The following is a 114685-nucleotide window of genomic DNA, read 5'->3' on the forward strand; positions in this document are numbered from 1 at the left end:
AGCATACATTAATCTACTTAGGGCATCTGTCTTTGTGCCTGTCTACCAAGACAGCCCCTCAAGAGACAAAGCGGGAGGAAGAGGGAGAGATGGAGGTTGAGAAAATAATTGCTTTGTGTTATTATGGGAGCTGACACATCCTTAAATCTGTAGTCCACAAGATCAAGACCAAAGAGAAGCAGTGTCTAATTGACTCCAGTCTAAATGCACAAGAACTGGGAGGGTCAATGGCTTAAGTCTGAGTATGAAGGCTGGAAATCCTAAGAAACAAGAAAAGCTGATGTTTCAGTTCAAACCTAAAGGCCAGAAAAGGCAATATCTCATGTTAAGCAAAAAGGTCAGGCTCCCTCTTATCAACCTTTTTGTTTTATTCAGGTTTTCCACTGATGGGGGTGTCAAGGAGGCTCATCACAGAGGGAGGCAACATACTTTACTGGGTCTACCAATATAAATGTTAGTCTTACTCAGAAACACTCTCACAGATGCCCCTAGAATGGCATTTGACTGAACATCTGGGAACTCAATGGCCCAGTCAAACTAACACAATAGTAGGCACCACAAACGCCAAAGTGCATCTTTTCACATCTCTGACGCCTTCAGTATAGAAACTACTGGAAAATCTGGACAAAGTGGAGATGATATCTCTAACAAACAGGATAACTTGGACATTTCTACTTTGTTTCTCTTGCCAGATCTTGCTGGTCTTTCTGGTAATTGGACCTCATAGAATCTGGTGAGTGAACAACACCATCTGGCCTCCATTACATGGACAGTGGAGTGACACCATTCCCATAATTATGCATTAGTTCCAGCTTTGTCAGGGGTTATCAACCCAGGATAGCAGAGAACTTAGTGATACCAATGACCCTCTTAACAGGGCATTTTTAGTGCCCTTGGTAAATAAATAGGTTACTTTTGGACTCTTCTATGAAACAATGATCTGGTCTCATGTAAAGTACTGATTTCTGAACAGCAAACTCTCCTATGTTTCTATTTATTCCTTTATGAGGTATTGGGGTCTCTTAGTTAGGGTGTCATTGCAGTGAGCAGACACCACGACCAAGGCAACTTTTATAAGGACAATATTTAATTGGGGCTGGCTAACAGGTTCAGAGGTTCAGTCCATACCAGGAACATGGCAGCATCCAGGCGTAGTGCAGGAAAAGCTGAGAGTTTTACATCTTCATCTGAAGGCTATTATCAGAAAACTGGCTTCTATGCAGCTAGAGTAAGGGTCTTAGGCCCACACCCACAGTGACACACCTACTCTAGCAAGGTCATACCGCCTAATCGTGCCATTCCCTGGACAAAGCATATACAAACCATCACGTAGGGCAACACAAAAACATTTCTACTTTCTTTGGCATTGATCATAATTTCTCTGGGTTTTTTTTTTCTTTTTCTTTTTCCTGAGACAGGGTTTCTCTGTGTAGTCCTGGCCATCCAGGAACTCACTCTGTAGACCAGGCTGGCCTCGAACTCAGAAATCCACCTGCCTCTGCCTCCCAAGTGCTGGGATTAAAGGCGTGTGCCACCATTGCCCAGCTTCTCTGGGTTTCTATGACAAATCTATTAATGACTTTCAATCCCAGGTCCTTGTTAGGGTATTAAATAAATTAATTTCTTAGTCTGAAAAAAATGTCCCCAAGTCAATGATTGTCAAGTTTTAATTCTCAGCCTTTTGGATCAAACGACCTCAAAAATTCTGGAACATTCCCTTGTTTTCTGCACATTAGTTAACTCGCCTAGCTCCTTGGTAGGAAATCTCCTATATCAGGTCTCAGCTGGGTTTAACTTGTATTTGGCTATTGGTCTGGAAGCCAGGAGAGGAGGGAGGGACAATTCCTGTGGTTTTATTTATGGGAGAGTGACTCTGTAGTCATCCTTACTTTAGCTGTTTTAGAGAAGCAGACAATCTCTACCATCTTTGGAAGTATACAAAGACTTGTAGAGCAAGTATCCTTAAGGATGCCCACCTAGGCATCCTGGCCATTGTTTTAGGGTCTCTGGCTTTTTCAAATAGGGGTCCAACCTGCTTTAGCTGCAGATTATATGTCTGAAGCTCGTGACTATCATGTCTTGAGTCTGTGGCTCACCTGTCTCAGCTCTTCAACTACAAGGATAAAATCTCTTTAATCCTTGAGAGCTACTTAAGAGTTCCTCAGGAACCTGTATGGGATAAGGACTCCACAGGAAGACTGTAATGGGAGGTTTTGATACTAACATCCTGTTCCCAATTGGTTCTTGATGTGTCAGTAAAGAAGGCCCTGGGTGCCAATTGCTGGGTGGAAGTCCTATGACTTCCGGGTCCCAGGAGAAAAAGGCAGATGCAGGAGAGGGGCTTTTTCTGCTTTGGAGTAAGAAAAATGCAGCAATCATGTGAAGCCTTGGGGAGAGCTTGGGCCTGTGGCCTACGCTACAGGTGAGTGGCCAAGGATGTTTGGCAGGGCTAGGTGAGATTAGCCACTAAGTTTAGGGCAGGTGGAGAGACGGAGATAATAAATTGGCACCGTTTTCCAGGCATGAGATGTCTGCACCCAGCAATTGTGCCCAGAAGGCAAATTGTAAAGTAACAAGCTGTGTGTATGTCTTTTATCTTCGGATTCAAGGGTGGGAGTGGGCTGTTAACACAGTCACCTCTAGGAACTAAAGACACGTAAAGCAAAAGGGAAGCTGGGAGGGGCCAGTAGCCTGGCCGATCCCAGGCAATGGCAGTAGAATTTTAAAATTACATGCAACAGAAGACCAACAGAGTCAACTAACCTAGACCCTTGTGGGCTCCCAGAGATTGAACCACCAGCCAAAGAGCATGCAAGGGCTGGACCTAGGCCCTCCTTACATATGTAACAGATGTGCAGCTTGGTCTTTATGAGAGTCCCCTAACAACTGGAGTGGGGATTTACCCTGACTCTGCTGCCTGTCTGTGGATCCTGTTCCCCCAACTGGGTTGCCTTGTGTGGCTTCACTGGGAGAGGATGTGCCTAGTCCTGCAGTGACTTGAGGTCTCAGGGTGGATTGGTATAAAGGGGGGCTTTTCCCTTCTCAGAGGTGAAAGGGAGGGGTCCTGTGAGGAGGGTAGGAGGAGGGAGCTGCAATTAGGATGGAAAGTGAATAAATAAATTAATAAGAAAAAAGTTCCTCAGTCTTTCCTTGGTCATTCACCAAAGGAGACTAGTTTTCCCATTATTCCTCTTCAGAGCCTTGTTAGCAGTAGCCAGACAACCCCACTGCCCTTATAACTACTACCTTCCAATGTACTCCAAATTCCTGAAATTATACTTACAAAGGCTTTCCCTCTACTGGGGTATTTTCCAAGTGAGTTACCACCTTGTGCTAAGAACCACTCATCCTCCTATATTACTTTGCTTAGAAGGAGAAAACAGTCATTAAACTTAAATTTTTTATTAATTTACTTATTTACTTTACATCTCAATAGCAACCTGCCCCTCCTCCCAGGGCCTTTCCTACTTCTTTTCCCCACCCCTCCCCCCTTTCTCCTCAGCAAAGGGGAGGCCTCTTGTCAATATCAATCTGCCTTGGCATATCAAGTTGCAGTAGGACTAGGTGCTTCTTCTACTGAGCAACCCAGTTAGGGGGAAAGGGTCCAAAGGCAAGCAACAGAGTCAGAGACAAGGCCTAGGTTCATCCCATGAATGCTCTTCAGTTGGTGCTTCAGTCTCTGAGCTCCTATGGGATCAGGTTAGCCAATTCTGTAGGTTTTCTTGTGATGTCCTTAACTCTTCTTTCTCCTTCAGTACTTCCTCCCCCTCTTCCACAAGATTCCCCAAGCTCTGTCTGATGTTTGGCTGTGGGTGTCATGCATCTGTTTCCATCAGCTACTGGGCAAAGCCTCTCACAGGACAGAATATGGGTAACAGTGTCAAGGGCAGGCTATCTCTCATGGCATGCACCTCAAGCTGGGTCAGTCATTGGTTGGCCATTCCCTCAATTCCTGCTCCATTGTTAAATCCTGCACATCTTTAGACAGCACAGATTATGGGTTGAGAGTTTTGTGGGTAGGTTAGTGTCCCCATCCCTCCATTGAAAGTCTTTCTTTGTTACAGGATGTGACCTTTTCAGGTTCTGTATCCCCGATTGCTAGGAGTCTTAGCTAGGTCACTCCCATGGGTTCCTGAACTTTCCCTTGCCCTACATTTCTAGTTCATCCCAGAGATACCCCCCTTATCCCAGTCCTTTCTCCCTCCATTCTCCCCATACTTGATCCCTCTTGCTCCCCTCCCTACGCCATCTGCCCCCCCATTTCCCTCCCTCTATCTACCATGATGTCTATTTTATTTCCTCTTTGAGTTCATTTTTCCTATCCCATTTGTTTCCATTCAGAAACTAGGCCATGTGCCATTTGCTATCTTTCCTGGGTGTAAGGTACTCTGCTTCTGCAGCTGATCTGCCTGTCTGAGTGCTCTGGGGCTGGTGGTGAGTACAGTGGGAGGCTAGGTAAAGCCTGCAGGGAACTGTGGTTCTCTAAGTTGAAGTCTCTGGGAGAAAGGGGGAGGGGGACTTATCTCTGCCCTTTGTTCTCAGTGCGTGTACAACTCTCAGACCATGTGTTCACATGGTAAAAAGCTCACTGTGAGTTTGCACATTCAGATCATAAATGGAATAAGGTTATAACAGAGGATGCCAACGTGCATATGCACTAGGAACAATTATCTCGCTTAACTTTCACCATTTGTTACTAGTTTACAGGGTCATGGAGTTTAAGATTGTAGTAACTAAGCTGTCCTTGAATTTTTGTTTAGACAAACCCAGTCAATATCTTGTCTCTTGTTCTTGCACCTGGGGTCCTGTGGTGTGTATCTTTATGACCTTCAGGTTAATGGTTTCTGTAATCCCTCGGAATGTGCCCTCAGTTTTAGAAGTCTGCTGGTATTTCAGAAGTAATTAAGCAGTTCTGTTATAAAAGGAGCTCGAATGTCTCTGTGGATATTGCCATTCTGACCAATGGTTACCCTTGCATGCTAGATGTTTCTGCAGAATAAATGCTCTTTGTCTTTGCTTACTATCTGAGTCTGGAGTCTTCCTTCAGCGTTCTTGAGATCCTTACACCCTTCCAGTGAGATTCAAGAATTCCTCCCTTAGTCCCTTCTTGTTACTTAGTTTCTTTGTGTCTGTGAATTGTAGCATGGTTATCCTGTACTTCTGGATTCTATCCACTTATAAATGAGAACATACCACATGGGTCTTTATGGGTCTGGGTTACCTCAATCAGGATAATATTTTCTAGTCCCTGAAATTTTCATGATGTCTTGTTTTTGATAGCTGAGTAGTATTCCACTTGTAAATGTACCATATTTTCTTTACCCATTCTTCGGTGGAGGGATATCCATTTAGGTGGTTTTTCCAGTTCTTGGCTACTATGAATAAAGCTGCTATGAGCTTAGTTGATCAAGTGTCCTTATGGAGCATCTTTTGGGTAATGCCCAAGAGTGGTATAGCTGGGTCTTGAGGTAGAAATATTCCCAACTTTCTGAAACTACTAAATTGGTTTCCAAAATGGTTGTACAAGTTTGCACTTCCACCAGCAACGGAGGATTGTTCCCCTTGATCTATATCCTCATTAGCATGCGCTATCTATTGAGTTTTTGATCTTAGCTATTCTGAGTGGTATAAGATGGAAACTCAGGGTCATTTTGATTTGTATTATTCTGATGATTAAGGACATTGGTCATCTTTTTAACTGCTTCTTGGCCATTAGAGATTCTTCTGTCTGTAATTCTGTATAGCTCTATACAGAATTGTTGGCATTTAATTTCTTGAGTTCTTTATGTATTTTGGATATCAGCCCTCTGTCAAATATAAGGTTGCTGAAGATCTTTTTCCATTCTATAGGCTGCCATTTTTTGGTTTATTGACAATATCCTTTACCTTACAGAAGCTTTTTAGTCTCATGAGGTCCCATTTATTAATTGTTGATCTTAGTGTCTGAGCTGCTGATATTCTGTTCAGAAAGTTGTTTTTGTGCCAATGCGTTCAAAGTTATTTCCCACTTTTTCCTCTATCAGATTTAGTGTTTCTGGTTTTATGTTGAGGTCTTTGATCCACTTGGACTTGAGTTTTGTATAAAATAATAAACATGGATCTATTTGCATTTTTCTGTGTGCAGATATCCAGTTACACCAGTACCATTTGTTGAAGATGTTTTTTTTCCCATTGTATAGTTTTGGCTTCCTTGTAAAACATCAGGTGGCTATAGGTGTGTGGGATTATTCTGGGTCTTTGATTTGATTCCATTGATCAACCTGGCTATTTTTATGCCAATACCATGCAGTTTTTATTAGAATTGCCCTGTAGTACACCTTGAAATGAGGGATGGTGATACGTTCTTTTATTACGCAGGATTGCTTTAGCTATCCTTGTTTTTTTGTGTTTCCATATGATGTTGAGTATTGTTCTTTCAAGGTCTGTCAAAAATTGTGTTGGAATTTTGATGGAATTCTGTTGATTCTGTAGATTGTTTTTGGTAAGATGGCCACTTTTACTATTGTTGGGGTTCAGGAGTCACCCCACAAACCACATAAACACTGATTTTAGTCAGACAGGCTGTTTTAAAAGCCCTATATCCAAATACAGTCACATCTAAGGCACTAAAGGCAAGGGTTAAATTTTGAGGACTCAGTTCAGTTCATAATGACTCCTATTACATATACTACAGAAAATATATGTACAAGGTAAAGGGAAGAAACAGAAAACACAAGATCCTGCAGACTATGATCCAAGTCTGATTTGTATGAAGGAAGCAAAGCACTGGGCAGCAACTGCATTGGTGGCTTGTCTTCAAGCAATGGCCTCAGAAGCATGGAGCCACAAGTTTGTGTGAATTTTCCTGTTATACTCAGTCACCAGCAAGGAGTGTCAATTACTATTTCTGAAGAAATTTGCAATAATAAAAGCTAAATAAAACTCACAATATCCTTGCATTAAAGCAGTTATTTTAAAATATTCCTACAAAATGATTGAGGTTAAAAAATATCTCATATAGGGAGGCAGCCAAATTTAAAATGTCTTATTATGTAAATAACAAATTGTAGCTGCAGAGATAAATGTGGACAGATGGATTTGCAGAACATAATATTTAAGAAGAGCAGAGATTTCAATTGATTTGAAATCACTTTTAAAAATTCTTCACATATTTCCTGCATTTTGCCCAAAAATATCTGACACCAAGTGATCCTAAGTCATTATCAAATAACTGTATTTCTCTAATATGTACTGAGCAATCGACTTCAGAAACCTATGTACTTCCAGTGGAATAGCAGGCTTCTAATCTATACTTGGGAAAGTGCCATGTTTTACTATAAGAGTTTAGATCCTACACTGTATCTGGAAGTGGGAACTTAAGGGCTCTTAGGAAATGGATGGTGTTTTGCTGAGGCAAATGTGAAGAAACATTTAGTTGAAGCAGAACAGGTGAAAGGATGCTCTGCTAAAGGACATGTGATGAAGGATTCTTTGCTAACAATACGCATGTATTGGTCTGTCTTACATTGCATAGTTGAGCTGCATTTGTCGGAACACCATAGAAAGAAATGCACCAAAAAACTTCTGGTGGTGTGCTGCAGTTTTTTGTGGAGTTTCCTCAGACTTGGGCTGATTGGCAGAGCGATGTCAGCTGAGACAGATGCCGGTGCTGAGGCAACACTGAAGAGAATACCTGATGTTTGGAGGGATATAAGTAGGATAGTGAAGGAGGCTGAGCTGCTGGCATCCCTCAGGGTCCCTCCTGCTGACGTGTGCTGAGGTTTGGCTTTTCCTAAAAAGTAGTGCCACCGCTGCTGATTTGTATTTGATATCCCGACTTTACTGAACTGGACTGATGGTGTATCTGTGAAGTGTTTTCAAGTGGAACTGAACTGCTGATTTCTAGACAACACAGATGAGAGTTGCTCTAAAGAACCTTTCTAAATAGATCCACTTCCCCCTTATCCTTTCTTTTGTATTACCTCTGGTGGGTGGTAGGTTAAAAGGGAAGTTAAAGCATTTAAGAACCATCATTAAAAATAGGTTTTGAAAAAATTATAGTATATCTAAAATTGTTATGATAACCTTCAATGAAGGAACCCTCTTGCCTTCTTTGCAAAAAAAAAAAAAAAAAAAAAAAAGTCCAAAAAGTTACCAGAATGTTTAAAGCTCTCAGTCTGTGGATGAATGTACAATTTTTATTAATATCTAAATGACATTTCTCCATGAAGCAACAGCAATCTCATCTTCCAGTATTTCTTTTAGAAAGGTTGTATCTAACTGTCATAGTTAGGTTTCTATTGTTGTGTTAAAACACCATAACTAAAAGCAAACTGGGGAGGAAAGGGTTTATTTCATAAAGGGAAGCCAGGATGGGAGCTCAAGGCAGGAACCCAGAGGCAGGAACTGAAGCAGTAACCATACTGAAGTGCTACTTACTGGCTTGCTCAGTTTGCTTTTTTTTATTTATTTATTTATTTATTTATTCATTCATTCATTCATTTAGCACTCACTTTACATCCCACTCACTGCCCTCTCCCCAACACACCCTCTAATAATCTTCCCCTCCCCCTCCCCTTCTCCTCTGAGTGGGTGGGAACCTCCCTGAGTATCCTTCCATTCTGGCACATCAAATCTCTGAGAGGATAGGTGCATCCTCTTCCATCGAGGCCAGATAAGGCAGCCCAGCTAAAATATATCCCATTATTCAGGCAACTGCTTTTGGGATAGCTCCCTCCCCCCGCCCCAGTTGCTTAGGACTCACATGAAGACCAAGCTGCATATGTACTACATATGTGGCAGGAGGCCTGGGTCCAGCCCATGGGTTCTCTTTGGTTGGTGGTTCAATCTCTGAGAGCCCCAAGAGTCCAAGTTAGTTGACAATGTTCATCCTCCTGTGGAGTTACTATCCCCTCTGGGGCCCACAATCCTTCCTACAGTTCTTCCATGAGTCCCCAAGCTTCACCCACAGGTTGGCTGTGGGTGTCTGCATCTGCCTGAGTCAGCTGCTGGGTGGAGCATCTTAACTTTGCTTTTTATATACCCCAGGACCACTGGCCCAGGGAAAACACTGCCCATAGTGGACTGGGCCTTCCTATATAAATCACTAATCAAGAAAATGCCCAACTAGACTCACTGACAGGCCAGTCTGATGGATGAATTTTTCTCAGTTGAAGTTTCATCTATCCAGATAATCTCAGGTTGTGTTAAGTTGACAAACTAATCAGGATACTAATGAACTTCTGTTTTATTTAAAAATACTTTAAAATTAAAAGTATCAGTACTTTTAATTTTAATAAATACTGCAATTTCTCACTTTACTTCAAGTCAGGGCTAGGAGTCTACACTAGGTGGTCGAGGACATGCTTAACATACACAAGACCCTGGGTTTGATACCAGCATCCTCAAAACCAGCACAACAAAAGCTTTTCATCTTTCCAAACACACATTAATCTCTGTGTGGTGAGAATGTTTGTAAGGTCTTGGTTTTCTTCTTTCTCAATGAATCTACCTAAGAGTCTCTGAGACAGACTGAGTGGTACATGGAGTACTGAGTCTTGAACCACTCACATTTCAATCACTTTTCTTTTTCTTTATACATAACATGGAATCTATCCTCATAGCATTGTTTGAACATGTGTCACTGGGATCAAGTACATTTGTGTTGTTGGATTACCATCACCATGGTCCATCTCTAGAACTCTTCTGCTGGAAAAACTGTGTGTGTATTAAATCATGACTCAGTTTCTCCTCCTTCCCTTTGGTAACTACTATTCCTTCTATGCCCTTGACAGTTCTAGGTACCTCATATAGGCAGAGTCATATATTTGGGTGTTTGGGTTCCACACACTACACTGAGTACTTCTTTTACCTCACACCCCCACACCACTGCAACTCTTCAAACTCCAGGGTCTTCCTTATACACACTAGGCAAGTGCTCAACCAGTGAACTATACCCCCAGCTTTAGTGTAAATATCCAATTTGCAGAAAATATCAGTTTCTTTTCATTTAAAGGCTATATACATGTTATCTTTAACTAATTTTTGATAATTTTTGTCTGATTTTTTGATACCAAGTCTTGCTATATAGTTCTGAAGTTCTTACTTGCTATGTAGAGCAGGCTGGACTTGAACTTGTAGTTATCTTCCTTCCTCTGCCTTTCTAGTGATGGGATTACAGGTGAGTACCCCCACCAGGCTTATTAAAAACAAACACAAGGCCTTAAATTACCTGCAGAAGGCAGACTCTCTACCTTCCCATTATCTAAGTACCCATTCTCTGCCTTTGTTAATTCCATGCAAAGTTTGAGGTGTTCTTTGTGGCTACATTTCAGAAACATAGCCCATTACCTTTTTACTGTGTCTTTATAAAAGTTATTGGAGAGGTAATACACTTTCCAGAAGCTATTTAAAGTAAAAATTTTGTCAGGCATGGTGGCGTACACCTTTAATGTCAGCACTAGGGAGACAGAGGCCACCCTGTTCTACAGAGCGAGTTCCAAGACAGCCAGGACTATGCAGAGAAACTCTGCTTCAAAACAAGAAACAAACACACACAGAGAGAGAGAGAGAGAGAGAGAGAGAGAGAGAGAGAGAGAGAGAGAAAGAGAGAAAGAGAGAGAGAAAGAGAGAGAAATTTTCTACTTTCCAAATAGTAAAAAAGATTTGCAAGTTGGGTAATTATAAGTTGGTTGGTTGGTTTTTTTTAATGATTTCAAACTAGGATTTTTTTTCCTTTTCTTTCTTTTTTCCCCCAAGACAGGGTTTCTATGTAACCCCAGCTGTCCTGTAACTCACTGTGTAAATAAAACAGGCTGGCCTCAAACTCAGAGATCCACCGGCCTCTGTCCTCTGAATGCTGGAATTAAAGAAGTGTACTACCACCACTGCCTGGTGAGATTCTTAATAGCTTTTGGGGGGCAGAGATGTGTACAGTACAGAGGGTGCCTCAGCCAACCTGGCATATTGCTGAGAAAAGTTGGTAGGGTTTTTTGTTTGTTTTAATTCAAATTACAGGGGCTGGAGAGATGGCTCAGTGGTTAAGAGCACTTACTGCCTTTTTAGAAGTCTTGAGTTCAATTCCCAGCAACTACATGGTGGCTCATAACCATCTGTAATGGGATCCAATGTCCTCTTCTGGTATGTCTGAAGAAACTACAGTACACTTATATAAATAAAATAAATAAATCTGTATGGACACAAGTGCTGTGGAATGTATTCTAGTTTGCTTTCTGTTTTCCTCCTTGGGGAGGAAAGGGTTTATTTGGTTTCTACTTCCAGGTCACAGTCGATCACTGAGAGAAGTCAGGACAGAAACGTAAGTGAGTAGAAGCAGAGCCACATGAGGAGAGCGGCTGCTGGCTTGCTCACTCTCAAGCGCATGCTCAGCTCTTACACAATGTTCTGCAGACATAGCTTCAGGCCAGTCCGATTTAGGCAATTCTTCAGTGCAGGGTCCTCTTCCCTGGTGATTCTAGGTTGTATCAAGTAGACAAGAAAGTGCGTGTGTGGAGGTCAGAGGAAAATCTGCAGGAGTTGGTTCTCTCCTTTAACAATGCAGGTCTTGGGGATGGAACTCAGGGTGTGAGGATTGATGGTAGGTGCCTTTTACCAGTGGGTCATCATAGTCCTGGTCTGCACCTTTGTAGGTTTTAGCTGATAAGAAAGTACAAATACAAACCAAACTTCTACATGGTTGAGGTTATTTTGTCAAGCCTCCCTTGGATTCACACATATACCATCACCCCATACAAGATCCAGACCTGAAGGTCCAAGGTTCAGGACCCGAGATTGAAACTTGATCCTTGCCTCTTCTGTTACTCATGAATAAGAACATTTCCATCTGTCTTCCTCTGGCTCCTGCATTATTTTCCTGGGAAGGACATCTGGCTTAACTGTTCATGAAGGAGTCATTTATTGAATAATTATAGGCAAGACATTTTGTGAACTACTACAGCAAAAAAGTGATGTGAATATGTGTGTGAGAGAGCACTTACAGCTTAAGAGACATCTGTGTCTTCCTCGATTACTTCCCACTTTATTTTTTGAGACAAGGTCTCTCACTGAACTCAGAGGCTGCAAGAAAAAGCAGCTTTCCTTTTTTATCCACAGTCAGCTAGAGTTGCATTCAGTGTTGACCACCTGTAATCCCAGAATTTGGGAGGCTGAGACAGAAAAATTGCTTTGAGTTCTAGGACAACCTAAGCCACATGGTTTCAAGACAGCATAGGCTAAAAGTAAGTACTTGCACTAAAAACAAAACAAAGAACTAGATTTCCCTTTCAGAAAAAAATGGCCCATTACCTGGCTTCTTCCTCCCTCCTATGACTTCCCCTTCATGAAGGTATAACTGACAAACAGCAGTTGCCTACATTTACAATATAAAAAAAAAATGATGTTTTAAAAAATTATTTTTGAGACAGAGTCTCTCTACATAGCCCTGGTTGGCCTGGAATTCACTAGGTATACCAGGCTGGTCTTGAACTCACAGAGATCCCCTGCCTCTGCTTCCTGAGTGCTGGGATTAAAGGCACTATCACATCCAACCCAGAATATTTTTTAAAAAGGCTTTTAAATGTGTGTGTGTGTGTGTGTGTGTGTGTGTGTGTTATGTATGGCACCTATTTAGGTACCAGCAGAGGCCAGAAAAAGGCAGTGGATCCCCTAGAGCTAGAATAAAAGGTGGTTATGAGCAGCCGGACAAGAATGCTGAGAACCGAATCGAGCATCTAGAAGGGCACCAGGTGCTCTTAACTGCTAGGCTATCTCTCTAGCCACCAGAATTATGTTTTGAGATATACATATCTCTCTCTCTCTCTCTCTCTCTCTCTCTATATATATATATATATATATATATATATATATATATATATATATGGCATGATTAAGTTAAATTAACATTCACTACATCCTGCCTTTTTTTTTTTTTTGGTAGTGATTAAAATCTATCTTCTTAGAAAAATTTCAAGTGTAAGATAACTCTAGTCATCCTGGTATATATCTCCACCAGGTATTAATCTTACCTGAAACTTTGTACTCTGACCACTTTACACCTCACTCCGCCAAGACTGGGCAGAGGTTCATGCATCCTACGAAAGTACTCTGTCACCGAGTTACATTCTTAGAGAGCCACGACTTCTTAACCTCCTATATTTCTTTGATATATGATTCATTTATAATGTTTCTAAAAAAACTCTCAAGGTGCTCTTGTACCCTTAGGAAGAGGAAACAAGCAGCACACACACACGAATGAAGATATTTATTCTTCATGAAACAGCAATGATTAATCTAAATCTCCGGTCCTGAATTCTGGGTCTTTGGGTCTGAAATTTGGATAGCTAGGGTGCTGGTATGTGTATGAATCCAGGAAAGACTACGTAAAATAATCTTACCTATGCAGGAAATTGAGAAACGTTCTTGCAGATTAGAACCTATCAACTTTTAAAACTTTTTTCAACAAGCCTGGCTGGCAGAATTGCCGGGCACGCTGGTCCAGACTGCACGGAAGCGCACACATCTCTACCCAAGTCAAAAAAATCCTCAGCAAAGCTGGTTTCGGTTGTCACAGAGTCGGGAAAACAGCGAAGAGATGGGCGGTCGAGCGCGAAGTAAGAGACCGGTGTCCCCCGGCTGCAGTCTTGCGAGCCGGCGAGACTTACGTCACGATCCCGACAACCCAACTATCAGTCCAAGTCTTGCAGCTGTCCAAACCGCTGTGTGCGCACACCTCTGCGAGGTTCACTCTCACCGGTTGCCTCGAGTCCCAGCGCCCGTAGCAACCAAGGGTGACGGAAAGCGGAAGTGCGCTCTAGTCCCGCCCTCCCCGTTTACCCAGGTCCGGTGAGGAAGCTTGTCAGCCCAATCATCGCGGCGAGAATATCGATCAGCCAATAGAAGGGAGGTACGAGAAGGCGGGCTAAAAAGGTCGCGTGCGCACGCGCAGACGGCTGCAGGGTCCTTGGTGCTGTGGCGGTGTGGTTGATTAGGGTGCTGCTTTTAGTCTTGTGGCTTTTGGAAACCCCGCGTAGACACTGCCGTTTCCTCCTGTCCTCACCATGTTTCTCACTCGGTCCGAGTACGACAGGTTCGTACGGCGGGAAGCAGCAAGGTCGAGATTTGGGTGGGCGGGCCTGGGGCCCGGGCCGCGGCCTGGGTTCTGCAGTGTCATGGGGCGCCCGGAGAACCCAAGTCTGGTGGGACCGGGGGAATCCGGTTCCCGAGGCGCCCGGCGAGATTCCCCAAGCTACACTGGAGGGGACCCGTTGCACTTGTGCTACCGCTGAGTCACCGCTAGTCCTGACTCCTGGAGGAAGCGAGAAGTTGGGGCTGCTTGGGGCAGGCGGCGGAGAGGGGTCCGGTCTCCGACCTTTAACCTGGAGTAGATTTGGGGCTCACCAGCCTTGCGTTCGTCTTTTCAACCTAAGTATGACTGCTTAAGAAAAAGAAAAGTGAAACGAGTTTCCCTTGAGCAGAAAGCTACCAGAGATTGTTGAATGAATTTGTAGGAATCTGTGCTGGGCTGTACATTTTAATCTTTTTTTTTTTTAAGCGGGAAGGCAGTTTCAGCTATGCCCGGATATATTGCCTGCAATCTGGTTTTGTAGGAACTAGAATGTGCAGTGGTTCTCAGAAGAGTTTTAGTATGCTGATTCCATTTGACCAAAGGTGGGGGTCGGGGGGAGTTGAAAGCAAGTTAATTTTAGTGTTGTGTTGAAGGCTAAATGTTTTGTAAAGTCAAAGCTGTGTGGTTGTGCTTATTAAAAAAGCAAACAACCTAAAAACTTTTAAGTCTTGAAAATGCTAACTAATACTGTCATAAATGCTGTAGATACTGTAACTTTCACTTTCTGTTTTGAGCAGTTTTGCAAACCATTGAGTTCCTTTAAAAGTTAGGGAAAGCAGACATTTTCTTTGTTCCAGGTGGTATGAGAAGTTACTTTTCTTGGCAAGTATATACTGAACCTGTCAAAACTGTGGCACCTGGAATGGCATTTTTTAATCCTTCTGCTAATTCAGAAAACACAAGTGAACTTTTAAAACGATTTCCTGTTGTCAGATAAAATGGTCGTTAGCACTTGGCTTCCAGAGCATTGAAGAGAGTCATCTTTAGGTGATAGAATTTTGAGAAAATTGTGATCCTCATCTGAAAGGCTTTATTGAGCTTCGCCCATTTATTTATATGTATTAGTTGCTTTGTGGAGTTTATCCTTTGTATCTGCTAAGACTAAAGCACAGACCTCTATTTAGCTAATGTTCTTGAGCTTTTGCTCTGTACAAGGAGCACTGTTTAGGGAGCTGGTTTTACAGCAGTGAGCAGAATCAAGATCCCTACTCCTGTTGGCAAGAGTAACTGTAACACGAGACAGAAATGTATGTATTGATATTATTAGAGGAAACTAAGTTGAACGTTCTGATGAAAGGTTGCATTCATTGTTGGAGATTGGGGGAAAACTTCATAAAGAAGCTGATAATTCAAATAGGTCCAGAGAAAGTAGAATTTTTAATAAACCAAGACCAGGAGAAGCCAGGAGAACCAACAGATAATAAAGGGCGAACAAAGGAGGACCAGCGGAAAGGCACAACACATACTTGAAAAAAGTTCAGGCTGATTACCACATATATATGATGCATATTCTGGGACTAGTAGGTGCTATGGAAACACCAGGATGGTGCTAGATACTGGCAGCTTCAATAGACTGTTAGAATTTGGATCTCACTCTGTAGGCACTGTGTGCAGTCAGTTTTCTTTCTTTCTTCTTTTTTTTTTTTTTTTTTTTTTTTGTTTTTTCGAGACAGGGTTTCTCTGTGTAGTCCTGGCTGTCCTGGAACTCACTCTGTAGACCAGGCTGGCCTCGAACTCAGAGATCTGCCTGCCTCTGCCTCCCAAGTGCTAGGATTAAAGGCGTGCGCCACCACTGCCCAGCCTTTTTTTTTTTTTGGCTGTGGGGGGCTGAGGATGTCCATGTACCATGTACAAGCCTGGTGTCCTTTGAAGCCAGAGGGTGTTGGATCTCCTAGAGCTGGTGTAACAGTTGGTTTTAGCCACTATATAAGTGCTGGGAATCAAACCAGCATCTTCCTCTGGAAGAGCCCTAGTGCTCTTAACTGCTGACCCATCTCTCCAGCTCTCTTTTTTGGTCTTTTTAAAAGACAAGGCATTGCCTATGTCCCAGGGTGACCTAGAGCTAAGTGGTCAGTAATTTGTGACAATCCTTGCTGCCTGAGTGTTGTGAGTTCTGGAGTTATGCTTATGCGCCACCGTGTCAGCCTTTAATGTTTTCTTTAAGACGTTGCCTCATCACAGTTGTTTTTATAAAGATTAATTGATTGGAAGAACAAGTTGGCACCAGTTAGGAGGCTTTTACAATAGTTAGGTAAAGGGTAACCAGGACATAGGATGGAAGTGATGTTACCATGGAGGAGGAGTTGATACGAGTTGGGATGACTTAGCATATGGTAGGATAAAGGAAGAGTTAGGGAGCAGTGAGTCACCATTCAGAACATCCTATTTATAGAGTTGAAGGCCTTGAAAACAGTTGGTACACCAAAAGACTGAAAGGCTAGCCGTATACTTCTGACAGTTTCTCATAAAATTCTTACTGTTTTTAATTACAGGGGTGTGAATACTTTTTCTCCTGAAGGAAGATTATTTCAAGTGGAATATGCCATTGAGGCCATCAAGGTATAGTAGCCAGTCGTATAGATTTGGAAATCTCATAACAGCCTTACACACTGCCAAAGGACTTTTGGGGAAAGTGTTTTAGCCATTCTTTTAGAAAATATTTTTACATTTCTTTAACCAACTACTCTTTTTATTATAATAGTTGGAATTTTTGAATTTTGGAAAATTGGAATCCAAATTGAGTAGACTGAAAGTGTGTTTTGTGTTGTGGGGCTTCTGGGTTATTAGATGCCAGAAGCACTTACCCTTTCATACAAGCAAAATGTCTGCAGGCATTGTTGAATGTTGGTAGCAGGAAAGAGAGTCCCCAGTTGAGAGTTGCGTTAGTAGAAAAAACATAAACATACTTGTAAATTGTTCCTGTCTTGTTTGGTTGAGGATTCAAGATCCTCAATAAACTATTCCAAGTGGGTAGCTGGGATGTAGCACAGTAGTAGGCTGTTTGCCCAGCAGAAGAGAAGCCCTGAGTCCAGTCTATGCCCAGGTTTTAAAAATATGGTAGTTAGAGAACACATAAGTTTTAGGTTTAATTTTCTGGGCAGTGGTTTTAGATTTTTTTTAATTTTTAGGATATTCACATATGTGGTTTTAGAATTAAAATGGCTCTATAAATTATGTAATAAAAACAGAGTCCTTTAGACTAAATTTACCATCTAATTTCAGCTTCCCAGAGACAGCACTTTAAACTGCATTTTTTTTAAAGATTAGTTTTTATATGGGTGTTTTCCTTACATATATTTGCACCACATGTGTAATGCTTTCAGGGGCAGGAAAAGTACACTGGAACCCTTGGCGTGGTAATTATATATGGTTATGTACCATCCAGTGTGCCGGTGCTGCCAGCTGATCCCAGTCCTCTGCAAGAGCAGCAGCTGCTCTGACCTGCTGGGCCGGCTCCCAGCCCCACTCTCAACTCCTTTATCACCTTTCATTTAGAACACAAGCATTGTTAGGCATCATCTACACATTGTTTGTTATGGGACAGATTTCTGCATATCTGTTCTCTGCCTACCCACAGTTGCCTAGAGGATTGAGAATAGTCAGTGCAACCTCTCAAATAGCTTACACATAACTTGTGTAGAGCTAATCAGCACTTGTGTTAGTAGAACTGTTCATTCATGGTTGCGTATTTGAGAGTAACCTGTATGCATTGTACTCGTTAATATTGATTGTCAACGGGGTCTAGCGTCACTGAGGAGGCAAGCCTTCAGTTAATTGTGGTGGGAAGGCCTACCCTAATTCTGTGGGCTGTGCTCTTGTAGTTCATAAAAAGAAAAAGCTTGCACTAGCACGCATTGTCCTTCCTGACGATGTGTGCAGCAGCTCCCCATCCTGCCACCATGCCTTCCCCAGTGGGGTGGACTGTGTCCATAAGCAAAAATAAACCCTTTCTCCTTTAAGGTGCTTCATGTCATGTATTTTGTCAGAAATATTTTGACTGGGGCTGGATAAATGGCTTAGCAGTTAAGAGCACTGACTGCTCTTCCAGGGGTCCTGAGTTTAATTCCCAGCAGCCACATGGTGGCTTACAACCATCTGTAATGGGTTCCAATGCCCTCTTCTGGCATGCAGATAGAGTATTCATATACATAAAATAAATTTTTTAAAAAAATCAAATATTTTGACCACGTTCAGTCTAAAGACAGGTCAAACATGGTTTTTTTTGTGTGGATTCATGGAGGGGCTGGAGAAATGGCTCGGTGGTTAAGAGTAGTTATTGCTGCTCTTCCAGAGTTCAGTTCCCAGAACTCAGGTTGGGTGACTCACAACCCCTGTAATTCTAGGCCTCAGGCTCTGACATCTTCTGGCCTCTGCAGGCATCTCACACAAGGGAACATACACACAAAGTAACACATAAATAAAAGTGATTTAAAACTTTTTAAAAGATTTACGGAATTCTGCGGGTCTTTTTTTTATTACTATTACAATAACAGGTTTAACCAATGTTCACAGTTGGTGGGACATTGTTGTATAGAAATAAGTTGATATAGTGGAAATGCAGGGAAAAAAGCATGGTCTTAGGAGATCGTATCCAAATTTAGTGGATAAATTTGGAGAGGCAGAGGAGAGTACACTCCACAGGAGACAGCTTCAGGAAGGGTGCTAGTGTGCTGCTAGTTATGTAGTACTTTGAACAGTTGTGTGAAGTTGTACCTAAAGGGTTAGTTAATTGGTAGTGAGTAATAAAATTGGAGATGAAGGCTAGCATTAGATCATGAGAAACTCATTTGGTTTTTAAATAAAGGCAATACCGAGTGTATCAGTTCTCGAGATAAACAGTAAAAATAACACTTTCCCCTCGGTTTATCAATAAAAGATCCATTCAGAGCAAGAGACTAAAGATGAGACAAAGATGCTAAGTGTGGCTCATATCTTAGGAGGTAGAAATAAACCTGGTCTACATAGAAAATTTCAGCCTGAGCTGGGCCATGGTGGCAAATGCCTTTAATCCCAGCACTTGGGAGGCAGAGAGGCAGGTGGATCTCTATGAGTTTGAGACCAGCCTGGTATACAGAGGGAGTTCTAGGACAGCCAGGGCCTCTTTCACAAAAGAAAAAAAGAAAATCTGGCTTCAATCTGGCTTGAGTTGTATGATGGGACCATTTCACAACAAAGAGATTGGGCAGTGGGGCATGTAACAGGAACACGTGTTGATTATGTGGTAGGTACCATTTTCTCTGTGGAGTTATCATTGTCTTCATTTTGCAGACAGTTGAATACATAGTGATGAGGTGTGTAGGTGACATGGGGATGAAGAGGTGACTTGACTACATTGTGGACTGCTAGTGACTTTGGATTAAGTTAGTGTTTCCCTGTGGTTAGTGAGGATGGTCGTCTACTCTGTTCCTATTCCTTTCCTCTTTTATTTTCCAGGGTGATATGGGTTTGGGGAACATAACCTATAAACAGACTAATACAGATGGCAGAGTTTGTAAAAGCCACCAATTCCAGAAGAAAACAAACAAAAACCTATGATTAGAACTTTAAATTTTTTCCTCTCAGTACTAGTGTTAACATAGATAATTTTTCAGATGTGTTCTGACCTTATTGGATATCCCACCCCATTTTTGATACTGGGGACCAACCTTGCTCATTTGAGGTAAGCACAAGTACAGGATTCTGTAAATGCCTTTGATATTCAAGGAAACAGTGTAGTGTTTATTAGGTGCTTTCTGTTCTTCCTGCATCCCAGGTATGGATAACTGAGTTTCTACTTATGAAGGTGTACAGGGATTTCTTTGAGCTGTATGTGATAACCACAGCATGAGTTTTGGTTTTTTGTTTTGTTTTAGCTTGGTTCTACAGCCATTGGCATTCAGACTTCAGAGGGCGTATGTCTAGCTGTGGAGAAGAGAATCACCTCCCCGCTAATGGAGCCTAGCAGCATTGAGAAGATTGTAGAGATCGATGCTCATATAGGTAAGTAATAAGTGGAAGCTATTATAGGGTCTGGTGTGGGTTAATCAATCTTCTGTGATCCCAGAGAGGTTCACACAGCAAATGGCTTATCTTTTTATTTGCTATTATGTTCAAGGCAGGAGGCCACTGTACATAAATTTAGGCAGTGGGAAGCAGCCTCAGGACTCAGTTATCTTAACCTACCACCAGAAAGTCTTTTCGTCTATTTTATTTTTTGTAGTGCTTGGGATTGAACCCAAGATACTCTCACATGCTAGGCAAGCACTCTGCCACTGAACTATAACCCAGTCTATGGCAAATACAATATTTAAATACATAAAGATTGGCTCTTTGGCTGGTTCCTGTGATGGCTGTGTGTTAATTCATGCATGTTACCTTGGTAGTAAGCTAGCTGGAACCGAAAGTGTGGAAAATTGTAATGTCCACTGAGAAGAAAGTAATTTTCAAAGACTTTGGAGTGTGTAAGGTTCAGAATGTTAGAAGAGTCATATGAACTTTGACTTGACTAGACCAGCCTGTTCCTGTGTGTGAGACGTAACTGTTCTCCCTCCTGGCTCTCTCTGCCCCTGTTTGTTTGTTTGTTTGCTTTTTGGTGGTTTGTTTTGTTTTGTTTTGTTTTGTTTTGTTTTGTTTTTGAGACTGGGTTTCTCTGTGTAGCCCTGGCTGTCCTGGAACTCACTCTGTAGACCAGGCTGGCCTCGAACTCAGAAATCCACCTGCCTCTGCCTCCCAAGTGCTGGGATTCTCTCTGCCCTTTCTCTTGTCTTTAGTATGATTTTCTTGCTTTGGTTCTTGACAATGTAGCATTAAAAGATACATACTTTTACAGTTACATCTTTGTGTTGTAGTTGGCTGTCCAGCTTTGCTTATCTTACCTACTCAGCCCAATTACTAAAACATTTGCAAAGTAATTAATTGCTCAAAAGCCATAATGCTATGGTAACTGGGAGCTTAATATTCCCTTTCACAGCTAGTGAAACAGATCTTACAATTGGAATGTTGTCTGCCATATCTCAGGTCAACTCTTTTTTGGAGGTAGATCAGTGTTACTTCACTCAACAGAGAAAACATTGTGTTAGACTCCATGGATATAGAGAGGGAGGCATGGCACTTGTCTTTCAGGAACTGATGGTCTTATTTGTGGTGGTGCACAGTGTGTGCTTAGTAAGGATGTGAAGGAGGAAGGAGTTTTGTCTGGCTTCAGTGGTCATGAGTGTTCTCATACTTTTTCTACACTGTGACCAGATACCAGACAACTTAAGGAGTTTTTCTTCTGGCTTGCTCACAGTTTTAGGGGGTTTACTGTCATCATGATGAATATATTGGTGAACATCTGTGTCCATATCAGAGTACTCCAGGAGTAGAGAAAGGAGAGAGTATTTACTTAGTGGCTGTGGATGAAAGTTCTAGAGGGTTTGGCCGATTGCTCACTGTTGCTTTTATATTGCAGGTTGTGCCATGAGTGGGCTAATTGCTGATGCTAAAACTTTAATTGATAAAGCCAGAGTGGAGACACAGGTAAAATCAGCATCTTCTCTGCTTTTCATTGTTTAGTGCACAAAGCTACCTGCAGGTGTCTGTGCTGATAGTAGACATGGCTCTTGGGAGTGTTGGATCCATTCCCCTGCTAAAACCCTTGGGACTTAGGATTTAGCTCTCTAGCCATTGCAACTTAAAGCAAGCTCTGGTCAATAGAGCCTACAGCCTCTTGCTTCTTCTAGGCTTACCTTACATAAAGCATGCACTGAGGGTCTATCTGTGGGACCATCATAGCGGGATCTGGTCATAGAAAAAGGATATTCTGGCAGCCACCTCTTCTGCCAGGCTTGTAAAATTGTTCTTATCTGATAAGCAATGATTTGTACTGGGTGACAAATACTGGTTAGGATTGTTGATTATTATTATTTTTTAAATCAACAAAAACCCATAAACAAATCCTTGGCTATCTGTGCTTTGACTGTAGTAGGCTAATAAGGGAAACAACTAATCACAAGGTAGAAGTTTTTGTACATATTTCCAAGTTGGTTCTTTATACTTAGTAAGAATAATTTAACATAAACTCTTAACAGGGTAAGGTGAGTATTTCAAGAAAATTGACACTTACTTGGTTATTTACACTGACTTTGTGAAAAGACTAAACCTGCTGCTTTGTTTTTAGGTGTTACTACTTTGCAAGAGTAGCAGCCTCTAGGGCATCCTTATTTCCAGAGCTTATCTGTGTGCACCCTCTCCGTCTGTCCTCCCCTTCACTTTTCCCTGCTCCCTCTTGAGACTGGTCTTTCTGTGACCAGCTCAGACTGGCTTTAAACTCATCATCCTCCTGAGGGCAGGGATCATGGGCATGTGCCATAGTATCTGGCAGTCAGAGCCTTTCCTCTTCTGATATAATCTCAAGCACTCAGCACTCAGTGGCTAATGTTAATCAAGAAAAGTGTACTGATGGTCAGTGTAAGTTTCCTTCTTACCAAGAAGCAGTATCTTTCTTTACCCGTTTTCTAGAACCACTGGTTCACCTATAATGAGACAATGACAGTTGAGAGTGTGACCCAGGCCGTGTCCAATCTGGCTTTGCAGTTTGGAGAAGAAGATGCAGACCCAGGTGCCATGGTGAGTGAGTTCTGATGCCTGTGAGCTGCTAGCTGTTCTGTAGGACTGAGAACGTTTGTCCTCTGCACACATTTCTGAGGACTGTCATTATTTGTAGCCTCTTCTAAGTTAATTCTTTTTGGTTCTAGTCTCGTCCCTTTGGAGTAGCATTGTTGTTTGGAGGAGTTGATGAGAAAGGACCCCAGCTGTAAGTACCATTTCCCACCCCTGCTTTGGGGTGGGAAAGAAACTGGTGGCAGGAGCAGGTGGATTTACATGAGTTCGAGGCCAGCCAGGGCTACACAGGGAAACCTTGTCTTGAAAAACAGCCAACTTGGGGCTGGAGAGATGGCTCAGTGGCTAAGAGCACTGACTGCTCTTCCAAAGGTCCTGAGTTCAATTCCCAGCAACTACATGGTGGCTCACAACCATCTATAATGGGATCTGATGCCCTCTTCTGATGTGTCTAAAGACAGTTACAGTGTACTCACCTACATAAAATAAATAAAACCAAGAGAGAGAGAGAGAGAAACAGGCAAATAATGAATGAATGAATGAATGAATGAATGAGATAAAAAAAATAAAAGGAAAAGAAGCAATAATTGATGAAAAGTAGGGCTTCTGAGCCAGTGATTTTGTGCTGTTACTTTGGGGATCCATGAAGAAACCTCTGTAGAACCAGTGCTAATTCTTTGAAGAATTAGAAGTTACCTTATTACTGTTTCTGTCTGATTCTCGTTTTCACATTGGTGGTGTATTACAAATAAGACAGGTAAATGCCACGGTCATTTTCCTGTTGATGTCTTCGGTGTATATAAGGGCCATGGTTATGTATATATACTCTGTTATTCTCTCACCCAAGGTCCTGAGAAGTTAATGGTTTTCTTCTTTTTTAAAAAACAAATATTGTTTTAACATTTAGTTTGAATATTAAATTTAAATTTTTTTGTTTAGCACACAAAATAGGTTTTATTGTAACATTTCCATGTGTTCGTAGGTGTATATATTTAAAAGTCAGGACCTTTTAAAAGAACTGTTTTTTCAAAATAAAAGGTCTTTAGGGCCCGGGCCTCAGTATTTCAGTGGCACATCCTGGCTACCAGGTAAATGCTTAGGCTGCTTTTACTGAGGCGTTGTGGCATAAGAGGTCCTCTTAAGCATTGTTGTACTTTCAGGTTTCACATGGACCCATCTGGGACCTTTGTACAGTGTGATGCTCGAGCAATTGGCTCTGCTTCAGAGGGTGCCCAGAGCTCCTTGCAAGAAGTTTACCACAAGGTAATCCACCACTCTCCTTGTTATCTTTAAAGTCAGTGTTTAACGTCTGTGTGAGTAAAACTATAGACCTGAAGAGCTTTATTCTAAGTTTTGACATTTGTGTGCCACATTGGAATCACAACCTAAAACAAGACACAGAACACAATTTCTCTGCCAAAGCGCTTATTAATCTTTCTCCTCATTTGCAACTGTTTACCAGTATAGGTTTGTTTGTTCTTGTCCTTTTCATAAGTGACATTAACATAGTTTGTCACTTTGACTTTTGTGAGTTTATGCTGGAATTGAAGCCAGGGCTTTCCACACTAATGTGCTTTACCACTGAGCTTTTTTAGTTTCTGAGACAGGTTCTCTCTATGTAGTTGTAGATATCCTGCTAGGTAGACCAGGCTGGTCTCCAACTCATTGAGATCCCCTTACCTCTGCTTCCCTAGCTCTGGGGTTAAAGGTGTGTGCCACCAGGCCCAGCTTTCTTGTTGTATTGTTAGGTTTTCTTTGTTTTTATCTTTTTGCTGAATAATGTTTTATGCTTTGACTATAGCACAATGTTTGTCCTCTATCCTGACAGCTTCACTTATCAGTTGACAATGCCTAGTGTGGATATTGAGGCAAGTGAGCAGTTGATACTTCCTTTCTAGAAGAGAAAGGTTTGGGTTTTTGTAATTCATAGCTATGGTTGAAGGCTGCGACGCCCAGGTGGGTCACATAGGGAATAGCTGCTCACATCAGCACCTAACATAGGCATATTTAAGAGTTTGAGTTTGGCATATAAATAAGTATACAAAAGTTAGGTTTACATTATACGGTAACTATTAACATGACTATATTAGTTATTTTTCTATTACCATGATAGAACACCATAACCAAGGCAATTTATAGAAGGAAGAATTTATTTGGGCTTATGGCTCCAGAGGACTAAGAGTCCATCATTATGGGAATGCATGGCAGCAAGTGGCATGCAAGGCTCCAGGAGCAGGAAGTCGAGAGCTCACATCTTCAATGCAAGCACAAAGAAAAGAAAGCAAACTGGAAGTAAGGTGAGGCTTTAAGCTCTCAAAGCCTGCCCCCAGTGAATATTTGCTCCAGCAAAACCACACCTCCTAAACCTCCCCAAACAGCACCAGCTGGGGACCAAGCACTCAGATATCAAAACCTGTGGCAAACATTGCTCGTTTACAGCACCACAGTGTATAATAGCATTATGTCTTTGAAAGATTCTCATAATTTAATTGCAATTTTTTATCGCTAAAAATGATAATCATATGAGCCTTTAGCAAATTGTAATTCTTTTGCTATGGAGCGTTACCTTTGTGTTGATGGCTGTTAAGGGTGTAGCTGTGACAGCTTCTTAAAGGGATTCAGGGGAGTCTATGGCATTAACTGTTAACTGTTGCTTTCATGAAAAATCTAGCTGTAGCATATGATGGTGTTTGATAGCGTCTACGCACAGAATTTTCATTCCAAAATTTGATTGGTGCTCAGGCTCTTCCGTGCTTTATCAGCTAAATTTCATGGTATAAGAAGGACAAGGAGGGCTGCGTCACTTGCACAGATAGATGAGGCTGTTCACTCTGTGCCTGGTGCTGGAACTCTGATACTCGAAATGGAGGCACTGCAGCCTGGATGGCTTTTCTCAAGCCGCACAAGTTGACCTCTGCTGCCTCCAGCTTCTCTGCTGCAGCTTCTTTACTCAGCTTTTGTTGATTTAAAGAGGTTAGGGCTTCACTGTGGGTTATGCTTTGGTTTAACCTGTTTGATTTGTTCAGAATCACTAAAACTTTCTCCATATCAGCACTTTAGAAAGCAGTTTTGCTTCTTTTTTTTTTTTAAGATTTTTATTTTGTGTGTGTCAGTGTTTTACCTGTGTGTGTGTGTGTGTGTGTGTGTGTATGTATATGTATATATATATATAATGTCTTATGTAACGTGTACATGAAGTGCCCATGGAGGCCAGAAGAAGGTGTCATATCCTGTAGAACTAGAGTTGTACATGGTTTTCAGCCACCATGTGTGTGCTGTGAATTGAATCCAGGTCTTCTGGTGGAGCAGTAAATGCTCTTAACCATTAAGCCAACTCTCCAACCCATCTTAATGGGCTTTTCCTTTTTCCTTACTCCCTCTGTCTCCTCTCCTCTTCCACCTTCCCTCTTTGTTCCCTCTCTCCCTGCCTCTTTGGAGACAGGGTTTTACTGTATGACTATAGCTGACCTAGATGGCCTCAGGCCCTGCAGAGATCTGTCTTCCTCTGCCTCCTGTGTGTTGGATTAATGGTATGCAACCTCATGCCCACAGTGCTTTACTTTCTTACCAGTCACCTGTTCTCTGGAGTAACACTTTGAATTTCCATCAGAGGTTTTCCTCTGGGCCTAGAGACATAGTTCAACAGTTGAGAGTACTTACCACTCTATCAAAGGTCATGAGTTCAGATCCGAGTTTCTACATTTGTCGCTCACAAATGCCAGAAACACCAGCTCCAAGTGATCTGATGTCATTTTCTGGGTCCCATGAGTACCTGTACACACAAATACAATTGTTTGATTTTGTTTTTCAAAGATTTATTTATTATGTATACATAGTGTTCCCCTATATATATGCTTGCACACCAAAAGAGGGCGCCAGACCTCATTACAGATGATCGTGAGCCACCATGTGGTTGCTGGGAATTGAACTCAGGCCCTCTGGAAGAACAGTCAATACTCTGAACCTCTGAGCCATCTCCCTAGCCCAATAAAATTGGTTTTTAAAAAAAGGGTGGGTTTTTTTTTTCCCCCTTTTTCACAGCTTGCTTAACTATTTGGCACAAGAGCCCTAGCTTTCAGCCTGACGCAAATCTTGATAAACTGTACTAAGCTTTATCATTTTTAGTTTTTGATTTAAAGTGAGAGGCATGGGACTCTTCCTTTTACTGGCATCCTTAAACGTTATTACAGTTACTAATTGACCTCATGTCAGTATTATTGGGTCTTGGGAATGTAGAAAAATCCTGCCAAAAGATGGGCAGTACAGCAGTGAGAACATCTGTTACACTGTTAAGGTTGACACTTCCAATGTGGCTTGTGGCACTCGAGCAATTAGAGCAATAGCGTCACAGGTGACTTGCTAGGTTTCCAGGATCTGTCTTAGTGTAGTGCTTCTCTTGTAAGCATGATCCCCAGAAACCACATTAATAAAGCTAGGGGAGCTGTAGACATGCTTCAATGGGTAAGAGAACACACTGCTGTCCCAGAGGACTGAAGTTCAGTTCTCAGTCACCTGTAACTGCAGCTTTAGGGAATCTGACACTCTTTTGGTCTCTGAGGGTACCTGCACTCGTGTGTATACCCACACAAAGACGGACATCATTAAAAAAAAAATCCTTTAAAAATGGAGGGGCCAGCTAGGCCTTGTAGTACAGGCTTTTAATCCCAGTGCTGGGGAGGCAGAGAAAGGTGGATCACTGGAGCTGACTTGCTAGGCAGCTTACCCTACTTGGTGAATTCCAGGCCAGAGAGAGATTGATTTCAACAAGGTACCTGACTAACATCCAAGGTTGTCCTCTGACCTCCAGATGGGTGCACATGCAACCCCACCACCCATGCATTGGCACATACCTGAAAATATGGACACAAAAGAGAGGAAAAAATGGTTCCCAAACAGATGACACTATTGTGAGAATTAATCAAAAATAACAGAGACACAAAATAATCCTATGCTTTTAGAAAATGTTCCCAGTAAGTTTGTTCAATATAAGGTCGCCACAGACCTGCAGTATTGCTAAGTGCAGCAAAACAAAACACAGTTAAATGCAGTTTGCTTGTAATGTAGATCTCATATGTGGAGAAAATTGTTAATTGCCGTGTGTGTGTGTGTGTGTGTGTGTGTGTGTGTGTGTGTAAGTGTATAAGTGTGTAAGTCAATAACATCATTAGGGTGGGGGCGGTGGGTACATTGTGTCATCAGTTACTATATTCACCTTGACACAAGGTAGAACCATATGAGAAGAAGAATTTGAAATGAAAGAATGCCTCATCAAATTAGCTTGTGGGAAAGTCTGTAGGGTGTTTTCTTAATTAGTGATTACTATGGGAGGGTCTAGCTCACTGCAGGTGGTGCCATCTCTGGTTCTGGGATATATAAGATAGCAAACTGAGCAAGCCAGGAGGAACAAGCCAGTAAGCAGCATTCCTCCATAGTCTCTACTTCGCTCAGTGATGGAGCATGACCTGAGAGTTCTAGGATGAAACAAACCCTTTCCTTCCAAAGTTGCTTTGGTCATGGTGTTTATCACAGCAATAGGAACCCTAAGACAGGTAAATAAAATGAACAGTGAATTTTCTGAATCATTGGATTGCCTTTTTAGGTCACTTGGGTATTATTAGGCTGTTCCCCAGGTTATATCATCCTCTAAATCAAATTCAGATATGTACTAGGGATGTTCAGTCTTTTCTTTCCTCTTTCTCAAAGATGATTTACTATATGAGAGTTAGTATAGCAAAGCAGGACATTTCTCTTGTGACTAAGTATGTTCTATATATACTTGAGTATTTGCATTATTACATAATGTACTACATTATACAAATTAGGATGTAAAGTTTATTAATATCAGCTAAGTTGTTTCTTCAGAGATGCGGGGAGGGTTGAAGGAAGGGATGATGTTAAACTAACAGCTCATTTCTCTTTGAAGTCTATGACCCTGAAGGAGGCCATCAAGTCTTCACTCATCATCCTCAAGCAAGTCATGGAGGAGAAGCTGAACGCAACTAACATTGAGGTACTGTTTCCTGCCTCACACCCATTGGTAAAGGCTGGCTACTTCAAGAAAACATATTTTGCCTGTTCTGTTTTTAGGTCATTGATAGCATTTGTGTCCTAGTCAGTGCTAATGAAGTGGTGATGGTGGGAGCCAGGGTGCAGTGGATTTAAGAGTGAAGGAAAGGACTGTGTGTGCTTCTGTCTTAGGACTGATGAATGTCAGCAGAAACACAGCACTAAAGAAACAAAAAGAAATTGATGATAGGAAATTGTAAAGGGGTGAAAGACAGTACAAACAAAGGTGTTTCAAAAAATAAAATGAATTGTTCTTTAGACCCTAATATATGTGGCCAGCTTTGTTTTAGGTAGTATGCCAGATTCAGGGAAAGAATATAGGAAATCCAGTCCCTAGCTAAGTGCTGTGCTATGTACACACAGATAATAAGGTTGTGTGTGGAACTTGTGGATGCAGTAAGAACAGCTTTCCATGTTAACATAGGCCTAGAGGAGGATGTGAGGAAGCATCCTGGAAGAGCTTATGTCTGAAAAGAGAAAAGTAGCATTGGGAAGGATCAGAAGACTGGAGTGTGGTTCAACAGTAGAGTGCCTACCTAGCCCAAGGTTCTGGGTTCCTGCCCCAGCCTTGTAAAATCAAACAGGATTCTTTTCTTTTCTCTGTTTCGTTGTGGAATGGGGAGTGTGCAAATAATAAAAAATTGGAAAAGCTTAGGTTGGATTCTGGATGTTGTTTTTAAGGTGTTAACAGTAAATAGAAAAGGAGGCAATGAATACATGTGTAGGTTTTGAAATAAACAGGAAAAGATGTCCTGTATTTGCCTAGGGATTGTTGGGTGAGTGTAACTGAAATATTAAGGAGAGTGAGGAATATTAAGGTGCAAGGCATTACAGGTAGGAAGAAGGGAGATAAGAATGAGGGAAATGATTGCTGGACTACACTTAAATACTAGCTCAGGCTAGAAGAGCAGTTACCCCGAGAGACATGATATATATGTGTATTACTGCTTTAAAAAAATGTAAAAAGTACTGACTACTATAACTGATGCTGTGTAGCCCTGGCTATTCTGGATCTCATGTTGTAGACCAGGCTGTCCTCGAACTCAGAGGTCCTCCTGCTTCTGCCTCCCAAGTGCTAGGATTAAAGGCATGTGCCACCATGTTTTGTTTTTGATAGGATCTTGTTAGGTGGGCCAGGCTGTCCTGAAATTCTGTGTAGCCCAGGCTAGTCAAAGTTACTGTCCTCCTGACTTTAGTAGCTTAGTGATTGAGTTTATAGATGTGTTCCACCACAGCTTAGGTTCTGTACTGTACACTGCTGTAATATACACTGCATGAGATGTGAGCCAGGGTTCCTCTTTACCTCATCTTTTGTTCCACCTATCCTCATGGAGTTACCTTGTCATGGTCTCACCAGGTGATACACAACTCAGAAACCCTTCATCCCAAGCTCCTCCCTGGACTCTCAGGCCTCTCCTTTCTGAACACTCAGCACTCTTATTCTACCAGTGGGTGACATTGAAAGCCTCTGGCATTTAGCATCCTTAGTAAGTGAAGAGCAGGACTCTATCTAAAGTCCTGTTTTCTAGCACCTGTAACTAGTACACACATGGATTATTGATGAGCAGGAAAAAGCATCTGTGGACCTGCTTCCTGGAAGTTTTATAAAAGTAAAGTGAAATAAATAGAAAAGAGTCTTATTCATTATGTAAATGCATATCATTATGCGAATGATACTGGTTATTTTTAGTTGTGTAGTGATGAGTAACTTCCTGAAGGCAGCACAGGGTTCAGAACCTGTTAGTAGTCATTTGCCTCCTGCTTCTGGAGGATCTTACTCAATTTGCCCAGTTTCTGTTTTTAGTCCCTTTAATCTTTTGGGAGCATTACCCTTAGGACATGAGTGACCTTACAAAACAATCCTGTAGTCTTGATTGCACATATGGCTGCTGCATCTCTGTCCTCACGACACTGTTCGGGTAGTCTGCCTTAAGAGAAGTAGCATTTATAGTGCCGGTGGTATAATAGAACTCACAGGCTATAGGGACGAAAGCACATTGCCTAATACAGGTTTGTAAAGTGTGTTTGAAATTCTTCTGGCATTTTGTGTAGATATATCTTTTGGGAGAATCTACTAGACAGGCTTTATGAGGAAAGCATTTATTATAATCTTTACCCAGACCAGTTTATTAGATGTCTTCACACACACCCACAATTTTACCTACTTAAAAAATAGTAATTGTAGACTAGATTGTGCTAATTTTGTCTGCTAACTTTAAAAGTAATCCTATTTTTAAATGCTGTAGAGTGGGATTGGGAGCTAACTTAGTAAAATGCTTATAGAGATTTGAGTTTGATCTTCAGAATTCATGTAACAATGCCAGGCATGATGGTGTGTGCTTGTAATCCCAGTGTTTAGGAAGCAGAGATAGGTGGTTCCCTGAGGCTTGACAGGCAGGCAGGCAGGCAGGCAGGCAGGCAGACAGGCAGGCAGGCAGACAGGCAGGCAGGCAGGCAGGCAGGCATCCTAGCATATTTGGTGTGTTCCCAGACAGTAGATTTCATGTCTAAGCAAAAACAAGATAGACAGCACCCAAGGAGCAACAGCCAAGGCTGCTCTGGCCTCCCTCTGCTCATGCACTTAAATATGTGAACACACATTTTCACACATATAAAATACACTTATGTATAATTTTAAAATTAAAAACAAAATGAAAAAAAAAAAAAAAAGACTTTTAAAACAAGCACACAGGCCTGGAAAGATGGCTCAGCGGTTAAGAACATTTACTGGTCTTGTAGAGAATGTAGGTAGGCTTGGTTCCCAGAAGCCATATGATGGCTTACAACTGCCTATAACTCCACTTTCAGGCAATAATCTGACACTCTTTTCTGGCCTCCAGGCTCCTATACACATGTGGTGCACATAAAATCATGCAGGCCCACACACATTAGCATAAACTTAAAAAAATAAATCTTTTTAAGTTAAACAAGCACCAAAACCCTTTGAGGCAAATGTGAAGTAATGCCTATTTGTCAAGGTTGCCCCCAGACTTGGGGTTTCTTGCTGTGCAGGGATGATGGTATCAGTTGAGGGGATGGGGGTGGGGTGTGTTTGTGTGCATGTGCGCATGCGCTTGCTTGTGTTAATTTGAACTGCCAGCTGCTGTTTATTCCTGATACTCAAAATGCTTTCCCACTATACTGCTACTGGATTCTCTTCATTCTCCTCTTAAACAAAATAACGGGGTTTTGTTGTTAGGTTGCCACAAAGACAGCTGTAGAGAAAGTACCTAACAATGATAGCTAACAATTATTTGTTCCTTATTAATATCCTAAGTACTTTGCATGGGTTGATGTTTAAACTCTGGATATTTAGTGTTCCTGTTTTACAAGTGAGGAAATAGTGACACAGGATGGTTAAGTAACTCATTATCACACAAGTTCATTTTGGAAGTTTATAAATATGCTTTAAATATATTTCTTTGAGGCTGGAAATGTAGCTCAGTGGTAGGGTACTTGCCTAGTACATGTTGGCCCCTAAGTACAATTTGTGTGTGTTTGTGTGTGTGTGTGTGTGTGTGTGTGTGTGTGTGTGTGTGTGTGTGTTATATGTACATTATTTCCTATGTATGGTGTGTATAAGGGCCGGCAGACATACCATGGCATGTTTGTAAGGGCAGAGAAAAGCTCTTTAAGAATCAGTTTGGTCCTTCCACAGCAGGATCTGAGATCCAGATTCAGGCAGTCAGGCTTGAGTGACAGGTGTCTTCACTTCCTGAGCCATCCTGAGGGCTGGGCCCTACTTTAAATATACTTCTAAGGGGCTAGAGAGATGACTCAGAGGTTAAGAATATTAGCTGTTCTTCCAGAGGTCTTTAGTTCAATTCCTAGCACCCACATGTAAGCTCACCACCTACAGTGGGATCTGATGCATGCATACAGACAGAACACTCCTGTAAATACAGAAATCTTTTAAACAACAAAATTATGTACACACACACACACACACACACACACACACACACGTGTTCTTTGATGTTGCTTTGTGAACTTACTGAAGTAACTTTAAGAAGTAACAATGTCAGTTTGTTACATGGTAGATTAACCTTAAAATAGAAAAATTGGTCAATAAGAATTTTTATTTTTGAGTCAGAGTTATTTTAGGGACCTGCTTGCCTGTAAAGGATATCCTAGGACAGCAGATCCCTTAGTTCCTAATAAACAGCTGCCTCACTGACACTTCTGACCAAGCTAGGGCCATCAGCAAGGAACCCAGCCAAGCTTATTAACCCCTTTCTGTTTCTCTGCAGCTAGCCACGGTGCAGCCTGGTCAGAATTTCCACATGTTCACAAAGGAAGAACTGGAGGAGGTGATCAAGGACATTTAAGGAGGGGCCATCCTCGAACTTCTGTGGGGCAGTTTCAGCTCTAATTGCCCGTAGACTTTATTCCCAGCTCTTAAGTCATGGAAAATATCCAGTATATGTATGTGTGTTTTTTTATGATGTCTGTACATAACAGCAATTCTGAAATAAAAAAATTTAAAAATATTTGTTAATAGTCTGTGATCTTATAATTTTAAATTCTTATGTTGGTAGGCAAAAATGATAGTAATTAATGCCCTTAATACCTTTCCTGTGAGCATGACTGTCCTAAAATTATTGTGGTGGATCTCTGCAACACAGCTCTAGCCTTAGATCCGGGAAGGTTACTTCAGACTAACCCAGCCCCTCCCAGTGGTTAATAGATGCTAATACAACTGTAAGTCCATTTTTAAGTCTTTTTTTTTTTTTAAGATTTATTTATTTTATGAATACACTGTAGCTGTTTTCAGACACACCAGAAGAGGGCAACAGATCCTATTACAGATGGTTGTGAGCCACCATGTGGTTGCTGAGAATTGAACTCAGGACCTCTGGAAGAGCAGTCAGTGCTCTTCCTAGCTCTTCTTAACCACTGAGCCATCTCTCCAGCCCCCAACTTAAGTCTTTGAGTGTTTTGTTGTTGTTGTTGTTGTTGTTTGTGTGTGTGTTTGTTGAGAAAGGGTTTCTCTATGTAGCCCTAGTAGTCCTGGAACTAGCTCTGTAGACCAGGCTGGCCTTGAACTCAAGATCTGCCTGCATCTGCTTTCTGAATGCCGGGACTAAAGGCAAGCACCACCACTGCCTGGCCTTTTAATGTCTCTTAAGGAAACATACACTCTTGCTTCCTTTATATGAGGACACTGCTCATGGACCATCAGAAGACTCCTGGGGGCCCTCTCTACCTCTTTGTGTCTTAATGGACAGTCTGGGGAAAGTACCCTTTTTATGGAGTTAAGGACTGCAAATAATTTAGGGGATTAAAAAAAAAAAAAAAAAAAAAAAAAAAAAAAAAGGAATGGCCTTGGCTTTGATCTCAATTGCAATGATAGTTACACACCTAAGCTGTATAAGTAAGAGAACTGTAAAATTCAGTAGTTTCTTTTGGACTTTGGAATGCACTATGAACTTCTTCACTGGAGCTCTTCTCATATGGCTACAATTTCTGTCATTGGACAAAGAAAATTAAATTGTTGCTGGAGAGATGGCTCAGTGGTTAAGAGCACTGACTGCTCTTCCAGAAGACCCATGTGTGGTTCTTAGCACCCACCTGGCAGCTCACTGTCATCCATAACTGCAGTTCCAGGGATACATTTTCTCCTGGCCTCCTCAGACACCATGCGTACACATGCTATATAGACATGAAAACAATAGCCATGTGAGTTTTAAAAATTAAAAATTGTTTTAAATTAGCAAAAACCTGTTGGGACATGATCTCAAGATTTTCAAGGTTTCAGATCACCAAGACTTGAGTAACGGCTGAGTCTCAACAGCAGTTTGAGATGTGGTTTGCACTCTCTGAAGCATGGCTGGTCCTTGAGGGTGAAGAATCAATTGCAGTTCATTGATGGCTTAGGAATTATTTGCTGGGCTTTGTGTGATCTTTCATTAGGAAATTGCACTGATATTAAATAGTAACAATATGGTAGCTGATTTCATACAAAATTCATAGTGTAGTGAAAAGTAGCTTGTGCTGATACACGTTTGAAAACCGCACTTTAGCGGGGCAGTGGTGGTGCATGCCTTTAATCCCAGCACTTGGGAGGCAGAGGCAGGCAGATTTCTGAGTTCGAGGCCAGCCTGGTCTACAGAGTGAGTTCCAGGACAGCCTGGGCGACACAGAGAAACCCTGTCTCGAAAAACAAAAACAACAAAAAAACAAACAAACAAAAAAAGAAAAAAGAAAACCGCACTTTAGCACAGGAAGAAGTTTTGCCATATATATACACATACAAGGAAAACAATTTGGCTTTATTATCAACATTCTGCATATTTCTACTGATGTTAATCCTGTTATAAATATAGGATGTGAGGTTTAGCCCCTGGGTACAGTTGTTTTAAATTGTAAAAACAATTAAATACTAAATAACAGTTATGTAGTACACAATGTACTATTAAATTACATTGATATATTTAAAATCCTGTATCAACTTAGTCATTGTCTTAGGGTTTCACTGCTGTGAAGAGACACTATGACCAAGGCAACTCTTATAAGGACAACATTTAATTGGGGCTGGCTTACAGGTTCAGAGGTTCAGTCTATTATCAAGGCAGGAGTATGGCAACATCCAGACAGGCCTGGTGCAGGAGGAGCTGAGAGATCTACATCTTCATCTGAAGACTGACTTCAAGGCAACTAGGATGAGGTCTTAAAGCCCACACCCACAGTGACACACTCCAAGGCCACACCTCCAACAAGGCCACACCTCCTAATAGTGCCACTCACTGGGCCAACCTTATTCAAACCACCTGTCATTTAAGAATTTTATTGGGAAACTGTCATAGCTGTAAAAGTGCCATCTGTGGTCTCCTGTAGTCTAAGAAAAGTACCTCTAGTGGGGAAAAGAGGCAATAACCTAATTTGTAAGTGTGTGTGCGTACACATGTACCCAAGTACGTGTTGGGAGCCTCAGGAGGGCAGAAGAATGCACTGCGTCCCCTGGAACTGGAGTTCCAGGTGGTTGTGAGCTGCCACCTGTTGCTAGGATCTAAACCTTGGTCTGCTGTAAACTCTTACCTGCTGAGCCATTGCTCCAGGTCCAGTACTGATAAATACAGATGTGGAAAATAATATGTCACTTTGAAGGGGTGTGTCACTCATGAATATACAGAGGAAAAAGCAAAGGGAAAATATAGTGTAGCTCTCCCAGCTTATAGTTCTTCCTATTGACAAGGCCGGGTGTCTGTACTTTATAACTGAGAAAACAGTAAATACCATTATCTGCTATAATTACAGTGTGCACAATTCAAAGAGATGTTTACTTTTCTTTAAATGTTGAGGTTACTTGTGTTCAAGAAATGATCTTATTACAAAAAGGCATGGCTTTGTTATAATTGCCTCATATTAATATTTTTGTGACATAAATTTGGGGGAAATACAGTTGTAACTACATATTTGTAAAATTTACATACTTCTGGGGGGAAAGTAAGATCTCATGTATAATATTTCACATTTACAATACAGAAGTACAGTGCTTGCCCAAGATGGGTAAGATTCTGGGATTAATCTCGGGTATGGCAAAAAAAAAAAAAAAAAAAAAAAAATCAGTGGGTAAGTTACCAGTTTGAGGAAACTCAGAGACACTGTTAAGAATATAACTAAAACAATACATTAAAAAGTTAAGGTTGAGACAGGAGTGTTAGCACATACCTGTAGTCCCAGAACTTGGGAGGCTGGTAAAGGAGGATCAAAGATTTTAAGCCACCCTGGGGGAAAAAAAACAAACAAACAAACAAAAAGACTAACAAACCAACAAAAACTGAAATGTTAATTGTACTAAATACCTAAAAGATGTATTTGGTAGTTTGTCCAGCAGGTAGCACTGTTGAGTTAGCTTTCTTCTTTCCCCATAGTAAGACAATAGACCATTCATCTTTGTCACCCAAACAAAGAAATATTCCTTTGTAGCCCCCTTTTTCCTCTCCGTAACTGGTCACATGCTACTGTAACGGACTGCCTTGTGATCTAATCCATACTTGGCACGAATTAAAAATAAGTTGTGCTTAAAAAAATAATGTGGCGTTTATATTTCTGGAAAGAAACACATTCATCAGTTTTCATCTTGTTCAGTAGCTCAGAAACTGGATGACTTTTCTGTTGATTTGCCATCCTGCTCGGCATTCAAAAGCTTCACATCGCCCTTCTTACTGTGGTTTTGGGGAGAGGAAAAAACCCTAAATATGTAAATAGTTTTGTTTGGACTACTCGATGTACATACTGGGGTAGGCTTACCATTATGTTGTACAGCAAAACACTCTTTTGGGTTTACTGTTAAAGTTAAAAGCAACTTCCCATTGCTTTCACTCTGGTATAACATTTTGCATACTTTGTATTGTTTTATCTGGCTTCGTGAGTTCCTACTGAACATCTTGAAATGTTGGGAAGAGGTGGAGTGAAGTTAAGGATTTAGAACTGGTTTTACCAGCACTGCATGTTCTAAAAGTTGTGTGAGCAGCTTCTGCGGTGTAGGGAACAGTGGAAAGTTTATTTACTGGAGGTGGGGTACTAATTTAGGAGGCATCATATTCAGAGAGGGAACGGGTGCAATGCACTCACTGCGGGGTTATGGATGCTTTAGGTAACTAAAAATCACAATGTGCCTGTACTGAAATGATTATATATAATAAAGGCTTCAGGCAACTCTCTTCCCGTATACCTACACTTGGTGGCAAAGCTACCTACATTTCCAAGTCCGGGGAAGCCAATAAATAATTTCGCCTCTGGACTACCTCCCTGTAGACGAGGAAGGTGACTGAGGCCAAACATGTTGGAAAGACTTCTGCGGCTTCCATGAGTCACGGGTGTAATGATGTTCTTCTGCCCCATAGAATTTTCGAATTCACCTTCTTGGCTCCTTCAGCAGACAATGGGCGAGCCGGCGATAAAATCCTGATGTACCAGTTTATGTCGGAGCCCCTTTTCCAACTGAGAGTAGTTCAGGGATTCCCTGGCTTTTCCAGGCGCAGTTTCCACCGAAGGAAAATTTTAGGAGCGTTTGGAGGAGGCTGTATAGGGGCGGGGGTGTCGGGGGGAGGGAGAGAGAAGGCAACGTGACCCAATCCTAACCCGAGGGTCTCCCGAGGCGCCGCGAACCCGCAAGCTGAACGCGGAGGGGAGGGGGGTAACCCCTAGGCCAACTCCGGGAGCCCAGCCCGCAGACGCCGAGCAACGGTGGGGAATGACCTCAGCCGTTCCTGCCACGTTCCAGCCAATCAGTCCCGCATCTTGGCATCCGAATCCAGGACCCCCGAAGCCGGAGGCGACGCGAGCCAATGAGGAGTGGGTCGGGGAAGAAGGACAGGCGGCCAGCCTATGGGGGTGAAGAGGCCCGGCTGCGCGTATCCAAGCAGCGCCCGGCCGAGCTCGGGGGTGTGGCGCAGCGCCGGCGGGGGTGGGCGGGCGCGCCGGGTGGCAGGTGTCAGCGGCGTCTGCATTCGGCGGCGATGGAGCGGCCCCGGGGAGCTGCGGACGGCCTTTTGCGCTGGCCCCTCGGCCTCCTCCTGCTCCTGCAGCTGCTGCCGCCGGCCGCCGTCGGCCAGGACCGGCTGGACGCGCCGCCGCCTCCCGCTCCTCCTCTGCTGCGCTGGGCCGGTCCGGTCGGGGTGAGCTGGGGGCTGCGCGCCGCCGCGCCTGGGGGCCCCGTCCCCCGCGCTGGCCGTTGGCGCCGCAGCGCGCCCGCCGAGGACGAGGACTGCGGCCGCCTCCCGGACTTCATCGCCAAGCTGACCAATAATACGCACCAGGTGAGCGCGCGAGGCCCCGTCGCCCCCCGGGTTGGGTCGCCCCTCCCGGCCCGCGGCCCACCGGCGGCCCTTCGCTCCCGCTTCACGCTACGAGGCTAGCGCGAGACCCCGGCTGCGGATGGCGGCGAGGCGCGGGGGCGGCGGGGGCCGGGGTGTCTGCGGCCCGCGGGGCTGTGTGTCGTCATAGGCGAGGCAATCCGAGACTTCGACTCGCCGCATTCTTTGCTTCTGCTTCTTAAGTTGTCAGAATCTCCCGGTCATCCCCATTTCCCCCCAGCCCCCACCCCGAATTTAGAACGTTGGGTCCACCAACGCTGGTACCTACCAGGAAGCTGGAGGCATAATTACCCCTTGAGTGATCGCAGAAGTTGGGCTGCCCAGAAGCAGAGGTGTGCCCTCCCTGGGTCGGTACTTTTGGGGTGGTGAGGCTGGCATCCAGAAATCCCACAGCAGTTGTTAGGTCACAGCTTGTGTTTCCATAGTTAAAGGAACACGCACGGAAACAAAAATGACATTGAAACCCAACCGTGAAATGACATCTCTGCTGCTCCCTCAAAAATATAAACGGTTCAAGATGTTTTCTCAGGATGCAGGCTCAGAACCCTCTGACCTGACCCAAAACGACCTTGAGAGTCATTCCGAACCAAAATGCTGTGTGCAGACCCGGAGAACAGAAAATGGCCTCTAGGACCTAGATTAAAAGCAGTTGCAGACCAGTCAGAATTATCCAGAAGTTCCATCTAATGGCTTCACAGAGTTGCCCACTGTCCCAAACAAGAGTCTGGGTTGTAACCAGTCAGCCCTGCAAACGACAGACAGGCTCTTTAAATCCCTTTGCTCCAGACCCATTCTGGAGATAGACTCCAGTGTGCTTCGTTTCCTTCTAAGTTGACCAACGTTGATAAGACTTTCTTTGCACAAGTACTGGTACTGGCTTCTGTGTGTGACCTGCAGCCAGCTGAGATCCTGTGATCTGTCTCACTCCTTCAAAATTGACTTCTAACCTTGTGTTGAACCCTTACCCGGACCTCTCTATCCTGTCCTAATTTCTAATAACTATGAAACATACTTCAGATACTCTAAGCCTGCTCTTGTCGAGACTTTCAAAGTTGTGGTGCTTCTGTTTTGGCCACAAGTATCTGAACCTTGACACATTGCTGCATTGAGAAATTGTTAGGAAAGTCTTGGTTTCAGCGCAACTAGGGCATCTTCCTCCTCCTCTTTTTTTTTTTTTTTTCTTCTAAAATTAACAATTGTTGCAACCCACGCGTGGGAAAAGCGTTTTTAGTTCAGTGTATTTTCTGTGTTACATCTTTCTTGATTCCAAAGAGAAAATGTTCATGGAGGTGGCCGTGGGCAGCTGGAGTTCTGTACCTGTTCTTGGTTTACATTCCATCTTAGTATCCCCCAAATCTCAGTGTCCCCTTCCTTGGGCTTTCTTTTGAGATCCATACTTGTTAGTTGTGACCTAATTCTCCAATCAGAGAGAGTAGAATGAGTACTGAAAAGTCTTCCTATTTAATGAAGAAAATAAAATTGTGTGGACTTCTCTCTCTCAGTAGGGTGTTGAGAAAGGATTTACTTTTTGCCACTGATAATTCATGCAAATCATTCCAGGTCCATGGTTTCCTTGCAATTCTTCTCTTGCTGGATGATCCATCTTCAAATCTGCAACAGTTCCTGGTTGAATGTCACATACAGTATACCAGTTCCGAAGAAAAAAGATGAGAAACCTGGTTCTTCTTTGAAGTTCATATGCAAAGGGCACTCTCTAGTTAATTTTACTTAGTTACAGCTTGTTAGGTTTTGTTCCCCCTTCAGTTATTTAAAATGACTGCCCCTGCCCCCAGTTGTTACCCTTGCATAGTATTTTCTTCAAAGAGAGTTTATCCTTTTTGTAATTGTGGAAAAAAAGGTGGAGCCTTCGGCTTAGAAATCATTGCGTTAGTTTTCGAAGGTTCTGTTTCCTCTCAGGAATTGGGAAGTAACCTGCTGTTCTTCAGATGTCATAATTCGTCTCTATATACCAGACTGAAAAGATCTGGTGTTGCGGGATCCTTTGTTACAGGATGTAACAAAAGCAGCAGCATCACAGAATAACATATTTACTTATTTATTGTCAGAGACACTGTATGTTTTCAGACAGCTGAAGTAGGAAGATGTTCTTTGGAGTAATTATTTTTCTATATAATATGAAAGGATCCAATTCACCTCTCCCCCCAAAGCAGAAGTTCTTATTTCTTATTTCTCACAGCCTGGTGTTCTTTTCCTGTCCTATGATGAGTGTACGTGAATGCTTTCCAAAGGCCCAGAGATGGGGTGGGGGGGGGAGGGGGAGGAGCTGCCAAGTTACAAAGGTAATTCAGACCTGACAGTGCATTACCACTGCACGGGCTGGGGATCGAACTCCATACTTGTTCATACTAGACAAGTGCTTGCTACCACTAAGCCATATTTTCAGCGCCAGCATTTAATCTTTAGAAGTCTACAAAGTATATGCCTGTCTAGTGGCTTTCAGGGACTTCCACCCTATGCTGTGACATGGGCTCCATCACTCATGAGACCCTTTCCTCCCCCAAACTTCCCTGTCTCTTCTCCTTTCACTTTCAGCCTTTCAAGTAGACTGTGTTTATTTTGAAGGTGTGTGTTGTTCGCATGGAGGTCTTAATGATTCAGTTCTCTGTGGGATTTAAGCAAGCGATTGGAGAGAATACTTTTTTCTAGTTACAGTGTTATCAATAGGAAGAACAGATGTTAAGACAGTGACATAAGAACTGGCTGTTACTAAAGCAGCAAAAAGAATGGCAACAAGATGCAGGCAGAAGGTCACCACTTACATCTTACCAAAAATAAATAAATAAGTAAATAAATAAAAATTTACACTTCCTGGTCTCTTTCTGAGGGTTTGGCATGGCAGGAAAGGCCCTGCAGCGCCATGGGGCCCTCCGTGCCTCCTGTCTGCATGTGGGTTCTCGAAATGTTATTATGTTATCTTCACTAAGTTACTTAAGCGTTCACAGCTCATCCTTAATCTTTAAAATGGAGCTAAGCATGCATGCTTATGAGAAACAAACAAGAGTATATAAAAAGCAGGCTCTGTACGAGCGGACTCACAGTCCCCGATACTTACACTCGGTAAGTTACAAGCCTTTGCTGTCCCTCTTAGGGATCATCCACAAACTTTCGTAGCCTTCTTTTGCTCTTAACCCCAAACCAATGTCAGGCCCCAGTATGAGCCGATTGATGCCTTTATGTGCTTGGAGGAGTGTTCACAGCACACATAACCTTTGTACATGGGAGAATTTGAGCAGACCCAGAAGATTTTTATTTTTATTAATGTTGGTTGCTAAGTTGGGTTGCTTCAAAACATTTCCCCATAAGCACCCCTTTGAGGGTAGCCATGAAAGTCTGCCTTAAAGAAACAGCAGAAATGCCTTCCTTGGCCAGAGTTACAGCGGTGGCTGACATAATTTCCTTCTCTTTCCTGTGTACAGACCATTGGATAATTTCCTTAAAAGTTCCTAAACTTATGATTAATAGGACCGGGAGCTGTTGCTCACTCTTTCTCCCTCTCCACTCCTGTCCCTAACTACTGCGTTACACATAACTTCCCAACTCCTACCCCGACATCAAAGCATCTGGTTTCTTAAGTAAACAGGCCCTGTAGAGAGGCTGTTGTAAGGCCTCAGCACCGAGAAGAATGCATGTGTTTGTTTGCCTCACTGGTGGAGTCCAGGCTGACAGCACTCTGTGTGTCTGTTGGCTAGTTCAGGGAGCTGCTGCTCTCAGCCTGTTGAGGATCGCCGGACCTTTGTAGCACCCGGAAATCTGAAGGTTGTTGCCTTTAATTGTCCCAGAACTTCCTGGCTGCCTCCTTTACTCCCAGCGGTAGCCGGCTTCATTCTGTCTCTACACCCCCACCCCCACCCCGTTTCCCACACTCCACTCCCACTCTACTTTATCTCACTTTTTACAAGCCCTTTACTGCCACTCATGTTTGGGTCAAGGCACGGGAACCTCGGAAGGCTGGCCTTCTTGGTCCTGGTTAAGCCATGGCCCCTGGAAAGAACCCTCTGCCATGCAGACTGCTCTGAGCCGGATGTTAAAGCCACACATGCTTGGGATTCTGGGAGGAACCATCAGCAGCTGTGAGGAATTCTCATCCACCTCAGGAAAGGTTGCTCTGCCGAAGGGCTGAGCTTTGGTTAGCATGAGATTAGAAGGCCAGCCAGGTGTGACAGATGGCTGAAAAGGTATGTGGCGTAATAGTCAGGGAAGTTCACAGCTGCCCCAAATATTTGCCTCTACGAATTGCAAATTGTAATTAGAAGTTTTGAGTTTTGTCTTTGCTGGGGAAGGTAACTGGAAGCAGCCCTTGTTCTGGTCAGTTTCTAAAGGATCTTTCTGCAATAATGACAGTGACTGCCTTTTCATGTCAGGCTCACACGCTCTTCTGAGCTCTGCCATTTGCAAGCAGGTCTTATCAGCAGGCACTGGACTCCCATGGTGACTGCCATGTCTGTGCTCCTCAGTTTCATCACTGGTGAGCTCTTACCTGTATGATTACCACATGGCATTTAATTTTTGGCACTGCTAGTGGGCACCAGCCAGAGAGAAGGTTTCCTCCTCTTCCACACGTTCTGACCTATCTCCCATCATCTCAATCTCCATCATCTTCGAAGTTATAACTTCATTTTGAGGCAGAAGAAATGAGACTAGTATATGATGAGGAACTAATGTTGCGGCAGAAAACTCATCAAATTTGGGTTTGCAGTCATCTCTAGAAAGAGTTGGTCCCGATATATTATAAAATAGCTACTGAGTTTGTCAGTTTCTAGCACCTCCCAGTTCTCTGCCCTGGTAATCAAAACTTCTCTTGTGCCTTTAGAAACAAACTTGTTCATCCCACTTTGTGGCCTCGAGGTCTATGTGTAGGTGGGTTACGGGGTAATGGTGCCTGAAGAACAAAGCATTCTGTTTGTGTCTGGTCTAGGTGGTCCATTGTTTAATTGTGACTCCCTTCAGAAATGGGTTAGTGAATGTAATTTTGAGATAGTTGGATTGAAGGCATTCAGACAGACTCAGTCAATAGACTGTTAGGTGAAAGCTGGACATGTGGGGTCTAGTTAAATGCTGAGCCATTGTTCCTTCGCTAACCCTTAATGCAGCCCCAAGAAACCACTGTAAAAACCCAAGTTGTGGCATCTGGCTGAGAAGCCCTCTGCTCTAATACTGTGTTCTGTTTGGTGTTTCTGTCTCTGTCTGTCAGTTCCCTGTCTACAATGATTCTAGAAGTTTTGGATTAGCATAAGAATGTTTTTTTTTTGTTTTTTTAAATTCTGTGCTCCATGTGGAAGAAGAGGCCAGAGGTTGTGATCACAAATGTTTATTGGTTGATTCCAAATTTAGAAGCAAATGTTGGCTGCTTAGCTTGCCCGTTGAGCTTGCACACAGTGTGGACTCACATCTGGGATGGTGGCCTGCCACTCCCACAGGTCGCTTCAGTGACATGTGAGCATTCTCAAAAGACAGTAGGATGTTTTCCAGGCAATTACAAAGAACTCTTGCCTCTTATTTTAGAGAGAGTAATAGTTTATCATCCCTTGTTGGCTGGGAATTTTAATGCTAATAAAGGCTACTCGCTTGGATGCCCAAGCACATACTGATAACCAGATAACTATGTAGCAGTAAATGTGAGGTTTGTTGTCTTCTGTTTTTTGTTTTGTTTTTTCTAAACTCTAACTGTTTTTGTTTATCCTCTTTCCAGCAACATGAGTATTTGAAACTATGTGGCTGGCTGACTTTGAGTCTATGAACCTGTGAAGATCCATTGTGATTACCTGACTTGATTTACTGTCAGCTGAAGAAAATGAGCATTGGTTCTTTCAGGGACTCTGGCTACCAGCCCTCCTGTGTTGGCTTTAGCTGAGATTTTCTCCTGTGTTGACTTTAGCTAAGGTTTTGCTCTGGGTGTTAAGTTCTAATACAGAAGTAGTACTCTTGCCAGTTTGCAAGTCTGGTTCAACACCCTGAAGGACCAAGAGACTGAACTAGGAGAGACAGTTTCACTTTAATTCTTCTCAGACAAGGTAGCTCTAAACTGATGTTTATATGACTTGTTCTTTGTCATGAGGGATCCAGAACATTAATTTGCTACATACAAAATGCCCAAGACATATCTTATTACCCACATTTGAGTTATGGCTCTCCTGCATTCATGGTTCTGTGATCATGGAAAATTATTTTACCTCTGACCTTCATAATTTTTTGTTTTGTTTTGTCGGGGTTTTTGGGGGGGGGGCGGGGAGGGGAAGGGGGAATGTCTGAGACAGGGTTTCTCTAACAGCCCTGGCTGTCCTGGAACTTTGTAGACCAGGCTGGCATGGAATTTACAGAGATCTGCCTGCCTTTGACTCCTGAGTGCTGGAATTAAAGGCACATACCACCATGGCCATTTTTGTTTTTATTTTTTTAATTAGAGAGGTGTACACTTTACTTGTTCAGAGGGTCAAATGGGAACTTTTATCAAAGTATCTTGTTTAATATACTAGATAGGTGCTATCCATTTAAACAGTTCATGAGCCTCCTACTTATGTGCTGAGTGGAGCCCAGGGGTGTGTCTTAACAAAGCTAAAATACTACGACCATCGACCATCGTACAGATTTTTGTATTCAGAGGTGGCTCCCTAGGAGTCTGTAGGAAGGCATGAAGGACTTCAGTGGAGCAGTGCTGGGAAGGCAAGGTGGGGAGATCCATAAAGGCTAAGACAGGAAACTATGAAAGTGGCTCTGCGGATGGGTGCTGCTGTGCCCTGTGGAGAGAGATGCTGATGAGAATAACTGATGTCTCCGTGAAAGCGTGTGAGAAATAGTCTTGACACGTATGTGCGTGTGCGTGTGTGTAAGTGCAGGTACACACACGCCATGGCAAGCATGAGAAGATTGTGGAACTCCCAGGAGTCCTCCTTCCCTGCCATCTTGTAAGCTCAGGTATTCAGTCCTGAGAGCAAGCACCTCTCTCTACCCTCTGAGCCATCGCACCAACCCAACTCTGGATATTCTTGGAGAATGGGAAGCAAAGTAGGAGAAACATGGATGCCCATGACTGCATTTCTCTTGTCTGAATATTCATGAGCTTCACGTCAGGGTTGAATACTGGCTGTGCACATGTTTAGCAGCCTGAATAGATTGTTAGTCTCATTTGCATGTCTCCACCCCTTGCATCTTGATGCTAGATGCCCTGTTGAGTTGTTAGGTTCCTTCTGGCACACGACTGTTCTACTGTTGAAGCTAGGGGACAGCTCACTGGCTGAGAGCTGGGGGTGAACCCAGGTGTCCAGACAGGATGCTTGCTTCACTTGGAAGTTCAGCAACAGGTTTTAAGTCAGTGAGTCTGTCTGCCATAGAGGTAAGGCGAGGCTATAGACTCCATTTCTAAGTTGTATAGTTGTGAACTCCTTCCTGCTCCTTGAGATCACAGTCAGACTTTCTAAGCCTCCAGGCCCCCTTGTATAAAATGTAATATAACTATGAGGCTTTGAAATGAAAGCGTTAGTTGATAGACTTTGGAAACCTTTAATACCCTGTGATTGTGACTAGTATAATTTGTCCTTTTTTTTTTTCTTTTCTTATATTTGGTTTTTCAAGACAGTGTTTCTCTGTATAACAGCAACTCACAGAGATCCATCTGTCTCTGCCTCCCAAGTGCTGGGATTAAAGGCATACACCACCATGCAGCTATGATTTCTTAATAAGTCTATTGATCTGTCGCAGCCTCCACAGGACCCAGTTGTCAATCAAATGGTCCTGATAAACACAGCTCTGAACCAATTCCCAAGGAACATGTGCATTAAAGGAGTCTGCTGAGGCACAGATGCTTTTGTTTTTCTCTCCTGGCAAGGTTGGCTGCTGGGCTTGGGGGACATAAAGGGGGGTGAGTAAAGACTGGTAGACACGTAAGAAGCATATATTATGGACTTACTCTGTTTTTCACCTTCGTGATTATACCAAGCTTTAACCTGTCTGAGTTAATACTTGAAGGCAGATGTGGTCCAGGATCTCAGGTATTGAACTTTAGTGGTGATCATGAGCACATTCATCTTTCTTAACCCCATTTTTTAATTGATAAAAAGGGAAATCTAATATCTACTTCTTTTTTAAAAACAAAACACAACAAAACAAAACTTTTTTATTTATATGAGTACACCGTAGCTATCTTCAGATACACCAGAAGTGGGCATCAGATCCCATTATAAATGGTTGTAAGCCACCATGTGGTTGCTGGGAATTGAACTCAGGTCTTCTGGAAGAGCTTAACCACTTAACCACTGAGTCATCTCTCCAGCACCTAATTTCTACGTCTTAGGGTCACTATACAGTTTTTGAGATTTAGTATAATTTAATTTGAGATTTAGTATAGACCCATCTCTTATTGAGAATGTCTTAGAGTTTTATCTACAAACTTCTAATGGATCACTAGTTAGATGTTTAAATATTTGTTTACACAGTATTCCTGGGGAATTCAAGGTACTCATAGTACCCAACTCTGTAAGAAATACCTATATTGGATGCTTAGTATCTGTATCTATGAATTTAAAATATTTTTTTAAATTGTATCTATGGGTTGGGAAAATAGTTCATCCCACAGAGTACTTGCCAGGCAAGCACAGGGCCCAAGTTTAATCCCCAGAACCCACATGAAAAGCAAGGTATGATGGCATGGGGAGGCAAAGACAGGATCCCTGGGGCTTACTGGCTAGCCAGTCCACTTGAATGAGCAAACTCCCTGTTCAGCAAAAAACACTGTCTCAAAAATAAAGTGGAGAGTTGTTGCGGTAAATCTTTCGCCCATGGGAAGTCCATAGAAGAAAAGACACAAGTCAGTAAGTATCAAATGAATGCTGCATACCTAGATTGGGCAGATTCACCATTAAACTACACTATTTCCCCGGCTATGAGAGCTCTTAACAACTTGTGGTTTCCTAGGTCAAGGCCTTCGTCTTTTCGCCCTCCACCAACTGCCCTCTGCTTCAACCAACTGCCAACTCTGCTGCTTCTCCCTCCTCTCCTCTCCTGGTCTTCCTCTTATCTCCTTTGGCTCCTCCCACTCCTCGTCCACTGCCCAATCACTGGCTGTAGCCTTTATTTAACAAATTTGATTGGACAGAGGTTTACAAGATTCACTCCTCCTTTGCAGCCCCTCCCAGGAGTGGAATTACTATGACAACAAGAGGCTAGGGCTATCCACCACAGAGAGTGACTGTGGAAGACACTGGCTATCACCCTCTGGCCTCTAGGTGCATATGCACACATACATATGTCCACCTTCTCACGAGTACATACACACCCATGCACCAGACATACACTCATACACGCACGCACGCACGCACGCACGCACTCACATAGACACACATGCGCACACACACTCTTTCACACACATACACATTTTCACACACACTGTCTCTGTCACACTCTCTTTGACTCTCTGTCTCTGTCTTTCTCTGTCTCTCTCTCTCTCTGTGTCTGTGTGTGTGTGTCTGTCTGTCTTTCTCTCTCACACACACAGAATGTAGAATGAACATCTATGGACGCTATTTTGTACTTAAGATTCTCTAGACAAAAATCACAACTGGTATTGGTTATTGTAAATAGAGATGGTTTTAATATTGGGTGGGAAGAAATAGGTAAATTCTATGTAAACATTCCATCATTTAATGTAAAGAACTTGAGCTTGGTGAATTTTATTATCCAAGGAAGATAGGGCAGTAACATCAATGGGTGACCATACTTTTGGACTTGGTAAAGGAGGAGATGAGAAAGAACCTGCCTCCCTGCCTGCCTTCTTTCCTTCCTTCCTTCCTTCCTTCCTTCCTTCCTTCCTTCCTTGAGACGATGTTTGTCTGTGTTGCCTTGGCTGTTCTGGAATTTACTTTATAGACCAGGTTGGCCTCGAACTCACAGAGACATATCTGCCTCTGTCTCCTGAGATTAAAGTCATATGCTTCCACATTTCAGAGTGTCCTTTCAAATTGACTTTCTGTCTTTAAAATATTTTTTATTTATTCTTTGGCAATTTTGTACATGTATACAATGTATCTGCCCGCAGACAGTCCCCTCAAACTGACTTTCTTGAAGCTATGGATGATGGAGAGGGAATAGTGATCAAATTAATAACCTGAAAAAAAAATCACCAGATACATGTTCAATTGCTTAAGACAGTTGCAGGTAAGTAGTGAGTTTTAAATAACTTTCAGTTACGTAGGAAGTCTGCTTGTCGTTTAATAGTGATTTTTCTTCTTTTTTGAGTTTCCGTTTATTGGAGTTAGTGGCTGCAGGGGAACAGCCCCTTGCACGTTTTAACCCTTACTCATCAGAGCAGCCACGGTAGCTTCTTACCCAGCTGGAGAAATATCGATGAGGTGTGGTAGGTATTTTCAGGGCCTTTGTTTGTCAGGGAGTTAGGCCTGAGTGCTGAAGGGATTGTTTATTATATGCATGTCTCTTTAACCCACCTGTCACAGCTTCTGGACTTTGTTAATCCTCCATCCCAGTAAAAGTGGCCACCTCTGCAGTCTCCTAAGCTCTGCTGTCTACCTGCTTTGTTCTCGGGGCTCTCCCCTTGACTAAAGACACTTCCTCCTCACTGCTTCCTCCCATTCTCCCCTGTAACAACAGGCAGCTAGCTCCACCACCTTGCCCAGTACTGAGTGTTCTGCCTTAGTTCAGTTTGATTTATTTAAGCACTTTTCTCCAGGCTGTAGACTCTTTAGAGGCAAGGACCAGCTCGTGTCATGAGTTCATTGTCTCACACAGTGTTGGAGAAAAAGTAGCATTTAGATGTGTTGTCTGGAGTTGGACAGATGTGACTTGGAAACCATGTCATTCCACTTACCAGCTGTGTGATTTCAGGCAGATTATGTAATGTCTCTGAACAACTTTCTTCATTTATAAAGTAGAAATGATGCTTTATAATAATATTTAATACTGCTTTAATAAATGTGTTTTCAAGGGTCAGGGGGATGTGCCTCTGCTGGTAGAGTGATCTCCTAATGTGCAGGAGTGAGGTCCTAGGCTTGCTTCTCAACCACACACCTGTCATCCCAGAGGTGGAGGTAGGAAGACCAGAAGACCAGGCTCGAGGTCATCCTATGCTTTGTAGAGAACTCAAGGCTAGCCCAGAACACTGAGACCCTATTCTTAAGAAGTTGTTATTTTTATCCATCAATGGTTTAATGAACTCACGTGTGTTAGGCACTATACTGGATGCCAGATCCTGATCCTGGTAGCTCGTGGAAAAAAAAAAAAAAAAAAAAAAAACCCAAACAGATAGCCCCTGCTTATATTTTATATCTGTGTACTTTATAAATCAATGAGAAAATGGCCAACAAACAATGTATAGTTACGAATATGGTAAGGAAAGAAGCAACCACAGGAGAATGACTGCAGAGGCCCTTTTATCTGGGACACTAAGGTCTTGCTGAGATGTTACTTAAGCTGATACTGAAGATGAATAGGATTTTGCCAAGAGGAACACTCCAGGCCAGAACAGCGTGTTCATAAGGCTGAGGCGAGGAAGAGCTTCACGTACCCAGATCTGGAAGAAAGCCAGTGTGGTGGTGTAGCAGAGGGAGTGAGGAAATAAGTCCACACACCCAAATGCTGAGCAGTCAGGTTAGGGTTCTGGCAGCATGGTCCACAACCAGCAAGCAGCTGTCAGCCATTGGCCTTCCTTTGAGTCAGGACTTGGACGTAAAAAACAAAATGGTAAAATGTATCTCATTTGTTAGGTAGGATTATAAATGAATTGTTTCATTAAATTGAATCTCTTAAAAAAAACAACAACAACAAAATAAGCCTACTCCTGGAAGTACCAAAGACTTTGTTGCTTTTAATGAATTTTGTTTTCTAAAATGTCTTGGCCTTTTTAGTCTATGGCACAGGAGCAGTAAGAGACTGGGTCAGACTATCCCAGAACTCCTGTGACTTTAATGTTGTGTGTTGTTTAGTGCCTACAGGGCTATTCAGACACCTGGGGCTGTTTTCTCCAGTATTGGCCTGTATTCTTAGGCTGCAGTCGGCTTGCTTAAGGCTTTTTGTTTGTTCATTCTGCAGTAACTATACTCTTCTTTCAATATCCCCACCCCTTCCTGCTACTGTCCCTGTCTGTCTCTAGGTGCACCTTTCCCCAGTTTAATCTGTTTCCTTCATAAGCTAAGAAGAGAAATTTGTGTACATTGATTAGAATGATGGCATACAGTTTCCTCCCAGAAGTCTAATGCATAACTTAACACATGGCTTCCTAACGCATGCATTCCACTGCATCAGAGGACTGCACACACATAGCTTCCTAGGAGTGTTCTGCTCCTCCTAGGATCGAAATAATGCAGGGTCACTCTTGTAACATGGCTATTGGAATTAGAGAACTGTCTTGTTGATTTAACCCCCCTACCCCCCAGCTCTCTAGCAGTAGGAACTAGAACAGAGAGGCTAAAGTGTTGCTGAGTCACAGACTTGCAACTCTGAGGCCAGAGACATTGCCACTGCAGCGCCCTACCCCCACCGTGAAGTTAGGCGGCATTGCCCAAGTTCACAGGGCTTCTGGCAGAGCTGAAAATAAACCCAGGCCGCCTGGTTATTAGCCCAGTGTTCTCCTTATCATCCTGCCTCTCAGAGACTTCTGAATAATTGAATAGATCTTCGAAAACTTGTATTTTTTTTTTTATTAATGTTTAGGGGTTTTTTTTTTCATGTCTAAGAATAGTTTCCATGAGAACTGGAACATTTGTGATCTTATTTTTGGCCCGTGTTTTCCGATTCTAGCAGTGCCTCTTTTAACAGAACTAAATTCTGTAAAGATTGTCTTCCTGCCCATGCTGTGCTGCAGACCTGCATGTTATGCATCCTGTCCCTGCGTTCCAGCTGGAATTTGGAAGCGTAGAGCTCTGGAGTCCCTGCTTTGGTAGCTCTGAGTATAGAGAGGGTGATTCATTTTTACCCTCAAGGAAATGGATTCCAGAGAGAGAGAGAGAGAGAGAGAGAGAGACAGAGAGAGACAGAGAGAGATTGAGATTGCTTTTGGTAGTGCCATGCTCCCATGCACGGTGACAAGCATCTTCTATAGATGGTCTGTCATGTGGAGCCCTAATGTTTACATTTCTGCAGGAGAGAAGTCTGTTTACAGAATCCCAGTGCACAAACTCAGAGCCTGTGTTATCCCTGCTTCTCCCCTGGGGCTCTGAAAAGGCTCTAGCACAGCAATAGTCAGCCCTTTGCAGTTATGGTTTTTACATCCATACATTCAATTAACTTTTTGAATTTTAAAATTTCATTAAAAATTATTTTGCCTGCATTGAACACACACAAATATTTTTTGTTGTCATGTCTTGATAACCCAATGTGACTGCTTATTATATTTAGCATTTATATATTATGTAGTTTATAATTTACATATTACATATATTAAAAGTAAATTAGAGGTGATCTAAGGTGCAGAGGATATGAGGGTTATGTGTAAACACTATGACATTGGATTGAAGGAACCTGAGCATCATGGATGTGATAGTCACAGGGGTCCAGGAGCCCATCCCCCATGAATACCGAGGGGACATGGTTTGTTGAAGGAAGGCAAGTTTATAGTATGCCACCATTGTCGTCTCATCTCTGCTTGCCAGAAGAGGCTGCTCCTGATTGTAAGACTGCAGATGTGTAGAACCATCTGCATGTGCCTCAGCCTGCAGCCCTCTCTGATAAAGCTGGACTCCGGGTCACTGGGGCAAGTGTTATTTCTCAGTATTTGGCTTTTAAACCAATGTAACTAGATAGGCACAAATTTCTCATAACTGAGTTTCACCAAGCTGTGTGACTCTTTGGACCAGCGTCAGGTTCTCCAAGCTTATAGTAACAGTAACTTGTTTAGGCTTCCGGTTTAATTAGGTGTGAAGATGAAGTTATTTCTGTGAAGAATGTTGTGTCGTGGGTCTCTCTTCACCTCTGCAAGACCCACAGATTATCCACATGACTGCAGGAAGTGGGCAGCCGAGGCTTGCATCACCGGCTCTTAGATGGACATCTTTAGAGAATGGGGTAGCAAACTGTCTCCTACTTTCTACCATGGATAGGAAGGTTTCCTGAAAACCTGTCCCACAATCAGATGATAATCAGTATTGATGCCAGCCAATGACTTCCTGCTGCCCAGAACTCCCCTACTTCCCAGAGTTCCAATGGGTTGAACAAAAGCTCTGAAAATGACTTCCAAGAAGGCAGGCCAGGGGTTCCGTGAATGACAAGGTCAGGGCGTGAATTAAGATCTGCCTTCCAGCCAGGTTGCCTGTGTTCTTTTGGCTCTGGTGGCAGGGTCCTCCTGACCCTGTCCTTAGCTTTCTGATGCATCTGTCTGTTAGCCAGGGTGACATAAATAGGAATAAACAAATATGTGGGGATGGCTAAGTGGCACTTGCTGCTCATGGAGAACAACCAAGTCGATTTCCCAGCACTATGCTCGGTGGCTCACAAACCACCCAGAAATACAGCGTGAAAGCAGTAAAGAGGAATGTGTCCCCATAAAGTCTACTGTTGGTGTTTGTATTTTATTATTTTATGTATATGGGTGTTTTGCCAGTATGTATGTCTGTGTACCACATGTGTGCCTGCAGAGGCCAGAAGAGAGTGTTGGATCCCCTGGACCTGGAGTTAGGAGACATTCAGCGCTGCTGTGTGCATATTAGCAATTGAACCTATGCTGTTCATATTTTAAATGGAATTCTTCCTCATATTTTTTCCCATAAGGAAGGATTATGGAACAAGTTTTCATGGATAACACAGTGTCCACTTCTCCAGTCATATGGCTAATCCATGGTTCTATCAGAGGGGTCTAAACAAAGGACCCAGACTGGCTTTGAACTTGTGATCTTATGGCATCCACTTTGCAAGTGCTGTGACTCCAGGCCTGTCTCACCAGACACCTGATGAGATCTTTGCTTTCTCTTGTTGATTTGAAAACTCTTAATCTAACAATATTTTTGTCATAGTGCCAATAATTTTTCCAAGTGTTTTTCAACTTTCTCTTTGGAATGTTAATATATAATTTCAAAAATAGTCAAAAGTAAATCCTCATGGGTTCTGGGCTTTGTATCACTTTTAGCCAAAATCCTCTGAAGGATTATAAATATTCACTCAGTTCGAGCATGCTTAAGGCTTCGGTCCATTTAGAGCGTGAGAGGGAAGTTAGCAAACAGCCTTTGACTTAGTTCCCCCACTCCTTTGCCACTGGCCAGAAGTGCCAACCTTACCATCTGCTAAAAGAAACTTTGTCTGTCCTGCTTTTGCTTTTGTCAACTGATCTATCTTCTCTGTCCCTAGACTAGTAGCAGGAACAGGAAATTAACAACTCTCTCTGGAAGCTGTGATCATTTAATGTTCATTTGCTCCTAAAAGAATCACATTGTTTTTCTGTCTAGCTAGCTGAAACTTTGGATCTCTGTTTCCTCTGGATACTGGTTTTGGCCTGTTACTAGAGAAACAGCATATTTACAAAGTTTTAATTTCTTTTTTAAATTCTGGCCTCTTTCTATTACATATATTTGGTTGAACAAACAGCTCCTGTCCTCTTTGTGGTAAATTATTTACCTCTTCAAGAGTCTAGTTTAGACTGAGAACCAGTTATCTCCCAGAACTGGTTGTCTCCCAGCATTTTAGAGATTTGTGTACAGTTTACATGTAACTTAAAAGAAAAAAAAAATCAGGGATCAGGATCTTGTTACATAACTGGAGCTGGCTTTGAACTAATTCCTTCTGCCTCAGCCCCCAGACTGTTGTCACAGGTATGTGCCACCACAAGTGGCCACACTCCTTTTAGTACTGCTTGAGATAGACATTCATTTTTCTGTTTGCTGGCCTCCCTACTTCTAAACGTTATTGTGTAGTTTGGGATTTTACTTCTAGAATATTCACTAGGAATACTGTTAGTGCTTTTGAGTTTTAGTAAAAGAATTATTCTGTCTTTGAGTTTTTCCTAGCCACAAAGCTTTATTCTCTCTCTCCATCCATCTATCTATCTATCTATCTATCTATCTATCTATCTATCTATCTATCAAATTCTTCTTGATTAGAATAAGCGAGTCGATTATTTTCAGCTCTTTATACTACTGGCTGATAAGTTATATATGACCTCATCTCAATGTTCTTTGGGTCTTTCTAGATGAAATGCTATTTCTCAAGCATCAGACATTTTTCCTTTTTGTGTGATTTTTATTCTTTTTTTCTAGTTTAAACTTAACTTGATTTATTCTGATCCTGAAGTTATTTTAATGAGTGTTTATTAGCATTCACTGTATACTTAGCTCTACTCGATGATATTAATAACAATTCCCTTATAGTTTCTGCATCCATTACTTGTCTTGTTGCTCCCAGAACACCTGCCAGAGCAACTTAAAAAAGATTCCTCATAGTTTCAGGGTACACTCCTACCGTGATGGGGAAGTTGTGGGTGGCAGGAACTGATCACACTGCACACCAGTCAGGAGGCAGAGCAAAGTGTTGGTGCTCAGCTTGCTTTCCCCTGGCTGTTCAGCCCTCGCCTCAAGTCAGGAGATGGAGCCACCCACACTTGGGTGGCTCTTTCCAGCTATATTAGCCACATCTAGAGATATCTTGAAGATAAATAAGACCAGGAGATCTGTTGCCTTGCTGATTCCAAATCCCATCAGGTTGATAACCAAGATGAACCCTCCCAGTTACCCTTGGAAGGTTTTCAGAAGACTTGCGTCTGTGTTCCTGTGTGTTCCACCTGTGTAACTGCCTTCTGCTGTCTGTTCCCACGTCTGTCTATAAGGTCTTATGTCTGTGTATACAAATGTCCATTTGTACCACATTGTGATGTCTGCCATTAAGAATTCATGACATAGAGCAGAGGGTGTAGCTCTGTGCAGAATACTGTGCACAGACAAGGCCCTTTGTCCAATACCCAGCACTGAATCACAGCAACAAAGATAGTTACTTGAAAAGTAGACAAATATGTGAATAATCTTAATACAAAATATCACCATAAGAGCCATGAGAGCAATGCTTGGAAAGAGGTCACGTTGAGCGTTGGCAGCTGTGGACTAGCGTAGCCTTCTCCCCCCCCCCCCCCCCCCAAAGATTGCTCTTAGCTTCTTTCAGATCTCTCTACTGGTTCGGTCCCTTCGTTGTGACTTCAAAAGGAAACATCCAAGCTGGACAAACTGGTACATGCCTGTGATCCCATTACTCAGAGGGCCAAAGGCAAGAGATGCATGAGTTCAAGGCCAGCTTGGACCATATCAAGAACCTGTCTCAAATATATGTATATTAGATTATAAGAGTGTTTTGACTGGGGCTACAGGATTGGACTACCATGCTGAAGCCACGCCAGCTTTTGAGTTGCCTTGTTCTCCAGGAAAAAAAAAAAAAAAAAAAAAAAAAAAAAAAAATATATATATATATATATATATATATATATATATATATATATATATATATATATACACAAACACACACACACACTGCCATTCTTCATTCCTTTGTGTGCTGATACTTTCAGGACTTTTCTCCTCAGTTGCATCAGACAATGTGGGCATAGTGAGCTGTGATGTAGTTCCTGTCATCTCTACTGCTTGCTGAGGGGTTGTGAGCTTTTCTAATCTCTGGTTTTATAGCTTTAATCAAAATGAAAGAATTTGTTTGGTTTCTGAGACAGGGTCTTGCTATGTAACCTTGGCTGTCCTGGAGCTCATAGAGACCTGACTGTCTCTGCCTCGTGTATGCTGGGATTAAATTTGGAGGTCCCTTGCCCGCCCTCCCTCCCTCCCTCCCTCCCTCCCTCCCTCCCTTCCTTCCTTCCTTTTTTCTGGTCCTCGCACTCCAAACCTTCTCTACATGCTGAGTGTGTCTGTTTGTCTGTGTCTGTTAGATCCCTTGATGTGGCTGGCAGCTCAGTGCCACTCTCTCCATGCTACTGCGCTCTCCTCTCTCCATTCTCACCTTCTGTTGGATTATACTAGTATCTCCTCAAGGCCCCTAAGCTTGTCTGAGGTGTCTAACCTCTGATGCTGTCCCAAATTATGTTTTACAATAAAATATATGATATACAATATACCTGGTGATTCTCATTTCTACAAATCTGGCTCAAGCATTTTTCTTTTCTCTTCTTTTCTTTCTTACTTTGTACCTTTTTCTTTTGTTAGACATTGTCTTCCTATGTAGTAGAGGGTGACTTCAAACTTGAGATGCTCCTGCATCCATCTCCCGGGTGCTGTAATCACAGGCTGTGCCATCACAACCAGCAGATGTGTGTTTAAATACATCTTTTGTGTCTTTACTTAACACAGTCAACACGGTTTCTAGTTCTTGAGCATCTGGAGTACAGTTATAACTGTTTTGATGTCATGTATACTAATTATATTATTTGTGCTTCTGGGTAATTTTTATTTTTGTTTTCATTATTGGTTATGTTTTCTTGCTCTTTATATGCCTGGCAATTTTTTATTGAATCTTGGATATTGTTTTTGTTTTTCGAGACAGGGTTTCTCTATGTAGCCCTGGCTGTCCTGGAAGGTGTTGTGATTTTTTTAAGATTTATTTTTATAATTTTTAATACTGTCTCTCTCTCTCTCTGTGCATGTGTGTGTGTATGTGTGTGTGTGAAAGAGAGAAAAAGCGAGAGATTGTGTGTGTGTGAAAGAGAGACTCTGTGTGTGTGTGTGTGTGTGTATGTGTGTGTGTGTGTGTGAAAGAGAGAAAAAGAGAGATTGTGTGTGTGTGAAAGAGAGACTGTGTGTGTGTGTGTGTAGGTTCCCAGAGGCCAGAGGCATCAAATCCCCCTTGAGTTAGAGTTATAGGTAGTTGCAAACCACCTGACATTGGGGCTGGGACTCAAACTCTGGTCAAGCTCTTAACCACTGAACCATCCCTCCAGCCCAGAATATGTGAATTTTATCTTGATGGGACTTAGGCATTTTTGTATTATAAATATTCTTTTTAATTAAAATGTATTTATTTATTCATGTGTGTGACTACACATGTGTATGGGGGAGATCAGCGGATAGCTTGTGGGGAGTACCTTCTCTCCTTCCAGAATGTGGGTCCCAGGGGTTGAATTTCAGTCCTCATGACGGGGGCTAAGTGCCTGTATCTACTGAGACATCTTGTTGTCCCTGTAAATATTCTTGAACTTTGTTCTGGGACACAGTTTTTTCTAAATACTATAGGAAAGTTTTCTAAGTGCTTAATCCCCTTGCCATGTGAAGTTATTCTCTGTTTCTGGAGAACAAGAGTTGGTGGTTCTGTGTGGTGTCCAGACACTATCCTCTCCAGACCTTACCGCTGACTCTCCTGCTCTCTGGTATTTTCCTCACAGGTATGTGTACTAGTCAGTCTTCAGCAAAGACTTAGCTGGCTGGCTGGGAAACCTCTGTCAGTTTTCTGTTGCTATAACTCAATGCCACAGCCTGGATAATTCATAAAGCATAGATGTGTATTCATCTCACAGTTGTGGATCCTAGGAAGCACAAGGACGTCTGGTGATGGCTTCTTGTTGTGTCACAGCATGCTGACGTCATTGTGGAATGATGATACAGAGCAAGCACAGGCTTACAAGCTCTTCCTGTTCTTAGGGAGCCATTAATGCCATCACAGGCCTCTTCCATTGTCTTCTACAAGAGCTCTCAGAGATGGAGTCAGAGCACCACAGCTCCTCTGGAGGCTCCTTCTCTGTCTCTCTCCTCTCTCTAGTCCCCTAACCTGTGAACTCTGTCCTTCAGTTTCCCCATAGTGACATGGTCTGCTTTCCAGACACTACCAGTCTCATCCCTTCAGTTGGGAGACTCTGGGCTCAGCATGTCTCCTTTCTAATACAGTGACCTGGAAATCCCAAGGAGTAAGCCTTGGACTTTGTAGGATCCTCTGTTCATCTCCTTTTGTGAATCGCTATCCTCCCCCTCCTGATGTGTGGTAGTTAGAAAACTTGTCTCTCATAGTCTGTGTTTCTTCAGAGGTTTTGTGGGAGGGTAAATGCACCTCTCATCTTATTGGCCAAAAGCAGAAAGCCTCTCTAAGAGCAAAGATATCATATCCCTTCCTCACTGTTACTATCAGAAAATTAAATAGGTCTGGCCTTATTTTTCACTTCTTCCTCCTTTTAGAGCTTCTCAAATGGTTCGTAAAGAAAATGGATTGATTAGCCATAATGGTGCACACCTTTAATCCCAGAACTAGGAAGGCAAGAGGCAGGTGGGTCTCTGGGAGTTCAAGACCAGTGGTTCACAAATTGAGTTCCAGGCCAGCCAGATCCACACAGTGAGACCCTGTCTTAAAAAAAAGAAAATGGATTCCGTATTTGTTGAGTGCTTCCCACACAGCTGTATATGTCAGTTGTTAAAACTGAGACTCCATCTCCTCACCAAGTGAGCTTCAGACCAGTGACCCAGCACTGAAAGGGATAAGATGGAGAAGGATTGGGAGAGATTCCTGATGTCAACCTCTGGACTACATACATGCATGAAAGTATACAAACACACACACACACATTCATATAACACACTCCTATAACACACACATACAGACATACATATTCATAACCCACATACGTACTCACATTACCACACACACTTGTAACACACACACACTCCAGATAACTGATTAGATTAGAATCTATGGCCTTTGGCTCACAGCAGTGGATTGTTCCCTAACTAGAGCCAAGCTGTGCAGCCTTTCCTTGACATTATGTTTCTTCCCTATGAAGGAGTGGGATTGAATCTGTACTCTTGGTGCCTACTACCTTAGTTTGCTTTTTGTTGCAAACTAAAACAACCAAAACAAAGCAAAAGGAGAAGGAAAGGGTTTATTTCATCTTACAGTCCACAGCCTGTTATGGAGAGAAACTAATGCAGGAATTTGGGCCAGGAGCTTGAAGACAGGACGCAGACCACATTCAGCTACCTTTCTTGTATAACCTGGGGATCACCTGTCATCTCAGGTGATGCTCAGGGCAGCATCATGCACAGTAAGCTAAGCCCTCCTTCATCAATTAACAGTCACAAGGTGCCCCCACAGACTCACCACCGGCCACTCTGATCCATGAGACTCTTCCATTAAGGGTCCGTCTTCCCATGTGTTTCTAATTCGTATTAAGTTTACAAGATTTAACCACCAGAGCTTTTAATCCTCTGGATTTGCCTCCTTTCCATGTGAACTTTTTTTTTCCTGCTTGAGCTACGGTCATGCTGTCTGATCTGATTTCATTTTCTCTTTTAACTTCAGACGGTAATAGGTATTTTAGAGTATGAAATACGACCGATGAGTCACATCTTATGTAGGTAGACGAGTGTTCCAATGAGCGTGTACACTTTCAAAAGCAAATGTTAAATGGTTAATGGAAAGGGTGGAGCAGGAGGTCAAGGGTAACAGAAAACCACAATCACAGCTAATAAGCCTGGCCTATATTTTCAAGGGAGCTCTTAAAATAAGCTAGGTCAATTCCTATCTTAGTTGTTTAGCTGAAGCCGAGGTTGCCAGTGGCATCCAGTAACCCTTGTTCCCCTACTGAGCAGTAAGATATGGGTAATGTGTATTCGTGGACTGAGTTGCATGTGCAGGGAATTGTATAAAAAATGCAAAGTGCAGTTCCTGATTGCCTCTAACAAGAATGCCTGATGAAGACAAGCACAAACTCCAGTGTGGTGGTTAGTGGGACTTTTCATTTCCTCTAGTCAATTGTTGCAACCAGACCTCTCTAGGAAGTAAACAAAACACAGAACCCTCATGTTTCAGTGATGACCATTACATGTGGCAGCCCCGGCTAGCCCTGCTCCTCTTCAGGGGACTCATCACTTTAATTTCAGTTACTATCGTGTCTCCCAAGAGAACATGTGGTCATGCTCTGTGTGAGACATCTAAGGCACTCTGGTGTGCCATTCTGTAAGCTTCTGGTTCCAGGAGTCTCTAACAGCCCCACGTTTCCTCTGATGCTCTGCAAGTGTGTGTATGAATAGCCCTTCTGTGTCTCAGCAGCTTCCAGCTCAGCCTGTACTTCTGCGAGTTAACCAGCGTTTACTGAGCAAGCCCTGTGTGCAGCACTAGTACTATTTATGGAGAGCATTCAGAGGGTCTTTTGACCTCAAAGGCACTTTCCATCCAGAAGGGAAATAGCACAGACAGACTCAGAAGCCCCAGTCAGGAGGACCACAGAGAAAATTAGGAGATAAGCGAAGCAATTTGTGTTCAGAGTTCTTTCCCTTCCAGCTTCTCTATTGGGATTGGTGGCTTGAGTGACCAAGTAGCTGACACCAGACCATTTATAGGCAGACTCTATTTTGAGATGGGAACTGTGGTTTGGGAAGGATACGTTATAATCATTTTCAACCCATGCTTATTGAGTGTGCACAGAGAACACCAGGGAATATAAAGCTCCTGCTCTGGTGGAGGTGGGCTCACACTTGGGAAGGCTGGACATGTTCATAAGTGGAATTGGATATGTCTTCCTAAGAAAAAGCACAACCAATAACACTTGTGGAAGAGCATACTGGGCTACTCTAGACTTGGGTAGTGGCATATGTCCAGGGAAAAGGAAGGCCCTTCATTTTTGTTGGTAATGCATATATATAAAACATGTAATTTCTGTATGCTGAGAAGTCTTTTCAAGTAACAATAGTGCCTCTGTTGAATTATTTTATTAGTTTGATAGGTGATGAAAGCTAGAAGATTAAACATTAACCAGGACTATCTCTGTGTGGTAAATTATGAAAGACTTTCGTTTCCTTTATTATACTTCCTCATATTGTTTACATTTTCTATGATGAACATACATTATTTTATAAATATAAAATATAAATATGGGCTGGGTGCACACCTTTAATCCCACCACCAGGAGGCAGAGACAGGTGGATCTCTATGAGTTTGAGTTCCAGGATGGCCGGAGCTACACAGAAACCCTGTCTTAAAAAACCAGAAGTAAATAAATAAATAAATAGAAGATGAAAATATTTGGATGGAAAATATTCTGCAAAGATGACTGTCACTTTTTGTATGTGTTCTGGATTTTAGATATAATATACCATCTTTCTCTGTTTTGTTTCCCATTTCCCAGTGGAGCTCGATAGGTTTATTATTGATGATCTCTGTGATTGTTGACTAGACAGACAAAACAAAGCCATTCACTCCTTGCCTCTGCCTCCTGCCATTTTAGCAGTTCTGTCTGGAAGCAGGAGGAATCCGACCTCTAACTATTCAGCCATACTGTGAAGACTGCTTAGCAAAACTTCAATTATGCCGATTGGATTATAATTATGTCTGTCAGTGTGGGCTCTGATCTCTTGTTTTAAAGCACACTAAGAATACTCTGCTATGGCTTTATATTTAGTTCTGTTTGAGAAAGCAATTAGACTTCCCCATCTCCCATCTGGTGCAGTGAAGATAACTCCTCTGCTTGGCTTACTTTGTATGAGAGAATTGAAATTTCTAAGTCATCTGTGATTTGGATGAAGTAGCTAAATCCCATCTCTCCCAAATTTTATTGTGGGAATCTGTGTCCCCTTCTAATTATGAACTTAATTACACACAAGAGTAATGAAGGATTGGCTAACATATCAGAGAGCTCATCCCCGGGGAAGACTGATCCTCTGTTTTCTAGCAGCCTGTAGTTCTTCCTCTAGAGATGGAGCCCTGTGAGGCTTCTCCCATCCACACTGGGATGTCAGCCAGTGCTGTCATTGTGGAGGCCTTGCTCAGGTGGACATATTAAGATTGCGTGGTACGGTTCCTTGTCCCATAGAGAGGACACTGTCTCGTAGCAAATATCCTGGTCCTCTGGCTCTTTGCATCTTTCTGTTCCCTCTTGTGTGATGTTCCACGAGCCTATGGTTGGGGTCTGTGTACAGATGAACCTGCTGGAGATGCCGCTCCATGCTCAGTTATTGAGCAACTAAAGGGATTCAGCAGCTCTCTCTCTCTCTCTCTCTCTCTCTCTCTCTCTCTCTCTCTCTCTCTGTCTCTCTCTCTCTGTCTCTCTCTCTCTGTCTCTCTCTGTCTCTCTCTCTCTCTCTCTCTCCCCCCCCCTCCCACCCCCGCTCTCTCTCTTGCTCTGTGTATGTGTGTCTTGAGCGTGCGGACACACACACATCCACATTTAAAGAAGATGAGGTGGTGAAGTTGAGAGGGAGTGAGCAGAACAGGAGGTGTCAGAGAGGGGAGAGTATGAAATGGAAATGACGTAAACACAGTGCCCGTGAGTTACATTCTCAGAACAATTCATGTGGAAAGGTCTAAGGATGGAAATGGTATGGATGACATTTCTAAATGAATTTCATTTCCTTTTCTCTAATAGCATGTCTTTGATGACCTCAGTGGCTCAGTGTCCTTGTCCTGGGTTGGAGACAGCACTGGGGTAAGTAATATTCTAAACTCTTTTACTCTAGCAAGATGATGGACTTTGGGACAGATAGATACTCTAAATATCACTAATTTCTGAAAGTGTCTTCAACCTTAGTCACAGAAAATATGTTCTTTCAGGACAAACTTTCAGGAAATTGTAGTTGTTTTGGCGTTACTATAGAACTGGGAACCAGTTTAATGCAGTCTTCAGACTACTATTATCCTGCTAGATAAGGGTACATGGTGGGGTGGGTGGATGGTGGATAGGTGTCCCATTAATGCCTACATTAGTGAGGTACATGGTAACAATACCAGACACCCAGCTATGGAAGCCCAGCTCTGGCTCTGGACAGCAAGTTGTCTGGGCTGAGGAGATGCTCAGTGAGTTACGTGCTTGTCGTGCAAGCATGAGAGTGTGAGTTTGGATTCCCGGCACACATGTAGGAACCGGATGTGGGTTGGAAAGATGGCTCAGCACTAAGAAACACACTTGTGTCATTGCAGAGAGCCTGCTCCCTGTTTGCAGCACCCATACCAGCGGCTCCCAATGCTGTGACTCCAGCTCCAGGAGGTCCACTGCCTCTGTCCTCTGAGTCATCTGTGTCCAAATGCCCCCACACAGGCATACAGACATACATAATCTAAACTAAAATTAAAAACAAGCAGATGGGTGTATAGCACATACATGCTTGTTATCTGACCGCTGGTGAAGCAGAGACAATAAGACCCCTAGAACTTGCTGGCCAGGTCATGTTGTCTACTCAGGCATTTGTCAGGTTCATGAGAAGACCTATCTCAAAGAATATGGTGAAGAACAGTGGAAAAAGATACACACATTGACTTGTTGCCTCTACACATGTACATATGCACATATATGTGAACATGGACAGACATATAAACCCTATACATACATACATACATACATGAATAAGCAAAACAAAATTGTTTCTTATAATTACCCTTTAAACTTCCCAGTAGAGGTTTAAGTGTGTATAGTTTTTCTCAATTTTGACCTATGCCCTAATTTCTATGATTTTTTTTTTTTCACTTAGCCCAGATCCTTGGTAACTCTAAGTTTTGTTTTGTTTTTCCCCCAGAGACACAGTCTTAAGTAGTCTGGCTAGCTTTAAGTTTACAACATGGCTAGGCTAAATTGGCCTTGAACTCCTCCTTCTACCTCTGCCCCCTAATGCTGGGATTACAGGTGTGTGGACCAACATGCCTAGCTAAGATTTCTTATTATATGGGTTTTTGAGACTCTCTAGATGCCTGTACTAACTTACCTAGATTTTTTCTCATGTATATTTTTGCATAGAAAATAATTGTTCATAAAATGACTTGCACGGAGAACTAGCAACCTGGAGGAGAAGATGCCCTGACATATGTAGCATGCTAACCTCTGGGGACAGAAAAAAGAGAATTTTATTTTTTGTGCTTATATAGATATAATTAGATGACTCCTTCAGTCTATGTGTTTGAGCATCCCTGACTCGCTGCTTCAGGTGTAAGCAATGGGATGAGACAGAACTTCCATACCTCACAGACCCATGTTCCTTGGCCCTTCCTAGATTTCAGATATGTTGCATTACAGGTTTCTAGAAAGCAGAGCAGTTACCAGTCTTTAAAATACAGCTTATCGACATCCTCTGTCAACATGTGTTTGCCCTGTCTCTCATCTCTTATCAACAGAATGCTTTTGTCCCCTCCAGGTTATTCTCGTCCTGACTACTTTCCAAGTGCCACTGGTAATTGTGAGTTTTGGACAGTCCAAGTTATATCGAAGGTGAGACAGATAACATATCCCAGGGACATTTGACTAGGCCATGCAGAGACAGAGGCTCTACCTTTTCGGGTCACAGTAGTTCAACAGTTAATTCTGATCTTAAACTTCCAGCAGACCGTGGCGCTCAGCCCACTTTTGGATGACAACTTAGCAACCTTAAGTAAAGTGAGAAAGGGCTTAGCTGGCAGGAGATGAGGTTGACCTGCCAGAAAGGTGGAATGACACAGGTAAAAGGAGGCGTCTACAGGCACGCATGCCCATGTCAATCTCATGGATTCTTACTGACAGGAAGGCAGTGTGATTTTTCTGCATCTATATGTCACCAATAGATTTTTAAAAAACATGTGTCTTCTGCAACTTGAAGAGTAGGCTCCTTCCTCAGGATCCAGAGCAGCTAGCACTCTAAAGTAAGCCATTATCTTCTTTATCCTGTAAATCTATCCTATCTCCTGCCAAGGGACTTAAATGAATTACAAAATCCTAGCTGGGATTCTAGAAACACCACAGGAGCCAGAGGCCTCTGGGAGTCCTGCTGGGCTCTAAGCTTCTTCTTCCCTGGATTGTTCTGCAGCTGGTCTTGGCCCAGGCACAGGGAACTGATGTTGCAGCTCTGAAATGCTTCAGCCCCACTTCCCTCTTCCAGCAGGTGTGATCTTTGACTTCTGCCCAGGGGCCTGGAGCCAGAGCTCGGTATTCAGCACCGCAATGCTGGCTTAAAATAAGCAGATATTCCTGTAGCCAAGGAGTCACATGTTGGAATTGCCAAAGCCCCATGAAGGCTGGGCACTGCATTAACTGGAGACTCTCGAGCTTCTGGCCAAGTTATTAACACACAGTAGGCAGGCAGAAGTATTTGTTGAATGAACAAATGGATGAATTGATGCCTTGACTTCTGTGAGTTTTTATACCAAGAATGTGGTTTTCCTTGTTTCTTATAGATTGTCAGTATATTATAGAGTCTGGGTATTAAAAAGGCTCACAGCAGGTGCCATTGTTTAATTAGAACAGCAGTTAAATAATCACAGCTAGATGAGAAGTCTCCTGTTTGCAAAGGAAAAGGTATATTTAAAACTTTGTCCGTTAAATTTAGTACCTGTTTCTAGCACTTAAGAATCCTTGCTATAATGAAGTCTTCCCCCAGTATTGTCTTCACCGGCTTATCTTTCATTCCAGAAGTGTTATCATCATAGTATAAAGTAATTGGAAATCCTAATGGGAAGAACAACTATGGCGGAGCATCATCTTAGTTTATTTACAGGTTTTTTTCCCCCCTTCCAATGCTATATCTACCATGCAGCTGTATTGTCTTGGGAAGCAACATAGAAAAGCAAAGGGCTGCCAAGTTTGAGTTGGCAGGCAGGCCAGGGGTTGAATCTCTGCACTGTCATTTGCAAATAGAATAAATTTGAACAAGTGTTGAGAATTGGTCTTTTGCTATGTATTGCAATGCTAAATACTGGCCCCTGAGGTCTTGTTGCCTAGGGATGAGGAGGTTCTCACATAGACCCAGTGATGCTAGCTCCTTAGTTTAAAACTTGGTTGAATAAAGATGCCCACAGCCTATACCTGGGCAGAAGAGAGGTAGGTGGAGCTTCGTTCCCAGCTTGGGATTTAGGGGAAGACCACAGAAGGAAGAGAGCAAGAGGGTGGAGAGAGGAGAAGACATCGTGGGGTAGGTGAATCATAAAAAAAAAAAAAAAAAAAAAAAAAAAAAAATGGCCATGAAGCTAGCCAGTTGGAGTAAAAGCGTCCCAGGCAGAACATGGCAAGTCATATATCTTAGTTAGGGTTTTACTGCTATGAACTAACACCATGACCAAGACAGGTCTTATAAGGACAACATTTAATTGGGGCTGGCTTACAGGTTCAGAGGTTCAGTCCATTATCATCGAGGCAAGAGAATGGCAGCATCCAGGCAGGCATGGTGCTGAGAGTTCTATCTTCTCTGAAGGCTGCTAAGAGAATACCGGCTTCTAGGCAGCTAGGATGAAGATCTTAAAGCCCACACCCACAATGACACACCTTCAACAAAGCCACACCTCCAAATAGTGTCACTCCCTGGGTCAAGCATATTCAAACCAAGATATCGTATGAGATTATTAGCAGGAAGTAGACACAGTGGCACAGAGGGTAGATATCTACCCAGCTCTAGTGCTGTCAAGACTTATTATAAATACAAAAATGTTGTGCCTTTTATCTGGGAACTGAAAGATAGAAGGTGGGATAGAAACTACCAATTAATATTGATAGTTACTACAACAAACAAGTCATGCTGCCTCCTAAGTGTTAGCATTTTGTCTAGACTCCACCCCACAGTTACCTGGCAACAGCCAGGCGTGCCTGACTCACTATAAAAGGGGCTGCTTGCCCCTCCTCTCTCTCTTGCTCTAGCTCTGTCCTTTCATCCTGCTCCCCCTCACTCCACGTACTCATAGCTGCTCCAGCTCTCTCTTTCGCTCTCTCTCTCTCTCTCTCTCTCTCTCTCTCTCTCTCTCTCTCTCTCTCTCTCTGCCTTTCTCTGCCTTTCTCTGTTTTTCTGTCTCTACTACCCTCTCAGCTCCCCTCCCCTGCCCTGAATAAACTCTATGTGGCTGGTCCCTCAGGGGGAAGAGATGCCTCAGCATAGACCCCCAGAGGCACCCCTTTCCCCCACACCTTACCGCTCCTACACCAAACATATTCCCTCTCTCTTTATTTTTATAAAACACAACACTAAGACTTTCTATTAGTTTTAAAGGAGGATGGTAGCAGTGTTCCCCTCAGAGTCACCATAAGGTGAGGACTCTGTAATGCTTGGCATGGAGTGACAGAGAGCTTGGTCTAGAGCTAGGCTAGCACTGCTGCCCTAGTTGTCACAGTGAATGGAAAGTCTTCCACGATGGATGGTATAAAGTCACTGCCCCCAGATTCCTCCACTACTTCTGTTAATGCAGAAGCGCTTCACAAGCTCTTGTGCCCTCAGTATGTGCTATATATGTCTCCTATACTCGTTACTCTCATTTTTGTCAGACTGACAGTTTACTTAATTGTTACTCTTGTGGACAGCTAGTTAAAATGTAGCCAGTTTTTCACTGAAACTGACCTTTCTAGGATGCGGCTTGTCTCTGTGATGCTCATTTTCAGTTCATTCTTCAGGAACAAATGGAAATCTCTGATTAGTGATGACTTTATGTTTTGAAGGCTGTTTACTAAGCTCCTCCCTTTCTATGTTGGCTTGTCTTCCATACATAATGCTTCAAGCTAGTTTTCCTTTATGCCTAATAGGTTTTTTTGTTTGTGTTTGCTTTGTTTACTACAAAGTTCTTGAACCATGTGGCTGCAGTTGGAGCTAATGAGGTCCTGAGTCAGACCTTAGCAGTGAACCCCGTCCTCTTCCTTTTCAGTAATGTGCTTACAGAGTCAGAGGCTCTGTTTAAATACCAACCGCAGCCTGACTCAAGCCTTTCACCTGATTTTTGAGAGAAAACCCTCTTTGCTAACATACCCTTTACTAGAGAGTGACACCGTGTCATGTTAACAAGGTTCTTTTTCTTCTTGGCAGGGCAGTATTGCTGCCATAGTCTTTACCAGTCAGTCTGAATATTCATTATCTCTCCTCGATGTGAAGTGAGATCGGATTCTGTCTCCTGTCCCAGAGTTTAGGAGGAAACTGTAAATATGCTGTGTTGCCTCTCCGGCTGGGCTGGGCTGGGCTGGGCTGGGCTGGCCTGGCCTGAAATGGCTTTGTTGAGTGCACCAGCCAAAGTGCACCTGTTGCTTCAGAAATGGAAAAGGGAGGGGCCGTTGACTCCCAGTGGGTCCTGACTAGGCTTCAGTTGCCCAATCACATAATAAAAGCTGGCTCGAACACCTTTTCTGCTTTTCACAGCTTTGATGACTATAGTTATTGACTTGCCTTTGTTCAGGAAAGCTTCATTTGGGATACAAATTACAGGATAGGTAAATGTGTGCCTCCTGCTGGGTAGAGTTAGGCATGGAGGCTCTTGAGAACACAAGGAAATTGTCTAAGGCTACCAGGAAAGGAATTATTGAAGGACTGGCACATCGTAAGTGATAAGAGCAGAAGTGTGCTAGCCTTTTAAAAACATTTCTGTTAATTCTTTGAGAATTTCATACATTGTATTTTGATTATATTCATTCTCCTTCCCCAATTCCTTCCAGATTCATGCTTCATTCCATACACACCCAACTTTGTGTCCTCATTAAAACAAAACCCAAAAACAAAACAACAACAAAAAACCCCAACAACAATGACAAAACCATCTCTTCTAATTAGTTCTGGTTATGTGGCATCAACTGGAACTTATTTGACCTACCCTCAAGGAAAATTAACTTCCTCTCTTTCAGCAGCTATCAGTTACCTCAGCTAGGTGGGGCTTCATGACCACCAGCACCTTCTATGCTAGAATTTTTGATGCCTTGAGCTAGCACAAGTCTTGTGAATGTTGTCACAACTGCCGTGAGTGCGTCTGTACAACTGATGTCCTCCTTCATATCCATTGCTGCTCTAATCACAATAGGCAGGAAGTGGAAACAGCCTATATGTCCATCAGTGGATGAATGGATAAGAAAAGTGTACATTTACATAATGGGATAGTGTTCAGCTGCTAGGAAAAAATGAAATTATTAAATGTGAAGTAAGTGGCTAGAGCTTAAAATAATTATTCCAAGTGAGGTAACCTAGACCCAGAAAGACAAATGTTGCATGCTGGCTTTGAATCTTCAGATATGTTTGTTTCATTTGTAATCCCCACAGAAGTCAGGAAATTAGTAAGGGACCATGGTGATGGGGCTTTCAAGGGAGGGAAGATTGAACACAGATATATGAAAGGGAAAGTTGGAGCAGGAGGGATGAAATGGGGTATAGGATGGGAGGTGGAAGAGGTAATACAAGGAGGGATAGCAAACACTAAAAATCTCCTGAAAAGGTCATTTGAAAAACTACCACCACAGAAGCATCCTAAGAGATATAGACTATATTGGCCTAAAATTATAGGCTGTTGTCAGTACTCTTGGTTACCTTCCAGAACTTTACAGCAAGATCCCATTGCTAAGGGCACCGCATACTTGTTATGTGAGAGATCAAGCTGGTATTGACCTGGAAGCTTCATCTCTACTAGGTAGCTTTTATAATGCTGGAAGGTGCTATGCATTCTATTAGAGGACAAAATTGTCAATCTTGTACATTGTGAACCCTGCATGCTACAATAACGACCAGCCTTGCACGATGTGACCATTTGTGCAAAAGTGGTAGTAATGTCATAGGAGTAACTAAGCAGTTTTTAATTGAATTTGAAGCCCACTCTTCAAGATAGAAGCCATACCACACCTGCACTGTTACTGGGGCCAAGGTCCTAGGGGAGAAACTACTATTAGTCTGTGTGTCTTAGTTAGGGTTTCCATTGCTGTGAAGAGACACCATGACTAAGCCAACTCTTATAAAAAACAATACTTAATTGTGGCTGACTTACAGGTTCAGAGGTTCAGTCCATTATTATCAAGGTGGGAGCATGGCAGCACCCAGGCAGGCATGGTGCAAGAGGAGCCAAAAGTTTTACGTCTTGATCTAAAGGCAGTCAGGAGGAGGGTCTCAAAGCCCACCCCCACAGTGACACACTTTTTCCAACAAGGCCACACATGCTCCAACAAGGCCACACCTCCTCATAGTGCCACTCCCTGGGCCAACCATATTCAAAGCACCAGTCTGCTAACTGGACATAGAATTAAACCTATTTCTAATAACTTACTATTGAACCCATAAACTAGTGCATTTCTCAGGCTTCATCAAGGATGATTCCTTTTGCAGTAGATGGCAATTAATGCAGAGCCCTGTAACCAGTCCCAGGGCAAAGAGTGAGAGACTGTGGTGAGCTCAGCTCTAAATGGGACGTCTGTGCCCCCGCTTATGGTACAGGTATCATAGTGGAAGAGGGGGTGGGTGACAGGGAAACTGCTTTCTGTGCTAGCCTTTAAATGAGAGGCTCAGTTTAGTTTCACCACAGTAGATAGGGAGAGGTAGGAGGTTCAGTGCCAACCTGGGCTACATAGTGGAACACTGTCACCAGCAACAAGCATGAATATGTACATATATGTACACACACATATATATATATGTGTACATATATGTACATATTCTATATATATATTTCTTTCTATATATATATAGAAATATATATATATATTTCTTTATATATATATATAAACTTTATATATATATATATATATATATATATATAGAGAGAGAGAGAGAGAGAGAGAGAGAAAGTTTGTTGAAATGTATAATGACATATTGCCTTTAACACAGTTTTTATTTTACATACTCAAGACTTGCCAAGCAACGCAAAATGCAGGTTCAAGATACTCAATTTTTTTTTTTTTTATTTTACAAGTCTATGGCTTTATTTTCTATGCTTTATTCTGTTTTTACAATCATATTTTTATGATTTCCATAGAAAACATACATTTCCCCAATAATTACAAAACATAACAAAATATTAAAAATAAAAACATAAAGTTGCATCAGATAAGGGGAAAACAGATTAGAATAATGGGAGTTAAGTTTAGTATGAATCCAAATTCTTCCACTTTTGGCGTCAGGTCCATTGTCCTTTTGGCACATTTTAGTAAGCTACATTCTCCTGACTGATATTTTAACTGAAAATTGCAATGTATTTGGTTCAGGTTAGTTGTTGCAGTTGTATTTTGTAAACTTGTCACAAATGCTGAGTCACTGAGCATAGTGGCCCACACCTTTGATGCCAGTTCTCTGCAGGCGGAGGCAGGCAGGTCTCTGTGTGTTTGAGCCAAGCCTGCTCTTACACAGTGAGGTTGCGCCCAGCCAGGGCTGCATAGTGAAGAAAACAAAGCAAAACCAAACAAAAACAAGTGCTGAGCCAGCAAAGTGCTGAATTATTGTTCCTACGGGAAATACGTGGTGAGCTTTCTGCAAATCTCTGTTCATAACATTTCCAATCGATCAATATATATAACCTTGGCTCACTGTGTTTCTGTTAAAAAATATCTTATTAATATGTGTTGTTCCTTTGTTAGAATTAAACTCACGGCCAACACTACCACAGCTCTTACTCAAGTGACGTTTCCAGGCACACATGTCGCCTGCATGAGGCACTTCTAAGTTCCTTTGTGCTCAGGAACAACAGTGTGTCAACACAACACATGGAGAGCAACAGCAAACTGCCAGCAAAAAGTACCAACATGGAACACCTTGACACTCTGAAAAGGATCCTTGTTCATAGTGTGAAAGTGGACACCGCAGGCAGAACACTGTCTTGTTGGTCTGGGTGGGTTGGGGAGGAGGATGGCCCTCTCCAAGAAGTGGAGAGGGACAGAGGAGGGAGGGGGCGGAGGAGGGATGGGACCGAGGAGGGATGGGACCGAGGAGGCCACTAGACTTCTTGAGTTTGATAGGCTAGGGCTGGGGTTATTCAGCTAATGTGTACTGTTTTTCCAGACTAGGAAGAATGAGCCCAGAAACCATTCAGAGATCATCAAGGTGGCTTCTTCAGGTTCAAACTGGGGTGGGGACAGGGATCACAGGCTCAGCGGGTCAGATGTCTTTCACCGGAAGCTGTAGGTTCAGAGTTTCAGAGTCATTATACTTTGAAAGCACTTGTTTTGTCTCATGGCTAGAAAAATGCTTGCTGCAGGATGCACTGTACCTTGAGTCTCACCCATATTTGATTTAGATGACATCTGTGATCATTTTAAATTGTCAACCTAATACAACAGAATTACCTGAGAATCTATTTATCTACTCACTTATTTTGAGAGAGGGTCTCACTTGGTAGCCCTGGCTGGCCTAGAACTTGTTATGTAGAACAGTCTGGCCTCAAACTTTCTGAGATCTGCCTGCCTCTGCCTCCTGAGTGCAAGAATTAAAGGCCTGCACTATCATGCCCAGTGGGAAGAAAGTCTTAAGGAGTCATCTAGATCAGGATTGCCTTTGGCATGCCTGTGGTGGGTTTTCTTGGTGGTTAACTGAGGTGAGAAGTTCCACCCCACATGGATTGCACCATTCCTTAAGCAGGGGCTTCTGACTTATATGAGGAGGGAGGGACCTCAGGTAGGTAAGTGTTTAGAACATGAAAGCAAGCCCTAACGGACAGGATTAGTATCACTTAAACGACCCCCCAGCGCCACCCCCAGACATCTGCCTACCCTTTCTGCCCTACAACCTCACAGTGATAAGATGGTTTAAAGCCAAGTGTGATGGGAATGCCTACAGTATTGACTCAGTACTGGGCAGGAGGGTGGGTGTGTTACACATTGAGTTCAAGCCCGGCTTCATAGCAAGAGCCCAATTAAAACAAATACAACATTGCAGGAATTGGGCTTCACCAAACATAGACTCTCCCAGTGCCCTAATCTTGGGCTCCCCAGCCTCCAGAATATGATATTCCGTTATAATAGCTACATGGCTTAAATAATTTCCATTCTACACACTCTTGTCCTTGGTGATGTCTTGAGTTGAAACCATTCGTGAGCATGTGCACACCACAGACATAGACTAAAATGATCATTTATTTTTGGTAACTAGAGAAGTGGCTGAGACCTAGAATTGTTGTTTAAGAAGACATTTCTACAGCAGATGGGTTACAGGGTTTTCTTGGTTAGCAATCATTCGATTACTATTTATAGTTATATTGTCATATGAAGTTGAGAAAATAGATTTTATTTTCAGGTTGTTTTATTAGTTTCCAGTTCATGCTGATGTACATACTATACCCACAGAACTCACTTAACCCCCAGAGGTTATCCCCAGTCCATCTTCTCCACTGGCTTAAACAGCTGAAGTAACGGATGGTTGTCATAGATGTCTTTTGTTCACTAGTGTGGTCTTCTTTTCTGGAGTACAGGGATAGTTCATTGTACCAAGTTCTTTAAAAGCAGGCAGTTGTGAAGGTCCCCTGGGGAGGTTATAAGGCAGGAAGATTTGTAAACCAGAGATAATGAAGCTGCCACAGCTCCTCCAACAGTTGTCTGAGCTGTTGATGGTGTACACCCTGCAGAGCTGGGCACTGCTTACCCGTGTCCTGCTGGCTGCCTAGAAGATAAGATCCTGTACTCCAAAGCCAGAGACAGGGCAGTAGAGGAAACTGTTGGATGGTACCCACTCTCTGTCTTGATTATCTAGGAATTCGGTGTTTGTGTGTGTGAAAGTCATCCCAATAACTGAGACAGTGTGGTTTGCTTTACCATTCTCAGAGACTGTGTAAACAGGCACAGGCACCTCTAGCTTCTATGCTAAACAGACTCTGGCCATAGAAATGATGATTCCCAAGTTATAAGAAAAATGGACTCCTCACAAATAAGTTGTCTCTAGTTTGCGGCTAAGAATTAAAAGAACTGGACTATGATTTCAACTTTGTCTTTAATTAGCTACTTGGCTTTTGATAAAATGCCTCCCTTGCATCTCCTGTAAATCACAGGAGCGGCACACAATGGTCTCCTTGGCTGTATGCATTTCTCATGTTCCTCAGTTTGTGATTATTTGTTGTGGTATTTCCCTAAATTTGTAGTAAATGTGAACATTACCACAGATTTCTTCCGGCTCTGAGAAGCTGGCTTGCAATGTCTTTACCAATAGATGATTTAAAAGTTTTTATATCAGTTATTCTCTGATAATTTCATATGGATATACAAGGATCACATCCCCTCATTACTCCCTCCAACCTCTCTGTATCCCTCCCAGTGCCACCCCTACTGACTTCATTTTTTTCTCCTCCTCCTTTTTCCTCTCCTCCTTCTTCTTCCCTCTGCTCCTGTCCCTCCTCTCCTTCATCTCTTTCTCTTCTTCTTTTCTGTTTTGTTTTTTGCTAAGTCAGGCCAGTGATTGCTGCCCATATGTGCATGGGTGTGAGACCATCCACTGGGACATTGAGAAATTTACCAGCAAACCAACAAAGACACATGCTTCTCTCCTCCCCAGCAGATACCAGTTGCCAGTAGTTCCTCAGTGAAGGGTGGGGCCTGAAGATCACCTGCCCATCTGTATGGCTGGTGCTACATCGAGAGCATGATTGCCGTGGCACACCTGGCATCGCTGAGGTTCTCCCCACCCTCCAGCTTTGACATCCTTTTCACGTTTCCCATGCTGTTCCCTGGGCTTGGCAGAGGGTGGGGGATAATAATGATGCCCCATTCAGGGCTGAGCACTTAGTCTCATCAGCCTTTTAGCCACTTGGGTGTGTCTGCATCAGCTGTTGCCCACTGCTTAGAGAAGTGTCTCTGACAAAGGTTGCAAGCAACCCAGGCCTGCACCAGATCCAGTCCCTTTAAATTTAATAAATATTTCTGGTATTCTGTATCACTTAAAGAAAGTTACGCATAGTATTAGACCTATTAGACAGCTACTGAGTCTTTTGTTGTTCTTATTTCTCAAAAAGATTTTGTTGTTATTTTTCACAAATCTAAACATGAATTTAAGTGCTTTGTTGGAATGGAATTTTGGGGAAAACTCTTGAGAAACCAAGAGTTAAATTTGGCTGTTTGCTTTCTCTAGTTGTAGCTTCAGTGAGACATGAGTTAGGAAATTGTGCCTAAAGATGTCAACCTCTCTCAGGAAAGCGCCAAAGTCACCATTACTCAATCACTGGCTTATCATAAGTAATGTGGATTTATAGGTTAGTTAGGGGCCCCTCGGCTACAGCTAGCAGAAGCTCAATTCAAACTAGCTTGAATAACAAGGAAATTCCTGATTCACATAACTAAATACAGAGAAACAACATGCTTCAGGGTCAGTTCTATCCCACGTTGTGTGCTCTGCTTTTCTGGGATTCTAGAATTACCTCAGTTGCCCTTTCATCATGGAATAATAATTTTTTGCATTATATTCATATGCCAATTGTGGTGTTTCTCAACAATGATTCGTCAATATTTGGGTCCAGATAATTCTCTGCCGAAGGACTGCTCTGTGCATTGCAGTGTGGCCAGCATCACCTTTGCCTAAATAGTGTCTGGATTGTGATAAGCAAAACTGTCTCTAGATAGTCCACAAGTGGGAGTAGGGAACAAAACCACCCCATTGAGAACTGCTGGCCTAAAAGAAAACTGACCAGATTCAGGAAGTGACTTATCTGGGATGAAATGTATTCCCTAGAAAATCTCAAGGGAAGGAAGGCCTTCTCCTCTTCTTGGCTCAACATAAGTCACCTCATACACCCCCAATCCTGAAACCTATCACTAATGAGGAAGTGAAATATCCCTCAGGCTAACCCCTCTCTGAGAAAATCATGAAAGAGGGATAAAGGCTAAGAATTCCAGCAGATCTCCACACCATACTCTAAGTATGCTTCTTTCTTCTCTCTGTCAGTGAGGATTATGGGAAGAACTTTAAGGATATTACAAATCTCATCAATAACACCTTCATTCGGACGGAGTTTGGCATGGCTATTGGTCCTGAGAACTCTGGAAAGGTGAGATTCATTCTTGCATGTGAAGTTGGCCCCCATAGCACCTGAACTATGTCAGTGTTGGAATGATCCAGCAGTTCACAGTATCACATTTGTGATGATTGGTTTCAATTGTCAACATGACACAACCTAGGAAGAGCCTCAGTGAAAGCTGTTTAGACCAGACTGGCCTGTGACATGTCCTGGAGGAGACTGACTGCATTAAGATGCGAGAAGACCTATCCCACTGTGAGCAGCATAATTCCCTAGGCAGAGGATCATGAACTAAGTATGGAAAGGATGCTAACCAGAAGTAGGCATGCGCACATGCATGCATTCACTCTCTGCTTTTGACTGTAGGTGGGACCAGCTGCTTCAGAGTCTTGTCCAGGAAATGATGGGTTGTAATCTGGAAGTGTAAGCCAAATAAACCCTCTCTCCTCTGAGTTGTTTTCTGTCAGGGTGTTTTATCACAGCAACAGAAATGAAATTAGGGCAGTATTTTAGTTTGGTATTGCTATATTTTTAAATTAGACATAGTTTGACACCAATCATAAAAGATTTAGCAGAGTTTTTTTTTTTCCTGGTTCACATTTAAGATGCACCAAAACCCTTCATGCATATGTGGTAGTTAGTCATCATTGCAACAGGTACTCCCTACAACACTGTAACCTTTGTGGAAACTATATCTCAAAACTAACCAGAGTCAAAAAAATTATCACAGGTATGATACATTGGCCCAACTCAGGATATCTTTAATATATAAGAGTAAAACTTAGAGTAGTAAATAATGTATTTTATAATTTCTCTTTCTTTTGGATCTAAAATTCCTTAACTATTACATGTGCGTGTGCACACACACACACATGTATGCACACACACACACACACACACACACGCATGCACACATACAAGCATACGCATACTCACACCACCTTCCCAGGTTTTCACAGTGTTACTCCCTAACCTTGATGTCTCCTCTCTCCGGGCAGGTGATATTAACAGCAGAGGTGTCTGGGGGAAGCCGAGGAGGAAGAGTGTTCAGGTCATCAGACTTTGCCAAGAACTTTGTGCAGACAGATCTCCCCTTTCATCCTCTGACTCAGATGATGTACAGCCCTCAGAATTCTGATTACCTGTTAGCTCTCAGCACTGAAGTAAGTCCAGTTGAACTTGCCTTTCCTTGTTTACAGTGTCAAAATATACTCTAAAGCTTCTTCCAGGGCGTTTACGTTAGACTTCTTTCCAATGTGCTCTTACAATGAACTGTGTATTTTTACACTCTGTTCCTATCTGGGTGTGACTTCTGTAGACCGCCTCTTCCAGGTATGTGTGATGTATACCTGCTGTTGTATGTTTTTTAATGAATGGATGTCTGCTACTGGAATAGTGAACTGGAGAACAGTTTGCAGTCGTCTTTCTTGAGCTGCAAAGGATGAGTATAAGTTATCATCCGCCTAAGGTCATTATTGTTACCAGAGGAGAGGAAGTTGAGGAGAATAGCCCCCGGAGGCCCGTTCTGCCTAGGTGAGCCCCAGTCACTTTCTGATGATCCAGGGTATTTCTGTCCCACCCCTACTGAGGCAGCTCAGTGAGCTCTGTTACCAATGGAATTGAGGTTGAGAGACATCGAATTCTTCACTGCTACATCCAGTCCCACCTCTGAGGGTCTGTTTTTGCTTGGCTCTAGGACCTCGTTTTCTTTGGTTGGTCTGCCTCTCTAGATGGTCCTTCTTGGCCTCGTCCGTAAACTCCTGTCAGCTGACTCTTTCTTAACTGCCTTCTGTTCATCTGACATTGAACAGCCACTTCCACTCAATTCTCCACTCAAAAAGGTTCTCAGATCTTACTTCCTGCTCTGGCTGCCCATAGGCCAGCGGGTTCCTGTCTTGCTGACCCCAGGTATCTTCAAGTGTGTGTCCCACAGGTGCCTCCAGCGCAGTCCCTCCTGAGCTTCACTGCTCTTCTCTCATGTGTGCTCCTACAGTGTCAATAGTAATTGATGACACAGTGTACCTCCACCCCCACCCTGATGATGTTATTGACTTACACATACGAGCACTCTCGGGCACGGGAGCGCACACACACTGAACTGTTAGAAGTCAGTTCTACTCTGGCTTCATTTCTGCCTGATCCATTCCTCAAGGCTGAGGTTGAAGACCTCATTAACTCTTACTAAACTAATTCAAGCTTGCTTACTTCATGTCCGACTTCTAGCTGTGACGCTCTGACATCCATCTTTCCCATTCACATCTATGGTTGTCAACTAAAAATGGTGAAGCTGAGATTTAGCCCCCTTAGAGTACCATCCTGCTGGGAAATCACACACAATGAGAACCAGTTCTGTTGGCCTGAGCTCTCCTCACCTCCCTGAATATTAGCTCCTCATCTTCTCCCCTTGGGATTTTGCACCGTTGTTTTTTAATCTTCATACTCTACCATGTTTGTGCCCTTCCCACCTCTGCTGGTCCTCACTGGTCTCCTTCACCAACACTCCTGCCTCCCTTTGAGCATAGTACTTATCGTTTCTGTCAGCCAGCGTGGTGTTCTTCAGTCAACTGTCGCTGTGCGTGCGCCCCTCTTCCACACTGGACCCCATCCATAACACCATATGGTAGTGAGCTTTCTTAGTCATATCCCTTGATAAACTTCCAGAGCATTGAGAGGCGGGAATGCAATGTCTGGTATGGCGCCTGGCACTCGGGGCACTTTATATGCTTTGTTGTTCTCACTTCTAAGACCAGAAGGAACCCAAGTAATATGTATGTGTGTGCATGCTTGTATCTGTGTGCAGATGTACGTGTGTGTATGCATGTGTACATGTGTATGCATGTGTACATGCTTGTATGTACATGTGTGCATGTGTGTGTGGAGTGTGTTGCTCAGGAAGCTCCAGTGTTTGTTTCTACCATTCTGACTGTTTGGTTGTGAATTATTAAAGGTCATGTAAACAGCTGCACAGAATAAAGCTGGAATTTTGATAAGTCATTTATAATCTTTCAGAATGGCCTGTGGGTGTCCAAGAATTTTGGGGAAAAATGGGAAGAAATCCATAAAGCAGTATGTTTGGCCAAATGGTGAGTAACACAAGACTCCATCTGTCAGAGCCCTAAGCCTGAGAGCTGCCAAAAGTCACATGAATAAATAGCAAGTACTTGCTATGTGCCAAGTGCTCTTCAGGGTCCCATGAGGGATAGACAGTGGTCTGGGACACAGACCTGAACCTGGAGGAGCTTCTAATTGTGCTAGGAAAGGAATTTGTCTCAATGAATGTTATAAGGCCTGTGACTGCCGTCTACAAATTTTTTTCTCCATAGCTGGTAACATCAATTGGAACAGAAAATGGAGCTTTAATGTGGGGTCTTTTGGTACTTCTGTGTAGTCAGGCTCACACTTTCTTGTCTAGCACTCCATCTTAGTGTCGTAAAATGCAGTGCAAACTCAGGAAGAGCTGAAAGGGCTTCCAGACTGCACAAGTGCCACCATTTGCAGCGTGAAAATACTCCCTTCCTTTGGCAGCATGCCCTGCCCGTCAGTGCCCACCCAAAGACCATGCACCAGAAGCAGCTCCGACTGAGCAGTGAAGTTGCCTTTGTTCCAGCCTGGCTCTGTTAGTAGTCAGTAGCTTACCCTCTCTGGGCTTCAGTTCCCCTGTTGGTGAGAGGAGGCTTCTCAGCAGAAAACTGAGGATGGTAAAGCAAGGATTTGAACCAACAGCCTCAGACCTCCCACAGTCTGCTTTCAGAACTTCGTTCTGAGTCTCTTTTCCACTGACAAATTTTATCAAGTCCCAGTGATCTGGTTTCCCAGTGTGTAGCAGATAGCTGCCAGAGATGAGCTATGGGGCTGTTAGCAGCAAGCACACAGCAGCTTTACAGTCTGAAGGCTGGAAGCAGGGAGGAAAACCATGAAAAAAACAGACAAAACTCAGAACAAAATTACTGCGCCAGATCAAGGAAAAATACTTACTTCAGCAGCATCTGGCTTGATATGATTAATATTTGTGGGGATGACCCATAATCTTAAGGGTTTAATGCATTTCACCTAGGGGACCAGAAGAAATAAATCACACATATTTGAAATATATCTACCAAAATCACTTAAAATACTAGCTATGCTACTTAAATGAGGTAGGCCTTTTCCAGAGCACTCATGAAATGATTTTGTGCTGTTGTGCACATGCACATCTGATTCATGTTATGCGTTTGAATCGGTGATATTGGTACTAGACAGGACCCAACAGGAAGGGTATCATATGATAACTAAGTTAACAAATTGTTTTTCCTGTTTTTGTTTTTTTGTTTGTTTGTTTGTTTGTTTTTTGAGACAGGGTTTCTCCATGTAGCCCTGGCTGTCCTAGAACTCAATTTATAGACCAGGCTGGCCTCGAACTCACAGAGATCTACCTGCCTCTGCCTCCCAAATCCTGGGATTAAGGCATATGTCATCACACCCAGCTTTACTTAAGTTTTTTTTTACCTTAATTTTTTTTCTCCTGTGAGTTTTGCATATGGTTATGTGTGTGTACCATGTGAGTGATGCCTATGGAAGCGAGGCATCAGACCTTCAGGCATAGACGTTACAAACAGTTGTGGATCATCATATGAGTACTGGGAATTGAACTCTAGTTCTCTGCAAGAGCAACAAACACTCTTAACTGCTGAGCCATCCCTCCAGCCCTGGTATTTTACATTTTAAAGAAATGTAATTGCTTAGCTTTAAACTCAAGGTAGCTAGGCTACTGATGCAAGTAATCACCTTTGGGACCTTTGATCTCTTGGAATTTACACCCCAAAGTCCTGAAAAAGCATGCTCAAAGCCAGAACCTAATGTAACCTCAAAGCCTGATGTAATCTATAAGTGCTATCTACCAGGGCCTAGATCTCATTCCTTGCAAACTGCCTTTCCAAGTTTCATTTTTAAATAATTCAACCTCTGACCTAGTTGTCTATTTGAGATGGGAGAACTAAATTATTTAGCTCATAAAAAGCACTGAACTAAATTCAGATGGGAAACCACAAAGCCTAAAACCTAGTATCTTATCTGAAGATGCCAGTCTGTGTGGCAGGTGTGATATGACACATATTGTGCAATTAAAATAACCCACTAGATGACAAATGAATGGCCAACAGTTGGTGTAGTAGGGCACAGGGCTCTAGAACAGGCCCTCTCACAGGCTGGCATCTTATCCACTGGGTCACAACATCATTCCAACAGGGATTCTTACCTTATTATCAACGATGTACTGGGCTGAAAGAGTCATTATTAAGGGAGCTGTTCTATGCACTTTGAAATGTTTAAAAGCATCCTGGCTTGTACCTACTAGATGCCAGGAGTAACTCCTGCCTACTTCTCTCCCCACCTCAATTGTGCCAACCAAAAACAATTCTAAGTGTTCCCAGGAGGTAGAACTTCCCTTGTTAAGAATTCACTGCTCTAGAATTTTGCAAGGAAAAAAAAAAAGGCTTCCAGTCAGAGTGACAAGGAGAGTCTCACAGGAGGGCTAGTCTTTAAGCCGGTGCTGAAAGATTGTGAGTTTATGAGGTTATAGTTTAGTGAAATGAGAGAAGCATCTTACTGGGGGGAAATGGTGTGACCCCAGAGGCAGATTTGGAGTGTAAGTACATCAGTGTGACTGGGAGATTCTCACATTGAGGTAGATGATGGTAGGAGACAGCAGAGCCCAGGCTGAGGGTTGCCCCACCAGGGGATTATGGGGGGGGGGGGGGAGCACAGCTTCTCCACTTGTCCTTTTGAATTCTCACTGTAAACCTGACTAAACACAGTGAACAGCAGGCCAGCTGTTGTCAGTGAATAGGGTTGTTACCATGCCAGTGACTAGGCCAACATACTCTTTTAGTAGCCTTAATCCATTTTTTAAAATCCCTGTCTTTGCCTCTTTATAGGGGACCAAACAACATCATCTTCTTTACCACCCATGTGAATGGCTCCTGCAGTAAGTATATTGTAGTCCCAGAAAAGACTGTTCTGCTCTCCATTCAGGGTAGAACACGCTTGGTTGTTATGGTGAAACAAAAGATTTTTCTCATCTTCCTGCAAATTCAGTAGCTGTAGAAAATTCAAAGCTGCTAATTACTTTTAAAATCTTGAAAGTACAACTAAATTTCTTCATCCTGCACAGGTAAATTAAAAGTAACTGTATATGAAGGTGATACAGTTCCTCTTAGCAACTGGGTGTTACTTTTCTCATTATTGTGACCAAATACATGACAAATGCAACTTAAGGGAAGAGGGTTGTCTTTGGTTTAGTTTAGCAGGAATAGTCCATCATCACTGAGAAGACATGGTGGCTGAAGCAGCTTTGTCCATGGCAGTGGGGTCCTGCTGTCTGATTGTACACATCTTGGTGTATCAGGAAAGAGAGCTCAGGTCATGATAAAAAACAAAGTTCATCTTCAAGGCCACCTTTAAGCATCCTATTTCTGCTAACCAGGCCACGGTCGGAAAGGTTCCACAGCCTCTCAGAACAGTACCACCAACAGATACTCAAGCATCGGAGTCTAGAGGGGACACTTCCCATTTAGACTATAACATTCCACTCTGGGCCACTGTTGTCTATCATTGTATAATGCAAAATACATTTAATCCAATATCAAAAGTTACCATTGTCTTTAATAGTCCCAACATTGTTCTGAGATCCCATGTCTCCTCTGAGACCCAAGACAGTCTCTTAACTGTGAGTTCTTATAAAGTCAGAACCCAAGTTGCATATTTCCAGTATACAAGGGCATACATATACTTCTAAGGAAGCAATAGGAGGGCAGCATGGAGAGACAAGCAAAGGACCAAACACATCAGAGCAGCATATTCTGCAGCTCCATGCCCACATCTGGGCATCATTGGAGCTTTCGAGACCTTGAATGACCCTTCTCCTACAGCTCTTGTTACCTGTGGCATGTATAGCCTTTCTTGGGACAGCCTTGGGCTCCAGCCTTCTTCAGCATGTGTCTACATTCTCAGCATTCCCAGGATCCTGGGGTCTCCCCTTGCAGCTTAGGCTTCGATTCCACAGCTGCATGCATTGGTCCCTAAGGGTCTCCCTGAGCAGGTTCCAGCCCGGCTAACATTGCCTGGACTCTGGGCTCTTTCATGAGACAGATCTTGATAGCTCATTGCTCTTGCATTCTGCTTACAGTAAAACCACCGCAAGGACAATGCTGAAAGTCTGCAGCTATCTAGAGATGTATCCACCTGTCCCACCTTGGTCAACAGCTGCAGTAGCCTCTAAGTGCCTGCAGATGAACCAGGGTGTCCCAGAGGCTCATGTTCTCAGGCATGCTCTTTTTGAAAGGAAGTTTGCAAACGACTTTGCGGGGTTTGCCCTAGAGCCTTCATTGGGTGGGGTCCTGCCCTCATGGCACTTCTACCCTCCTGGTGTGGCGCTTGGCTTCGCTTTCATGGCTCCACTAGTCTCTTTAACAATCACAACCACATTGCCTCATCTGTCTTCCTCATGTTTCTTTCTTCAGCAAACTGAGTTTTTTTCACATCTTTTTCTTCTGTTGCCTTTGAATTCTCACTTTAAGCCTGACTGCACACACAGGGAGCAGTAACCACAGCACAGTATGAGTGTTAAGCTGCCTGTAGATCTCTGTCAAATAAATTAGTCCACTAGTTAGCAGTCGTATCCAAAATTTCAGCTCATAGGCAGACCACAGTAGATTTTTCTTTTTAATCATAATGTAACATGAATGCTCTCTAACCCAGTTCCCAATAGAGCTCTTAAGTCTGGCCTTCATATCTACATTTCTCTCAGAACATTTCTCTCAGAATTCTGTTTTTTATGAACTCTCACCAGAATGATCCACTGACCTATGCTCATAGCATTCTTGTAGCTAGGTGTACCAGAGCTCCAAACTCTTGCACATTCCTCAAACATGGTCAGTCCATCACTACAGTGCACTCTCTGATACCAAATTTCTGTACTAAATACTTTTCTCATCACTGACTGTCTTAGTCATTGTTTTATTGCTGTGAACAGACATCATGCCCATGGCAGCTCTTATAAAAGAAAGCACTTAATTGGGACTGGCTTACAGTTTTAGAGATTTCCTTCATTATCATCATAGCAGGGAGCATGTCAGCACACAGGCACACATGGTGCTGGAGAAGTAGCTGAGAATTCTACATCTGCATCCACAGGCAGAGTGACATTGAGCCTGGCTTGAGCTTCTGAAATCTCAAAGCCTACCTGCAAGAGACATGCTTCCTCCCACAAGGGCACTCCTACTTGAACAAGACCACACCTCCTAATCCTTCTTAAGTAGTGCCACTTCCTGATGACTGAGCATTCAAATCTATGAGCCTATGGAAGCTTTCTCAAACTATCCACCACACTGATAAAATACTGACAGGAGCAACTTCAGGGGCAAGGGGTTACCTTGGCTCACAGTTTAGAGGGTACAGTCCATAACGGTGAAGGAGACATGGTGACTAAAGCGGCTCTGTCCCTGGCAGTGGGAGTTTATAGCATGACTTAGATAAGGAAAGCTTCTCTCATTTACAATTTCTGGGGTACAGTACACAGTGGCCAGGAGAACATGGCAGTAGAGCAGCCCTGCATAGCAGCAGGGTCTCTCAGCCACTGCTTGTTGATTGATATCTTATTGGATCAGGAAGCAGAGAGCTTATGCCAGAATCAGAAGTAAAAACCCACCTTCAAGTTCTGCCCTCAGTGATTCACAGTCCCAGAGATGCCACAACTCCCTAATAGCACCTAGTGCTTAAACAAGGCTGTGGGGGACATTTCGTATCTAAATCATAGCAGCAACGTAGATAAGACTAACACTAGGCTGTAAACAGTAGGGAATGCATGGTGATTCCTGTCAAAGATGGATTGTTATCATGATGGCTGAGCTATTGGCCTCCCAGTCCATGCTACAGTCTCCAAGCAGAAAGCAAAATCTTTTTTAAATTCATGCAACAAATATCTGAGTCCTTGCTGTAGACTAAACACTAGTCTAAGGCTAGAACAAAATACCCAGGGTCTGCTTTCATGGAACAATAATGTAGGGTGTTAGATGATAAATAGTGAAGGAAAGATTCAAACAAGATCATTGAAAACAATAATATCATTTTAAAGTGTGACATGAAGAGAGTACAAGTTGTATCTTGTTATACAACACTGCATTTGAGACATGAACACTCAGAAAACCTCACAGAAGTAAGGCCCAAATGCAAATTCTCTGTGTATGATGGCATGCCGTATCTATGCTCTCACCTGATTAACACACAATGGATTTCAAATGCTTCTGTATTAAAATAGGATCAATTCTAGAGCAGCTGTGCAAGCAAGCGTTGCCAGTAAATGAAAATTTAATCAGTATTTTGTCTTGGTTAAGAAGCTGATCTTGGTGCCCTGGAATTATGGAGAACATCCGACTTAGGGAAAACCTTCAAAACCATTGGTGTGAAAATCTACTCATTTGGTCTTGGGGGCCGTTTCCTCTTTGCCTCTGTGATGGCTGATAAGGTGAGTGTTTGCCTTGCTGGGGTCTGACATCCCTGCTAACATACACCATATGGATATTTTCAGTATATAGTCCTGATAGTGTTTCTTGTCTTCTTGCAGAGTTTTACAATTTTTTAAAATGTTTATCTGTTTATTTGGTCTGCGTGTGATATGAGTGTTGGGCACACACATGCCACAGCAAATGTGTGGTAACCGGGACAGTTTGCAGGAGTCCGTTCTTTCTGTACACCATGTAGATCCAAGGAATCAAGTTTGATGGCAAACACTTTCACCCACTGAGCCATCTTGCCAGCCCTATGATCTTAAATATCTGTGTAAAAGCCTGGGAGAGATTCTGTCTACAGAGGCTGACTGAGTCTCAGGGGCTGCTAGGGGCTTTAGCCTTTTGTAACTGTGACTAGTCCTGTTTTGGGATTTGTAGGTCCAGTGTTTTGCTTTACCCAGACATGAATATCTGGAGAGCAAAGAAAGCAATTCATGTACATAATATTCTGTAATCATAATTAAAAATATACAATGCTCTGGGTAGTAGTCTAGATACCATAAGATAGCAGTGAATTAATAAATACATATCCTACTCTCTGAGCTTGTATTCAAGTGGGGAAGACCCTGTTAAGCAAATGTCTTTATTAATGTTCTATTGCTGTGAAGAAACACCATGACCATGGCGACTCTTATAAAGGAAAACACTTAATTGGGGCTCTAACCATAAGCCATTACAATTCAGAGGTGTAGTCTATTATCATCATGGCAGCATGTAGGCAGACATGGTGCTGGAGAAGTAGCTGAGAGTTCTACATCTGGATTGTTAGGCAGCAGGAAGAGAGATCAAGACACTGGGCCTGGCTTGAGCTTCTGACATCCTCAGAGCCCACCCCCAGTGACACACTTCCTCCAACAAGGCCACATCTCCTCATCCCTGTCAAGTAGCAGACTCCCCATGGACCAAGCGTTCAAACACACGAGGCTATGGTCCATTCCTATTCAAAGCATCATGGCAGTAAGTCTGTCTAGGAAGAATTGAAGCAACATGGCAGGTGGAGAGCAGCAGGAACTGGCTGCACTATCACAGACCTTGTGCTTGGCTGGGATCTTGGTGACCTCAGTGACCTGAGGAGGACATCCCTGTGTGAATATCTGGAAGGAAAGCAAGTGTGGAATCAGCAAGGACAGAGACAGACCCCCAGGCCTCCTGGAGACGAGGAGAGTGGCAGTGTGGCTGGAGCCCTGGAGATCATGGGAAGTGGGCCAGAATGGAGTGGGAAGCTGTAGCCATGGGGCTTTTATTCTTCAAGTGGGCCATATTATGACTGAGCTTCCACTGTAGGATAGGTGTACCTGAGAGTATAACTGTGGGCTTTTCCATACATTCCATAAGAGATTCTACATGAGAGAAGGCAAGGGTGGAAACAGCAGGAAGAGCAGCTGAAGGCTGTCAAGCATTCAAGGGGCAAAGAAGATGGGAGCTGGAACCAGGCTGGTCCCAGTGGGTGAGGGAGAAGGGATGAGACTGTTGTGTGTGTGTGTTTAAATGTATTGTGGGTGGATGCGCTAGAGCCTTAGGTATCCCTATGAGACAAAAGAAGTAAAACTACAAGAAACTTTCAAGTCTTTGTGTAAATGGCAGGGCTGTTTTCTGCCATAGCAAAGGCTATAGGAGGAACAGGTTTGTGGGAGAGAAACCAAGAACTCACAGAGTTGGATATGAAAATCCTACTACATATCTGAGATAAAATGTCAAGTTGGCACTCATATTTATGAATCCTCCCAAATTACATGGTATTTAAAGTCTCATGACTGGATGCGTTCTTCGGAAGAATGAGGAAGGAGGTAGAGAAGAGATGGGAGGATTGAGCAAACCCTGAGGCACCTTTCCACCTTTTCACAAAGAAAAGAAGAATCCAGCTGAGCAGCCTGGATGGGAGGAAGGGGTGAGGTAGGGGAAATCAGGACAGGATGCTGCTGCAAAAGTCAAGTGAAGACAGTGTTTCCTGAAGCAGTAGTGGCCAGTTTGGCAAACTCAAGTGAGATGTTGAGTTATAGTGAACTCTGAGAATTACCCAATGGACTGGAAGAGTGGATTGATCGATAGGATCGATCAATAGGACTGCTTGAAGTAGTGGGGCTAAAGGAGGGAACTGGGGATGAGAAGCAAATACAGCTGCGACCGCTGAACTATGCCTGCTGGTCTCATGTAGCTGTTTTAATTAGCAGAGACTAAGAGTTAGTGGCCTTCTTAGCAGACTCCTTTGCCAGCCAAATTCTTGCAAAATTACAGGAATTTTGGATTCTTTGTCCTTAGTCTAGCCTGTGCATATCTCCTTCTTACGGCTATGGTGAGAATTCCTTAGAAGCGTGTCTCATCTTGACTGTCCCCTGTGGTCTCCGAACACGGATTTCATTTTTATCTTTCAGACCATCAGTTATCTAATCCTTTGGATTAATTATCTAAAGCCAGGGCTTTCTTAAAGGCACGGAACATTTAAGTGCCAATCAAATCATCATTTTGAGAATTTCAAGCAAGTATTTGCAAATGGTATAGAGCCAACCTAGTAAGTGGTGGTCCAGACTCATCCTTAGCTCTGTTGAAGGAGATGGGATGTCAGCCATTGGGAGGACCAACCAGAATGAAGGGGCCAGAGAAGGGCAGGGGAGAAGGGACTCTCATTGCCTAGAGCCGGGTAGCAATTACCTTGAGAATTGGCACAGGCCCTTTGTTGCAATTGCACCCACTGAGGAAATGATTATTAATATAACTATTTTAAAAGTGTTTCTATTCATGTCCTTGACATGACACCTTTACAGAAGATTAAAAACACAGATATTGATATCTTTATTCTAGGATACAACAAGAAGGATCCACGTGTCAACAGACCAAGGAGACACATGGAGCATAGCACAGCTTCCTTCTGTGGGGCAGGAACAATTCTATTCTATTCTGGCAGCCAATGAGGACATGGTATTCATGCATGTAGATGAACCTGGAGGTAAGAGCCGTTTAGTGGCCCACCCTTAAGCACGTAGAGATTTCAGCTTTGGGCTCTGCTCTGAGAATCTTTCCCTTTTATGTATCAAGTTTTCCTCTTACCCCAAGAAGTTTATTAATATCCCAAAGACACTGTGCTGCATCTTTGAAAGGCTGCTTGTTCTGATGCCTACAGTTGTCTGGGAGGGAGGCTGAACACTTTAGAGCAGAGCTTCCCGGAGCAGCTGTGGGTACCTGTTCAGTGGTCCTGAGTTTCAAGCTTGTCTGTGACCAGGTAAAACCAGGTAATATTCAGGAGCCATTTTCGGTTTGTTTGATGTTTTATGGAGACAGGGATGAACTCATTCTATACTCCAGATGATTTCAAACTCACAGTGCTCCTGCCGTAACCTCCTGGATGCTGGAATTACAAGTATGCACCACTTTGCCCAGTTTAGAAACACATAACCATTTGATAAAGCAATTTTATGTCTTCTAAACATAATGATAAAAAGTTAAGGCTGACATTTTGTCTCTTTCCTATTTTACTTTTCTGGTGATAATTTTTTTACATAAAATATATAATTTTTACATAAAATGATAATCTTTTTACATAAAATTATTTTTTAAAGATCCTTCAACAAAGATGTTTGAAAAGTATTCTAAAGTACAAAGATTTAGAAACATGAAGTGGGAATCTAAATACAATGCCTGTGCAGCCACAGTCTACCTGAGAAGAACTTTTCTGATTATGTCAGGCAGCAAATGCAACATATCCTGTGTTCCAGCCTCTAAGCTGAGTGCTAGAATTAAAGACAAACTTGAAGACTTTGAGTGTGAAACTGTGGGTCCACTCAGCTCTGAGTCTCACTGTGAAGGCAATTAACAGATGTGCAGCCAGGCCGGGCAGTCATGACTAGACAACTGTTTTGTTCTGTTTCCTCCCAAGTCTCAGTGTTTTTGTTTGTTTGCTCATATCAGATACTGGGTTTGGCACAATCTTTACCTCTGATGACCGAGGCATTGTCTACTCCAAGTCTCTGGACAGACATCTCTATACCACCACAGGCGGGGAGACCGACTTTACCAACGTGACTTCCCTCCGTGGGGTCTATATAACGAGCACGCTCTCAGAAGGTGAGGCTCAGCACAGCTCAGTGGGCGAGGGGTTGAGGTCTTCAGGGGAACCTGATGGTTTTTTCCCCAATTATGTGGTTGCCTAGTCAACAAGACTACCCCTTTACATTGTGGCTTCATTGTGTAAAGAAATTATGCAGGACAGAGCAAAGCAACAGTGTGTGTGTGTGGGGGGGGGGTCAATATTGATCTGAGTCTTCTGTATTTGGAGGACTAGGCCTGGAGGAATGAATCTGAACTTGAATCAGTCTATTTTTGTATAGAGACTATATTACTAGGCCAGCCGAAGTTCTATTGTAGGCCAGTCAGTGTCCTACTATAGGGCTTCCTCTGCTAAGGTTCTATGTAAGGAAACACATCACTTCCAAGGACAAAGACCTTTAAAGCCTCTCTGTGTCTATGTTAAGGTAAAGGCTGTTTTTCTGCCATAAGTAACTTGCAATGTCCTGTGAGGTCCCAAGTGACACTGGTTCCTCTTTCCCTTTCTGACCTCACCTCCATCTTTTTCTCCTTCATTTGCTCTGTGTCACTCACACTGTCTCCCTGCCAGTCTTCAAACAGACCAGGTATACACACATCCATCCCTCAACAGATCTGCCAGCAGCTCCAGTTCCTCAGGTGTCTGCCAGGCCAGTGCTTCTTCAAGTCTTTGCTCCTGTGTTACGTTCTGAAGGAGAATTGCCTGTGTTAGCCTATTTTAAATTCATATCCACTCCCATCCTTGCACATGTTTCCAGTCCTTCTTAGATGTCCAAAAGGTTTTCCAGAGCACTTAGTGTATGTCGTTGCCTGCATCTGTGTAATTTCACGTATGCACCGTCTCTGATGTCTGTTTCATCCTGCCAGAACGCACACTTCATAAGCTTTTGCTGCTGATAGTGGTGGTGGTGATGATGGTGATGTGTGTCATGCTTGTTTTCCTGTATGCCCAGAGGACAGCCTTCAGGAGTTGGTCTTTCCTTTTCCTGTGGGTCCTGGAGCTCAGACTCAGCTCCTCGGGCATGTGCAGCAGATGCTTTTCCTAATGAGTCTCTCACCAGTCCCTCACAAGGTTTTCTGTCTGTGTCGTTCCCAGAGGCATACAGTAGTTTTTAAATACTGACCTTTCAATAAATGTTTGTTGGATAAATGAATTTTTCTTCATCTGCCTTCCTGGTTGATGTACCTTGAAACCTCAGAGCATATTATTTCTGTACTTAAACCACAGCGGTTTATATGACTGAGAATAGAGCATAGGAAGGGGACACTGGGAGAAGAAGAGAGGACCGGGAAAGTGGCTCTGGGTGCCAGTGCTTGGTGCTGAACCTGATGATCTAGGTGGGAGGAGAGAACAGATTCCCCCAAAGCTGTCCTGCAACCACACGCACACCATGGCACATGTTCACACAAATAGTTAAATGAATGCAATTACATTTTTTAAAATAAAGGGCATCAGAGGGAGGATCTGCTGGCCAGTTTTATGTCAACTTGATATGAGCTGAAGTATCTGAGAGGAGGGAACCTCAAGTAAGAAAATGCCTCCATAAGCTCAGGCTGTAGGCGTTTTCTTAATTTATGGGGAGACCCCAGACCATTGTGGGTGGTGCCATCCCTGGGCTGGTTCTGGTCTGTAAGAAGACAGGATGAAGGATCTATGTGGAGCAAGCCAGTAAGCAGCACCCTTCCATGCTGCCTCGGCATCAGTTCCTACTCTAGGATCCTGCCCTGTTTGAATTCCTGTCCTGACTTCTTTCAGTGATGGACTGCAGTGTGGAAGTGTAAGACAAACCTTGTCCTCACCAGCTTGCTTCTGGCCATGGTGATACATCCCAGAATAATGACCATAGCTAGACAGATACGATATTGGATGCTGGGAACAAAACCTAATCAGAAGTTATTAATCTAGGAGTAAACATAAATAATCTAGAGAATCCCTAAAATAAGCTTGGTGTCATGCCTTTGACTGAGAAAGAATTAGGATCCCTGCCTAGATTTTCCTCCAAGGCATCACACAGTGAAGAAGAATGAACATTTGCTTCTTCATACTCAGCAGTGCGTTGACTTTCAGTTACTAAAATAGAATTTACAATTTCTGAGACAATCAATTTATAAAGAGCATTTTTTTTTCCTGTGTAGCCCTGGTCCTGGTTGTCCTGGAACTTACTCTGTAGACCAGGCTGGCCTTCAACTCAGAGCTCTGCCTGCCTGTAACTAAAGGTGTGCACCACTGCCGCCCAGCTGCAAAAGCTATCTTGCTCACAGTTCTAGCAGTTTCCACCTGTGGCTGGTTATCCCCACTGCTTTTAGGTCTGCAGCACCACATCATGTATAATAGAAACAAAACCCATCACCTCAGACATGGGAAGAGAAACATCCTGACATCCCTTCAAAGACACAGCCCCAGTGACTGAACTTCCTCCCATTGGCCTGTCTCAGTCTGGCAACCACGCTGTGAATACCTGGGCAGGGAGGAAGGAATTTAAGATACAAATTTCAGCATAAAAGAGAGCTTTGGGGGTTCTCAGTAGGGATAGTTCCAGGTGGTTTCTGGAGTTAGCTGGGACATTCAGATGGTAACCTTCTTCTGGCCCATTATTTACCTACTGTGTAAGGTGTTAAGGTGGGACTCCAGAGTCAGAGGAGTGAGAAGGGGTAAGAAAGGCAGAAATGTGCTCAATGTAGAATATGCATTTATATGAAAACATGAATGGATGGGTGGATGGGTGGATGGGTGGATGGTGTTCCTCAGGAGAGAGTTCCATTGCTGCTGGCTGACTGAGACTCCCCAGTGGGTTGGGCTTACATCACTCTTCTTCAACACACTGGGCTTACATTACTCTTTCCCCATTTAGATAACTCCATTCAGAGCATGATCACTTTTGACCAGGGAGGACGGTGGGAGCACCTGCGGAAGCCGGAGAACAGCAAATGCGATGCCACCGCAAAGAACAAGAATGAGGTCTGTTGGTGCCAGCCATCATCTGTATGGGCAGGAAAGCAGCCAGCCTGCCCCGTTCCTGCCAGTGCTAAGCTCTTCCCTGAGGAGATCTCATTCTCAGTCAGGGTCCACAGGCAAGGGTGGAAGGCTTAGAAAAGAGAATAATGAGTTCACGTAGGATTTGTGAATAGAAACTGTACGGAAAAGCCAAGGTACTGCGGCTTACCTGTCTTTTTCAAAGAAAAACAAGATGGAGTAACAACCATTTGTTTTACCAAATTTCTGAGGGAAGACAGAATGGACAGATGTACAGATTGTTAGCTAAGGGTCTACATGGCAGGGGTGAGGCCTTAGAAGCCCTTCAGGAGTTAAATAACAGCTGTTCATAACATTACCATGTTATATTATATAAATTATACATGTTATATTAATTAACAACAGTGAGCTGGTTGTTCCCACATTCCTCTCAGATCTGTTGCACACAGGGCCACTCTGCTTCTCTAGCCTGGAGTTTTTCGTGGGGAGTCTCACACTGTCCCTTTGTATCCATACTTAAAGCGCCTGCTTCTGTCTTCTTCACCCTTCTGTCCTGCCTTGGGCTTGTGCTGCCCCTGCCCAGCTCACCATGCCTAAGGCAGGGGTGACAGTCTCTTCTCTCCTTGATGCCTTCTGGCTCCTCTGCCTCTTCCTTCATGACCTTCTCTTGGTTCTGCTTTGCCAGGATAAAGACTGCGCCTCTCTAGTGAATGAAGGCTTTGTCCTGCCTGGCTCTGTCCACCTCTCCTCACTGACACACCCTTGCTGTTGTCCACATGCCTTCTGTGGCCTCTCAGTGTCTTCAGAGAAGTCATGTCTGTCTCCCCAAACCCCGGCTAGTTATATTCTGCAGTAGTCCCAGCCCTCCTTAGAACCCATCCAGTTAGAACCAGTCATCATTCTTATTCCTTTAACAGTTGGCTTAGCCTTTTGCAAAGTATGAAAGCATAATGTTTACTACTGTGACCATTTGAGAATTATCTGTTTGTTTGCTGGTTTGAAGCAGAATCTCATGTGTAGCTCTGACTGGTCCTATGTAGACCAGGCTAATCTTGTACTCGTACATATTCGTATCTGGGTGTTCTGCCTTTTAAGTGTTGACATTACACGCCTGGCTTACCTGAGCTTCTTGAACGGCACTCGCTGTTAAACTTTCACACATTTGCCTGCTTTCTGACATTTGTTTTTTTCCCTCAGCTTCATTGAGGTATCGTTGACAAATTTAAATGGCATATGCTCATAATGTATGGTTTGACATTTTCCTGTCTGTAGACACTGTAAGATGCATGACCATAGTCAAGCTAATTAATGCATACATCAGTTAACTCAGCTGTCTTTTTCTTGTGTGTGATTCGAGCATTTAGATCTGTTCTCTTAGCAGATTTCAAGTATGTTACACAGTTATCAGGATGCTGTCCGTGATGCTTACTAGCTCTCCAGAACTTACTTGTCCAACATAGAAACTTTAGAACCTTTTGGCCAACATCTCTCTTACCCGTCTTGCCTCCTGATCCCTGGCAGCCACCACTGTGTTCTCTGCTTTTATGAGTTTAGTGGTTTGTGTCGATTCCATATTTAAGTGACATCATGTGGTATTTGTCTTTCATGCCTGGCTTATTTTATATAGCATACTGCCTCCCAGGTTCATCCATGTGGTTGCAAACAGCAGGCTCTCCTTTTTAAGAATGACAAACATCCCATTTGTGCATGTACTGTGTTCTCTCTCTATGCATTCATCTAGCAAAAGATACATAGATTGGGGGCTAGAGAGATGGCTCAGCAGTTAAGAGCACTGGCTGTTCTCCCAGAGGACCCAGGTTGAATTCATAGCACCCATATACAGCAGCTCACAACTTTGTAACTCCAGCTCTAGGGACCTGACACCTTCATACACACAGGCATACAGGCAAAATACCAAATGCATATAAAATAGAAATAGATCGCTAAAAAAAAGAAGATACATAGGTTGATTCTCTATCTTGAGTTGAGCCACAGTATATGCAGACTGTAGTTATCATTGCCTTGAGGTTCTAACTTCGTCTTTATTAGCTAAATACCACTAAGTAGATTTGCTGGCACCTCTGTCTTTACATTTTAGAGGAAACACCACAACATCTTGTGAGGTGACGGCTTCAGCTACCTTTCCCCAACAGCATGAAAGGGTTGCCCCTCCTCACCACTTTAAGCAATATTTGTTACCGTTTGTATTTTTGGTAACAGCCATTCTAACAAGTGTGACTTGTCAATGCACTGTAGTTTTATGTACTTTTCTCTGGTAATTAGTGATGCTAGACACTTCTTCAAACACTGCCTGGCTATTTGCCATCTTTGAAGAATGGCTGCATTGTTCTTTGCCCATTTTTTAAGTTAGGTATTTGTTTCTTGGCATGCAGCCCCTTGTGTTCTGTGTAGTGTGCAGGCACCTCTGTTCTGTCCACCATCACTTCACCCTTCCTCTGCTCCCTTTGCAAAAGCACTTTATTTGATGTGACTCCATTTGTACATTTTTGCTCTTTGTTATGTGTGTTCCCAGGATCAAATCAAAGTTGCTGCCTAGACTGTCAGGAAGCCTTCCTGTGTTCTCTGCGAGTATTTTACTTTCTAGTCTTGCATTCACCTTTAACTATTTAGAGGAAATTTTGTGAAATTTTGTGAAATCAGAGTTCAAATCCTTCTTTTGAATGTAGATATCCCATTTCCCCAGCAACATTTATTGAAGTTATTATTTTCTCATGTGTTCTCAATTCCTTTGTCAAATATTAATTAGACATATGTGTGCAGGTTTTTATCTAAAATACCCTGTTCCTTTGGCATGTATGTTTGTTTTTATGACAACATCATGCTGTTTGGATGACTGTAGCTTTATAGCACTCACTGTAAAGCTAGGCAATGTGACCCATTTCCCCTTTCTTCTTCTTTTATTTGGTTGCTTTGGTATTTCACAGTCCAAAGGTTCTTTTTTTATCACAAGAGAACATTGATTTTTATCACACATCTCTGTCTATGTAGATTGGGGTGTGTGTGTGTGTGTGTGTGTGTGTGTGTGTGTGTGTGTGTGTTTTATCCTCCATTCTCTAATGTGGTATATCATATAAACTGATTTTCATGTCATTGACCATCCTGCCACTCCAGGGATGACTCCTACTTGGTCACGGTGTATGATAGCATGCTGTTGAATTTAGTTGCTAGTATTTGTTGAGGATTTTGGCATCTGTGTTCAGTGAAACATTAACCTGTACATCATTTCCACTTCTGGGTTCATATAAAACATAATTGAGCTTACGCATGGTCTCATATGTCTGTTATCCTAACCCCTAGGGAAAGCTGAGGCAGAACAGCCAGCCAGCCAGCTTAGGCGATTTAGTAAGACCTAATATCAAAATAAAAATTTAAAAAGAAGGATTAGGGTTGTATCTTGGTTGTAGAGTACTTGCCTAATCGGTGTAAAGCTTTTGGTTACAATCCCCAGCTGGGAAACAAATGAGAACAGAATCTTAATAAAACAATTGTGCCAGCTGTCTATGTAACGCAATTTACAGTAGCCAAGGAAGTGGAAGCAACTCCATCAATAGTTGAATGAGCTAATTAAATATAATATATCCTCCCCCATCACCACCCAAGATGGAATATTATTTTGCCTTATACAGGAAGAAAATTCTGACAAATGCTATAATATAGGTCAACCCTGAGGACATTGTTATAAGTGAAATGAGCTATTACAAAAAGATGTATTCTGTGGGATTCATTTCTATGAATGACTATCCTGGAGGGACCCCAGAGTAGTCAGATCTACAGAGACAAAAAGTGGGACGTGGTTTCTCAGTCTACAGGAGATAGAAGTGGCAACTTGTTGCTTCAAAAGTGGTGGTTTCAGTTTTACAGGATGAAGAGGTTCTGAAGGCTGATTGAGAATATGCTAAGAGTAAACTTAAAAGGCCAGATAGTACATTTTATGAAATTAATTGTACCAGGTTATTTTTTGTTTTTATTGTTTCTTTGTTTTTAAATCATCCCACTGAGGTTTGAGTTCAATTCAGTCTTACTGGGAGGCTCTGTGAAAGGATTGAGGCCGTCAAGCCTTTGGTTTTAATCTGGGCTTTGGTTTCTCTTCACAGTGCAGCCTTCATATCCATGCTTCTTATAGCATCTCCCAGAAGCTAAACGTTCCGATGGCCCCACTCTCTGAGCCCAATGCCGTGGGCATTGTCATCGCTCACGGTAAGGAGCCATCCTTCTCACCATTATGGACTGAGTCACCAAGCACAGGGAGACTGCACTGCCTTTGAACTTGCACGTGCACGTATACACACACACCACGAGCTCACCCTCAAAGTAGGTGGCTTTTGTGTTTTGTTCCAGTTTCCTTTCTGTTGCTGTGATAAACCACTCTGACCACATGCAAAGGAAAGGATTTATTTCATCTTAGATTTCCAGGTCACAGTTCATCATTGAAGGAAGTCAGATCAGGGACCAGGGAGAAGCCTGTTTGCTCCTGGCTGATCTTTAGCTAACTTCCTTATACAACTCAAACTGACCTGCCTAGAGGATTGATGGTGCTCATAGTGGGCTGGGTCCTCCCACAACCATCATTAATCAAGACAATCTCTCATAAGTGTGGGTATAACTCAATCTGACCTGAGCGGTACCTCAACTTGCGATTCCCCGAGACAATGCTAAGCTGTGTCACATGTACAGCTTAAGGTGACTAGAACATGATCCGTTGATTAAATTTCCTGTATTACAATTCTTTGGGCTTGGCAAGAGCAGAAGCTAGGCTTTGATGGCCGTCATTCTACTACAACAGGCCTGGTGACAAATACAGTAGATCCACTCAAACGTTTTCCTCTTGTCAATAAATCCTCTCGGCTTCATTGCTAGTGGATGCTAATGGTCAATTACTTTTCAGGTAGTGTGGGAGACGCCATCTCGGTGATGGTCCCAGACGTGTACATCTCAGATGATGGGGGTTACTCCTGGGCAAAGATGCTAGAGGGACCGCATTACTATACCATCCTGGATTCTGGAGGCATCATCGTGGCCATTGAGCACAGCAACCGTCCTATCAATGTGATTAAGTATGCATGCTCTCAGCTCCCCCACACATTATCTGCACAGAAGGCAGTGGTGGGAGAGCTCTTGGGCTTACTGCAGGGAGAGACATACACAGGACCCTGGTTTACATTGTTAGATTCTACAGAACTTTGACAAAGGCTCTCCTTCACAGGGATTATGTTTAGAGCAAGCCAGATTAGGCGACTCTACTTTCCCTCTCACTCCTCCTAGCTATATATTTTATCACTTTTTAAGACTATTTTTCTTGGGCCAGCAAGATGACTAAGCACATAAAGGTGTTTGCTGCCAAGCCTGACAATCAAAGTTCAATACCCAGAATGCACATGGTGTAAGTTAGAAACAACCCCTCCACACCCACTATTAAATGAAAAGTATAGATCTTCTTTCTCTTCTACTGCCCAAAATGTAGACATGCCCAAGCACTCTACCAAGTTAAGTTCATTTCTAACTTAAGTTCACAGGTTATAAAGTAATATGAGGTATTTCAAATCTATCTTAAGTTCTTATGAATTTAGAATTAACTTATTAATTTAGAAACTCATTCTTACCTGGAACATACCTCTGTCTTCCTTTGAGAAAGGTAGTCTCTTCCATGCCTTGTATGACTGAATCCTTTCTCATACTCTGCTAACTAGAGGTATTAGAAATGAAAGTAATTTTTGGACATAAGTCACCCTCTAAATCCAAGAGTGTCCCCTGGTCTGGGACCAAAGGGCTAGGTTGCTTTCCTGACCCCCAGTCCGTGCTGGTCCTCTGTCATGATCCTTCTCTAACCCGGGTTTCAGGTTCTCCACAGATGAAGGCCAGTGCTGGCAGAGCCATGCGTTCACACAGGAGCCCATCTACTTCACCGGGCTTGCTTCCGAGCCTGGAGCCAGGTCCATGAACATCAGCATCTGGGGATTCACAGAGTCTTTCATTACCCGCCAGTGGGTCTCCTACACAATTGATTTCAAAGACATCCTTGAGCGGAATTGTGAGTGTCTCCTTCGGAATTTCCCACCAGAAATCTATAAACTCCTTTTCCCAAATAACGAATTCAGAGGAATCTCTTTCAACCAGGATAATCAGATGCATATGCATATGAAAGGCGACAAAGAATGTTCCACGTGAGCAAACCAGCAATGGAACAGAGAAGCAATCCTGGGGCTAGTGCTGTCCACAAGAACACAAGGGGCATCTATATAATTTAAATTATTCTGTTAGCTGTGTTATAAAATAGAAGGTGAACTACACCTTCATAGTAGAATGTCTAAAACATTATTGTTTTAACATGTAAGCAAAATGAAAATACTGATAGTTCACCTTTTTTAAGTCAGCATCCCTAAGCAAGTCTTAGTTCATCCAGCCATGCTTGGCGGGAGTGGGGGTGCAGGAGGGAATGGGGGATAGGGGTGGGGGTGCAGGAGGGGATGGGGGGTGGGGCGGGGCAGCCATATAGGACAGTGTAGCTTTGCCCTGCAGGAAGGATCTTTATGACTTGTTTGTCTAAGTGATTCTGTGACTTTGGGGGTTGTCCCTCTGTAGGACAGTGGGTGCATGGGGACTATAGAAAGTGAACTTTGGAGGGAATGTTTGAAAGGACCTCTCTCTGATCCAGTTACTCAGAGCACTGAAGAGAGGGGTTTCACATGCAGGTTCAGTTTGTATGTGAGTCCTAGAACTCTCTAGTCTGAGGCTCTAGAACTCTGGGCAGGTGTGAAGGATTCCAGGAAGGAAGAGTCCGGCAGTGTAGTGTCTCAGTGAGAAAGGTGTAGACTAAAAGAAAACACTTCGGGAAAGGTGCCTGTGCTCACTGTGCATCATACAATCAAGGGCTTACTGGAGTCATTTTAGCGACGGGTGTCCCCCACGGTCACCCTGCAGCCACTGTAATGCAGGGCTGTCAGCCTGCACTTCCTTTTCTATAAGACACTTAAGTGTGATTTATAACCTGAGTGCCCTTGGCTTCTAAATGCAGTAAAGAAGGTGGACAGAGCTGGCTTGTGAGCTCATCCTCAGCAGGGAATTCTACATTACCTCTCAAGCTTAAGACCATTAAAACATTTGTTACACACCTGTCCCCTAGCAGGCTGGCTCTCCGCTGGTCCTCAAGTTCCCAAAAATAAAAAAAACACAGGCAACACTCTTTAGGTTCCAACCAGGAGCATTTTCCTAGGAGCAGGTGACGTAGAATGCTAAAGCAGAGGCAGATGGCGACGGTCAGAGAGCCCGTGGGCGCTAGAGAAAAGCTAGGAAGAGGCCGCTTGCCCTTCTGCTTGAAGCCAAGTATGCATGGTAACACTGAATCTGGGCTCCTGTTGGTGTCCTATGCTAAACAAATAGCCAACGTATGGGAAACATAGCTGCTTGTCTCTGACAGCTCCTGGGATGGAGGGACCAGGCCATCAAGGCAGACAACAGCCTCTAGGTTTGGGAAGACTAGCGCTCCCTGTACAGCCTCACTTTACAGCACAGCTTTCACCTAATCCCCCTACAGAAGGCAAGATGGAGAAGAGTCTTCTTTTGCTATGAGGAAGTGCAACTGCTAGTGGGTTCTAGACTAAAGTGACTTTGTATTTGCAGCTCCAAACTGAAGCAAGGGATGGAATCAGACAGCCCACCTGCCTTCCCTCCCCCACTCTTTCCCTGAGCCTAACAGCTGTCTCTCTCTTGTGGGTGGGCTGTGTGCTCTGCTGAGTCCTGAACATTCTGTCTGTCCCTTAGGTGAAGAGGATGACTACACCACATGGCTGGCACATTCCACAGACCCCGGAGATTACAAAGATGGCTGCATTTTGGGCTATAAAGAACAGTTCCTACGGCTACGGAAGTCATCCGTCTGTCAGAATGGTCGAGACTATGTTGTGGCCAAGCAGCCATCCATCTGTCCGTGCTCCCTGGAGGACTTCCTCTGGTATCAGCACTCCTCAGATCCCTCTATCAGCCTCTGTCCCACGTGCGGGGAGGTGGAAAATGGTTGTTTTATCCAGCTAAAGAATACTGGCATCCCTTTCCCCCAGACTAAGTGATGTAACTCCTGCCTGCTGGCCACAGAAGTGAAGCGCAGAGAAAGGGACCAAACGTTACTAACAGTTAACAGATCATTTTATCATATTGATGGTCAGTGGACACAGACACTGTCCAACCTTAGAGGTAATGACGTGGACAGAAATTAAATAAAAAGAGGTGGCCTGGCATGCAACTCGGGTGGTACAGAGTTTGCCTAGCATGCATGAAGCCCTGAGTTCAATCCCCAGCATCAAATAAACTGTGTGTGTTGGTTCATGCTAGTAATCCTAGCACTTGGGTGATGGGGCAGAGGTAGGGGCAATTCAATAATAGCCTGGAATACATAAGACTCTGTCTCAAAAAATTAAAATTTAAAAAGCAGGAAGGGTTGCAGGGGCAGTCTACAAAATGATAAACTAAAAACAACAGGGAAAGTAGCTCAGGGCAGGGAGGAAATTGGGCTTTGCAGGCAGCTTCTGGAAGGCTCTAGGCTTTGGATCATCTGCAAGACTGAGGAGTGAAGGTTGGTGATTTGGTCTTGAGACTAGAGGTATCATCAGCATGTTCATTGTGCCTAGGTCTCGGTGACTTTAGGACCATCAGGATCAAGAGTTAGGTACCTACGTGATCCGGTGTTAGTTGATATGCAAGAGGCCAGTGTCACTTAATGAGGAAATTTGGGGGCAAATAAGAACTGCCTCATATTGAAGGTGGTAACTTGCTGCTTGTGATAGACAGGAAGTCAAATTGGGTCCCTAAAGCACTTAGACAAAAAGGACAGCTAGTATTCTTGTTTCCCTGTGAAATTCTCCTAACTACAGATGACAGCTCAGTGCAGGCCTGAAGGAAACTCAGGTCCAACCCTGTGTGGCTCCTCTCATCCTCATTTCCACAGGAAACATCACTTAGCTCCCCTTTGGCTGCCAGGCAAGCCTGGGGTCACTCTGAAGGGTTGTCCTGTCCTGTCCCTGGCTTCCAGGGGCCTCTTTTCTGGAGCTGCTGTCTCCTAACGTGCTGAGGTCCTGCAGAGCATGGGCTTGTGAGAATGCTTCCTATGTGAGGAAGATAGGTCCTCACCCTGCACCTCGGAACCTCCCCCTTGACCTTCATTGAATAAGACAGATAGCATAGCTTGAAAGCCTCGTCCATTTCCCTCACCAGACTCAAACACACAGGAAGTGGTAGGTGGAGAGGAGAAGGTCCCCTGTGGCCGAAAAGGAGGGGGATCGTGGAACAGCTTGTTCAGGAGGTAGCATCGCCGAGTATTGATGACCAATTGGGTCATAGAAGCCAGTGGACTGTTGGGATCTTAGACACCCAGCAGCACACCATGGAAGGCTGTGAGAAGTCAGAAACACTTGGAAGGCAGAGACAGGCAGAGCCCCATGAACTCCAGGCTGGCCTAATCTATGCAGTGTGCCCTAGGCCTGCTAGAGCTATGTTTTTAAAAAGGAAAATATGGATCAGAGTCCAGGTTGAAGACATTCAAGCTAAATTTCCCTTTCAGATGGTGGAAGAAAGGTACTGTTGTGAACAGACATGGAACTGAGGAGGAGAAAGTGTTAGGTTTGATGAGCATTGAGCCTCGTGGGCCTTAGACATTCATTTCCAAGGTTGCAGACAGCGTTAAAGTAAAAGCACAGGAAGCAAAACATAAATGAGCTAGAGGGGTCGTTTGGTTTAGTGGTAACATGTTTGCTTAGTGCGTGTGAGAGTCTGGGTTAAGTCCCCAGCACTGGGGGCTGGGGGTGGGTGATAGTCTAAATGAGAAATAAGGTAATTAAAAGTATTCTCGCAAGAAATATGGCTAGACACAGGGCTCGGGGCTAGAGCACTTGCAAAGCATGTATCAGTCCCTGAATTCGATCCCGAGAGAGAGATGGAGAAGGGAAGCGGGAGAGGGAGGGGGAGATTTACCCAATAAAAAGATAAGAGAATATTTCTAGGGTAGACATGTAGACTGAGAAGACAGTAATGAGCCGGGGAGAGTGGCTGTCCTTTCTCATGCTCTCTGTGCACGGATTCAGGGTAGTGGGAAAGCAGGGCCAAAACATGGATGCTATCCTTGTCTATGGTCAACCTGGGAAAAGAGGCAGGAACTCGTGTCATGGGAGAACACAGAAGGGAGGGTGGATGAGATGGTGTGGAATGGATGGGGCAGGCAGGGAGCTGGATCTGTGGCTTGAGTGCTTGCTGTGCAAGCATGAGACTGAACTCTGACCCTCAGCACCCACAGGAGGCAGCACACATCTGCAGCCTCAGTGTTAACGATGGGGGAGACAGGTGGACCTGGAGTTCACCAGCCGCCAAGCTAGTCAGTCAGTCAGTCAGTGAGCTCCAAGTTCAAAGAGAGACCCTGTCTCAGAAAATAAGGGAGGCAGAGAGGAAGACAGCTGACCTAACTTTTGGCCTCCATGCTTGGTCATGGGCATATACACATGCTAATATACGTGCAAGTGTATACGTGAGGTGCTGGCCATGAGCAGCACCTCAGGGCAGAAACCTGAGGCTGAGCAAGTCAGTCCCTGAGGCCAAAGAAAAATAACAACAATGGGTTCCATTAGGCCCTATCCTTTAAACACTTTACCACTTCTCAGTAGCTCCACACTGGGGACCACATCTTTAACTCTGGGGCCTGTGGGAGACACTTGAGATTCTAGCATGGACCTGCAAAGAGGCCATAGCTTTCCCAGCCCCTTCTTAGCAACTGTTCTCACCTCAGTTGGAGCACCCTCAATGGGAATCTCAACCATCCACTGGACCTACCGGTCTGCCGGCTTGTCAGCAGGCAACTTCTAAAGTATCCTTATTGTTGATTCTTACAGTGACTTTGGCTACTTCCGTCCAGAGAATGCCTCAGAGTGTGTGGAGCAGCCAGAACTGAAGGGGCATGAGTTAGAGTTCTGTCTGTATGGCAAGGAGGAGCACCTGACAACGAATGGGTAAGGCGGCCTCTCTGTGCCAAGATCTCACTGCTCTGCGCCAAAGCAGTTTATCGCCACACTGTTCTGGGTGAGCAGTATTCCAGGACATTCAGGAAATCACCATCAAGTAGACCTTCTGTGGTGACACGATATTCTGTCATCTGCCATATCCAAATGGCAGCCATTGGCCTCCTGGAGCCATTAACTCCAGTGCAAATGAGGACCAGGTTTTCCAATTTCATTAATTTTATATTAATGACCTCCACCGGAGCTGCCGCAGTGCTCTCCCAGGGACTCCCCTCTCCCATTTTTATGCTACTTTGTTGATGAGTTTTCTCCAGGACTCAGTTTTGGGTACAGTCTGAAGGGATAGACATGTGCCTGACAGCAAGACATAGAAGTGCTAAGTCTGTGCAGGCCCTGAAACAATACAAAATATCCCCATAGACAGCATCCTTCCCTGCCTCCAGCCCTGGGCCCATGCACATTTTTCTTGCCTCATAATATTTCAGTCAACAAAACAATGCATTCGTAAAATAGGACTTCCCGATGAGGTGGCCAAGCTTATGGAAACCTGCTGTCCTAAGATAGGGTTTAGTGACATTTGTGGGGAAAGGCAGGATGAAACTTGATGGGGCAGCGCATGTCTGTAACCCCAGCACTCAGGCCTTGGGGGCAGGAGGTCACCTTAAGTTCAACAGCAGTCTGTACTACACACCTAGTTCTAGGCTAGTCAATTCTACTTAGAAAGCCCTGTCTTGAGAAAGAAGGGGGAAGTGGTTTATGTGGGCATGAATAAATATGGACACTTAGCTTCCTAGCTCCTCACAGAACACCACACACACGCCCAGAAGTGATGCTCCCATAGTCTCTGAAGTGGTGCTCCCATAGTCTCTGGTTGGCAGTTTTGGATCCTTTAATGTCAAAAGGTTACCCATTGAATTGTGCTGGGTCATTCAAAAGGTCACCTGCATAGTCACTTGAGTTGTAACCATTTAAATCCCTGAAAATTATTGGGTGTGGTGGCACACGCCTTTAATTCCAGCACTTAGGAAGCAGAGGCAGGCCAATCTCTGTAGGTTCAAGGCCAGCCTGGCCCACCTAATAAGTTCTAGAACAGTGAAAGCTACTTAGTGAGACCCTGTCTTAAAAACAAAACAAAAGTCCCTAAAAAAGAACAGAAGTCACCATGATCATCATCAGAAGTGCTGCAACTCAGCTGGTGAGAAACAGCTGTGTGGCCTCCGAGTCGGTACCTTTAAAGTCTGTTAAAGCCGGGCGGTGGTGGCGCACGCCTTTAATCCTAGCACTTGGGAGGCAGAGGCAGGTGGATTTCTGAGTTCGAGGCCAGCCTGGTCTACAGAGTGAGTTCCAGGACAGCCAGGGCTACACAGAGAAACCCTGTCTCGAAAAACCAAAAAAAATAAAAAAATAAAAAAAATAAAGTCTGTTAAAGGCAGAGGCAAACAGTAAGCGAGGCTAGAGCTTTGTGCAGATTTCCTCAGTTTCCCAGAGACAAGAACTTTCTGCAGTTTTCAAATCTGATTTCTGGAAAGAGGCAAGAGCCCAGGAATATATTTTGATTAAAAAAAAAAAAAAAAAAAAAACTCTTTCCACCCCTCCTTCCTCCTCTTTTCTCCTCATCTCTATTTGTGTGTGTGTGTGTGTGTGTGTGTGTGTGTGCACGCGCGCATGCGTGTGGGTATGTGTGTGGGGGGTGTGTGTGCTTGCTTGTGGGGGTGTGTGAGTGGTGTGTGGTATGAGTATATGTGGCATGTATGTATAGTGTGTATGTGTGTGGTGTGTTTATGTGTTGTATGTGTATGGTGTATGTGTGTAATGCTTCTTGCACATTAATACATTTACATGTGTGTAATGTATATATGTGATGTGTGTGGTATAGGTATGTAGTGTGTGGTGTGTGTGTGGTATGTATGTGTGATATGTATGGTGTATGTGTGATGCTTCTTGCACATTAATACAGATATCTATCGTGTATGTGATGTGTGGTGTATGTGTGTAATGTATGTAGTATGTGGGGGTGTATGGTATGTGGCTGTATGTGTGTGATGCTTCTTGCACATTAATACAGTTATTTATCGTGTGTGTGTATATGATGTATAGTATATGTTGTTATGTGTGTGTCCTGTGTATATGTGGTGATGTATGTGTGGTATGTATGTGTGAATTGCTTCTTGCATAAGAATAAAGACATTGTGTGTGTGATGTATAATGTGTGTATGTTGTATGTGTTTGTGCTGTGTATATGCGGTGATGTATATGTGGTATGTATGTGTGAGTTGCTTCTTGCACACTGACTAACACAGACATTTAACATGTTTTCTGCATTGCTTGGCTTAGCCTTGAGGCAGCTCTTTGGCTGTCTGCTGCTCTGTAGAGATCTTCCTCACTGCAGTGAGTTTAGAGCCCAATTTGCTCACAGACATCTCCTAGTCTTCATTATCAGCTGCCAGCCTTCGCCTGGCATTACTGCTGCTTCCAATTTGTTGTTTGGGGGCTTGGGGAGACTTTCATAAACTTGTTTCTTTGAAGCTCCATATATTTCACAGCCTCAGACAGGATGGCTGAAACTCCTGCAAAGCAGTGGTCGGGTGCACCCAGCCAAGAAGCCCTGGCTGCTGTCTCTGTGCCTTCCCCAGACACCAACGCAGCTCCTGCCAGCCTCTGACCAAGCTCCTCTGCCCTTCAGGTACCGAAAAATCCCAGGAGACAGATGCCAAGGAGGGATGAATCCAACCCGAGAAGTAAAAGACTTGAAAAAGAAATGCACAAGTGACTTATTGAACCCCAAGAAGCAGGTGTGTTGCAAACAAACCTAGGTTCCGGGAGGTGGGATTTCACATTCTGTCAGGAAGATCCAGAGTTATACTTAGGAACCAACACGGGATGGGCACAATGTTCCTGCAGAGCTTTGCACAGGCAACTGTCAGGATGAAGGACCCATCACGTGCCACACCCCAGTGACAAGCTCATCTGGCTAAAAGCTGGTCTGTGTTTTGGGGAAAATGGTATCATATAAAAGTCTTAGCAGCATGGAATTGTAGTTTCTGAGGCCCATAGTCATTCAGAAGAAAAGATTTAGGAGTTGTGTTCAGTGAGTGAGGGATACAGATGTTGAACTATTCCTTGCTATCACCTGATGATATATGAACTTTTTACATGTTAGCCAAAGGTTTAAAAATAGAAAGGACAGGCCAGGGCACTGTAGCTCAGTAGGTAGAGTATTTGCCTGGCAAACATGAAGCCCTGACTTCAGTCCCCAGCAACACATCAACAACCATGCACACACCTGTAACCCGAACATTTGGGAGCTAAGGCAGGAGGATCAAAAGTTCATGGCTACATAGCTAGTTCAAAGTCAGCCTGGGCTGCATGAGACACTGTCTCCAAAACAAACAATTGGGAATAAAGATATGACTTAGCACTCAACAGTGCATGCTGCTCCTGCACAGAATCCCAGTTTGCTTTAGAGCACCCATGTCAGGCCGCTCACAACTGCCTATACCTCCAGCTCCCGGAGATGTGACACTCTCTTCTGGATTCTGTGGGCAATGCAGTCACATGTTCACACACACACATGCACACAGGAACACACACACACAGATACATACAAGCTTCTGGAAAAAAATAACAAAAGAATAAAACCATGAAGGGCCATAGACTGGACATTTGCACACAGGCAGGAGAGCCCTGCACAGTAAGTAGGTAGGGACTTTTGTGCTGACACATGCCAAGTGTGCTAAAACAAAACTGACTGAACTGTGGTCATAATGGACCACCTCACATCAAGTCATAGGAAGAGTGGTACTGATCTGTCTGGTGGAGCTCTGGAGATGAAGTATCTAGGGAGGCCTGGTAAAGCAGCATAGGGCCAGCAGTGACTTGGGAGATAATCTGAGAGCCCATCTTCCTAATGTGTAATATGAAAGGTTAAGCATCTGACAATCCCAGCACCTCCTCCCTGCTGTTCAAAGGGAGGAGACACTGACAAGGGAGGGACTCTGAAGGCAACGAGGGAAGAGTGTGTGGGTGTGTGTATGGGTAGGGGCAGGCAGTTCCTCCTCTGCACCCCTGCCCTGGACCACTGGTGGCTGTCCTCAGAGTGTTTGTGTGTGTGTGATTGCACAGGACTCCCGCCCACAGGGACACAGCTTGTCCCAGAATCCAGCTCCGCCTCCTCTTGGATACACTGAAAACACACACTTCCCATCTCCTACCCAGAAGCAGGTAGGTTACATGCAAACAATGATTTGATAAGGCTTGTCTGTAAAAACATGCCAAAAGTTAGTAACAACAGAAATCTTCGTGACATATAATGGCCTGCCTGGGATTGACACACATCTTCAAAGATGATAGTCTAGTGATCCATGCATTCAGCGCCCTGTTCTCAGTCTCCTTTTCTGCTCCACCTATAACCTCCAGGAGTTGTAAATGAGGGACAGGGAACAGTCACAGTGACCATAGTGATCTTCTAGGCATGTCCAACCCTTGGCCCCAGGGCTACATACAACCAAGAATAGCTATAAAGGCAACCTGACACAAATTGTAAACTTATTTAAAACATGAATTCTTCATGCGATTTTTTTTTTCCCCGTAACTCAATGGAGCAGTTCTCAAGCATGAACTCTACAGATGACAGGTTGGACATGCCTGCTTTGAGGCAGTTGCCAAGGCTGCCACTGTGATTGACATTGAAGGCCCTGCACTATAGCTTCCAGGCAGCTGGAGTTCAGATTCCCCTGTGCTGGTGTGCTAGCCCCTGTCATGGGGAGGCGGGAGACATAGCCTAGCTAGATGTGTTGGACCACATGAATACAGCCATAGAGTCTGCATGCCTAACTGCTGCTCTGTTTGTTTTAATTTATCAAGAATTCCAAGTCGAATTCTGTCCCTATTATCCTGGCCATCGTGGGACTGATGCTTGTCACAGTTGTAGCAGGGGTCCTCATTGTGAAGAAATATGTCTGTGGTGGAAGGTAAGCAATGCGGAAGTGGGTCAGGGCTACTAAACCCAAACAAAAAGCCACCTCATCCCACGTGGTCCAGTGTCTTGGTGGACACTAGGGAGTTAATGATAACCCTGAAGATTAGGTCCAAATTGTGTATTGTGTATCTGCATGCAGTGAGGCCATGAGTGTGGAAAACTGAGGAAATTCCATGATAGAAGAAATGCTTCCTCCTCAGCTCGGGAAACTAACCAGGGTCCCCTCCACAGGTTCCTGGTACACCGATACTCTGTGCTACAGCAGCACGCAGAGGCTGACGGAGTGGAGGCTTTGGATACGGCCTCCCACGCTAAAAGCGGTTATCACGATGATTCAGATGAGGTAAGACACTTTCTTCTTGAGGAATTATCCAAAATTTTAAGTCTTTTCTTTTTTCTTTCTTTCTTTTTTTTTTTTTAAATCTGTTTGATTTTCAGGGCAGGGTTTGTGCAACCTTGGCCATCTTAGAACTAGCTCTAGGTTTCATAGACCAGGCTGCCCTCAAACTCACCAAGGCCTGTGTCTGCCTCTCAAGTGCTGGGATTAAAGGTGTGCACTACCATGGCCTGGTGAAATATTTAAATCTTAAAAAGAGTTACTTTTATCCTTGTGATAGAGACAGTCTCCAGCAAGATGGCTCAGGGGTTAGAAGCACTCGCAACTCTTTGATCACCGGGTTCCGTTCTCTGCACACACATGATGACTCTCACCACACGTTGGAACTCTAGTTCCAGGAGATCCAATGCCCTCTTCTGGCCTCCCATACATATACAATGAAAATAAGTAAATCTATTTTAAGTTTAAAAAAAAAAAAAAGATACAACTGGGACCGAATTGTGCATGCGCCTAAAGCCACACTGGAGAGCCCGCAGAGCAGGTAGGCGATTGCTTCAAAATAGATTCCTAATCTGTCAGTAACGTGGCATGTGTCTTTCTTTTCAGGACCTCCTGGAATAGCTCTTCAGAGGAGCTGGGACTGAGTGTGCGTGGAGCCTCAGTGCCTCCTCCATTCCCTGAGGCTCTGACTGGAGGAAATAAATCTCCCACTGCGCCGGCCCAGCTCTGTTTCTGCCGCTTCCATCCAAGCCCAAAGGACCTACACTAAAGAAAGCAGGGTGGGGTGGGGGACCCTGACTGATCGCACAGTTGCCTCTGAGAAGAGGGGGGACATTTTAAATTCTTTAACATTTTTGTTTCAATTTCTGTCTTTTGTAAAAGTACGGGCTTTAGGCTTCTCTTGGTTTGTTTTGTGTGTTAAGGGACATGACTTGGGACTCAAAGGGATTGCTTCACTGACCCCACTCTTGTGCATTCCATCTGGTGCCTGCCCCAGGGCATTTGCCAACTCCACCATCAACTCAACTCCCACAGCATGGCTGGTGCTGTCCCTGGGCTCTGCTGGTCATGCGAAGCAGCCTCAGAGAGGGAAACAGAGGGGCAGCAACTGGCACCGCCTGGCCAGCTTTTCTCCATCCATGGACAGCCCTGTTCAAAGAGCGCCTCGTCGGCCCTACTTCCTCATCCCCAACCCCAACCATGACTGTAGGGCACAGTGACTTTTCCTTTCTCGTTTAATTAGGCAGTACCCTTGCTAATTGCTCTTTGGCAACTAACTTAATCATGTGCTTCCAACACACTAAATGGGGGAAACTTACAGGGCACTATTTTTAACTTGTGGCAAGGAAGGAACAACAGAAAATTGACTAGCTCTAAGACCTATTAAAGACAAAACTGGCTGCTTCTGCACTCTTTCAAACTGTGCTTTGTGGTGTGCCAGGGGCTCTGCTAGAGGCTTGGCCTCAAAGCCTGCCCAGGCGCCACCATCCCTTTCCTGGAGTTCATTGTTCAGTGCACAATGCAGCCACAGGACTGACAGTCCTAGGCTTCCATTTTGTCCATCACCCATTGTAAAGGCTCAGTGTTGAACTACCGCTGCCGTGGCTGCTTACCGCCTCCTCTGAAGCTGCTACTGTTCACTAGAGCTAGGAATGTTTTCAGGTTAACGGACTTTTTCAAACTCAAAGTTATGTTACCAGATGATCCTCACCCTTCCCCTACTTTTGCTGAGGTATTTGTTGTCCAGAACCCTTTGGCTCACCCCACTGAAGGCACATTCTAGATGATACTGTATGTGGTCGATAGCATTGCTTTCATGTTTTAAATTTAAGAAATTTTCTGATATTTTTCCAAATTAAATAAGTTCTAGAATGTGATTGGCAGATGTGGGGGCGGCCATCTATCTGGTAGTGGAAAGCTGTAGCAATTCGTTTGAATACAGCTTACATGTTAACTGGACAGGAAGATGGTACAGTAGGGTAGGTCTCTGTTCTCCCCACGCCTGCTGTGCTGATCACAGTCCCTCCCAGTTACCACTAGGACATTCTTTAGGAGATCCATTTTGCTGTCACTTCATTCTGTGGCTAGAAAGTCAGTGGAAAGTAAATGTGCCAAACTAACTTTTGTCAGAATGCATGAGCAGATGGCTGAGTCCTCTCCTCCCCAGAAGGAACAAACAGCATCAGGGAAAGAGGGGGAGGAAGAGGAGGGAGAGCCAGCGAGATGCTGACTTGCAGCTAAATGATTCATGGAATGTCAGTTAGAAAACGAAGTTAGGGTCGTTTCTGGAAAGAGAATATCTGTTAGAGCCAGGATGCTCTAGTCTTTTAGCTTGTTCATTTTGTAATGATTCTAAAGTAATTCCAAAGATATAGCCGCTCATAAATTATCAAAGTTCTGTCCACCCTCACCTCCTGCCAAAGCGGAGAGATCTATTTCCACTACACGCTGTCTCTCCTAGCACATCCCCAGGTTGGTGTGGGTAGATAGACCAATGTACAGTGATCCTCCCTAGTGTCTGGATGGACTTAACCCTCGTCCCTAACCATCAAAGACTAGGGTGCTCTGCCTCGGGTGGTTTCTGGGATTTCTGTAGAACTTGGCAGTTTCTGGATCATTTCTCTTCTGAGCACCGCACTATTCTTGCCGTAGATAGAGCTCAGGAGCCAAAGTTGAGTCAGCCACCCAGGGTCTTCAGAGCTCTGAACCGTAGTTGTTCAAGCCCCTGGGTCCTTGCAGCAGAGCTTCTCATAGGCGACTTGCTGGGGCTGAGGACCCTCAGGCATTTCCTGCAAAGCCATTATTTTGACACCTTTTTGTTTTCTTTTTGGAAAACAAAATTTTATTCCCCTGCTTCATGGCCGAAATAAAAAGTGATGGTAATGGGTGGGCACCCCCTCTCCCTTGGATAGTCACTGTTGTGGAGCACAGGACCGGTCTCTGGAGGAGTCCTTCCTCTCTGCCCCTTTGCTCTGTAGTCTGTAGCTCGCTGGCTCTGCTGGCTTGGGTTCTGCTCCTACAATGGCTCACAGAAGCATTCACATGTACAAATGTGTAACCCCAGCCACTCTTTAAGCTGTTTGTTTGTTTGTTTGTTTGTTTGTTTGTTTGTTTGTTTTAAAGGTCTGCTGGAGTGTCACCAACATCACTGGTGAGCATTGTGGTGGCAGATGGGGTTGATTCTAGAGACTTGGGCAGTAGCATTTAACATTGTTAGGTAGCTCAGACATATCAGAGAATCCATAGTGGCCTGAGTTTTAAATCCAAAACTTTTTATTTTTATTTTTTATTTTTGCCATGGCTGAGTGTGCCTGTGCTGTGATTGAATGGAACACTGCTTTGAGGCCCTGGAGAGTGCAACTGCAGGGTGGGCTAAGGAGCTGTCAGTCTTGACAACTGAGCCTCGGACCCGCAACCTCTGAGTCTACATTCTGGCGTGCAGTCCCCTGCCTGCTCATGCCTGGTCCCCTAGCCCTTCCTCTCTGGCAGTGTAGTATTATGGGCCAACCTCAGCTCCTTTGTTGGTCGGGCCTATAAACCATGGCTGGATATAACTATACTGAACTGTCCCTTCATCAGGATGCTAGATGCTGAGGGGTGCAGGGCCATTCCAATAAGCCCCAGAGTGAAAGGGCTGGCATGGTGTCTCTCATTTTATTGCTCTGCAGGTAAACCATAAAGGTAGAGTCCTCCAGTCCTCTGAAGAGCCCCACCACTATGCACACTGGCAAAGGGCTCACCCGCTTGTCAGTACGGCCCTCTCAATTCCATATTCAACAGGGATGCATCAGATTGCTAACATAGGGCAGGGCACACCTCTGTTTTCTATCACCTTCCTATCAGAGGGGAAAGTAACATGAACTTTAATGTCTTTCGGAATAAAACCAAAGTTTTAAGATTTGCCATATGATGTAATGACAGGGAAGCCCAGAGTCGGCAAGCAGGTGCCAGATTTTCTGTCCCATTGGCCAGTGCTTCACCAGGTGCGGGCTGCTATGGGCTTGTTAAAACCACGGGTGCAGGTAGGGTTTTTTTGGTTCCATGTGTTATAACAATAAGAATTGGAGCATTAACTTGAAATTGTCTTCAAGGACTTGCTATGTGCACTTTTTCACACCGGTACATTCTCTGCATCTGTTTATATGAAATAACACAAGCTAATCTGTACCTTTATATATATGTGTGTGTACATATATACATGTATAGACTGTATAGTGTACATGTTAATGAATTATCAGTATGCCCCGAATTTCTAGTGCAGTTCTCATCCTCCGCATGCCCTCAGCTGTAGTCAGGGGACTTCTTGTCCCCTGGTGGCTCTGCTGAGTCCCTGTGTTTGAGCCTCCAGGGAAAAGGGTTTGGGCTGCATTCTCCTTACCCCATGCACAGAAACGCTCAGGGTCCCCACTTGCCTGTTGTCCTCCCCTCTTGTCTTTTGTTCCCTTTCTGAGCATGTGGCCCCTCCCCGGCTGTGAGGGGCAGCTGCCTTCCTGGGAAAGCATAAAGCAGGATCAAGACCACCACTGCATGTGTACTGAAAACTTCAGACTTCTGCCCGCTTGGGACAGAACATTGCATGTGAGGTGGGGTTCTCAAGTTTCAAAGACCTGTGTCAATTATACAGCAAAACCAGACCCCATAATGACATCCCATAAAATGGAAATAAAATGCAAAATCTCTTTAGCATTGTGTAAATAAATCTGGATGTGTTTAACTTTGTACTGGTAATTTTCTGTATATTTGCAATATTTGGGTTAGAAATAAAAACAGCCTGGACTTTGGTACCTAACCTACTAAGATGAGTAAGCTATAGTTTTTTGTTTTTGTTTTTTGTTTTTTGTTTTTGTTTTGTTTTGTTTTTTTTAGCGAGTGTTTCTAGCTTTCTACCTTCAAAAATCAAAACTCCAGCAACCAGAGAGGCATCAACTTGAAAGTAAACACTGAGCATCTCTCGTGTGAAGGGAGGGAGACAATTTATGAAGAAATGGCTCCCAAACAAACAGGCTGCTTGCCTGTGAGTTTTCTTCTTTTCTTTTTCTTGATCTTTATGCTGTCAAAGTCTGTCTCTCTTGGTGGAAGCCTAGCAGCCCACCCACTGCACACTTTCTCCAGTGTCGCTTCTACACTTCTGGATACAACAACAGATGGCTACACTCTGGAGTTGTGTGTTCCCTGTAGCTGATTTGTCAAATGAACACTGGAAGGTCGTGGCTCTGCATGTGTCTCACCTTCCCTTGCTCCTCTCATGGTCCTGCGTGCTCAGCCTCCTTGTGTACAAGTGTCGCCTGAAGGAGCTTCCTGCCACCAGCCATTAGCCAGCCATTAGCCATCCCACTGTGCCCTGGGATAGCATTTTGAGCCAATATTTCCATTCAGTGTTTCCACATCTCAGTCTGGAGATGCCAGGGCACAGACCTTGTTCCCTCAAGCAGTTTGTACCCAAGGATTGATCCAATCTTGTTTAAGCGATTTTAACATATCCCAAGACTCTCAAACAGCAGAATCAGGCTGGCCTAGAACTTGTGTAGCTCAGGCTGCCCTAAAATTGATGGTAATCCTACTACCACCATCTTCAGAGTTCTGGGATTGCAAGTGAGTGCCACTATGTCCAGCTCTGAATTGGACTTTCTGATGGGCGAACTGAGGAGTCTGTATTTTTAAATTTGATTCCTTATAATTCTCTACATGTATGGTACAAGTGGGTGGGGGAGGGGCTAACAC

The 114685-nt window shown here is 43.4% G+C and overlaps 2 protein-coding genes and 1 long non-coding RNA gene across 7 annotated transcripts; 2 read left to right on the forward strand and 1 right to left on the reverse strand.

The window, feature by feature from the left end:
* Nucleotides 1–10961: 10961 nt before the first annotated feature.
* Nucleotides 10962–13846, reverse strand: LOC143442105 (uncharacterized). 2 transcript variants are annotated; one of them, XR_013110030.1, is made up of 2 exons: nucleotides 13371–13846; nucleotides 10962–12120 (listed from the first exon to the last, which is right to left on the reverse strand). It is a non-coding gene; the product is annotated as an uncharacterized LOC143442105 (long non-coding RNA). The 2 variants fall into 2 exon arrangements; XR_013110029.1 differs by having other exon boundaries at nucleotides 10962–12143.
* Nucleotides 13847–13898: 52 nt separating this feature from the next.
* Psma5 (proteasome 20S subunit alpha 5) lies at nucleotides 13899–33237 on the forward strand. Its single transcript, XM_034501329.2, has 9 exons — nucleotides 13899–14062; nucleotides 16594–16660; nucleotides 19954–20080; nucleotides 21531–21598; nucleotides 22580–22687; nucleotides 22816–22874; nucleotides 23842–23944; nucleotides 28605–28691; nucleotides 32998–33237. Exons 1-9 carry the CDS (start codon nucleotides 14034–14036, stop codon nucleotides 33073–33075), a joined length of 726 nt encoding a protein of 241 aa, XP_034357220.1. The 5' UTR covers nucleotides 13899–14033; the 3' UTR covers nucleotides 33076–33237.
* A 4943-nt stretch (nucleotides 33238–38180) lies between these two features.
* Nucleotides 38181–113678, forward strand: Sort1 (sortilin 1). 4 transcript variants are annotated; one of them, XM_034499982.2, is made up of 21 exons: nucleotides 38181–38511; nucleotides 62846–62905; nucleotides 64602–64675; nucleotides 76008–76110; nucleotides 77079–77243; nucleotides 79090–79163; nucleotides 81993–82042; nucleotides 85449–85579; nucleotides 88422–88566; nucleotides 89526–89681; nucleotides 92513–92619; nucleotides 96750–96852; nucleotides 97541–97709; nucleotides 98493–98683; nucleotides 100414–100603; nucleotides 103524–103640; nucleotides 106333–106441; nucleotides 107772–107870; nucleotides 108513–108619; nucleotides 108859–108970; nucleotides 109571–113678. In XM_034499982.2, the coding sequence occupies exons 1-21, from the start codon at nucleotides 38212–38214 to the stop codon at nucleotides 109583–109585; spliced, it is 2577 nt and encodes an 858-aa protein (XP_034355873.1). In that variant the 5' UTR covers nucleotides 38181–38211; the 3' UTR covers nucleotides 109586–113678. The 4 variants fall into 4 exon arrangements, with proteins under 4 accessions (XP_034355873.1, XP_076789248.1, XP_076789249.1 ...); XM_076933133.1 differs by having other exon boundaries at nucleotides 85452–85579; XM_076933134.1 differs by lacking the exon at nucleotides 107772–107870 and having other exon boundaries at nucleotides 38182–38511; nucleotides 85452–85579.
* Nucleotides 113679–114685: the final 1007 nt, after the last annotated feature.

This window comes from Arvicanthis niloticus, chromosome 4, assembly GCF_011762505.2.
Source record: "Arvicanthis niloticus isolate mArvNil1 chromosome 4, mArvNil1.pat.X, whole genome shotgun sequence".
NCBI lineage: Eukaryota > Metazoa > Chordata > Mammalia > Rodentia > Muridae > Arvicanthis > Arvicanthis niloticus.

What these genes read in the sequence shown, in the direction of transcription:
- Psma5 (XM_034501329.2), top strand. Translation starts at nt 14,034, where the DNA reads ATGTTTCTCACTCGGTCCGAGTACGACAG. An exon ending in ACTCGGTCCGAGTACGACAG is followed by an intron (nt 14,063 to 16,593) that starts GTTCGTACGGCG and finishes TTTTAATTACAG; the next exon opens with GGGTGTGAATACTTTTTCTC. An exon ending in AGAGATCGATGCTCATATAG is followed by an intron (nt 20,081 to 21,530) that starts GTAAGTAATAAG and finishes TTTATATTGCAG; the next exon opens with GTTGTGCCATGAGTGGGCTA.
- Sort1 (XM_034499982.2), top strand. Translation starts at nt 38,212, where the DNA reads ATGGAGCGGCCCCGGGGAGCTGCGGACGGCCTTTTGCGCTGGCCCCTC. An exon ending in CCATGTGAATGGCTCCTGCA is followed by an intron (nt 82,043 to 85,448) that starts GTAAGTATATTG and finishes GTCTTGGTTAAG; the next exon opens with AAGCTGATCTTGGTGCCCTG. An exon ending in GCATGTAGATGAACCTGGAG is followed by an intron (nt 88,567 to 89,525) that starts GTAAGAGCCGTT and finishes TGCTCATATCAG; the next exon opens with ATACTGGGTTTGGCACAATC.